This window comes from Dipodomys merriami, unplaced genomic scaffold, assembly GCF_024711535.1.
Source record: "Dipodomys merriami isolate MVZ:Mamm:240054 unplaced genomic scaffold, mDipMer1.0.p SCAF_9, whole genome shotgun sequence".
NCBI lineage: Eukaryota > Metazoa > Chordata > Mammalia > Rodentia > Heteromyidae > Dipodomys > Dipodomys merriami.
Window position 1 is genome coordinate 26,242,708 of NW_027206512.1, and position 112,656 is coordinate 26,355,363.

General features: G+C 35.4%; 2 protein-coding genes across 2 annotated transcripts; both read left to right on the forward strand.

Moving 5' to 3' along the window:
• Positions 1-2,979: 2,979 nt before the first annotated feature.
• Positions 2,980-59,381, forward strand: LOC138820589 (transmembrane protease serine 11F). The gene is made up of 10 exons (XM_070012313.1): positions 2,980-3,067; positions 22,862-23,013; positions 29,693-29,811; positions 47,633-47,700; positions 50,203-50,366; positions 53,751-53,789; positions 55,395-55,596; positions 57,224-57,483; positions 58,289-58,431; positions 59,219-59,381. The coding sequence occupies exons 1-10, from the start codon at positions 3,057-3,059 to the stop codon at positions 59,375-59,377; spliced, it is 1,317 nt and encodes a 438-aa protein (XP_069868414.1). The 5' UTR covers positions 2,980-3,056; the 3' UTR covers positions 59,378-59,381.
• A 22,514-nt stretch (positions 59,382-81,895) lies between these two features.
• Positions 81,896-94,610, forward strand: LOC138820644 (transmembrane protease serine 11G-like). The gene is made up of 10 exons (XM_070012395.1): positions 81,896-81,948; positions 82,897-83,018; positions 84,039-84,157; positions 84,596-84,663; positions 85,203-85,363; positions 85,765-85,803; positions 86,842-87,013; positions 88,543-88,802; positions 92,199-92,341; positions 94,210-94,610. The coding sequence occupies exons 1-10, from the start codon at positions 81,896-81,898 to the stop codon at positions 94,369-94,371; spliced, it is 1,299 nt and encodes a 432-aa protein (XP_069868496.1). The 3' UTR covers positions 94,372-94,610.
• The last annotated feature ends 18,046 nt before the right edge of the window (positions 94,611-112,656 follow it).

Genomic DNA, 112,656 nt, shown 5'->3' on the forward strand with positions numbered 1-112,656 from the left:
TCATTCTAACTGGTGTTAGGTAGAATCTCAATGTTGTTTTGATTTGCATTTCTTTTATGGCTAGATAAGTTGAGCATTTCTTCATGTGTCTATTGGCCACTTTATTTCCTCTTCAGAGAAGTTTGTCACAGGAAATTTCTTAGGTGCATGATAGGGTGTGACGTTGACAGTGATTGGTTCCTCTTCCTCCCCTGCCATGCCACCCACCCTTTTTGGCTTTAAAAAGGGCTGCTCTCTGTTAATAAACGAGTTTTCTTCCATGCTTAAAAAAAAAAAAAGAAAGAAATTTCTAAAGCTGACAAAGTGATTTGACTATTTTAGATAATATATTTTGGAATAATTACTATACCAATATAACGAAATAATAATCAACAAATTAAAAATATGAATCCATGTTTATCATATATATCATATAAGTATCATTTGTATATACATATGATTATATGTCACTATATTTTTTATCTTTCAGAAATTATGAAATATGTTTCTGTAGTCTTCTGTGTGGAATTCCCTTATTTTTATTCTTTATAATCCTATTGCTCCAGGCTTTAGAAACCAGAAAATTACAGTGCTAGGCACTCATGCTGGGGCTTATTATCCTGTAAGCTTTAGCATGTGGCAGCTATTGTAATCCTTGCATGTCAGCATCAGTAAAAGGAGTAGCAGACAGCAGCGACCAGCAATAGGCATACTTTCTAGTATCACAGCTCAGATACTGGGCACCTAGCTGATGAAAATAATTTATAATATGGTGCTAATTCTAAAAAAAGAATGGGAGTTGAGAGAAAGCAAAGCTAAAGGTCACTGTTTTAAGTCCTTGGTATAACATTATCAGTCCCTTTTTCACAGAGGGAAAAACAGATGTAAGAAAGTTAATAGGATCCCTATGTTCACAGAAGTAGTTATTGAGAGTTCCAGGATTGTACCTAGGCATCTCACTGCCGACTGACATCCTACCATGCTCAAGATTTTACACAAGCATGAAATAAGTTATTTATATATATTTATTGACACTAGAAGGAGTGAGGGAGAAACAAAAGCTACAAGATTTAAAAACTAAGTAGAAAGTAATTTGTATCAAAATCCCAACAGAAAAGCTTCCAGGGGTAGACATTTGAGTTTCTATTTTTGAACCTTAAAAAACAAGCCAAATCAAGAGAAGATGAAAGAGGTATGATATATGTGTATGTGAAAAAATAATTAAATCTGTAAAGTTGTTTAAAAAGAGAGAAGTGATAAGAAAGAGTAATAGAAAGATGAATATGATCAAAATACATGTATATGGAAACATCACAATGAAACCTCTGTTATATGATTAATATGTACTAACTGAAATTAGATCACACCTATTCTAATCCTTAACTATTTAAATATACTTAAGGCACACATTACTCTGTCGTCTAAGTTTTTCTCTATAATTAGGTTCAATATAAAAATGTTAATATTATATAAGAGAAGTATGTTGTCTGATTTTAAAATCCTCAAGTCTGTTTCTTTTCTTTTTTCATCTTTTAAATTTAAATTTAAATGTGATGTACAGAGGGGTTACCGTTACATAAGTCAGATAATGAGAACATTTCTTTTGAACAGTGCTACCTCCTCCCTCATTTTCTCCCACTTTATCCCCTCCCAACTCTTCTGACCCTCAAGTTATAAAGTTCATTTCCAACATAATGACTAGTACGACTTCTGAATTGGTTCACCCTTTATCCCACCATTTCTGTGATTCCCTTTCCCCTTCCCAAATCAGATAACTTATGTACAAGACAAAGAGTACTTTGTGACAAAAAGAAAAAAAGAGAAAGAAAGAAAGAAAGAAAGAAAGAAAGAAAGAAAGAAAGAAAGAAAGAAAGAAAGAAAGAAAGAAAGAAAGAAAGAAAAGAAAAGAAAAGAAAAGAAAGAACTGTAGACAGTACAATAAAAACCTTTTGTTTCCATTTCTTGGAGTTCATTTCAATAAGCATCATTTTATGTGGCAGTATACACATAGCTATTGAGCCATGTGATCTTCTCCTAAGAATATCTTCCTTTAAGCTGGTGCTGGTGGCTCACATGTGTAAGCCTAGCTACTATGGAGGCTGAGATCTGAGGATCGAGGTTCAAAGCCAGCCTGGGAAAGAAAGTCTGTGAGACTCTTATCTCTAATAAACCACCAGAAAACTGGAAGTGGTGCTGTGGCTCAAGTAGTAGAGCACTAGCCTTGAGCTGAAGAGCTCAGGGACAGTGCCCAGGTCCAAAAAGAAAATATTAAGATCAAATTAAGTATATTTCTAGTATTTTAGATTAAGATGTTCTGGATGAACATTATTGGAGGATTATATATTCAAACTAAAGAAATATGCAAGCATATAAAGGCACCACTGTGAGGAAAGGGCCTGTTTTTGTTTGTTTTTCCTCCATTTATCTACTTATTTTATTTTATGCATCGCCTTTATTAGGGTAAATTGGTTCAGTTTGATCTATTACTTCTAAAGCTAAAATGTGTTAGAAACCACGAATTCAGTCCTGTCATTTGCTTCTGAGAAAGGGAGTCTCATCTAGCTACTCTTCTTAGTTCTAGTCATAGCAGCAAGGTGACAGAATCAGCTACCTTGCTGGTGAGCCCAGAACTTACTCAGTCCACCGCACTGCATAATTCCCTCAAGGGAAGAGAAAATATTTCTAATGAAGAAATAAGAAGGGCCACCAGGACATTCTAATGTTTTGTGTTCTTTCAAACAAATTGGGCCACACCTTAATACTGATCATACCTCCCTAACCGGAAAAGTGTGACCTTCTGAGTCATGGCCAGCAGTTGCACCTTGTGAGCCCTTTGCTCCCCGGTGCTTCTCTGCACAGGTATTGACAATTACTTCATTGTGTGGAAATGGCTGGCGTAAAATTGAACATATTCTTATCAGGTTCTATCAAGACAGCAATCCCCAGTCATTAAGCCTGTCAGACTTGTTTTCCTTCCTTGTTGTCAGTGACTGCCATTATTTTCCAGCCTCCCAGCCCTGACCTGGCTGATAGAGATCAGATGGTGACTGAATAGAAGCTGCCCCAATCCTGGGTCCATGATGTATGCGTAAGTACTCAGCTTTTCTCAGTGACTTGTCAATGGCAGATGTTTATGTTTCCTGAGACATGCCGTGAAGATGCCAGGCTGGTAGAGGTTACTTTTTAAAAATAATATTTTCATGTATTTTGTGTTGAAGCTTTATTTTGTTAATTGTGGATATAATAATTTTGTGAAAGAAAAGAAGCCAGTATGCTTTTCCCCCCTAAATAATGGAGTTAGAAGTAAAAGGCAATGCTATGTTTTAATATGTAGAAAAATATATTCTTGAAGGAATAGTCTTTAATTTACTTCTTTAATATATTTCATTTCAGTGTTTAACATAGGTCATTTATGTCTTTAGACTATTCAATACCATTGCCAGTAAGATGGTATGTTTTTTTAAAAAATCATATGTGGCAACTATGGACAAGGAAGTATAAATTGAAAAGGATAGTCTATTCAAACTCTTGTTTAACTCTAAATGGAAGAAAGTATGCCAGCAGTATGATTATTTTATGTACAGAAATGAAACAATTGTATGTATATATAATTATCATCTTAAACTTTGGTGATATTTGTAATAATTGTATTGAAAGAATCTGTCAGCTGATAAATATATAAATTTATGCAAATATTGTATGTAGGTAATAGTCCAGCTATTGTTTTATGGACTCAGAAATGAATAATTGATACTTGATGGATCATTCCATTCAAACTTTTGCTTAGTGTATGCTTGTTTCTTTCTCAAAAGAATTCTGAATTGGTCAATGGACACAAATATTCTACATGTTCTCCACTGTCTGATGTGTCAGACTTGATCACAGTTTTGTGATCATTGTAATTGTACAATGTTTTGAGTTTGTCTTCAATTTAATACTTTAAGCCTGCAGGCTCTCACTATCTTCAATGATGAGTGTTTTTACCCTCCCTACTTTACTTTCTAATAACACATGAGCCTGAGGAAGTGTCCATTCAATGTATCAGGCTTCTCCCACAGACCCTTTAATGATGGCATGATATATCATATTGTCTATGCTTTTAATTAAATCAAGAAACATACTTCTTTTTTACCAAGATAAGACAAAACTCTATAAAATCGTGTAGAAAAAACTTACTTTTATATTGATAAGCATTAACATAAATATGATATAGTTAGCAAAGTTCCTTTGAAGTTCTCCATTTGTTGAAGAATTCTGTACTGTGGGTTTCTATCATACTAATTTTCCTTGTCCTAATCTAAGGCCTCATCTCTATCTTCTCTCTCTCTCTCTCTCTCTCTCTCTCTGTCTCTCTCTCTCTCTCTCTCTATATATATATATATGCCTTTGTAATAATATAATATATAAAAATGTAGTATATATAATATGTAATATTTAATATTTTTATTATCTTTAAGCAGTTACCATTCAACATGTCAGTTTATAAGTATAATGCATCTTGACCCATATCACTCCTTTCATCATTCTCCCCCATTCCTCTCAACCCAATCCTTCCCTTCCATTTTCCTAGTTTCATAGGATTGCATTGGATATTATGACTTCATCTCCCACCCCTTTTCTCTCTTCCTTTTCACCCTCCCTCACATCTCCAGCACCAGCTTCCTAATATTCATTTTGTTGTACTGTGAAGTTAGTTTTTCTAAGGAGTTACAGCATTTGAATTCTTCCCTGCAGCTATCATACTACGGCTTCATCATTATTTCTTTCCACTCTGAAAGTGGTGTTCTAGACATGTGAAACTTTGAATTCAAAGTTACAAGAGGTTTCAATTCAAATCTTCTTTTTAATTTAAATTTTCCTGTAGGGCTGGTCCTAGAGCTTGAACTCAGGGCCACGGCACTGTCCCTGTGCCTTTTGTGCTCAAGGCTAAAATTCTACTACTTGAGCGACAGCTCCACTTCCACTTTCTGGTGGTTAATTGGAGATAAGAGTTTCATGGGCTTTCCTGCCCAGACTGGTTTTAAACATAAGTTCCTTAGATCTCATCCTCCTGAGTAGCTAGGATTATAAGAGTGAGCCACTGGCATTTGGTAGAATTTTAAATCTTTTGAACTGAGTATCAAAGCAAAATTGTGGATCTTTTTTTTGTCAGTTGTGAGCCTTGAACTCAGGGCCTGGACACTGTCCCTCAGCTCTTTTGCTCAAAACTAATGCTCTATCACTTAGAGCCACAGCACTATTTCTGGTTTTCTGATGGTTAATTGGAGATAAGAGTCTCACAGGGTCTTTCTCCCTAGGCTGGCTTCCAACCCTCAGATCTCAGTCTCCTGAGGCAATACTGCTTTTATCACAGATAATCTGCAATAATATGGATTGTTTATAAAGATAAAATAAGAAGTTTAAGTAATAGGTGCATTGATTATATTACTAAAGGTATTTTGCTCTAGAGATATAGAAAGAGTTAAATATGCTTGTAATTTCTTAGGATTAAGTCCTGTCTTTTTTATTTTGGAGAAACGGAAAAGGAACTGACATAATGTTTAGATGTGTTCTAGATCCAGCTTTGCACACAATTGTCAGGAAAACTTACTTACCTCTCAAGACTTCACTTTTGTCTATAAAGAACAGGGAGAGTTTACAGTAAAATAAATGGGGTGAGAGTTATTATTGGTGTGGTTCTTAAAATAATCTTAGTAAATAAGCACAAAGCTATCTGTAGTTTATTGGTTTACTTGACTAATTTTGAAAGTTTCTTTATTGTATTTGGATAATAATGATAACATTTTTTGTGATCTCTTATTATAGCTTAAGTAGAAACTATAAGCATTATATTGTGGGAAAGCTTCAGATATGTGAGTCTTTGTGTTTCCTGTGGAGATGTAGAACATTTCTTACTGGGTCATGGTCAAAAATATTTTTAAAGAACATTATATTAGATAATCCTAAAGTGCTTTTGAATTCTTATATTCTGTGATTTCACAGAGTCAATAGCTAGTAGTTATGGAAAATATTAACTCTAGAAGGCATAAAAGAACCACTAAAATGATAAAGAGAGTGTATATTAGTAATATTTTTCAGTAAAAAGAAGTACAAATGAGGCACTCTGAAGTACTCTCTAATCTCCTAAAACTTCTCTGAATATGTAACAATATTAATCTTTAAAAACAATAAAAAGCTAGCTGATAAAAAAAAGGATATGTTCTGAGTTGAGATAATATAGTCTCTGAATAGTCATGAGATCTAAAACAGTTGCAAGTAGATATTGGAAATTTTCCAGTGAAACAGTCTATGAAGAAGCTTTTGTATCAGGATTAAAATATCTAAACTTTCTTCTGGGCTTGGGTAAAATTTTACTTGAATAAAAGATGAAATGTGCCCTTTAAACCTTTTACAGGGATTTACAACTTTGGAGGTTCTATTGACATCAGGTTTCAGTGGCAGATCTAGGTGAAGGAAAATTCAAGGAGACCACCTATATACATGGAGTTTTCTCAGTCTACAAGAACATTCTTTCTCACATTTGGCACCCACTGTCTTCCTTACAAACAAACTTGCTATGACATGTTTTTCCTTCATTGATATCTTAATCATTCTTAAAGCACAGCCATCTCCTTCAAACTTGCATATCACTCATAAATACATCTATTGGTACTTATTTGTTTTCAGTTATTTGTTCTTAGTTATTTGTTTTCAGTTTTGGGTTTCCAGTTAAATATAAAGCTCTCTGTATTTCCAAAGACATATTGCCTGCTCACTCTGGATTCTCAACATTTGTATGTATGACTATATACCACTAATGCCAAAGAACAATATTGAAAAGAGGAAAGGTTAGGAGTAAATGAAAAATTAAACTTTAGTCCTCATTACATATCTATTAACAATGCCATGAATATTTGACTGATAGTATCTAAATGGTAAATTTATTCCAAGTAAGTTTATGTTGTGATGATGAAGATCTATTACTAGAGAGAAGAAAACATCAGATAAATGGACCAGATTTTAAATTTCATTCATCAACTCAATAAAATACTTGTGACACTAGCTTACAGTGTATTAGTATCACATTAGTATCACATGTAGGCATGTGTAAATCTGCATACATTATACATGCAGGTTGGTTCTGTATGTATAAGTAAATATATATTACATATGCATATCCCATGCATGTAAGAGACCACATAAGTACATACAATAAAAAGTCACTATTATTGTGTTTCTAATCTAAAGAAGATCTAATAAGCAGTTAGTAGAAGTAAATTATAAGCATAATGAAAATAATGTAAAGGTTGTATACTTTCCCCACATTCCAACTCAACCATTTAACCACCTAGCTTTAAAAAAAGAGATTTTTCCCTTTATATGTTAATATTCCATTTACTTATTTTTATTAGCAAGTAAACAATTGCTGAAGTTGTAAAATGCATTTTGAAAACATTAAATACTGATATTGTTTGCCGCTATGCTTAAAGACAAGTGTAGGAAAGTAATATTGATACCAGTGTTCACAGGGAAGATAAGTCTCTGTTACTTGATATAATTATTAGCAGCCATCTTCAAAAAGGATACTGTGGCTGGCAAAGTGGCTCAAGTGGTAGAACACCTGCTAAGCAAGTGAAGCCCTGAGTTCAAACCTCAATATCACGAAGAGAACAAAAATAAAGAGGATATTATAACTTGGGAGTACTGCAAAGTTTGATGTGCTAAGGTAGTAGATGCATATTTTGGAATAAATAACAAGAATGTTTTTATTAAGTCATAATTACTATACAGCGTTATTATTTATAGGCATTGTGAACGCTTAGCATTTCAAAATGCGTTCAAAACCCAAGTTCAAAATCAATTCAAAGACAAATCAGAGATTTCATATTTCTTGTTTTAGATTCTGTATATTGTATTTCCTTCCAATAGTCACATAATAAAATTTTGACTTAAAAATTCTGTGTAGTTACCAAAATTTAAAATAAATTAAAATGAATTTAAGTTGTATTGCTGGGGGCCAGTGGCTCACATCTGTAATTCTAGCTATTCAGGAGGCTGTGATCTGAGAACTGAAGTTCAGACCCAACCTCAGGCAGACAAACCCAGTTTATTAACGAAGAGCTGGTAGTTAGAGGTGTGCCTCATGTGGTAGAGAGCCAGCCATGAGTGTAAAAACCAAATATGAACATCAAGTCCTGAGTTAAAGTCCCAGTACCTATACACACAAACACAAATCTATTGCCTTTGTGTCTTTTGCATAGTTAAAATATTTAATTAACTGCTTATTACTGGTCAAAATTTGAGAACAAGCTACTTTGAGGCATCTAATTATATATATATATATATATATATATATATATGACATTATGTCTGAATGAAGAGTTATAGCTCACATTTTAAGTATCTTGCAAAAATAAAACTTAAACTATAGCTTTAAATGAATAAATGCATAAACCAAGTTAAAATGATATAACTATTAGAATGTAATTTAAACTTGAAGAGACAATTTCAACCTAACTCTTGAAAATAGTGGGGGAAATCCAGTGAAGAACAAAGTGTAGGTTGTATAGGTTGTATAGGTTCTATTGTAAAGAAAAAAGAGTGCTAGGTGCCTGTGGCTCATGCCTGTAATCCTAGCTATGTAGGAGGCTGAGATCTGATGATTGCGGTTCAAAGTCAGCCCAGGCAGGAAAAGTTGTGAGAGACTTATATCCAATAAACCACCAGAAATCTGGAAGTGGAGCTGTGTATCAAGTGGTAGAGAGCTAGCCTTGCATTTAGGAAAAGAGCACAGGCCCTGAGTTCAAGCACCAGGGGAAAGAAGAAAGAAAGAAAGAAAGAAAGAAAGAAAGAAAGAAAGAAAGAAAGAAAGAAAGAAAGAAAGAAAGAAAGAAAGAAAGAAAGAAAGAAAGAAAGAAAGAAAGAAAGAAAAGAAAGAAAGAAAGAAAGAAAGAAAGAAAGGAAGGAAGGAAGGAAGGAAGGAAGGAAGGAAGGAAGGAAGGAAGGGAAGGAAGTAAAGAAAGAAAAGAAAGAGAGAAAGAAAGAAAGAAAGAGGGAAAGAGAGAGAGAAAGAGAAAGAGAGAGAAAGAAAGGAAGGAAGGAAGGAAGGAAGGAAGGAAGGAAGGAAAGAAGGAAGGAAGAAAGGAAGGAAGGAAGGAAGAAAGGAAGGAAGGAGGGAAGGAAGGAAGGAAGGAAGGAGGGAGGGAAGGAAGGAAAGAAGGAAAGAGGGAAGGAAGGAAAGGAGGGAGGAAGGGAGGGAGGAGAAAGAAAGGAAGGGAGGGGAAGGAAAGGGAAGGAAGGAACAAAGAAGGAAAGAATAAAAAGAAAAAAAGGGGGGAAATCCAGCTAATATTTTGCTATACGATGTCAAACAACTACATTAACTTGTAACTCCCACTCACAATGGGCTGCTTTTTTCTCATCCTATTTTTTTCTTTAAGTAGTTCATGAATACACTGCATCTTGATTTAATCCCTTTCAACATTCTTATTCTCCCTTCCAACTCACACTTTCCCTCACTTTTCTTAATTTTGTAGGCTGTACATTGACTTCTGGACTGCATTCCATTCTCTTCCTCTTCTCCTCTTCATTTGTCTACCCCTCTCCCCTTAACCTCTCCCTTGAACCCATTTCCTGGAGTTTATTTTGTTGAACTTTTACTTTGCCTTTCTAAGGAATTACACTATTTGAGTTCTCTCCTGGATCTTTCATATTTCAGTTAGTACATCTGTGTACACTAGCATACCACTCAACATATTTACTTGTAAGTTTCTAAGCTAAATCTACCTTCCATATGTAAGGGAAGTCATGTAACTTTTGCCTCTTTGGGCTTGACTTCACTTGATATAATTTTTCCAAGTCTTCCCATTTCTTTACAAATGGTACACTATCGATTTATTTCTAAAGGCTGAGTAAAATTCCATTGTGTGGGTATTTATACACACACACACACACACACACACACACACACACACACACACACACACACACACAATTTTCTTGATCCATTAATTCATTGAGGGGAATCTGGGCTGATTCCATACCTTGGCTGTGGTGAGTAGTGCTGCAATGAATATGATTGTGCTAGTGGCTTTGCTGTGTCCTAGTTTGTTATCTTTCGGATAAATGCTCTGGACTGTTTTCTTTCTTTCTTTCTTTAATCATCAGCCAAGTAAATCTGAACAGGCAGAAAGACCTAAAATATGTCTATACCAAACCATCAGAGAAACAATGCAAAGTAAAAAAACCTCTAGCTTCATCTTGATAAAGGTTTTTAAAAATAGATTAAAAATCAGGTCATTTATCTTGCTCCCATCTTTCACCCTCATTTAAGCCACAAGCATAAACCTGAACAGGTTGGAGTTTGACGTATCAGTGTAGCTACCGCCTCGAAACTAACATCAGTAATATCAGCTCAACTCTACTCTCTATTACATCTTGGAGGCATTTCCTGTCCCATTATGACTCTACTGTACACCTTGCCCTCTCTTTCCTTATTCATTCTTCCACACTCATCTTACCCCTTTGTGACTACTTCCTGATGATTATACCTTCATTTCTCATCTCAGTCTTCCCTTCTTTACAATGGTACTGGCCAACCATTTCTGCTACATAGAGGATTATATATATATATATATATATAAAATATATATATATATAATATATATATATAAATTTCATAGCTTAACTATCATATCAACTATCATATCAATATTAACTAATGGGTTTTCGTAACTGAGTATTTGGGATATTAGCAGATAAAATGAGTAGGACAAATATCTTCGCCTTTCTACAGAATAAGAAGAATCATGTCCTTTTTTGTTTGTTTGTTTGTTTGTTTTTTACCAGTCTTGGCACTTGGGCCTGGGTGCTGTCCCTAAACTTTTTTCCCCGCTCAAGGTTAGTGCTCTACCATTTAAGCCACAGAGCCACTTTCAGCTTTTTCTGTTATTAACTGGAGACAAGAGTCTCACAAACTTTTCTGCCCAGGCTGGCTTCAAGCTGTGATCCTCAGATCTCAGCCTCCTGAGTAGCTAAGATCATAGGTAGGAGCCACCAGAGCCTAGCTAGAATTATGCCTTCTTTAGAGGAGGAAATATGTTCTCTGTAGCAGAAAGAACAGACTTTCCTTTCATGATTAATTCTTTTGAGACCCCATTATTCTTGCTTAGGATGGTTCCTGTACTCTTCATTCCTTTGCTCCATCAGAGCTGCAAGAATGTTTTCAGTACTACTTCATCTGAATTGACAAAACCGTAACTCATTCCTGTTTTAACTTATTTAACTGGTCATTTGTCATCTTTGTGCTAACAGGCAACTTTTCAAAGAACATTAAATTTGTAACTAAACTGTAGCAACATGAAGGATAAGGCTGATAAGCTGTTCTCTCCTTTCATGAATTTACAGATTTGAGTTGGGTATTTAGTTACATGTGTAACTCTTTACAGCATAGAGATTTATTGCTCCTCCCTTTCTTAGGCTCTCCATTCATTGGACATTCAGAGAAGTGGGTTGTAGTTCATTATTTAGGAAGGTAGCAAAGAATAATCATTGTATTCTTATTTTACTATCCAACACAAATAGGCTGAGTTAGAGCTCAATCCTAACTATCTTACTACATTCCTACACTCATTAAAAATGTGCTTTAAAAATGAACTAAGAATTGAAGCCTCATTAAGATGTCTATTATCTCTAAACTAATAAGAATAAATATCCTATTTTTATGATTGTCTTTCTGGAATTGACTTAACAAGTTATAAACAAAGTACATAGGCACGTAGTAGGAGTTATTTTAGATACAGTGGAACTGGTTTAACTGCTTGAATTGTGTTATCTGTGCATTAGAATAATTGATGAACATTATTTAGAATGGAATCTATTGAATTGTATTTTTCTTTGATTCATATGCTAATGTTGAGGAAACTAATGTTGTATTTATAATGTTTAACTGTTTACCATCACTGGGAAAACATAAAAAACTAGTTCTAAAGTCACACAGTATATTTAATTAAATGACTATATCTTGTTCATAGGTTTGAAATGATGCTTGGTTTTCAAGGTATAATTTCTTCAGTGGCTTTTATTTGTAGCCAAATATAATAACAAGTTGACTGATGGATGTTAAGCAAATGTCTATTGTTTTTACAGAAATAAAAATAAGTTTTGTCAGAATACAAAATACAGGGAATAATATAATACAGGGAATCATAGGTTTTCTTTTTTTATTATTAATAAGTTTTTTTATTGTGAAAATACCTTACAGAGGGGTTACAATTACATGGGCAAACTAATGAGTACATTTTTTATCAAGCATTGTTGCCTCCTCCTTTTTTTCCCCTTTCCATCCGTGCCCTCCCATCTCCCCCCACACCTCTTGCCCAAGTTGTAAAGTTTGTTTTTCAACATAACGTCTTGTTCATAAGTTTTCTTATACAGGCAAAAATCAAGTACTTGCATTGCTTAAACTCTAGACAAACTATACAGTTTGTAAGTTTTCTTTAAAAGCAGAGAGGAGGTTAAGCTAGGCACCAGTGGCTGTTGCTTATAATCCTTACTACTCGTGAAGCTGATATCTGGAGGATCACAGTTCAAAGTCAGTCTTGGAAGAAAAGTTTGACAGACTCTAACTCCAAAATCAAAAGCAAAAGCAGGGCTAGCTATGTGGCTCCAGTGACAAAGTGCCAACCAAGCAAGCATGAGGTAGTGAGTTTAAACGCTTACACTGCCTAAAATTTAACTCTTTGATTCTTATTTTACAATTAAATGGTATATAATTTTTAAACTATCAGCTAGTATCTGATTATAGAAAATAAATATGGATAAGCTGCTTTAATGTATACTCTGATCCTTAAAAATAAAATTATTTTTAGAAAAAAATTCAAATCTGATGAAATCTCTTTTTAGTTAGTCACTGATAAGGCAACTTGGCCTTTGAAGGGAAAATTACAAGAATGACAAGCTCTTAAACTTAGTTGTATGGCACATTCTCTTTAACCCACTCATTATTTCTTATACTTGGCCTATCAGAATGTGACTGAGAGATTCTGGGACATGTTAATTTTGTTTATTTAATATGCAGATTATGTGAGGTGTAAGTGAGAACACTGTTGTTCTTCTTTAATCTAGGACATTAATATCTTAATCATAGCTCCTCCCTCTGAACTGGATTTCAAAACAGGACCCAAGTACAAACCTTTATACCAGACGCTTTGCAAGAGGCTAAAAAATAATAAATAACACTTGCTGCTTACTGAGAACAACTGCAGTGGATTTAAAAATACATATTGATGTATTTAGTTGTTTTTTCATCATGCAAATGCTTTTAGAAGGGCGTATGGCTAATAGTTGATGACTTATTTTTCAGAGTATCTCAGGAGACAAAAACAGAATTAAAACAGTGATTGAAAAGCTAGTCTAGGATTTGAACTTAGTGCCTGGGCATTGGCCCTGAGCTTTGGTGCTAAAGGCCAGTATTCTACCCCTTGAGCCACAGCTCCACTTGTGGCTTTTTGATGGTTAATTAGAAGATTCTCATCGACTTTCCTGCTCCTGCTGGCTTTGAATCTCAATCCTCAGATCTTAGTAACTTTACATATATAAGACCAAGTCATCTAGAAACTTTGTTATTGTTGTTGTTGTTGTTTCTGGGGCTCGGGCTTGAATTTAGGGACTGGGTGATATCCCTGAACATCTTTGTGCACAAAGCTAGCACTCTACCACTTTAGGCACAGCATCATTTCTGGATTTTTCTGAGTATTTTATTGGAAATGAGAGTCACAGACTTACCTGCCAGGGCTGGCTTGGAACTGTGATTCTCAGTTCTCAGCCTCCTGAGTACCTAGGATTAGAGGTGTGAGCCACCAGCACCTGGGTTGAGGCTTTTCTTTGAACCTAAATGGATATTGAAAATTTTCAAGTGTTTTTCTATTAATATATTGTTTATCTTTTATTTTTATTAATAATTAGTTTTTTTTTCGGGCTGAGAAGGTGGCGCAGTGGTAGAGTGCTTACCTTGCATGCATGAGGCCCTGGTTCAATTCCTCAGCACCACATAAGCAGAAAAGCTGGAAATGGTACTTGAGCTGAAGAGCTGAAGGACAGCACTTAGACCCAGAGTTGAGGCTCCACGACTGACCAAAAAAAAAAAAGTTTTTTCTTCATTTATTTTGTGCTTCTTTTTCCTATTATCATGCTGTTATGTTCAAACACAAGAGATATAAATTTATTTTATTCTTCATTCAGCTGATATTATATTGATTTTCACTTTGTTAAATCAGGATAAAATTAACCTGCCTTTCAAAGACACTCACATCTTTCAATGTGCTATTAAATTGCTTAAGGGCAATCTCTTGGAATGAGTTTTAGAAATCTAGTTTATATTTTCAAAAATCCTAAAGTCTGTCTCAATTTTACTCTCTTAAAAGTTTTTAATTTATTAAACAAGTTTTTGGCAATGACACCACTCAGTGTTAATCTTTCCAGAACAGAGGGTAATATTTCTACTATGTGCTCATGTAGTAACTATAGGGCCTACCTGGCCATTTAAATATACTTTCTTTGAGCTTCCTTTGTGTCTCCTAGCAGTTCTGAAGGGTACAGACACCAGAATTATGGCTTACTTTGCCTTATGTTCATTGTATTTTCTTTCTTCCCAATTTTCCTTTCTTAGGTTTGCTCTTTTAGTCACCCAGTTCTGAGTTTTAACAAATGCATACAACTGTACAAATGCCACCACACTCAAGGTGTGAATTTAGTTTCTTATGTTCATTTTTTATTTTTCTCTACAGTTTGTCTTTCACAATATGATATCAATGAGATAATACAGTATGAAGCTTTAAAAAAGTCATATTTTGTAACATGCTTAGTTGAAGCCACCACAACTCAACCATGTGGTTTCCTATTTAAAAGGATGTGTTTGTTGGAGCGATTGTGCTCTTTATGGATGAGCATTGCATATGGAGCAGAAGGGAATGTGGTTCTTGCTGTTGCTGGGTGGGGCATTCTTTCTACAAATTGCAGGTACAGCAAGCTGATTGGTAATTTGCTGAGGCCTTCTAGTTCCTTATTGATTTGTCTACTTACTTGACCAACTACTGAGAGAAATGTGTTGATATCTCAAACTATACATGTGGATTTGCCATTTTTTTCTTCACCATACTTCTTTCTGCTTCAAGTGAAATTATGTTATCAGTTGTACACTCACTAAAGGTTATTCTATCATTCTTGTTGAATTTCCCTCTTTAATAGTATGTATTGTCTTCCCTTAGTTCTTGATAGAAATCTAGATTTTTAAGTTGATAGTAGTATTAACATACATAGCCACTGGAGTTTTCTTTTGATTAGTTTACATATTTTATTTTACCCCTTTTTTATCATTTTTATTCTTTTATTCTTATGTTTTTGTTTTTAAAGTTGTTGGTGAAGTCTTCGTATAATTGTATTCTTTAATTGGGATTTTATGACAAGTTATGTTTAGTGTGGTTACTCTATGGTTGGACTTAAATCTAAACTTTTTTGTCTAAGTGCTTTATATTAGTTTCATTGATTTCCTCCACCTTTTAACTTTTCCATACCTTTTTAAGTTGATTCTTTTTGGGTTGATTGTTTCAATTTTTCCATCATGGGAATTTTAGCTATAACTTTAAAAATTATTAACTCCTCTCTATGATTTATAATGTATACTTTAAGTTACTGTATGTATATAACCTAATGATATATTACTTTACATCATATTAGGCTACATACTACCAGCCCCTCTCATGCCTTGGCCTATTTTTGGCATACATCTTACTTTCAATCATGTTATAAATCCCATGCTCTATTAATATATCACATACTGTGTTGTTAGTAATTTTGCTTAATAAAATCTATAACTTTCCAGAGCAATTAAAAATAATGAAGTTGTCCTTTCTGTACACACCTTCTATGTAAGTACTAATCACACGTCTGCTTCCTTCCCTTGCTCATGGTATTGCCCCTGCTCAGAAACCTTTCCCTGCCTTCTGCTTGTCTCACTCACTCACTTCCTTACGGTCTTGCTCAAATGTCAACTTCTCTGTGAGACTTTGTTTATTTGTTGGTTTATTATTTTTTCCTTTTGGATTATCATTATTTGTCCTTCTATTTATATTACATTAAATTTCTAACTGTCTAACTCCATTTAATCCTTCCCCATAAGAGTGGAAGTTTATGTCATGTTCACTAATGTATCTTAGACCTGAAGATCTATTAGGTCAAGACCTAAAGTTTCTTAGACCTAAAGCATACAGCAAGTGGCTATTTGCTTCGTATAAAAATAAGAATGATGAAGAAATGCTAATGGAACATTGAGTTAGCATTTAGAACTCAATTTTTATTGGTCCATTCAATGGTGTAAATACCGTCATAAAACTCATGTGTTAAAATTGTAACCTTCAAGGTGACAGTATTGAGTTTGATTTATTAGAAGTGATTAGCTTATAGCATTATCATAAATGTGTTAATTGAATTATAAAAGAAGCCAACAGAATTTTAGTATGCTTCCTGCCATGTGAGGAGACACATCTGTATTAGAGTTCCAAATTTGACTCAGCAGACACAAATCTGCCAGAATCTTGATCTCAATCTCCCAGTTCCCAAAACTGTGAGGAATGAATTTCTGTTGTTTAAAAACCCACCAGTTTTTTTTGTATTTTCTTTTAGAAACGTAAATGTACTGAAATATGTGTGTATTTTGTTAAATACTTATTCCTCAAATACACTAATTTCTTTTCAGTATGAGAAATCTCTGCATGGCCCAAATTCTGATTTTAATATTGAAATATCAGCATAGCAAAAAAGAAACTAACAAAGTACCCATTTAAGAGACTGTAGGACACAGTGTTAAATATTACTGTGACTAATTTGTGCCTACGAATGGGTTTATAAAGTGAACCTCAAACTAGTAACATGTTAGGGAAGACACTTTAATAAAGACAAATTGATGCAATAGCTTCCTTCCTAGACCGCTCCACCATTTATTCTACATTTAAAAAATATTTCAATATTTGCTAGGTCTCATAGCTATTGTATTTGTCTTTAGGGGTGGTTTGAGTGTTAATAAAAGGTTGTGAGACAAATATTCCATAAACTGTTCATTATTATAGTTTTAAAAATTCTGTTCGGTGAATTTAGAAAGAGATCGACTTGCCTTTGTTGCTGATTCACTGTTTTGAACAGTTTCTTCTCTTAAGAAATTTAGAGTATTTCAACTAAGGGTCTGGTGTGTAGGGTATACATTTGAAAAGTAATCAGAAACAGCTGAACATAACTTTGGCACAAACAAATAATTCCACTGATAAGCAGGTATACTGTAAAATATTAAAACAACAGTAAAAGATGATTTATAGAAAAGGAACTGTTAAAAGCTGTTTATTTACTCATCAAGCAATTATTTCATTCTGACCATTATTCTGGTGTAAAAGTAAACAAATACATGTCATTATTTATATAATTATATAATATAAGTACAACTGAAAAGAAGAGTTAGAGCCATTTATGGCAAAAAAGAGACCCAAAAGTTTAATGACATAATAAAATGTTATTAAGTTTGAATTATTAGAAGATATAATATCTTGAATTAAAAATAATTGAAAATATAATTACATGCATGAATAATATTTAGAACTAGGCCATCAAGATAGTCCCTATTTATGTACCTTCAGTAGTGAGAATGATTTCTCTGTAACTCATTAGTGATTAAGACCAAATGTTAGAATCGTTTAAATAGGGTTACAGGTGGGCCCATTGTAACAATGAGATGTACAAGTCCTTATGTCGAAAACGAACTTTACAACTTTGGTGCGGAGGCGGGGGGGGGGGGGGGGGGGGGGCCGCGGAGGATTGGGGGAGAGGATGATGGGAAGGGATGGGAAGGGGAAACAAAGGAGGAGGCTACAATGCTTGATAAGAAATGTACTCATTATCTTGCCCATGTAATTGTAACCCCCCTGTACAGTATTTTCACAATTAAAAAAAAAGACTAAATGTTAGAAGAGAAGCAAAGAAAGAAAAATGGGAAGGAAGGAAAAGAAGGAAGGAAAAAATGGAAAGGAGGAAAATATAAAAGATTAGCTTTAATTTTTTAAAGTATTTATATTTTATTCAAAGTAAAACCTCAGCAGTTAGAACTGTCTGACTGAAGTTTTACTGAGTTGGATTTTCGTGAAAAATCAAAATACTTTAACAAATTACAAACCTTTATTCCATTATTATGTTTAATCTCTTTGAATATACCTAATTCCTAATAGAGAAGATTGTTACTTGATTCTGAAGAGAAATTAATAAAATATTAAACAATGTAATCTAATTTAATAATTCAGAAAAGGCCACTCAAGAAATTTTGTTTTGAAGTGTAAAAGTTACTTATTGCACAGCAATTTATAAAATATTCATTTCTATTTGAAAAATAAACATTCAAATTTGGTTTTTATAAAGCAAGTTTTGTAGACAAACTCATATTTATGAACTTCACTGAGAAAAAATCTGTACCTTCTGTTCTTTGAATACGTGTAACTTAGGATGTGATATAACTACTAGTATACTGTAAATGAAAATTAAATGAGGTATATTTTAATGTCTATGTGCTATTAATATATCAAGTACTCTCTACACATTGGAGATAAAGCAATGAACCAAATAGATACTTCATGTCCTATTTAAAGATTCAGCATAAGAGAAGGATTCATTTCAAAGCTACAAAACTTGAAAGAGTAAAGATTGTAATAACAAATTATGAACCTCAATTGGAAAAGTACATTAGAAAAATAAGGTAAATAAAGGTAAAATACCTGTGCTTGTTTATATCTTTTTATTAAATTCCAATATGATGGTTAATATAACATGGAACTTGTATAAAAATAGTCTATAACTGGTAGACTTCAACCTAAATAAGACATAAAAGAATTTGAGATGGAAATGAACTTAATTCTGTGTGTTTGAGAGTAGCTCCAGTTTTACTCATCATTTGCATCCTTGAAGTCCTTTTCCAGCCACTTTATTCTTGTAAAGACAAGAAAATTAGTTCATAACGTAGGAAAACATTCCATTAAAGTGAGAAAATAAAACAAAGCAATCATACTAAAGAATAAAGATATCTAGATTAGATTATCCTAAGAATTAAATATTTTTAATAAAAGTCAATGATTTAATAACATTTTAGCAATGGTACTAACCTTTATAAAATCATGGCGTGTTAAATATATCCTCACTTTAGTATCATAAGAAACTTATGAAATAGATTCTTTTACAGTCATTTGCTGATGAAATAAGTGATGCATATTGAGATTAAGTATCTTGGCTAAAATCACACAGCTTGTGCCAGATTTAAATTTTTAAATAGAAAAACTACAGCCTAGAATATATACTTCTAAAGCATTATTTCACATTATCTTTCAACTCACATTTCTCAAAGCAAACTCTTTGCCTTTTAACTGCCCCAACAGAGCAAACCATAAAGAAAGATTTACCAATTTTTGGTGTTTTTTTCCACTTTACCATGTGTCTACCACTGAAACTTGAAGGGGAAGGACTGAAGTCTGTGGATATTGGTTATTTTCATTGCTTCCTTTGTGCATTTAAACCTACATTTAAAATTAATATTGTTTGCTCTCTGTTGCTATTGCTCTTCATTAGCAAGCATGTATCACTGAGCATGTGTGTGTGCTATTATGTGCATGTGTGCTATAAAAGATCATTAACCTTGGTTAGCCCTTGATGAAGAGATGTTACTAATCACAGGCTTGCCCAGAAATGAAGACTTTTTTGGCAAGAAGTATAGAGGACTATGCCCAAACAAGTGTCAAATATGTATCTGTGCTCCATGTTGAATACAAATATGTTAAGACATGTGTAAAACAGAAAAAATAAAGCATTTCCCTCAGGGCTGCTGCTGTGAGAACATCTGATCAGTGCATAAATATTTATCATGTACATAGGAAGATACAATGCATTTAGTTTGCATTTGGTTATTTACATTTCTTTGTTTCTAAGGATAGTCATATATGTAAATCCTCATCTTGATGAAATCAGTTATCTGATTGCTTCACTCAGTTCAGATAAATTGCACAGTGTTTCCATGCAATGTTTTAATGAAATTAGAAACAAACAGATATAAAGTCAATGAGAAAGTCATATAAGTGTAATCTTAAAGATTTGAAAGACTTTTTCATACGTTATTACAGAAGGTAGAATCCTTACAAAATAACTTGGCATCTCTACTTAACCTCTTGCCCAACACTTCCTTTTTTCATTTGTTTTACTTGGTCAAGCCAATAGCCAAATTTATTCAACACCAACACTTAGCTCTCTCTGTTTCTAATTCTGAGTTGCATCATATGGTTGATTTTAAAACAAGGTTAGATTCTTAAATTCTAAACAAGCAAAAAGCAGACATGTAAAATTCCCAGGAAGTTGTGTTTATTTAAATTTACCTGCAATATTATTCCTATTAATATTTATCAACTTATGAAAAATGCTTTCTCAACATGTGTCTGGTATTTTCTCCATGGCAGAAAGGAGGCATAACCCATTCATTTGGTGGCTGGTGAAAGAAAGTGTGATTGTACAACTGATTTTAATTTATTTGACAACAAGAACCTTGTTTGTTATTAGAGCATAGCTAGTGCCTAGAAGTGCCAAAATGGCTGGTCAGTACAACATCAGATTGTGTGATGTAACTACTACAACATATGTAAATGTTGATAGTGCATGCCTAAAAAGCAATAGAAAGCTCATCAAAGGTGAGAGGTGCTTTCTTGGGGAGGAGAAAAAGGTTTTAATGTTTGAAAGCATGGTTTAGATGGTTAAGCACCAGCCAAGCAAGTGCCAATGCTCTGAGTTCAAACTCTAGTACTAGAAAAAAATATATATATATTTTTTGGGTCCGGTCGTGGGGCCTGAACTCTGGGCCTGGGCGCTGTCCCTTAGCTCTTCAGCTCAAGGCTAGTGCTCTACCACTTGAGCCACAGCACCACTTCCAGCTTTTTTCTTTTTGCTTATGTGGTGCTGAGGAATCGAACCCAGGGCCTCAAGCATTCAAGGCAAGTGCTCTACCACTGAGCCACCTTCCCAGCCCCTAGAAAAAATATTTTTAAAAATATAAATAAACATTTTTAAAATGGTTTTAAAGGGGCTGGGAAGGTGGCTCAGTGATAGAGTGCTTGCCTCACATTCATGAGGCCCTGGGTTCAATTCCTCAGCACCACATAAGCAGAAATATGCAGGAAGTGGCGCTGTGGCTCAAGTGGTAGGGTGCTAGCCTTGAGCTGAAGAGCTGAGGGACAGCGCCCAAGCCCAGAGTTCAATCCCCACGACTGACAAAAGAAAAAAAAAAGGTTTTAAAAATAGGCTGGTGATCTAATAAAATATTTTTTAAATCATTACTGATTAAAGTATATTAACTCTTAATTCTATGATTCTGTGTAGGTCCTCAGTAAAAGGAAGGAATGAATAAATAAAATTTCAATCCCCATGCTTACAAATACATTTGTATATTCAACAAATATATAATATGTCATCCCTCAGCAAGCAGGTCTTATCACCAAGGGCTACCTTGCCTATATCTCAGTCTTTTCTAGATTGCTCTAGTTTGCATCTTACTACCTTCTGGGAGGTGATGGAGCTTTGGGAGCTGGTTATAATAAGAGGAAGTTATATTATGAGGTAATGTCCTTAGGTCATCCACAAAAAACTTGCAAAACAGAGTTCTTTGTGACAGTGAAGGATATGAGCATATGACTGTCCTCAACCTTCACTTGCGTTATTTGTTTGTGCTATTTAGAATTCCTACAAAGCCATGAAAGGATTTTATCTCTCATTTTAGAATGACTAGCTTGAATTGTATATCTCTTCTTTTACCCTATGCTATTCTCTCTTCCTCCTCCCCTTCCTCCTCTTCCCCTTCCCATCCCTCCCTCTATCCCCTTCCCTCCCTTTCTCCCTCTTCCTCTCCTTCTCCCTCTCACTCCCCCTCCCCCACTCAAGAATTCTAACCTGGCCTGTGTGACCACTTGTCTACCTCTTGCTCACAGACACTGGTGTCAAATTCTAAACTCAGGAACGGACTGTATTCTGTTGGATTCTCACATCCTTCAGGGTAAAGTTCCAGCTTTTTGGATGATGAGCCTCTTCCATGAGCTCTGCCATGTCCTCTTACAATTCTGAGTGCTGAAAAAGGTTTACACTGTGAAGTTTTTGCAGACCATACGTTCTTTGAGGACATATGTCTCATCTTGTTTTTACTTGCAGTTTTGTTTCCAATAGTAATTATTACTGATGGATGTTTTTCACATCCCTTTTTTTAAATTTCATTTTCACATACTATTTTCTCTCTATTTCTTTTTCTACCTCATAGACATTAATTCATCAGAGTCTGACTCTTTGTCTACTTCCTTTAGCACATTCCCTAGATTGTAAATACTTACTCCTGTGTTTCTCTCCCCATTTAAGATGTGAGCATGCTAAAGGCAATGATTGTATCTTAAATATTCCTACCTTAGGGATGCAGAGTAGTTTCCAAAACACTACTTTATTATGGTAGGCAATGTTCCAGGGATTTTCTCTTTTTTCATTTAGTGAAAGAAAGTTCATGATATATTTTAAATTCATTTTCCAAACTTCAGATTGCCTTTATGCCATCCGAAAATGTAGTGGGGCGAAACCAACACTTACTGACATTGAATATCAACATCAGTAGAGCTTTAAAACTCATGCTGTGAGTGTGGTGTTGGAAAGGATACACAAATTAAAGCCTAATGTTAGTTTCAAATTTACTTGTGATTTACTAATAGAAATATTATTGATTAAAAAGATGCCACAAGTAGACATAAAGTACAATCACAATGAGTATTTTCTTGCATTACTATTTTCTTTCTTTCTGTTATGACAGACCAGTTGAAATCTTAGAAACTGAATACCCACGAGTTGAATACCAAAGGAGACAACAGTTTTGGGACCCTATTCGACTGGCTCTTTTTACATTGGCAATAGCAGCCATCATAGGAATTACTATTGGTATTGTTACCCATTTCGTTGTTGAGGGTAAGTATTCAGATTACATTTCTATTGCCTGAGTATTCTTTAGTTTTATATCTTACAATTCCATTGTAAAATAGTATTTGCATGATATTGACATTTTAATTACTGATATTTTATTGATGCTAAATTCTCCCACACAAAGTGTTTATCCTTAGTAATATTTATATTACTTAATATTTAATATTATTTAATATTTAATATTTACATTACTTTTGTAGAAAATCTGAAGAAAACATAAAAAAGAGAAAAAATGAATACAATTGTCTGGATAATAAAGATAAATTTGCATGATCTAGTGTAACATGCTTTCCTCAGGATCAATAAATTTATTATTTATCTTAAGAAAAGCTCATTATATAAAAGAAAGTACCTCAAAATATTATTTTCCCAGCCTTCCCCAGTCCCCCCACCCAATCCTCCTCCCCCACCCAAAGTTGTAAAGTTCGTTTTCGACATGACACCTTGTACTTCTCATTGTTGCAACGGGTCCACCTGTACCTCAAAATATTTTTATAACTTAAAATTTAAGCATTATTTCTGAAAAAATCAAATTATTCCATGACTGGAAGGCTCAGAATTGAATTATATGTAAAAAGTATAGAATCAGGAACATAGATGTACCAAGTAATAATTAACTAAATTTACCTTTGTCTTTGGTATTTGAGTTTATAATCTCAGATTATTGAGACTTTGCCTAAAATTTTAAGGACTGTCTTTAGTCATTATAAAACAACTATACTTGAAAAACCTCCAAAGAAGAAATGAAATATTTTCCAATGTGTCCCAGCTCAACTTCCTACATCCTTTGATTGGGGTATTGATTAGATCCATTTCTTGGAATCTCGTAAGTCAAAAACATAAGTCAACTAACCCTCTAAGATTTCCTTTGTTGGGTAGTCTCTTTGACATAAAATGAGTAGCTAAAGAATAGCTTTGTGTTTCAAACTACCCACAAAACCATAGGTGTTCTCAAAAAAGAACAAAGTTATAATAAAACACAGCAAAAACATATTGTTAACCATTATGGAGGTTTTGAAAGCTGAAAATTACTCTAAACTCATACAAAGATGTTCATGTGCTAATCTTCAGAATCTATAAATGTCACTTTATGCAAGAAAAGGATATTATATACATTAAGAACATTGAAATGGATCCTGGGCACCAGTGGTTCACCCCTGTAATCCTAGATACTCGGGAGGCAGATCTGAAGATTACAGTGCAAAGCTAGCACAGGCATGAAAGTCTATGAAACACTCATCTTCAATTAACTACCAAGGGGTACAGTGCTAGTTTGTAACAAAGAAGCCCAGATTCAGAGCACAGGTCCTGAGTTCTACCTCCAAGATTGGCACAAGAAAAAGACCCTAGTAATTTTGAGATGGGAAGATCTTTAAGGATTTTCTGGATAGACACTAAAATTAATCATAATTATATAATATATCATAATTATAAGATAAAAGAGTGGGGGAGGGGAACATGGGAAGGGATGGGAAGAGGAAACAAAGGAGGAGGCAACAATGCTTGATAAGAAATGTACTCATTACCTTGCCCATGTAATTGTAACCCCTCTGTACAGTATTTTCACAATAAAAAATTTAAAAAAAAAGATAAAAGACAATTTTATTTCTTACTGGAGACAAAAGAAGTCAAAGAAGGAGGAATGTAATATGGGGTCATGAGTCAAAGAATGAGAACAGTCTTTAGAAAAAAAGGCAAGATTTTTCTTGTTAGACACTCCAGAAGAAACCAACTCTTCTGACGCTGTAATTTTACCCTTGTCAAACTGACATCAGATTTTTGTAGAAGAATCAATTTAAGTCACTAAATATCAACAACAAGAAACTAATCCAAGGATTAACACTTAAGGACTTGATAAATCTATCATGAGAAATTCCTAGGATATGTGAAAAGTTGCGTGAGTGATATGGACAGTTAGTAAAGGAAGAAGGCAGATGATGAGAAGGGATAGAGAAGCAAACAAAGAGGCGTCTAAGCGGATTGCCACATTTTCAAAAGAAACAGACATTTTCACAACATAACATGGAGGAGACAGGGAAGAAGACAAAAAATTGTTTTAAAACAGTACATTTAAGGATTGTAAATCTAAAAGTAAAGTAGAAAAAATAGTCAAACTGGGAAATAATTACTATGGAAATGAGAATTTTAGCAGATTGAATGGTGAAGAGTTGACCAGATTAAGAGCTTGTGATAAAGTCATTTTGAACCTCAAGCTTTTGATAAATACAAGTGATCAGCTTTCATTGCATTAAAATTCTGAGTTCCATTGCCAATTAAAATAAGCCATTTTAATTTTGGAATATGTTAGGCTTATCATTGCTATCTAATGAAAAGTATAAGAAATGCTTTGCGCTATGGGGAACTGAGGGGCTGCTTATTAAGTCACTATAAGATTCTCCTTTCAGGTGAATGACTTGGAGAAGAGTTGAAGAAATCTGAAATTTTGCTGTGATTATCAATAAATCTTATCTAAAAGGAATAACAATAAAACAAGGTCAAAGCTATTGGAGAAGCATCAAGTATACCTATTAGTAAAGATAAAGAATTAGAAGCATTTGTGTTTTTGATTTTTGTTATTGCTTTTTGTTTATTTTGTTTATTTTGTTTATTTTGCTTTATTTATTTATTTATTTTAGGATATTGTGCTGTCTTTTTTCTTTTTCTTTTTCTTCTGGTCAGTTGTGGGGCTTGAACTTGGACCTGTGTGCTGTCGTTGAGCTTTTTTACTTAAGGCTAGTTCTCTAATGCTTTGAGCTATAGCTCCACTTCTGGATTTCTGGTGGTTAATTGGAGATAAGAGTCTCAAAGACTTTCCTGCCCAGGCTGGTTTTGAACTGGGACCCTCAGATCTCAGCCTCCAGAGTAACTAGGATTGTAGGCGTGAGCCACTAGTGCCCAGCTTTTAACTCATATTATGGAGTGGACTTATGTTTGTTTGGATTTGATATGGCCATTGAATGCATTTGTCTGATGTTGATGTTTAGAAGACTACCAAGACCCAGTTGATAATACCAGATCAGTTTCTAAGAATTGAGGATTACTTTTTCTCTCTCTCTCTCTCTCAGGTTTTGTACTAATGGTTTTAAAAGATCATTTTATGTCACTTTGGTATTCATTTTTAAAATAATTTGTTTTATTAATTGACTACTAAGAACATGTATCTTATGTTGTTATAACATGAGAAGATATTTGTGAAGAAAAATGGAGCTCATGGTTTAGGGGCCTTACAGAAGAGGATGGAGAAGCCCCAGTGGTTTGACCTCTACTAAGGGTCCATGTTGTTATGTCATCCCATGGGAATAGCATGATGAAAACACAGAAGGGAGAGATTCCTATGGCAAGACAGGAAGATAGAAGTGGGACGAAACTAACCAGTCTTGCTCTTTCATAACCATCTTCTCTCAAGGGAAGTAACTCAGCATTAATCACTTTCAAGGGTAATTACCTTCCATAGGCTCTACTTCTCTGTTTTTCAGTGCTAGGAATCAAGCCAGTGCCTCACACACCGCTGAGCATGAGCTCTGACCCTGAGGTATATTTTCCAATCTCAAGACACAGTTAGGGATTCCATGTCCTTTCACAGTACCACTATGGTGACCAAGTTTCCACTACATGAATCTTCAGGGGACAAATTACGTCCAAGCTACACTGGTGAACTCATATCCCTAAATTTTATCACTCAGCACAATGAAAAGACCTATAAACTACTGTGTCATACATCTTTTCAGATCCTTTTTGTTTTATCAAAGGAAGCAAAATTCTACCAAATGAAATTCCACTAAAAAATAAATATAAGAACATTGAACATTCTCTGATTCTTTTTTACTTGAAATTGTGGCAGAAATTATTAGTTGCCTTGTAGATTACTTTAGTTCACTTGTTTTCATTATTGATAATACCCAGTTGTCTTAATGATGCCATAATTTACTTATGCACTAAAGTAGATAGATAGTTGCCTTGCTTAACACTTTAGACATTACGCATATAGCTTGTACTCTAGGAAACATGGACATGTGTGGTTTTTCTTAATCTTCATGAATAATATCAAACTTAAAAAAAGCACATATGGAAATTCTCATTGCTTCCAATTATCACCAACATTTTGTATTGTCAAATGTATTTTATATTTTCTTATCAAGTGTAGATTGTAGTGTTATAATTGTAAAGTGAATAGTTATTTGTTAGGTAAACAATGATGCTGTGGACATATTCATGTGTCAATTGGTCATTTGGGTTTCTTGTTATTATGAAGTGACTGATTTTTATTTTATCTCATTGTTTTTAGTCATCTGTTCTCTCTTATTGGTTTTGAATAACCTCACTGAGCTTTAGCACACACATGTAAAGGAGTACTATTTTTCACTTCAGAGGTTTATTATAAAGATTAACTTAGGTGATTGATTTGTAGTTATCACAGTATCCAGAATTTAATAATTTCTCACAAATATTTGCTATTATAAAATTGGATTGTCTATAAATGCTTTATAATTCAATTTGTATAAACTCTCTTTAAAGCTCAGTTTTCTTACTGGTAAAATAAGCTGAACATACCTAGAAAAGTTCAGCATTACTGTAATACAGTTGTCAGAAGATAATGACTAATGTAATTATATCATCATTTTAGAGCTTTGAATATAATTTAAGTGCATATTAAATCCCTTACTTCTAGCTCATTCAAAGGATACTTTGTCTAATCAGAAAAGTTCTTTTCTTTTTTTTTTTTTTTTTTTGTCAGTTGTAGAGCTTGAACTCTGGGCTTGGGTGCTGTCCCTGAGCTCTTTTGGCTCAAGGCTAGGGCTCTTCCACTTTGAGCTACTGCTCTACTTCAGTTTTTTGTTTGTTTTGGTGGTTAATTGCAAGTAAGAGTCTCACAGACTTTTATGCCTGAACTGTCTTTGAACCAGATCCTCAGATCTCAGCCTCCTGAGTAGCTAGGATTACAGGCATGAACTACCAGCTGGCTTAATCGGGAAAGTTAAAAAAAATGTGTTACAATAAAAGTTTCATTCTGGAAGGTAATTCTAGCTTCTATATGGATTTGAGGAATGGATTTGAGCAAAACAGTATCCAAGTAAAGATCCTACTTACAATACTTAGGTTTTACAATCAATGGCGAGGGCATGAACTAAATTACTAGTGGTAGTAGGATGTAAGTAGATAGTGGGTTTTTAAAACTTAGGCAATAACATTATCAGGACCTAATGATTAGGAAGGTATTACATCTAATATTACTCCAGGATGTCTAGTATCAAATGAAGTAGATTATCATGAGAACATTTAAGATAATGAATATAGATAAAGAAGCCAAGAACATTTAAGATAATGAATATAGATAAAGAAGCCAATATTTTTATAGGAAAGTCCATTTGCTTGTGGATTAAAAGGTGGTTGATGAGGACCTGAATTAAGAAGGCAGCTCCTAGGAATAGGTTAGTGTAACCAGAATCAGTCATATGCAAAACTCCAATTTAGGTATTCCAACATGTCGAGATTGCTCATCAACCAAGACATCGAATAAAGAGACTAGTGTTGATAAAAACCAGAGAAAGAGATCTATTATCATGCCACTGCACATGCGTGGAGAAAGCATTTTAGTTCATCTTTCAGTTACAAACAAGAGCTTACGTTTTAAATAGAAAAAGAACTGGGACAGAAGGCTAGATGTATGCATGATTAAATATTCCTGGTCAAAGGTATGGTGGCTGGAGGAGTGGTCAGGTATCATTTCACGAGTAGTCAGATGACAACTTGTCACAATAAGAAAGCCATTGCTACCTGGTGATAATTTGGACTCATATCATGTTATTTACCCATAAACCTTTTTGTTCTAAAAACCAAGATGACCACAGAGGATGGTAGCTCAGAGCAGAAGAGATAGATGCAAAATGGAGGCAAAGCATTTGCTGCCCCAAGTGAAGAGTTAGTGTTTTTAGGAAAAGCGGTTTCCAAATCGCTCTTACAAATCCCAAATCCCCCATAGAAATGAAAAAGAAAAACAGGATAGCAAATACAAATGAATATGAGTAGTTTGATGTGATTTCAACATATATCCTCAGGGTAACATGGCAAAGAACAGAAAATCTAATTAAAGGAGAAGAAAGTACTTTAGAAGAAAGTACATGGAATCTGAACATTCCAGGTTTTAGTTTGGAGGATATTAGCTTAGTGTAGTGTTCTCCTAAGCTTCGCATTCTAGAAAGCTTCTATACTTGGGGAATATAAATACATTTAACAAATGATGGAGTAAGCAATAGTTAACATCACAGCTACACATGTCTTTAGATATTAACTTAGTTTCTACTTCCAAGTCTTTATGTTAGTAGGATAATAGCTTTACAATAGGGGCAAAAGCCAAAGCTTGAGACCTCTTATAACTTTATAATAGTGCTTATGACCTAAATAGACTTATTCTCTGATGTACACGTACATTTCATATATACAATTACAAAATGCTTGTTTTATCAAGACTAACAGATGTACACTAGGAAATCCCAAAGGTAGTATTTGTAAAATTGAAAAGTTACTGACTACAAGTAGCAGAAACATCAACAATTTTATTGTCCATTTTATTTGGAAGGTCAAAATGCAATGTCTATTTAGCAAGAGTGGGGCCAAGGACATGATTATGTTTAACACTGGATCTTTCATTTATTTTAACTTTCAGATGATAAGTCATTCTATTACCTTGCGTCTTTTAAAGTCACAAATATCAAATACAAAGAAACTTATGGAATAAGATCCTCAAGAGATTTTACAGAAAGAAGTCATCAGATTGAGAGAATGGTAAGTCCCACAGAAAATGGGTTATGAGTTTATACTCTTGCCATAATTTGAATGTGGCTGTTATGTGAACTTAGTCTCTCTGTGCCTCAATTTCTTTGACAGTAAAGTAGATAACGTATCTGCGCAATGCAGTTACAAGTATTGTAAAATATTACAAAATACCTAGGCTAATTTTGTACACCTTTAACATTGTCTGTATGTCCTAGATTGTCAAGATTATAGAGTAAACAACTAATTAGATCCTGAGAAAATTAAAACAAGTTTCCATTCTTATTTTATTTTATTGTTTTGGGCAGTACTGAGTTTCAATTCTTCACTTCAGGGCCTCCTGCTTACTAGGTACTTACAACTTGAACTGTACTCCCAGCCCTTTTTGCCTTAGTTTTTTTTTTCAGATAGAAATGGGATTATAGATGTAAGCTAGCATGCCCTTTTAGTGTTTGAGCCAAGGTCTAACTTCATTTTTGCCTGGACTGGTTTTGAATTATGATCTTTGCCTATCTTAATCTTCCAAGAAGTTGGTATTACAGATTTGAGCCACAGAATTGTGGCCTCATTTTTTAAATAAGTTTTTATTGTGAAAATGCTGTACTGAGGGGTTACGATCACATGAGCAAGGTAATGAGTACATTTCTTATCAAGCATTGTTGCCTCCTCCTTTGTTTTTCCCCTACCATGCCTTCCTTCCCATCTCCACAACTATATTCCCACTCTCCTGCCTAAACTGTAAAGTTCATTTTTTCACACAGTGTCTTATACATTTTATTGTTACAATGGGTCAACCTGTATCCCTATTTAAACAATTACCCTTCTGCTCTCCAAATTATACCAACATCAAATATAAAAAAATCATGTGGTACCTATAAATACGTTAGAAACAATAGCAAGAAAAAAAAATCCACTTGTGTCCTTATCTTGGGGTTCATTTCACTTAACATCATCTTACCTGACCTTTTCTGGTTGTCTCAGATATATACTATTTATTGCAAATAAGGGAAACCATGGGGCCTATGTTTCTTTGGGCCTGGCTTTCTTAACTTAGTATAATTTTTTCCAAGTCTTTCCATTTCCTAACAAATGGGACAACGCCATTCTTTCTGATGGAGACATAGAATTCCATTGTGTACATATACCACATTCTCTTGATCCATTCATCTACTGAGAGGCATCTGGGTTGGATCCATATCTTAGCTATGATAAATAATGCTGCAATAAACAGTTGTACTGGTAGCTTTAGTATGGCCTTGGTTGTGATCATTTGGGTAAATGCCCCAAAGTGGGATTGCTGGGTCACAGGGGAGCTCTATGTGGAGTCTTTTGAGGAACCTCTATACTACTTTCAAAGGTGGTTGAACAAGTTTACACTCCCACCAACAATGCAGTAGGGTTCCCTTCTGGCCACATCCCCTCCAACATCTGTTATTATTGGAGTTCTTGATTATAGCCATTCTAACTGGGGTGAGGTGGTATCTCAATGTTGTTTTGATTTGCATTTCTTTTATGGTTAGAGAGGTTGAGCATTTCTTCATGTGTCTATTGGCCATTCTTCTTTCCTCTTCAGAGAAGTTTCTCTGTAAATCTTTAGCCCACTTGTTTATTGGGCAGTTGTTTCTTTGAGGATTTGTTGTTGGGGGATTTAATTTTTTGGGTTCCAGGTATATTTTAGCTATGAGACCCTTGTCTGTTGTATGGCTAGTGAAGATCTTCTCCCAATCCGTGGGCTTTCTATTGATCTTGCTAGCTATGTCCATTGTCAGGCAGAAGCTCTGCAACTTCATGCAATCCCATTTGTCCAATCTTTCTTTGATTTGTTGTGTTTCTGGGTCTCTATTAAGAAAATTTTGGCCGGTGCCAAGGAGACCTAGGGTTTCTCCTATTCCATCCTGTAATGTTTTCAGGGTGCCTGCTTTGACTCTGAAGTCTTTGATATATTTGGAGTTGATTCTGGTGCAGGGTGATATATAAGGATCTAGCTTTAGTTTTCTACAAGTGACTAACCAGTTTTGACAGCACCATTTACTGAAGAGGCTGTCTTTCTTCCATTCTATTTTTTTTTAGCTCCCTTATCGAAGATAAGGGGGCTATATGTCTGTGGGTTCATTTCTGGGTTTTCAATTCTATTCCATTGGTCCTGAGGTCTGTTCTTGTGCCAGTACCAAGCTGTTTTGATTATTATGGCTTTGGAGTAGATATACCTCAGCACTGTTCTTTCTGTTAAGGATCGTTTTTGCTATTCGGGGTCTTTTATTGTTCCATATGAATTTTTGGATTGCCTCTTCTATTTCCTCGAAGAATGAGGTTGGAATATTGATAGGTATCACATTGAATTTGTAGATAGTCATGGCCTCATTTTTAACAATGGATTTGATCTTCTTTCCTTCCTTCCTTAAAAAAATTAGCATTTACTAGTTGTACATTGTGACTTCCACATGTGGCATATAATGTATCCTGATTAAGGTTATCACTTCCATCAACCTTCCTCATCCCCCTCAAATCATTTCTTGAAACAATTTCAGTGGGTTTCATTGTTCTGTTTTCAATCATGTATATCAAATATTTCAGCCTCATTCACCCTCATTCATTCTGTTAGTCTTCCCCACCCCCACTGATGCCTGCTCATTAATAGAGCTGTTTTACTTTCCTTCAATATACTTTACAGGTTTTAATTTATATTAATTATTAAGTGTGTTTCATCACAATAGTTCACATATGTGAATGTATAAATTAATTTTCTCTTACTTTCTCTTTCCCATATTCCCCACTTGCCAATTAGTAAGTTTGTGTCATTTTCATACACAATATACAAACGTCTTTTGATATTATTCTTTCTCCATGATTTGTAATCATCATTCATTATGCATATCAAGTCTTCTTACAATTGAAGAAATGTAGACAGATTTCACCTTTTTTTTTTTTTTTTTTTTTGGTGGTCATGGGGCTTGAACTCTGGGCCTGGGTGCTGTCCCTCAGCTCTTTAGCTCAAGGCAAGCACTCTACCCCTTGAGCCACAGAGCCACTTCTGGTTTTCTGGTGGTTAATTAGAGATAAGAGTCTCACGAACTTTCCTGTCCGGACTGGCTTTGAACCACGATCCTCAGATCTCAACCTCCTGAGTAGCTAGGATTATAGGAGTGAGCCTTTGGCACCCGGCCTTCAATTCTGAATTTTAGCTATTGAGAATAGAGTTCAAATAAACATGGATATGTAAGTATTTTCCTTTTGTGTTGGTTTCCACAGTTTTGGATATATGCCAAAGGGTGATATCACAGTGTCACAATGTACATTCATCTTAAGTTTTTTGAAGAAGCTCCATACTGAGTTGCATACTTGTTGCACAAGTTTACATTCTTACCAGCAATGTATTAAGGTTCCTTTTCCCCTACATCCTAACATCTGTTATTATTTGATGATTGCGAATCTGGGTGAGGTGGAATCTTGGTGAGTGTAGTTTTGATTTGCATTTCCTTTATAACTGAGGACCTTGAATATTTACTCATGTATCTGATGGCCATTTGGATTATTCTTCCTAGAATTATTTGTTCAATTCATTTGTCTATTTACTAGATGGGTTATTTCTACTTTTACTGTTTAATGTTTAGGTCTTTGTATATTCTGGATATTAATCTTTTAGCCAGTGAATATCTAGTGAAGATATTCTCCCATTCTGTGGGTTGTTTCCGATAATTGTTTCTTTTGCTGTACAGAAGCATTTTAATTTCGTGTGCTCCCATTTGTCAACTCTTACTGATATTTTTCTGGCAACCAGGATCTTTTTCAGAAAAATAATTACCCATGCGTCAATTTTCCAGAGTTTTCCCTATATTTATCTGCAGTACTTACAAATTTTTAGATGCTATATTAGGATATTTGCTCCATTTGAAGTTGGGTTTTATACTAGGCAGGGGATTTAGTTTCAGTCTCCTGCATATTGGTAATCAGTTTTCCCAGTACTGTTCATTGAAGAAGCTATCTTTTCTCCAGTGTATGCTTTGGTTCCTTTGTCAAAAATTACTGGAGCTGTGTGATTTTATTTCTGTATCATCTGTTCAATTTGGTGTTGTTTCTGTTTTGTGTCAGTATCATGCTATTTAGTTACAGAAGTCTGGTATTGTGATACCTACAGCATTGCTTCTTTTGCTCAGACTTACTTTTGCTATTTGGACTCTTATGCTTCCATGTGTATTTTAGGATTAATACTTAAATTTTTACAAAAAAGATGTTTTGGATTTTGCTAGGCATTGCATTACATTTGTGATCTACTTTCAGTAAAATGTCCATTTTCATGTTATTAATTCTACCAATCCATAAACATAGGAGATATTTCTGTCTTCTGATGTCTTCTTCAATATCTTTCTTCAAGAAACTTTTCTTCAAGTTTTCATTGTAAAAGTCTTTTACTTCATTGGTGAATTTATACCTAGTTTTGTTTCTTTTGTGGCTAATGTGAATGGAATTATTTTCCTAGTTTCTTTCTAAACTTGCTTTTTGCTGGGATTATTTGGCGTTCTCCTCTATTTGGATCCTTTCTAGTTATTTCTCTTGTTTTATTGCTCTAGCTAAGAATTCCAGTACTCTGAAGTAAGAATGATGAGAGTAGATATTTGATTTGATTTTAGTTTGTTTCCTTCAGTCTTTTTAAATAAAATAATTTCCATACTCATTTCAGCATTTTCTCTATTTTGTTTTTGAAATCACTTAATATATCTCCTCAATGGATAATTCCTGGTATCAATCTCAAATTTAGTTATGTCTTTGAACATTTTGGTTTTCTTTTATGGTGTGTATATTTACCAAGGAATTTATTACTTAAAAGTATATTTGATGCACTAGTACTACCCAATATAGCAAAAACAACTAGAACAGCCCTCGCTTTTGGCCCATCAGGACTACAGACAGAGTCAGTTATCAAAACTTAGTATACTAGCTAGGAATGTAGCCCTTTATGCTTATGAAAGTTATCCTACAACAAACAGGTAATGGTTGTGTAAACAGAAACTATATTAATATCATTCTTTATGATTAACTCTAAGCACTATCTTTTAAAATCAAAGGTGAAGTGTTTACGGGAGAACTAATACCTTATAAAATAATTTTTTATTTTACTATCTGAGAAGAACCTCTTCCTTTGCTGATCAAAAAGGAAAGATTTTCCCATGCTGATCTTTTTCTCATTGAACTTTACTTTCTCAGTATGAACAAGGTTTAAATTTGTATGCTTTTTATTACTATTTACCTCTATATAAGCTAGTTCTAAATGTTGAAAAATCGATACACAGCATTCTTCTTTCCCACAGTTAATATTTCATATCCAAAAAGGTTTTACAACTGTATTACCACAGTTCTTTGCCATTCAAAGAATATCCCTAAAGTTAAGTCTGAATAGTCTTTAATAGTCTCTCTTCCTTTGTTTAAAAAAACCTATATGCTCATACATTTTATTTTTCTTGAAACTTCCAGTTTAGTCTTGCCTGTCTGTCCTCTAGGTCTACTTCACAAGGATAATCTTTGGCCAGGATGGTACTGCCCCCATGTGGGAAGTCACTGATTTCCCTGATTTTTAAAGTAATTAAAGATTATTCTTTTTAACTAGTGCCTTTTGTGAATGAGAATTTTTTTTGTTTTTTCATGTAATTGTTTCTTTAAACTTCTTGCTTTTGACTTTTGCAAGAAGGCCAATGGTATATGAAATTTATGTGCATATACACACATACATGCTAATTTAGAGACTTAATTTTATTTTCCACCTATATAAGCAATTTTCTTAGTTCTACAAACTGACTTACTCCTAAACTGAGATGCTAAGCCATCTCTGCCACATATAAATTTTCAGCTTGTTTTCATTGTGTGATTATCAGCCCTCAGGCTTTATCCTCTTAGTTTGACAGTAAGTGTTGTTATCTATTATTTTAATTGGAACTGCTACAGCAATTTACTACGCAATTATGTAGTTGAAAATAACAAACATTTGATTTTTAACAGTTCTGGAAAGTAAAAACAGGAAATCAAAGTGTCAGGAGTTTGTGAGCAGGCTCTAGGCTCTTTCTTTGCTAATTCTAGCTTCTGGCCACTCCAAGTAGATCCTTACTTGTTACTTCAAAACACAACAGAAACTGTCATCTATGTCATCATCTTCCCATGGATTTCCTTCCTGTCTCTGTGATTTTTTTAGTCTCTGATTAGGATCATTCCTAATGCCTTTTTAGATCTATGATGTTCTCATTTTGAGATTTTTGGTTATATCTGCAAAGACACTTTTACAAACAAGAATATGTTTACAGATTAGCTACATTTTTAATGGGCTCACTTTTTCTTCAGCCCAGTGCAACTAGGATGATTTCAGTTGCATTCGGGCTCTTGGTAACATCCCCTGATCTTTTCATACTGAGATTTTGATTTAACTTGTTTAAAATCTACAAACTTGTGCAGAAATAATTCACTTCTTTATTTAGACTTCTTTCATGTAGTTTAATAAAACTTTACATTTAAAAAATCTTACCTTTAATTAGTTATAATCAGTGATATTTTTGTCATTGCTATTAATCCTTATTATTGTTTTTTAGGTACATATTCTTTTTGAATTCTGGTCATTTCTGTCTTTTCAATCTCTTGCCCTTTTGGAACTTGTTATTTTCAGCTCTGTTCTGGATTTTCGGGCTGGTGGATTCTTTCCTTGGCTGAGATATAGTGCCTTTGAGAAAGGATCAATCAGTGGCAGCTTTATTCCCCACATGACACTTGGTGATGTCTGGAGACTTGTTTCTCCATCACACTGAGGAGTGGAATGAATGACATGTAATGAACACGGGCCAAGGACACTGCTAAGCACACTGCAATTCGGTCAAACAGCAAAGAATTATCTTAGTCAAAGTAATTATGGTCAGATATTCAGCTTCCTGGCCTTATTTTGTCTTATTTTGTCCATTATTTATCTTCTTTTGGCTGAGCTTAAAAGAAGTAAAATTTATTTTCTACTAAAGACATTTTTCTTCAAGGCTTATTTCTAATTTTACGTTTAACATTATTTTAATAAACTCTTCAAAAACAAAGAATATATGGACTATTATTTGGAACTCCAGTTCTTACATATCTGTGTATTCAAATTTTATTAGTTTACAATTTCTAGAATTGGTACTCCTAGAATATTATCTCATATCCATGAATACTTTATTTTTCCTCTTTTCATAATTATTTGATATTATACTTCATCTTTATCAAAGAAAAACAAATAAAATTAGTAGAAATCTGTGCATATTAAGCACATGAGAATTTTCTGGTTGGTTCTGATTTTTTTTTTTGTTATTGTTGTTGGTCCTGGGGCCTGAACTCTGGGCCTGGGTGCTGTTCCTCTACTCTTTAGCTCAAGGCTAGCACTCTACCGCTAGAGCCACAGTGCCACTTCTGGCTTTTTCTGCTTAAGTAGTGTTGAGGAATCTAACCCAGGGCCTCATGCATGCAAGGCAAGCACTCTAGCACTGAACTACCTTCCCAGCCCCTGGTTCTGTTTTTGTTTTTGTTTTTTTATGATGACAATAACTTACTGTTGTGTGTTTAAGCATCAGAAACCACAAGGCTAAAAAATTCTCCAAAATGTAGAAAGTATCTCAAGTATCTCATAATATTTCAATTTTAGCTACTATTTCCTCTTTATCTTTTACTTTTTTTTTGCAGCTATTTTCTTACTTTCTAAAAGACTCTGCACTCCAATACTCACTTTCGTGGGTATTGATTTATCTCACTTTAACTCATAGTCTATCCAACTATTTTTCCACTAATTAACCATCAAGGCTTCAGTTAATTTGTTTATGTAACTAGTTAGCAAATATTTAAAGAATTTCATATTCTAGAATTCTGTTAAATACTGGACATTATACAAAGTATAATGTATTGGCCATGTGTTGATTTGGTGGTACTGGGGTTTGGACTCAAGGCCTTATGCTTGTTAGGCAGTTGCTCTTATCACCAAGTCATATCTCCAGCTGTTTCTGAGCTTTTGTGCTCAAGGCTAGTACACTTGAGCCACAGCTCCACTTCATTCTGCTAGTTATTTTCTTCCTTTCTTCCTGTCTTCCTAAGCATGCAAGCCATCCACTTATGTTATATTTCCTGTTCTAGCAAGGACAAGGGACATGAGACATTGAACCTAGCACTCGGTCAAGAAAGAAGGGTTCTCACTTTTCTGCTTGGGCTTGTCTTGAGCTGTTGTCTTGCTAATATCAGTGTCTGAAGTTATTAGGATAACACAAGTGAGTCATTGTCTTCTGGTTAGAAAATGTTTCATGTTTTATTTGTGGCAAAAATAAGCAGTGAACAAAACATTATACCAATATTTAACAATTTATAAACATTTGAAATTATTGATAGCTTCAATCATGGTCCTTTAGCATCTTTCTCTGCTCTGCAGCCCCAACTGAAATCCCACAGTCAGATCTGTGGTAGGATTTATTTTAAAACTGGATATATAATTTGACAATACCCCAGGGTCTTGATAGAGATATAAATAGAGGTAAGAATGATTTAAAGGCTGGCAGTGACCAAGATGAATTGTCCTTATAGATTAACATCTTGAATTGAAACAACTACCTGAGATAATAAAAAATAAAATTAAAACAAAAATAGATAAGCAAACTAAAATTACTACTATAACATTTAAAAACAAGTTTTTATACTGAGGACTGCTGATTTAATTAAGCTAAAGCATAAAGTATGTCTATTTAATTTGATACAATGCAGAAAAGATTTGTTGAGTACCAAGTCCAAGACTAGCAGTATATGAGACACTATTCTGATACACTATTCTGATACTATTTCTTTCCAGGAACATTAGGTAAAGGATTTCACTCCTACTAACCCTCAGTACTTCAAAACTATAAAATCTTGCTTATTTACATAAAAATAAAATAATATAAATAGGGCTTCTGGTAGTTTTTCACTTATCTGCTATATTGGCTTTACTTTGGAAATAAATGTGTAGAATAATCCAAAATTTTCATATTCAAAATGATAAAACAATGGTTATAGCTGGATGATTTTCAAAAAGACTGGGAAATTGCTATGACACCCATCTTCTATATGTAGCACTTTCAGTATGAAAAGCCTACAACTCTTGGTTGTATGCTTTCTAACCTCTTTTTTCAGTAATAGCTTCTTTATGCTCTGGCACTACAACAAAGTTTAAGGAATTATTCTTAAGATTGCTTTCTTTTTTTCTATTTCAAGGAAATAAGCCTTGGAGATGTAAAACATTAACTTCAAAACATTTTTTTCCACTGAATTTTATTGAATCCTTTCTAGCTGCTAGCTAAACCTCATTTGAAAAGTGAGAATATGTGATTACAAATCTTCCCAAAAATTATAGACACCGAAATAGATGCTTAACACAGTATCTGCTCGCTCCAATCAGTTTCTTCCTATATAGGTTACATTCCAAGAAATAGGAGGTAACTTAAAATTGAATGGATTATCAATCAAAGCCTGTTAAGATTTTTTTTTCCTTGTTTCCATACTTTGGGGTTTATTTCGCTTACAATCATATGGTCATATGTACATAGCTATTGAGCTATTCTGATGCTTTTCTTGTTTTTATTTTTTATTTTATTTTTATTTTTTATTTTTTCCAGATTTTTGTAATAAGGAAATGGAAAGAGCAGAAAAAAGCAGAGAAGAACCTAAACATAAATGTGGTTTCAAAAGCACATCCTCAGCTTGATTTCTCTGGGGAAATCTGAGGCCTAGATTTCATCACACATGTAGTTTTGAAGAAGTCAGAGGGTTGGGCTGTTTGTCTTATACCAAAAAGGACTGTCCAGGAAAGGTGGAGCAGAACTTCCCAGACTTCACTGGGTGAGGTACTCAGGTCAGGCAAGGACAAGCCACAGGAGAGATGTCTTATCTTTATGTTGTAGATGTAGCTAATAGCTATTTTATGTTTACATTTTCCTAGGTTATTAACTGAAATAGCAAAACACAATTTTCTGTAATTATCCTCAAGTAGATGCTTGAAGAAGCAATCCTATTATTTAGTTGATTAAGTTCAGGATACTTGGCATCCCTCTGCAATCATGCAGATGAAACTGAGCCACCTTGTGGAATGGGAATGGGAGGACAGGGAGTGGGAGAAGGGGTCAAGTTTAGTTCCATTTTTACAATATGGATGAAACTGTGCCAGGCTTGTACATTCAGTGTTCTACTTAACCTTCCCGCCTGGATCTCTCACAGTTACCTTTCAAAATTACCATGTCTCGAGCTCATTGTTGAAAATTGTTCCCTCTCCCATTTTCATATCCTTATTCTTTTCCCACTCAATGAATTATATCGCTGCCCACCTACTTGCCAGCTAAGGTAATGCCCACCTACATTTTCTTGATTTTCACATCTCCAGGTCTAACCATTTACAACTTACTGTCTCTCTGCAAGACCTGTTAGTGTCTTCTCTCAGATAGACAATGTATAGTTCCCACTGTTTCCACTCCAGAAGCCATGTAACATCTACACAGCAGCCAGAATGACCTTCAACACCGCAATGTTAACCTTTGACTCCAAATTTTTAGGATAAAATCCAAGTTCCTTACCAAAGTCTCACAAAGACATGCTTTGGCTCAAATGACTCCTCCAACTCTGCCCTCTCCTCCATGTTCACGCTAGTCTACCCACATTATTAGCCTTCCTTTGGATGCTTTGTACTTCCTGTCTCTTCAAATTGGAGAGTGCCTTCTTTCTGTGGTTGACTCTCATCCTTCAAGTTTCACTTAAGCATGGTCTACTTAGGAAAATCTTCTCTTTTATTCTTCCTCAGCTACCAACCTACATTACATTAACAATTGTTTTTATAGTAGATGTCTTTATGTTTCTTACTGTCTATTTTGAGTTGAAGGCTTGCACCATTTTTGTTCAATACTTCTTATCCAAAAAAAAATACTCCTTTCCACGTATCTATGATAGTGCCTCAAACACATAAGCCTCCAAACTGATTGTGTTGATAGAATGAACAATTGACAGGAAAGGAGGCAGGTAGACTGAGAGTCATGAAGGAAGACAAATGTTAGTTTTCAATGTTAAGATTAAACATAGCTGAAGAACTAATGAACCATTGAATAAAATGTTATATACTTAATTTGTGCAAGGCTATATGCACACCAAGGGCAGTACAGTCTTTTTCTTAGAGGAGGTTATGATCTTGTTTGTGTATGGAAGTTTATACAGGGAAAAGAAAAAGAAAAAATAAGTAACAACACAATGGGACAATATGAGAGCTGCCACCGTTCCGCCTTAATTATCAAAATATATGACTAGAAAGATAAGTATTTTCATTGATCAGAGGTGGAAAATCCCTGTGAGTTAGCCGGAAGCTTTCTTGAAGAGGCAAATGAAATGAAATCAGTGTTGTTGTTGCATTGGTCTTCTGCCGGAACATATTCTTCTTACTGTAACAGGAAGTACACAGAACAGGCCTGACTTACTTTCATGGGTGGAACCCCAAAGGAATTCCCTAGCAGGGAACCTCTAGCTGGCTTCCTGTCACTACTAATCTTTATTCAGGACTTAATCTTCTTGCAGTACCCAACCAAAGGGAATCTGCAAGCTCAAGCCTGCAAAAAAAGCAACAGGGTAGGTATGTCTATTTAGTCAGAGTCACATATTTTGATTTGTTTTAATGTTGGAGTTCAAACAAGGACTAGGCCATTATTTTGAGGTAAATGAATAATTTTATTGTTGTCTCATACTTTCTTTAATGCAATAATTACTAGAAAAATTATTCTTAGGTTTGGATCATACAAAAGAAAAGAAGAATAAATTATATTTCTGAGGTCCTGGTAGAAAAAGACAAATAGCAGTTAACATTTTCCAAATAATGTTTACAGCAATGATTACATGCCTAAATAGGAAATTTCCCTTATCTCTCATTGAACTTTGAAGCAGAAAAGAAAAATAACCTATTAAGAAGTAGTCTTTCATGAGGTATAGATTCAGGGACAAAGAATTTTTTCCTGCTTTTTTTTTGTGATACTAAAGATCAAACCTAGGGTCCTGCACATGGTAGACAAGTAGTCTTCTACTGAGCTACATACCTCATTCACTCAAGACATGTATTTGGTTAATAATAGGTCTTGGGATCTCAGCGCTGTCCATGAGCGCTCCTACACTCCACCACTTTAAGACACAGGGTCACTTCCAGTTTTCTAGTAGTTAACTGGAGATAACAGTCTGAAGTATTTTCTGGCCCAGGCTGGTTCTGAACTGCAATTGTTGGATGTCAGCCTCATAAGTAGCTAGGATTACAGGCATGAGCCACCTGCATCCAGCATTGAGTTGTTCTTTAGGAACTTTTCTTACTTAGGGTATTCCCACTCACTCATTAACAATGCTCCTTTACTTGATCAAAGTTTAGTTAAGCTTCTGAATCATCTACTAAGCTCATCTGTGCAATTCAACGCTAGCACAAACAGTGCTGTTGATTTATCAAGAATCACATCTCTGATATGCGATCATCCTCTGTAGATGTGTTGGCCCCTCTTTCTTCCTTTCCCTAGGTGACATATGATCTCCTTGTCCTCAGCAAGAATCTTGTTAAGTGGGTTTAACTAGAATCACTCCCTTAACCTATTGTTTATCTTTTGTAATTTTAAGTCCACAGACCCTCCACCCTGTTCCTTGTCTACAAATTCCCACTTGCCCATTCTTTGTTAAAAGTTAAGCCCTATTTCTCTGCACTGTGGCGCTGATCTAAGACAATGATCCTGAATAGTCTTCCTTATCAGGCTTTAACAAGAGGCATTGAGTAATTTTTCTTTCATACCCTAAATCCCAACATTTTTTCAAGCATATCAGACACTGTGTGTTGTCAATGTCACTTAACATGGTTAGCGTGGGATCTAAAGCCAGGTAGCCCAGGCTCATGTCCCACAACTACTTCTTGTGCCACCTTAGACAAGTTTAAGCCTCATTTCTTCACTTGAAATGGAGCTGGTGAGACTAGTATTTTCCTCCCAATGCTCTGTGAAGTTCAAATGAAGTTCAATGCCCATCATGGGTTCATGTCCCAGAACTACTTCTTGTGCCACCTTAGACAAGTTTAAGCATCTAAGCCTCAGTTTCTTCACTTGAAATGGAGCTGATGAGACTAGTATTTTCCTCCAAATACCATGTAAAGTTCAAATGATGTTCAATGCCCATCATGAGAATAGACTTAATGCATGTAAACTAATATGTATAGTTAATGGTCACATTATTACTATACCAGAAGCTATCCATGTTTAGAGGTCAATGCTGTAGAAGTATTGATCTCATGATGTTTCTCTTTGAATAGAATCTTTTTTTTTTATAATTTAGTATGATATGTTACTTATCTTTCCAGTAAGTATATCAACAGTTAAAAATTTCAATGACATTTACCTAAGAGGCTGAGATAATTGAAATTTAGCTTCCATGAAAGACAGAAGTGAGCTTAGTGAAATCCCAAATCTTATGACTCAAATCTGACACCAGCCTATGGAATAATCATCACTGTGGTATTACTCCTATGTTTTTCAGTCTCCCACAGCCTACATTTGCATGTGGCAACATAATTTCAGGTAAAGCAATGTGCTACTGTCTCCTTCCTTTTATAGAATTGTTGATTCTTAATTCAAGTGCCCAAATTATTCATCACTCATGCATTGTTTCCTCTAGCTTGAACAATGTATGGAGCAATGGAGACACAAAAATGAACCAGACACACTCATAGAGGGAGACACTATTATATATCACTATGATATCTGTAGTAGAATCACAAGATGCCAGGGTGGCTTAAATAAAGGAGTGTTCAGCCACGCTTTAAGGAATATAAATCAAAGCTAACTTAGTTACCATTGGAGTATCACTGATTTTTGCTGCTAAACTTTCTAAATTTGCTGTTAGTTTGGGTTGATAGTCTGTATCTTTTTTCCATCCTCTTCCTATTTGGTGTACATCTTGAGGATAAACTGCCATACCATTACAGAGCATGTCGAGGTGAAAACTGGATTGAAAGGGAATAAAGACAGAGAGACCTTCCCTACTCCCGTCACATCTATGGATCTTAGAAGCTGAAGTAACACGTGGAATAAATTTGTCTCATGTCAACAGGCCAGAATGTCATAGCTGATGGAAGAAAACACATCTCCACTTCGCAGTGCCAGTGGAGGCAATAGATTTTATACTAGGAAATGACTATTTCTGTAGTTGTCCTTTCAGTCAGATTTTAAAAACAATTGCCAGAGATGGTGGTTAAAATATGAAGCAATCTCCAGCCTATAAGTTAGGTTGTTGACAAACTATTAAACATAAAATATGACTTGGATATTTGGACAATGGTTTCATTCAATTATGAGTGGAAAAATATAAAAACCTTTTTGTTGATACTGTTACTTTTGAGAAAGGGCACTATCCTAATGGAAATCAAGAAAGGAGCTATAATTTCAAAGAAACTTTCTCACTCTATTATGATTTCTAAGTAGGTACATTTGATTTTCCTTGTTGTAAATGTTCTTTGTACTTTCCCATAGTAAATACCTTTCTTCAAGGAAAGTGGTTTATCATCTTTTTTTAAATATTTTATTTTATTTTATTTGTGAACATACTGTACAGAGGAGTTACAATTACATGGGCAGGATAATGCGTACATTTCTTACCAAGCTGGTTTATCATCTTATACAGTTAAATCGCTATTCTTTTTTTTTTGTATATATTTCTCTGCATTATTCTTGTTAGTGAGTTTTCACTGAAGCCTGCTCAAATTGTGTCTTGAGGAAAACTTCCATACAACTTCTTACAAATAAACACAATAAAAATAAAAAGCAACAAGAGATGGGAGGGCTTTTAAGGTAAGAGCAGAGTAAGGCAGGGACCAATGAAGGGATAAGGTTGCTTGAACTGAAGGAGACATTAGTTTGGAAGTGGGAGAATAAATACCCAGTGTTTTAGTTTAGAGCTAATGTCAGCTGCTAATATTGAGAGGGAACATCTGAGGGGAGAAAAGACAGGGTAGAAATGCATAAACATGACTTTTTGATCAACTGACTTTATACCATATAATGGGATTGAAGCAAGAGAAGTGATTTTAATATGCAGAAGGTAAAATTTACTCAACATTGTCACTAGTTGAAGGGGGTCAGGAGGAGGAAAAATTCCCATGGGAGGGATGCAGTATTTCCTCTTCCCAGAGGCTGCAGAAAAAGTGGAGCAAGTCTTGCTATGGAAATGAACCTTATAAAAACTTATGTGGACCTGTGATTCTGACTTCTGGGTCTCGGTCCAGCATTGCTTTGACTCAAAGCTGGTGCCTTCACAATCAACCAGTTTCTCCTTAGGGAAGCAAAACCTTTAGGAAATCAGCTCTCTGAACATCCAAAATCCTTTACAGGTCTGGCTGGAAAAACTAGAGAATGAAATGATATAACAAGTGGTAAAACTGTTACTAACTCTATACCAGGTGTGAAATTCTCCACATCATAGAGAGATGACTAAATGATGATGTCAGAGTTACAGGAAATAAGTTGTTAGAAGTTATGTCAAATGGTCTAATAATAGCATAATCATTTAAGGAAGCAACAGCTAGCTATCCATAATGGCCCATGTTGGTAATTCCAGCTACTCAGTAAGTGGAGGCAGGAACAACATGAGTTTGAAATGGGCCAGGCAAGACCTTATTTCAATAACAATAAATTTCAATAAATTTAAAAAAGGATTGCAGAAGAAACTAAAATAGTACACTATTTTCCTAGATTTAATACTTAGCAGGCACACACACACACACACACACACACACACACACACACACACACACACACACACACACACACACAACCAACAATACTACTAACAGCAATGGACTAGATGTCTCACTCTGGAATGAGGACAGCAAACAGGATAGACTTTCTTAGAAATGAGGATGCTGCCTTAAAAAACAAATGTACTCTGAAGTTCTCCACTACAGGATAGAACTCAATGCTAAGCTCCCTTCATTGACTGGCACATTTAGGTGATGGCCCTAGACTTGGGTGCTTGCTGCCCAGAGAAGTACAGGCTGAATTTGGGGTGAGGAAGGGAGAGGCTTGTGGAACAAATGAAAAGCTTCCTGGTCCAGAGGCTGCAAAACTTGTTCCTGCCAGCAATGGCTCTTGGTACACAAAGAAGGGAAGCTTCTCAAGTCAAAGCAGTCTAGAATCAGAGCGCTGAGCAGTGACAGCACTCACCCTCAGCCAACATTCAGCATCGGCCTAATACACTAGGAACTTTAAGAGACCCAAGCTAGTTTTCCTCTACCCAAATGCTGCTAGATGACAGATCCGGTGCCCTGAGTATCTGGGTAAATATGTGGCTGCTTTTCTAGGCAGTCCAGTGGTGAAAAACTGCATCTCAACTCTGCCACTGTAACTGTCTGACTCCTGAGTAGATAACCAGATGATGATTAGGGAAAAATCAAACACTGCAAGGACACAAAATGATATGTGCTAGATAGCATACAATAATACCTCTGAAGGCTGATAGTCTCAATTCTCTAATCAAATCAGACTGACATCTGTTAAACTGTAAGACCAAGTCAGGCACTGGTGGCTTACACCTGTGATCCTAGCTACTTAAGAGAGTAAGAGCTCAGGATCTCAGTTTGAAACCAGCTTGGGCAAGAAAGTCTTCAAGATTGTAAGTTTCTATTAATCAACCAAAAAGCCAGAAGTGGATCTATGACTCAAGTGGTAGAATACTAGCTTTAAACAAAGTAAGTTCAGGGACAGTGCCCAGGCTGAGTTCAAGCACCAGGACCAGCAATAAATAAATAAACAAACAAACAAACAAATAACAATTGATTTGTTGCTTAGAAGAAATGTACTTTACTGGCAAAGAGACACAAGTTAAAGTAAAAAGATAGCAAATGGAGTCTAAAGCAAGGGGAAGAAACTGCATTCATATATGATAAAGAAGACCTCAAACAAAAATTAGTAGAAGAGACAAAGTTCACTTTATAAAGAAAACAATCCAATAAGAAGTGATGACCATAAACATAGTATAGTGGATATCAGTGCAATCTGTTACAGACAACATTTCTGAGCATTATAGATACCCATATAATAATAGCAGTGATAGAAATAACTCACTCCTGCCAATAGATCATCCAGACAAAAATCCAACAAAAAGCTTCAGAATTAAGTGACACTGTAGCTCAAATCGGCTTTAGAGACAAAATCAAATGAAAATGGAAATATAACTTACCAGAGCTATAATCTATCTACATTAAAAATCACAATGCTTTCAAAGTAAGCTAATCATACCTCAGAATATTAGAAAAATAAGAAAAATCCAAACTCAGAGCAGTAAATAGGATTAAGTAATATCAGTTTAGAAAACAATGAAATGAATAATAAAGGAACAATAAAAAATCAATCAAATAATAGAAAGATGAAGCTTAACAAATCCTTAGTGAAACACCAAAAGAAAGGAGAGGTGTTGCATGAATAAAATTGGGGACCTAAATAGTAAAAAGAGCAATATTTTAATTCATTTGATAATAATTAAAATTAATGTAATCAATGATTTGTTAGAGACCAGATAAGTCATGAAATATGTAATCTAATATGACCTAACTATCAATTCATAAATAAACTCTATGAGTCAGGCATTGCTAATACCTCCATTTGACAAAGGTGTAGGAATTTTAAACAGTTTAGTTCAGATTGTTCAGTTCTATAAGGATTAGCACTCAGGGTTAGTCCTACTACTGTGAAAAGTAAGGAATCAACTGAAAACCTTGTCTCTAGATAAATGAAAGAATGACATTTTTCTTAAGACTAATTCATTTTTTTTCTATCAGATGTCTAGAATATTTCGACGTTCTTCTGGAGGAGGTCGATACATCAAATCTCATGTTATCAAATTAAGGTATGTAGACTTGATGTATAACTTCATATAAAAATTGTTGAATGGGGTATAACTTCAAATAAAAATTGTTGAATGGGGTATTTGATTAATGTGATTGCTCAATTACACTGAAAAAATCTTAGTAGCAAAAGGATTTAATATATTTTAAGCAACGCAAATTCTATTTTTTCATCTTTTCCCTATCACAATTGCAAAGATGTAAAGAGCACATGAGACATGATATGCTCCTGGAAAAACACTCCAGGAAGGACAAGAAATGAGAAACTGCTGCTGACACCATCTGCCCTTTATGCATGAAACTAAGAACAAATTTGGTCATTTTTATGTTTCTCATTTTTATTACATTTTTATTTAATTTATTTTATTATACAGGTGATGTATAGAGGGGTTACAGTTATATAAGTAAGCTAACGAGTACATTTCTTATCAAATAGTGTTACCCCCCTCCCTCATTTTCTCCCACTTTCCCTTCCCCAGACTCCTATCCCCCAATTTGTATAGTTCATTTCCAACATAGTTTCTTGTGAGTATCACTTTTGTATTGGGTCACTCTTTGTCCTTTGACTCACCATTTTGTTTTTCCTCTTTCCTTCCCCAAATCAGATAAATGTGTGTGCAAGAAACAGGGTACTAGAATCAAATACAGTGGCAACAGGGGATAAACCAAAGAAATTTTTTTAAAAAAGAGAAAAGAAATAACTTCACATAGTACATTAAAAGACCCTCTTTCCATATCTTGGAGTTCATTTCATTTAGCATCATCTTATATGGTCATATGTACATAGCTACTGAGCTATTGTGATCCTCTGCTAGGACTATATTGGACATATACTAATTATTGAAAATGAGGGAAACCATGGAGCCTATGTTTTGAGTCTGGCTCACTTCACTTGATATTATTTTCTCCAAGTCTTTCGATTTCCTTACAAATAGGGTGATGTCATTCTTTATCCTTTCATCTACTGAAGGGCATCTGGTTTGGTTTCATATCTTTGTTATGGTAAATAATGCTGCAATGAACATAGTTGTGCTGGTAGCTTTAGTGTGGACTTCTTTGTGATCATTTAACCTTCTCTTTAATAAGGTTTTTTTTTTCCGTAGTGTCAGTGCATTTTGTTATTATTTTAAATTATTCTTAACTTTAATTTTAGTGAAAATTAACATACATAGATCTGGAGTTATGGTTTGATATTAAGTTAAATACTAGAATACATTATGAGGATATTTCTTACATGATTTCTAAAAGTTCTTAATTTCATATATGTATATAATGTATATAATGTTTATGTTTTTCTTTATTTTTTGTTGGTAAACAGTATAAATATGGTTAAATTATTAAGGGATCCATTTCTTTTCTTGCTTTCTTGCTGTTCCTTTTTCTGTTCCTCTATTTTCTTTGTCTTCTCTCTCCCTATTTTATTCCTTCCTTCCTTTTTTCATTTCTTTTTCTTTTGTCTTTGGAAATCATTCTCAAAAGGTTGTTAGAAGCTTTCTGGCCCTACAAATCACAATATTACACTGTAAATTTTAATCACTGAACTAATGATCTTTTTATAAACTTCTCTTTCATTTACTAACCAAAGTATCAAACACTAAACTATTTGTGTTTTGTTACAATAAAGGCTATTTTATTTTCAGAGCACAGAACTCATTGGACAGTTTTGCCAATCTCCCAGAGAGGCTAAAAGATGCATTCTATGTGCTCATAAAGCAAAGGTCTGTTCACTGGGTTTGGCAAGCAAAGGTGTTATCTCTGCTGTGCACTCAGAAAAATAATGATCTTGGTTATAAATTTTCTCAAAACACATTAAAAAGCAAATTCTTTAACTTCACAGAAAGCGTGATTTCATGATCATCTCCACCTAGCAAATAATCAAAGCAATGAGTTAAGAAAGGGCAGAGAATCTGATCATATTTAATAATATTTATTAAAATGAACTCCAGGAAATAGAAACAGGAGGTTTTTTTTCTCTTTGTTGCTGTTTTGTTTTCTTTTCCTTTTGTCTTGTTAGTTTACAATAATGATAAGAAAGTTTTTTGTTTTTGTTTTTGTTTTTTTTTTAAAGAGAAAGGGCAGAGAATGGTCTTCTTTGGGAACTCTGGGCTTGGGTACTGTCCCTGAGCAATTCAGCTCAAGGCAAGGGCTCTACCATTTGAGCCTTAGCTTCACCTCTGTTTTTCTGGTGGTTAATTGGAGATAAGTGTCTCACAGACTTTCCTGCCTCCCTTGGCTTTGAACTATGATTCTCAGATCTTAGCCTCCTGAGTGGTTAGGATTACAGGCGTGAGCCACTGACGCACGGCAGAAATATATTTTATACAGTATTTTTAGCATGTTGCCTTTGTTTCTTCTACAGTGCTTCTAACTTTCCCAATTATTGGACATCCACTCTTATTCCTTTGGTCTAGAGATAATTTAAGGTATATCATTCATTATGCTTCTTTAAACTTAATGAGTTGGATCAGTCATTGGCATGTTTTGTCTACTGTTTTGCTCTTTAGTCCAGATGAAAAAGGTGTGAACATTCTATTAGTGCTGATGTTCCGGTACCCATCTACTGATAGTGTTGAGCGAATCAAGAAAAAGATAGAAAGGAATTTATATCAAAGTATGAAGATCAAACAGTTACCTTTGACTATAAATAAACCATCATTTACACTCACACGTAAGTCTGATTTTTATTTGCCATTTTTGTAAGTACCTCTACTTGTCTTTATTTTTCATTGGAATTTGGTTGAGTCATTCTTTCATTTATGAATTTATACTAATACTACCAATTGATGTAGAACAAAACTAACAAACCAATTGATATAGAATAAAACTAACATAAGTATTTACTATGAGGTAAAATTTGCTATTAGATTATTTCTCTTTTTTAAACTAGGGCTTGTGAGAAAGCTTAAAATATTTTTTCCTATATGAGATGAGATCGGATTCTTACTAAGCTCAATAAGATAGGTATAATTTTCACTATTTTATGGGCAAGAAAGTTAAAAGACATTGCATGACCCAATCCCTTGGAGTAAGTAAATGTAGGTATTGTAAACCATAGATGTCTTTACAGGTCAATTCTGGGAGTTAGTTTTTTCTTTTTTTTTTGGTTGGTCATGGGGCTTGAACTCTGGGCTTGGGCGCTGTCCCTATGCTCTTCAGCTCAAGGCCAGTGTTCCACCACTTGAGCCACAGTGCCACTTCTGGCTTTTTTTTTTTTTTTTGCTTATGTGGTGCCGAGGAATCGAACCCAGGGCCTAATGCATGGGAAGCAAGCACTGTACCACTGAGCCAACTTCCTAGCTCCAAATCTCAGTTCTTAATAATGTCTCTACAACATGATCATATATCCTAAAAATAAAATATCTATTATAACATAGGTCCCGTGGGTTCCCTTATTTGCAATTACTAGTATATGTTTGAGACAAGCAGAAATGATCATATAAATTGACGTTAGGTGAAATGAACCCCAAGATAAGGGGGGGTGGGAAATAGGAAGGGATGGTAAGGGGAAACAAAGGAGGAGGCAACAATGCTTGATAGGCAATGTACTCATTACCTTGCCCATGTAATTGTAACCCCTCTGTATGGTATTTTCACAATAAAAACTTTTTAAATGAAGAAAAGAAGCACCAAATTAAGAGGGGTAAAATCATTTTTTCCTTCTTTTAATTTCCACATTTGAATTAATGAAATGAAATTTCTCAAACCATTTATTTGTTTTTTATAATTTTTAAAAAAAATTGTTATTGTAAAGATGATATACAGAGGGTTTACAGTTACATAAGTCAGATAAAAGAACATTTCTTTTTGAACAATGTCACCCCTGCCCTCACTCTCTCCCAGCTTTTCCCTCCCATCCCCGCTCACAAGTTATGTAGTTCATTTTCAACCTACTGTCTTTCCCCAGTAAGCAATACAGTTAACAAAAACAAAAACAACAAAAAAGTTGTAGAATTTTTATTTGACAAAAATTTTTATTTGACAAAAATAACTTTTGATCTCAGTCACACACAATGATCATTTATTATACAGGTTGTGTGAAAACTAAAACAAGTATATTCCTGTCATTATGCTCAGTAACAAGAAAACTAACAGCATGTATTGTCTTCTGCCATATACCTGCCACTCATTTAAAAAAAGATATCTCTAGGAAACTTCTAGTAGAGACTGGGACTTTCCCATCTTTGAATGTCATAGATCAGAGTGAGATACCCGAGAGTATGAGGCTTTGACAATCTAACTCAATCAAAGGAGCCCAAGAAACAAGGGCTCTGTGAGCTTTTCCCACTCTTTTCTCTTCTACTTGACTATCAAAGCCAAGCCACATAAACTAGAATATCAAATCAGCTCATTAAACAGAAATATTACTCTAACCTTCCCTGAATTTCTGTGTAGGAGATGGTCAGAAAAAAAATTCTGTTGCTTGGGGCTGGGAAGGTGGCTCAGGGGTAGAGCGCTTGCCTCGCATGCATGAGGCCCTGGGTTCGATTCCTCAGCACCACATAAGCAGATAAAGCTGTGGCTCAAGTGGTAGAGCACTAGCCTTGAGCTGAAGAGCTGAGGGACAGAGCCCAGGCCCAGGGCTCAAGCCCACAACTGACCAAAAAAAAAAAAATTCTGTTGATCATGAGGCCCTCCTTCCAGAGGGTACTGCCTAGGGAAGAAAGAATACAGTTGTGAAGGATCAAGAAGAGACTGAACAGATAAGCCCTGTTGGGTTCCCCTCAGTCTGTTATTTTGAGATTATCTCCTCTTGTTTATTTGTATTTCTACAATACATGACCATGTGTTTGTTGCTAGACATAATTGAAATGGGAAAATTTTTCCTGAGTTTTTGTTTTTTGAGTCCTGAAAGGCTCCTATGTTAAAAAAAAAAAAAAAAAAAAAAAGGAGTTTGTGTATTTTCCCATGCTAATCTATCCTAGTCTACTTTGTGACAGAATACCGAGGAACTCTATAATGGATGAATACTTTTGTTGCTGTTGTTGTTGTTGTTTTCTCCATTCTGGGAATGTCTGTGCTCCCCAGAAAAGTGACAGTATGATTTTTCCACTTTCTTGCTGACCAACAAAACAGAACCGCTACCAAGTCAACGGAAATCCAGTGTAACTACGTTTAAATAAGCAGGAATAAGTAACTCTGAAATGAAAAGGATGAGACAGAAGGTGTCATAGGTGTCTGTGTCATAGTGGGGTCTTAGCACTGTGTGAGAGCATCCTGCACTGCCCATCAGATCAGTGACCTAAGCCACAAACTTCCTGGCCTTCCAAGGTAGAGACAGTCCTTAGTGAGGGCTGGTTATCACTTTTGTCAGACCCAGGCCTTGAAATTGGGTCCCCAGGGACAAGGGATGCCCTTAGCTTCCTGGATTTGCTCTCTCATTGCTGGCCATTGGAATGTGCCTGAACCATCTAGTCTGATAAAGCGGTGATTGTGTGGAAATTGAGGGTTGCTTCTTCAATGTTTGCTTAAGCGCCAAAAGAAAGCAAGCAAAGGCATTGATCTATATTCATTCTTTCCTACTTTTATATTCTCCTTCTCTTTTTTTCCTCCCTCCCTCCCTCCTCTCCTTCCTTTCCTTTCCTTTCCTTTCCTTTCCTTTTTTTTGTGTGTGTTGTTGATACTGGGGATTGAGCTCAGGCCTTGAACTTACTAGGAAAGTGCTTCACCACTCAGTTATATGCTCAGTCCTTTTGTTTCTCAGATAGGGTCTCTTACTTTGCCAAGGCTGGCTTTGGACTGAAATCTTCCTGTCTCTGCCTCCTGAGTAGCTGGAATAACACATGTGTGCCATCACATCTGTACATTTTCTAATATCTTCTTGTTTCCAAAGAAATATCAGAAAACCAAATGCTATCTGATTTTATTCTCAAGTAGAAATTTACAATTTGAACCAAAAATCATATGAGAGTAGAGGTTGATTGTAAAGCCCATGTTCTCTTGAAATATGAATGTCTCAGATAATCAGCATCTCTATTTATGAAACTTTGGCAAAAATAACATGAAAATGGGGACATATTTCATGCAAATTAATTCATATATTCATATATTACAGCTATTGACAGCAGAAAGATGCGAAATCTTCTCAACAGTCGTAAGTTCCAAACCTCAGAAGTAACTGTTAATTTCAAGTAAAGATAATGTTTAAGAGCCGCAGAAAAGTTAGTTTAATTTACCAACACTTTGATCATTTTATGCTTTTATAAACAACTCAGTCTTTTTAATCTCTTAATATTTACCATATTAAATTTATAAGTTTATATCAAATAAGTATTCTATATATTATATTATTATTCTCTTAAAAAATTGCTCCATATTCTCTCACAATTCATGAGAATGCTTTAAACTAGTAATGAGCTAAGAATTTTCTTGCCATTTTACTGTTTTCTTCTATTTTTCTAGAAGTATTTGATATGCATATTTCTTCTTCCTTTGCCATTTGTCCTCTAACACTTGAGCATATTTTTAATTTTGGTAGACAAATATATGCCCATTAAAATATTTTAAGAACACTTCCTACTTTCTATGTGTGTATGAAGGTAGAAAAATAAAATCTATCCAAGTTGTCATACAAAGGGGTGATCGGGTATGGGGGAGAGGGATGGAGGAGGTGAATTTGATTGGAATATATTGGCTGCAAGTATCCAAATGTCACAATAAAATCCCTTGTTTAATTAATATATGCTAATAAAATTGTTTGTCTTTAAAATATCTTTAGGGAGACTGATTTTAAAGTTTGACCAGTTGAAGATTTGACATTGAGGAATAAGAATTTTAAAAAACTTATCCTTTAATTTTTAGAACTTAAAGAATATAGGTTTTTAAAATATAATTAATATAGTCCTTGCAAAAGAAGTAAATTAATTCTCCTTAGTTGTATGAAGGGCTGTCTTTCCATTATAAGAGTGCTATTTGCTGCTGGCCTGAATCTCCTAATTTTATATCCTACTTGCTCAATTAGCAATGTATAGTCTCCTCCATGGTTTAGTTTTCTCATCTAAAATAAATGTTGCTAGAAATGTATCTCAACCATTTAGCAGGAGATCTATACATTTCTGAAGCACAATTAATTATCCATTGATAAAGTAAAAATCAAAATAGTTGTAGGATGAAGAAAAATCCCTTCCTGCGCATTAGATATGTGCTAACAAGGGCAGAGGGCCACAAAGGCATTGCTTGTAACAGAAACAGAAACTGCCAGAGGGATTCTCAGTTATGATGTCTGGTTGACATTATTCATCTATGAATGTTTTACAGAAACAGAAGTCAATGTTTATACTGAATTCCTTGACATGTTAGCAAATATTTCTTAGACTCAACACTGTGAGTAAGCTTTGTATAAAGTAACTTCACATGCTGAGTGATATGACTATGTTAGAGTGACTGGAGCAATGAATTTCCAAAGTAATTCTACCTAATACAAATCAGGATCTCTCTCTCTCTTTCTCTCTCTCTGTCTTTCTCTCTCTCTCTCTCTCTCTCTCTCTCTCTCTCTCTCTCTCTCTCTCTCTCTCTCTCTCTCTCTCTCTCTCTGTCTTTCTCTGTCTCTGTCTCTCTCTCTGTCTCTCTATCTCTCTGTCTCTGTCTCTGTCTCTGTCTATGTCTTTCTCTGCCTCTCTGTCTCTCTCTCTGTCTCTCTGTCTCTCTCTCTCTCTCTCTGCCTTTCATGAGAGCAAACTAATATCTCTTTATGTGACAGGTTGTGGGATAAGGATGACATCTTCAAACATGCCATTACCAGCATCATCTTCTACTGAACGAATTGTCCAAGGAAGGGAAACTGCTATGGAAGGGGAGTGGCCGTGGCAGGCTAGCCTGCAGCTCATAGGGGCAGGCCATCAGTGTGGGGCTACCCTCATCAGCAACACCTGGCTGCTCACAGCAGCTCACTGCTTCCGGAAGTAAGTGTAATGGAGCATTTGTGAGCATCCTTTATGACTGCTGCATTTATTTGCTCTTTGTCCCTCTATTTCTGTGTAAGGGCAAGTTTTATGTCTATTAAAAATGATCCTGCCGGGTGCTGGTGGCTCACGCCTGTAATCCTAGCTACTCAGGAGGCTAAGATCTGAGGATCACGGTTCAAAGCCAGCCAGGGCAGGAGAGACCGTGAGACTCCTATCTCCAATAAACCACCAGAAAATCGGAAGTGGTGCTGTAGCTCAAGTGGTAGAGTGCTCGCCTTGAGCTGAAGGGCTGAGGGACAGCGCCCAGGCCGAGTTCAAGCCCCACGACCGACCAAAAAAAAAAAAATGATCCTGGTTGTTGAGAAAGTGTGGCTGTGAAACACTTCTTGACAAAATGTCCAATGACCAAAGCAGGTTGAATTGGCCTTACTTTGTAAGGCTTCCCTCTCTTATTTCACAATGTATAAAGGGATGGAACAATTCGACTTTGGATTTCCAAATAGTTGATGAGCTCCTCAATGGGAGGCACATTAGGTTACCATAGCATGCAGAATTCTAATAGCTAGTGTCTAGCTTTGAAGTGAGCTCTACAATCCTAAAACTTCTGTTTGAATAAAATCTTCCCTTCACACATGAATGAGTAAGATGTGTGACAGAATTCCCTCCTCTGGGCCCAACTTAGGACAGTACTTTGGAAACCACCAATCTTTCAGGTTTTCATTATTCTTAAAAGTTGACGATTCACCAACATTGAAATCCCTCCCTTTGTGTGTGATTTCCTTCTTCAGAATTTTCCTCCACCCAGAAGACTTGAAGTGTCTGTATATGTCCAATTATTCTTGGTGGCAATATATTTTAAAAGAGTTAAATGGCCTTTAGAGAAGAATTAAGAGGCATAAAAAAACTGAATAGATCTAAGTTGTGGGAGGGCAAAGTGTCTGTGAGAGCAGTTTATAAGAGAACAAGCCATGCTAGATCAAAGAGGAGCATGGCTTGTTGTTAGGTCAGCTTAGCCTTGAATACAAGGGAGGGGTATGGGTACAGGTGAAGAAATAACTGTGTGTACACATGAGGGCTTAAACAGCAGACAACATCTACCTAGCCTCAAAAAGCACAGTACAGGCCAGTAAACAAGAGCCAACAAGTAAGTCATAAAATAAAAATAGATGAAGTAGTTGATACAAAGGCATAATGCCTATTGATATGCATAGTATTTAAAACAAATAAAAACGTCTACTCAACTCACTGAAATTGAGAAATAGAGAAGAAACAAAATCCGAAGAGTTCTTAACAAGACAGGAACTTAAAGTTTGAAAATGAATAAAGCCAACTGAAATTGAGAAATAGAGAAGAAACAAAATCCGAAGAGTTCTTAACAAGACAGGAACTTAAAGTCTGAAAATGAATAAAGCCAACTAAATAAATTGTGTCTAATTATTTAATAGTAGGAAGTATTTTTCCTATAAAGTCATCAAGTATAAAGTCTCTAATCAGAGGGCTCTCTCAGGAGTAAAATTCCAAAAGTGGAGTAGAAGTACAGTTGCAATTTTCATTTTGTTAAAGAATAAAGTGAAGCATAACAAATCTTTTTTTTTGTTTTTTGTTTTTTGTTTTTGTCTTCCAGGAATAAAGACCCAAGTCAATGGATTGCTACTTTTGGTACAACGATAACGCCACCTGCTGTGAAACGAAGTGTGGGGAAAATTATTGTTCATGAAAACTATAAACGAGAAACAAATGAAAATGATATTGCTTTGGCTCAGCTAACTGGCCGTGTTGAGTTTTCAAATATAGTCCAGAGAGTTTGCCTTCCAGATTCGTCTATGAAGTTGCCTTCAAAAACAAGTGTTTTTGTCACAGGTTTTGGGTCTATTGTAGATGATGGTAAGCATTCAACCTAATTTTGTTAATACAAAAATGTCTTCAGGTTAAACAAGCTTTTCGTAAAAATAATGCTAATGCTTACTAGATGTAGGTCCTTGGGCAAAATGGAGTGGTGGGTTGAAAAGTTAAAGAAACAGAGCTTAATCTTTGAGTTTACAAATGAAGTACTGGTAAAGGGGGATGGCTGATATAGAAGAAAAGGATATGATATCAGAAATAACAAAATATTATAGGAGTAACTAATTAAAATTATATACTTCCTAGATACATATTTTGATCAGCATCAAACTCTTAACAGTAGGTTTTTGTTGCTTGTTCAAATCAATTCTCATTTTCATAAGCATCTGTGATGTCCATAAATGTGAAAATAGGGTATGAATATTTTGAGAAATTTTATTTTTGTTAATTAACAGTAATCTTAATCTAGCACTTTTTCTAATGTTGCTGTACTGAGGCTTGAACTCAGAGCTTTGGGCACCCTACCACTTGAACCATACATTTAGCTCACCTTTCTGCTGGTTAGTTTGGAGACAGAGTTTCCTAGATTTTACTGGCCAGGCTGGCAGATCCTCCAGGTCTCAACCTCCAGATTAGCTAGGTTACAAGTCTGAATCACCAACACTCTGATGTGTGTGTGTGTGTGTGTGTGTGTGTGTGTGTGTGTGTGTGTGTGTGTGTTTATATAATATATGTTTTGTGCTTCTGCCTCTGAGAGGATACAATTTATGTGTCTTCCATGTTTTATATGCAATTATATTTGAAAGACACTGTTTTGTTTATCTGTGTACGTATGTTTGTGTAATAGGACCAACACAAAATAAACTACGGCAAGCCAGGGTAGAAACCATAGGCACCGATGTGTGTAACAGAAAGGATGTGTATGACGGCCTGATAACTCCAGGGATGTTATGTGCTGGATTTATGGAAGGAAAAGTAGATGCATGTAAGGTACGTTCAAAGTTAAGGTCAAAACTTCAAAAGAAATGTTTCCACCAGCTACTAACGTTGGCATATAGTTTATGTTGGAGGAAAAACAATGACATCTATTTTACCAAGAGCTAAGTTTATTTAATAATCCTAACAACAAATATCCTTGTATCAACTATTTAATGTGACTCAAGCCAAAGACCAAACACTTCCATTTATAGAGTGAGATACCCCCACTGCCATAATGATCCCCATTTTTCGAATAGGAAATGAATCTATGGCTTCCACTTTTGCTCTTCACAATTTTATGCTGTATTATTTTATTAATCAAAATATCATATTTTCCCTCATAAAATAATGAGAAATGGCATTAATATAAAAAGAGATTGTTGGGGGGACAGCAAAAGGACAGAATGCAAAAGGAGCATGTAATAGAGCATGTATAATTGATTGACATTATACATTATATATGTATGTATATAGACCTATATGTATATAACTATACAGGTACATATATATATATGTATATATATATATATTTGTCAAAAGGCACCATAAAACACATTTGCACATTTTTACATTTATGGATGCTAGTAACATAGCTCATTAAAAAACATCAACTTCTAAACAAGACTCAGAAAGCTCCACAGGGTTTATAATCTCCTATCTCTCCAGTCCTCTCCTCTAGTTCCCTTCTTTCTAGCCCCCTCCCCAACTCTGTCATCTCTCAGTGTTTGCAATACTGTTCTATCTGCTGAGAATGTACTTCTTTCCATTTGCATTTCATTTTCCTTTGTTTTCATTCCAGGGTGATTCTGGTGGCCCTCTGGTCTATGACAATCGTGATGTCTGGTACATTGTTGGTATTGTAAGTTGGGGACAATCATGTGCTCTTCCAAAAAAACCTGGGGTGTATACCCGAGTGACTAAGTACCGAGACTGGATTGCTTCCAAGACTGGCATCTAATGTAGATGGCCCCATGAGTTATATGGTTCATGAAACTGAAACACTTACCTACATATTGTATATTATTATTTAGATTCATGAAGGTTGAACCAGTGTTTTTGCTAGATGTCAGGAAACTCTTCAGTCCTGGACCAATTTAACATGTGACTTCTTTGTATGAATAAGACCAAACTCTACCATGAGGGAAGAAGACATAGCAACAAACAGGAAGCACTGATTCCTCACTCACAAAGCAAACTGTGACGCCTCTTAACGAAATGAATACCTTATATAAGTGGTCTCCCTTCATGGAGGATGGGAACATCATTTTCTATAGGAAATGAAGAACTGCTGGGCTGCCACAATCTTACCTCAGATGATACGTAGAACACCAGGAATTGTTGTTGTAAATAGGAAATGTCAGTCTTCCCTGCGGATTCAGGGCATCATCATTCTAAAAGTGATGACTGGACATACATTGGATAGAATGAAGGAGCAAGGGGCCTGCAATATAACTTGAACTCTCAACCTGTATTTCTATGTAACAGTACAGAGCAGCAGAGTGCTGTCATTAACCTCAGGAACTATCATTTATTGAAATGTGTCTGAACTTGCCATCAATGTTTCAATATGCCCTCAAGCACTAGCTTTGGGAAGCATATTGTGTTGTTAAGAAGTATTTATGATTTACTCTTTTTAATAGTGTCTTGCCATTCCTACATCAAATTAAAGCCAGCCTAGAAAAAAGAAAAAAAAGACTCATTGGAGCATTTTTTCATGAATATAAAAAGGACGTAAAGCTGAGCTGGTTTCAATAATTACTAGCACAGCAGAGTGCTAAGTTCTTCATGGAAGAAACTCTCTAATGATTTATCTAGAAATTATATCAGCCTATGGCTACTGGTGCTTTTTATTTTTTTATATCTTTAGCTCTCTTACAGGTTGAGTGGCCATTGTGGGGTTGTGTGTGCTTTGTCTAAGAACACCAAGCATAATGGTTGGCATATATAAGGCACTACATAAAAGAAAGGATCCACGTTTTAATATTCAAGAACTCAATTCAGTTAAATAAAGGAATGGCCTTGAAGTTTATCTGTAGCTGAAATTATAGTGTTGGAGCTAGTGAAACAGCACAGATTGTCTTTGGACTAGGCTTCTGGGAATTTGAACCCATGCCACATATACACTGTTTGTTCTCATGCAAATCACCTAATTTTTCTGTTCACTGGCTTCTTCATCTGGACAATGGGAATAACAGTGATGCTACCTCACATGCTTGTTACGAGGATTGAATGCATTAATACAAGTAAAGTATCGCTGCCATGACTGCACAGAGCAAGCCCTCAAGATGGATAAGCTACTATTGATCATAACTACTGTGCTTTGGATTCAATAAAACTGACTATATTTGTAAAAACAATTGCTCCTTTCTCCTTTAAGACAGCACAATTGATTTTATCCTATGCTAAATAACATTGTAAAAACATAGGCGAAGGATTAAACTTCCAAAATCACTTTCATGATTCCTTAACTTCCTTTGAAATACATCTACTTACAGACAAGTAGTCTATAGATCATTTAACTACAGGAATGTACCACTTGTAGGCAAAATTGTTGCTCTGATCTGTCAGAGGAAAACCTGGCCTATCCATTTTCTTAATGAGTGAAAGTTTTGTTGGTTTACATTATATGGGTTTCTATGTAATAATATATGTAACCAAAATAAATATAACTTAAAAAGTGGCCTAGATGCTACTATTTATTTCTCAATAAGATGTAAGCATAGAAAGGTTTTGCATGAACACCTCTTCTTTTTCTTTTTTCTTTTTGTGTGTGTGAGTGTATGTGTGTGTGTGTGTATGCATGTGCATGTGTGTATGCATGTGCTCACATGCGCTTGTCCTGGGGCTTGAACTCAGGACCTGGGTGATGTCCCTGAGCTTTTTGACTCAAAGGTAATGCTCTACCATTTGTGCCACAGCTCCACTTCCAGCTCTACTTCTTGGTAGTTAATTGAACAGTCTCATGGACTTTCCTGCTCTGGCTGGCTTTGAACCACATTCCTCAGATCTCAGCCCCCTTAGTAGCTAGAATTACAGGCATGAGACACAGGCACTTGGCCACTCCTCCCTTTCAAAGAGGAAATGTCTTCAAAGTTCTGAGTTAATGATTAGTAATAACTATCATCAGAGAAAGCATGGTAAAAACATTCTTACACTTCAATTGCTTAACTTCTCATAGTCCGCATATAGCACAGAAATATCTAAAGATTTCTAAAAAAATTGGCAAGTAATAGATGGGCTTGATTAATGTTAGACTGTATATATTCTAAATATCTCTTTTGGTACATAGAGGAAAGCAAATCTATCTATCAGCAACTTACCTTCTGCTTTGTAAGTTCTAAAACAATTCATGCATACTTTTGTGTAATTTTATTTATGTTTCATAAGACTATGACAATGTTTTATATATGAAGTTTCTATAAAACTGTGATACTGATTAAATATTTTCATGCTTAATTAAATTAAATAACATTTTAACACAAATGAAAAGAATAAATACAAAAGGCCATAAGGAAACCCGAGAAATGGAAAAGAGAATTTTTAAATGGCATTTATGTATTTGGAGTTTGGTATTTACTGATGGGATATTCTAGGAATCATGTAATATCTTTTATCTCATGTTTTATATCTGTTAAAAGGAGCAATAAACTATAATGGATTGTGTGGGTTTTTTGATAAATAATACAGTTGAAAAGTTAAAAATGTTCAAAACCTGCTCAGAAGATATAATGTATATTATTGTATTAATACAGATGGTATTATAAACATAGTAAGATTATAAAAAGCTTAATTTGTGCTTTTCATAGTGTTGGCATGTGTATTGCTTTGTGGATTTTGTAAGCAAAAATGTGGTTTAAAATAAACAAGTACAAAACAGTAACAAACAGTAGGTTTTCCTGGAGGAAAAAACATTAGTAATTTCATTAAGCTCTATACTTTTTTCTACACTCTTTCAGATTCATTTTTTTCAGAGATAGATCAGATGCACTAGTAATGCAAAATAAAATCATTGCAGAATCTTAATTCTCATGGCTGTCGTAAGAATGAAGGGTTTGGGCTGGGAAGGTGGCTCTGTGGTAGAGTGCTTGCCTCACACACACAAGGCCCTGGGTTTGATTCCTCAGCACCATATAAGCAGAAAAAAAAAGATGGAAGTGGTGCTGTGACTCAAGTGATAGAGCGCTAGCCTTGAGTGGAAGAACTGAGGGACAGAGCCCAGGCCCAGAGTTCAGCCCCACAACAGACAGAAAAAAAAAAAAAAGAATGAAGGGTTAGTATCCAAATATAGAACAACATTGGACCACAATTTTTAATAGTCAACTATTGTTGTATTCATTATTCAACAAGAAGAATAACATAAATATATCAACAGGAATTTAGCTTTTCAATGTAATAAACTAGTGTGTGTGTGTGTGTGTGTGTGTGTGTGTGTGTGTGTGTGTGTGTGTGTGTGTGTGTGTGTGTATGGTGTTGGTCCTGGGGCTTGAACTCAGGGCCTGGGTGCTGTCCTTGAACTGTTTTTACCCAAAGCTAGTGCTCTACCACTTTAGCCACAGCTCCACTACTGGCTTTTTGGTGGTTAATTGGAGATCAGAGTCTCACAAACTTTCCTTCTTGGGCTGGCTTTGAACTTCAATCCTGTATCTCAGCCTCCTGCATATGCAGGATTACAGACTTGAACCACTGGCACCCTGCACTAGTTTTTGTTAATATGTTTGTTTGACAACAAATGATGTTTGGTGGTATTCCTTTGTGCAATCTGGAAAATGAAAATGAACTTTTCATAAATAATTGAAATTAATGCTAGAGTCATAGTTATTAGATCTAGGAATCAACACATCAACATTTTTTTCTGAGTAATGTGATATCTAAGCCAAATACATTTCTATAAAGTTATACAGTGGGCTGTAGCCAGTGTAGGAACAGAAATTCGAAGTTTTTCTATCCAGTCCAGTTTTGTCTTCTCCTCCACTGCTGTAGCCCAATTATGTAGGCACAATAGTCAAGAACATTACAATCCTAGAAATCACCAAAATTAAATGACCATTGCTAAACCACTGCTTATCCTTGTGAAACATAAATGTGAGATAGGCTAAATTCGCATGCTGTTCAAGCAAAGTGGTCATATAACTAAACAAGTTTTATGATTAAGACAACAACTCACTTAAAATTATATTCTAAGATAAAATTATAACTAAGAAAATGAAGGCTGTTTGGAGGTGTCTGGTCTTCAGGCAGTTTAAAGCCCATGAAATCTTATAGACACATTGGCTGCCCACATCCTGTCTGTCTGTTCTGATAATTTTGTATGACCAGAGAATGATGATATAAATATTCAAATGGTCCTTGGCAGAAAAAAAAATTTGTTACCGCTGGTTAGACAAAGCTGCTTGCTAAATTAATTAAATTGTAATTAATACTCAATGTATTCATCCTCACTTCCAAATTTACATTGTATTTTTTGCCTTACATTTTTTGTCTTTTTTTTTACCCTTCACATTGAGCTTTAAAGTTATGAAGTAACTTGAAGCCTTCACATGGTTCAAGTAAAACATTTATGCAATGTTTTAAAATGAAAACAAAACATTTTCAACTTTATCAAAATACGTGTGTTTTTTTCTCTTCAGTGTTTTAATGACCTGTTAGAAAAATCTGACAAATTAAACTACAGAAGCCCTTGACATACAGAAAACTAAAAAGAGGTTTTGATTAAGCTGCTTTTATAAATGCTTACACTCAATATCTTTATAGATTTCAGTATTTTTCTTGCACTAATGATGTAACTACAGATAATGAGCAAGGATATAGCACATGATTTTAAAAAAGAAATATACCTTTGTTTTAGCTGCCTACAAGCCACCAAATGGAACTATCATCAATCTACCTCATGAGGTTGTCAGGCTTTTTTGCTGAATTGTAAAGTACAAAAATCAAAGAATATTTCAAATTTATTCAAAAAGAATATAAGCCATACCAACAGAAATGATGTGCACATATGGAGATTTCAAAGATTTTTTTTTTCTTTTTTGCTAAGCCTGGGGTTTGAACTCTTGACCTGGCTGCTGTCCCTGAGTTTCTTTTGCTTAAGGCAAGTGTTCTACACTTAAGCCACAGCACCACATCTGGCTTTTTTGAATGGTTTATTGAAGATAAGAGTCTCACAGAGTTTCCTTCCTGGGCTGGCTTTGAACCATGATACGCAGATCCTCAGAGTAGCTAGAATTATAGGAGTGAGCCCAAGCATCTGCCTTCAAAGATTTTTATACAGTATTATCATGTTTCAAAGAGAAATTTTTGTATATTTCACAAATGCTGCTCTATTGAAGTAATCATATTTATTATTTTCTCATGAAAAATATGTAACAGCCTGTGTAGTTAAGATTCATTCACGTAAAAAGTATCAAGCAAATTAAATAAATTGTCTACTTTTTAAAAATTTAAAACATACTTTAGTATACTATGTCTGAAAACTACAATCATTCTATTTGGAACATTCTTTGTGTGTGTATACTGGTTCCTGGGCCTGAACTCAGGATTTGGGTACTGTCACTGAGCTTTTTGTGCCCCAAACTAGTGCTCTATCATTTAAGCCACATCTTTATTTCCTGCTTTTTGATGGTTAATTGGAGATGAGTTCCATAAACTTTCCTGCCCAGATAGGCTTCAAATTGCCATCCTCAGATCTCAGCCTCCTGAGTAGGTAGGATTACAGACATGAACCACTGGTGACTGGCTACTTGGGACATGTTTAATGCTCTGGTATAGTTGACATAGAAAATACCACACAGATTTGTGCCAAAGTGAGTCATGGCTAGCTAGAGTCATGACTTTCTGTGAAGTCCTATTTTTTGTATGTTTTGTTCCATTGTCAAATTGTGTTCCTATTCACTTAAAAATATTATTTTGTTTCTTTCCTGCTCTCCACCTAGGTAGATTAGATGCCTTCATTCTAAATGTTTTCCTTAGGAAAAATGTCATAAACACATGAAATTGCCAACATAATACTTCAAAAAACAATCCTTCCAAAACCCTTTTTCTGAACCTTAAAGATTTATCTTTCTTTTTCTATGTGGAGATTTTTATATTCTTGGAATAGCTTGAAATTCAGTAGTATTTGTCTGACAAGTGATAATCCTTAGGAAAAGGAAATTAGAAGGTTGAATGAACAGAGAAGCACTATGTAGTGATGAATATAAAAGTGGATAGGAGCTTGGTGCTAGTGGCTCATGCCTTCAAGCATGGATATTCAGGAGGCTGAGATCTGTGAATCACCATTCAAAGCCAGCCCAGACAGGAAAATCTGCAGGTCTTTTACCAACGACCAACAAAAAGCCAGAAGTAGAACTGTGGTTCAAGTAGTAGAGTGCTAGCCTTGAGTAAAAATGCTCAGGAACAATGCCCAACCCCCCAAGTTTAAGCTCCAGGATCAGCACAAATAGATGATAGATAGATAGATAGATGATAGATAGATAGATAGATAGATAGATAGATAGATAGATAGATAGATAGATAGATAGATGATAGATAGATAGAATAAACAATACAAGAATAAAAAGACTTAATAGTTGAACTAATTTACATTCTTACCAGCATTGAATATGGGATCATTCCTGCCAATTCATCCTTGATAATAAGCATTCTGACTTGGGTGCAAATGTAATTGTAACCCCTCTGTACAGTATGTTCACAAATAAAATAAAATTAAATTAAAAAAATAAAAAAATAAAAAAATAGAGTTTTCACATGGTCCAGTCATGCTAATTCTAGGGTAGAAGCCTAGAATATCAGCTTACTGTAGACATATCCACAATCTACTTTTATTGTAGTACTATACATAATAACCAAACTATATACTCAATCTATGTACCCATAAAAAATGAGCAGATAACATGTTTATGCACAACAGAAGTTGACACCTCTGTGAAGAATAATGAAATTACATCATTTGCAGAAAAATGGATAGAACTGGAGATTGTGAAGTAAGTAATACATGAAGTAAGCCAGTCTTACATAAACAAGTATCATATCTTTCCTCTCATATATGGAAGGACTTGTAAGTAAACGGGGTATTACTAAGGACACAGAAAGAGGAGATAAGAAAGAGTAACAGAGGAAATGAATATTATCAAACTATGTTACATGAATATGTGGAAGAGATGCTATAATGAAACCTCTTACTTTGTACAATTAATATACTAATAAAGAAGTTAAAAAGTAAGAGGAAAGATTATGCTACTGAAAGGATGCGTGAAACATTTCTTAGAAGCAAAATTGTGACATTTCAGAATAAAGATTTTATTTTTTTAAGAATTAGTGGAAATGGATGATTGATTTACTCCTTTAAAAATAATTTAGAGGTTAATATAACAAATTCTTATTGATGGGTAGAGAGCACATACTTATATCAACTTAACCTTTTAAAGAAATTATATCTTTTAATTCCTGCATGTATAAGCATTACTAATTGGTATAATAATGTGTATATAGTTATATCTTTTTCCACTTGAGATTATGTTATTTGTATACATATATTAAATGACTATTTTTTGCTTCATCATCAGTGTTAATTAACATTTGAGTTAATATACCAAGTAGTTATATCATAAAGACCTTGCCTAGGACATCAGACTAGTCTAACAATTTACTTTTATACCAAGATCAGGAACTCTCAAGTATGTCATCCATTTTGTCATTCCACAAACCCTCTATCACTGCACCAGATGAGGATGCTTGTAACCACTGATGCCTTCCTCTACTCTGCCTATGTCCCATCATGTAAGTGATTTTCTCCTCCCTTTGTTTCTCCACTGTTTAGCATCTCTCCCTTGTTCTTTTTTTTTTATTTTTTTTATTGTGAAAATACTGTACAGAGGGGTTACAATTACATGAGTAAGGTAATGAGTATGTTTCTTATCAAGCGTTGTTGCCTCCTCCTTTGTTTCCCCTTCCCATCTCCCTCCCCCCCACACACACCAAAGTTGTAAAGTTCGTTTTGCAACATAATGTCTTGTACATCTCATTGTTGCAATGGGTCCACCTGTATCCCTAAACGATTTGTTTTTTTGTACAGCTCCAACTGGTTTCAGATTCCTCCCTGTTCCCTTTTGTATATTGCTACATTTGACATCATAGAATATTCCCTCCTGATCTTGTAAAACTCTAGATGTAACTTTATTTCTTTTAAAAATGTGTTTATTACTACTATAAAGGTGGGTTACAGTTACATATTCAGACAATGTAAATGTAACATTATTTTTGTCAATCATGGGGTTTGAAGTCAGGGATCAGGCTCTGTTGCTGAGCTCTTTTGCTCAAGGCTAGTGCTCTATCACTTTGAGCCACAATGCCATTTACAGTTTTTTGTTTGTTTGGCTGGTTGGATGGTTTTGGTGGTTAATTGGAGATTAGAGTCTGATGGATTTTTCTACTCCCTGGGTCACCTTTGAACCATAACTGGGGTACTGTCGCAGCTTTCAAACCTTTTTCAGGTCTCACAGCTCAGCTTCAGTGTTCCTTACAATGCAGTAACAAGGTCCTTGCTAGATGCCAACCAGACACCAGCACCATGCCCTTGTATACTCCAGACTGCAGAACTATGAGCCATTAAGTTTAAAACAAAACAGAACTTCCCAGTCTGCAGTGGTGTTATAGAAACACAAAACATAGTAAGAATCTCCTTATTTCTTAAAGCAGGAATACTTGTCCTAGAAACCAAGGATGTTACGGAGAGAAAACCCCTTAATCTTCCATTAACTTCACAAAAATTTGTTATTTCATTTCAATTACTAAATTGGCACATAGAAAGAGAAATAGTTAGACCAGTGACTTTGTTAACCAAGAGCAAAAACTAACGCTAGAAGCTTGTTTACAGGGATGGTTTGTGGAAGGTTAATCAGACAAAGGGAAAATCAAAAGAGGAGGAAGTTATCTTTAAAAAAACCTGAAAGGGTTTTGGAGTGAATGGATCCCATATTGACAGATTCTAATGAAATGACTAATTGTGAAGCAAGTTGTGAGTAGAGAATATAACATAAAGAAGGGAGAGACATATTCAGCTTGTGGAGCAAAATCTCAATGGGAGAAAAAGAATAGACTAATACAAGAACATTCAACTAAGTCAACTAAATCAAAGAGAGTAGAAGATAATGGAACTAAAAAGTGAAGGGCACAGAGAAGAGAGGTGAAACTCATGGTTTCATGACTAAGATGGTGCACATCTTAATCAAAGTATATTTTGATTTTTCCATCTAAGCAGAATCTCCCTTTAGAACAGACACAATGAACTGTTGGGTCAGATATACTCAGCATGTGTTCTCTTGGAATAAGCAAATCTAATCAAGAGCAGTCAAGTGTTTCCTGAAAACCTGTGATCTCATCTTAGGCTTGCCCTGGACAGAGATGAATAGCTGGACCTCAGGCTAGCCTTGTACTGACTCAGAAGGAAAAGTGCTGCCCCTTGAAAGACAAATACAAAGCTTCTCAAAGTATCAAAAGGTGTGGCTTAAGTTTGGGACTTGACGTTGTTTTTCACTTAATTTTAATTACCCACAATCAGGATATTTTTATTTCCTGAAACAAGGACTTATCGAGAGATTCCTCAAACCAGATTGTGAGTTAACATTTACCCATCCCAACCTGCTCAACAAGTTCCTCTTTAATCCTTAAATGTTCTTCACTTTAGTCAGCTTACAAGTCTGAAAGAATACTCAGGAGACTGATCATTTGACAAGAAATCACAAAGAAGGACTGAGGAGGTGGGAGAATTTCTAGTCTCGGAAGTGTGTGATGTATCAGTAAGTTTAATTTTATTTCATGTTTGAAAGATTTGTTTTGTATTTGGGCTTCCAAATAGCAAATTGGAAACAATTCTGACTTGGAAATCTAAGAATGTTCTCTACTTTTACTTTTTTAGCTAACAGTTATCTAGTAATATTAATGTTCTGTCTCAGAAAACCATGTTAATAATTTTAGATTTGGGGTTTTAAAATTTTCATGTTGGATTAATTGAAAATTTAATCTTATGTATTTCAATTAGGAAGTTTTATGTGAAAATCAGATCATTGTAGATGGGAGGAAAAACAGAAATGAGATGAGGAAAAATGCAATTTCTCATCCTCATCTAATACTTTGGAATGTATAAAGTTGCTATGAGTTATGCTATAAATTGATACATTAAAAAGAAAGAAAATACTTAAGTTATAGAGGAAGCACTGAATTTTAATATCCCTTTTTGATGTCAGTAAATATGACTAAAACTCAGAAACATGAGTGAGAATTTTAATGTCCTTGGAGAAATGCTTTGCCTTAAGAAATAATACAGGGCAACATAAAACAATTTCTATTTAAGCATATAATAGAGAGTAGCAAATAAGTGACTATAAGACTTTTTGTATTTTGCTGGATGTGGAAGTAATTTTAAGTAAGTAATTCTAAACAATTTTTAGTTCCCACTATCATATCTGAGGCATTCTGTATTTTGGACTGTTTGTGCCATTGTCAGACATTAATTCTTCATCTACTGTATGAAGTGAATGAGAAAAAACTATCAAAACAATGAGGATATTTTCTAATAGTAATGATTAAAGTTGAACCTTTTATTTTGTCAGCAGTAACTGGATATTTATTTATGAAATTCAATTAAACATGAGTGGATTTCTAGACCATAATTGCTCTAATAAAGTTATCCATTTACAATCTTTCAAAGTGGTCCCCTTTCTACCTTGCTTACATTATAACCATAATTAAGTGTTGGTTTGCTAAATTATAAACTAACAAAACAAAACTTTTTTGGTTTTTTTTCTTTTTTCTTTCTCTTTTTTTTATTCAATTGGTCCTATTTACAGAACTGGTACACATTAAGATTTACTTCAAAAATAAGTTATAACAGAAGCAGATTATTAATATATCTTAATATCATTATTTAAACATTTTCAGTCTAGAGGAAAAAGTTGATGTCATTCCAACAAAAACAGTTCAGTGAAACTCATTTTTAATCTTGATTTCATTCATATTTTGGCATTTATTTAATGGCTATTATTTGCCAGAAAGCATTCTTGGTATCATAAAGCATAAAGTTTGAATGAAATTTTTATTAAGATTAAATATCAGAAACAGTAATAAAGTGGATTTGGTCAAATATGTTATATGAGTATTTAGAAATACTGTAATAAAATCCCTTTGTATAATTAACACACACGATTTTTAAAACGTTGCCAGGCACAGTTATGTAAACCTAGCTATTTGGGAAGCAGAAATGGGGGAAATCTCAGTATGAGGCTAGCCTATGAACTAGGCATAAAAAACGTTCCTAAGACTCCATCTCAACCAAGGCTTAGGCACAAGTGACTTCAACCTGGTATTCCTGCTACAGAAGAAGCACAATGGATGGGTGCAGACACAAAACCCTGCCAAGCCGCTAAACTCAGGGTAGAACAATCGTTGCCCAGATTGACCTGGGCATAAAGTGAGACTCTACTTCAAAAATAATCCAGACAAAAAGGAGCTGAAGCCATGCTTCAAGTGGTAGAATGCCTGCCAAGCATGTGTGAGGACCGAGTTGAATCCTTAGTATTGTATAAATAAATTAAATAGATAAGTAAGAAAGAAGAGGTGTGGCTCAAATCATAGAATGTCAGCCTTGAGGGAAAAGGCCAAGAGCATGAGGTCCTGAGCACAAGCCTTAATGCCAACACAAAAACAAACAAATAAGTTCCTATTAGATTATATAATTCTCTAGTATAGTAAAGACAAGATAAATCCACCTTCAAGTTTAAGAAAACAAGTGATAGTGGCACTGAAGGAGAGAAACTGGTAAAATAATCAAAAGGTTAAGAAGCTACTTAGATTTTTACCTTCCTGCTAACTCCCATTTACAAGAGTTTCAAAATTGTCCCCTCTACACTCAAAATTTCATAGTCCCATTCTCTATTCAGATAACCCATATGGAGCTGGACACGGGTGGCTCACATCTGTTATCCTAGCTACTCAAGGGCTGAGGGCTAAGAATCACAGTTTGAAGCCAACCCAATGGAAAGAAAGTCACTGTGACTCTCATCTCCAGTTAACTACCAAAAAGCTAGCAGTGGATCTGTGACTCAAGTGGTAGAGCTCTAGTCTTGAGCAAAAAATGCTCAGGGGTGCCTGGTCCTGAGTTTAAGCCCCATGACCGGCACACAAACAAACAAAAAGTAATAGATAACTGTTATGCCAACTATCTAATACTTTGCGGCATTTTTTTTGGCTTTGTGTCTCAGAAGGAATGGATATAGGAAGTGCAGGAAAGCCTTCTCTAATCTATCAGTCAATGCCTGAGAGCTTTCTCTGCTTTGAAACATAAATAGATCTTTATTTTGTTGTCACCAGTGAGTGATGTGAAGAAAATGTATCTATTTCTTCATTGTACATACCATTATCCAATATGATGCTTACCACATTTGTGAATTGAATCACTTAATTGTTTCAATTTATTAAAGACCAACTCACTTCTAATAAAAATATCATCAGTTCCTGGTCATCTGGGTTTAACTCCACTTTTACAAACTCTTGTGTTAGACAGTAAGTATAAATATATTTTTAGTATTTAATTCTCATTTGTATCCCTAAAAATGAATAATTATGAAATTGATTCTTAAGATAATCTTATTCTTAAACTAATATTCTGAACTTTTCAATTCTCTTTGTTTCACATGGAAATTCTAGTCTCTCCCTGTAGTAATACCTATCAGTGGATTTTAATTCATTTCCCACAGAAGTTGTTAAAGTCAAGTTTTGGTTTTATAATAGTATGAATTAAAGGATTCTGTCAAATAATATCATATCAATATAGAAAACAAAGTCTAACCATTTTCATTTGGAGACCAAATTTATCATTTCAGTGAGAGGCTTCCCTTGTCTTTCATTTAAAACTTAATTAAAGCTTTATGAGAACATATACACATATACAGATGTATGCATATATATATATATATATATATAAAACATGTATATTATATATGCATTCCATTTTTGCTTGTGCATCCTGTAGCTTGAACTTGGGGCCTGGGCACTGTTCTTGTGTTGTTTTTTACTCAAGTCTAAAACACTTGAGTCTCTTCTACCTTGTTGATGCTTACTTGGACACGAGAATCACATGGACTTTCCTTCTCAGAGTGTCCTTGTACTGCAATCTTCACATCTCAGTCTCCTGAGTAGCTAGGATTGCAGGTGTGAGCCACCTGTACCCAGCTACATTCATATTTTTAATAATGTAAGGAGTTTTAGATAAGATTTGAAACACAAACAGATTTCTATTAATTTATAATTAGAATCATTTCTAGAAAAAGATCATAAGGATCTTCAAATGCATACTATTTAAAAATTTTTCCCAACACATACTGAAGTCAGTATTGCTTGTGTAATATATTTGAAGCATTATTGCCAATAATAGGCATCTTTTTACACATTTAAGATCATTCACTTAAGAGAACCAGTCATATATGGGTACTTGTGGCTTTATTATGTTCTGTGATCCTAGATACTCAGAAGGCTGAGATTTGAAGATTGCTGTTAAAAGCCAACCTGGAGGCATAGAAGTCCATTGTGTATATATACCACATTTTCTTTTTTTTTATTTTATTTTATTTGTGAACATACTGTACAGAGGGGTTACAATTACATGGGCAGGATAATGCGTACATTTCTTACCAAGCATTGCAGCCTCCTCCTTTTGTTTACCCTTCACGTCCCTTTCCAGCCTCCCCCCTCCCCCCATCCCAATCCTTCTCCTTCCCCCCCATTCCCTCCCCAACCCCCGCACCGACTTGTAAAGCTCGTTTTGGACATGACAACTTGTACTTCTCATTGTTGCAACAGGTCCACCTCTATCCTTAAACAACTGGTTTTTCCCCATCTCCTCCACAAGTTATACTGACATCAAATATAGTAAAAGCAGGGGTTATACTGTGGGGGAGGGACATACAAAGCAACAAAGAGATAATCTTATAAATGCGTTAGAAACACATGCATGAAAGAAAAAAAAACATTAAAATACATATCTAAGGGTTCATTTTCCTGACATCACATTATCTGACCTTTTCCGCTTGACTCATGCATATACTAGATATTGCAAATAAGGGAAACCATGGGACCTATGTTTCTTTGGGCCTGGCTTACTTCACTTAATATAATTTTTTCCAAGTTTTTCCATTTCCTAACAAATGGGGCAATGTCATTCTTTCTGATGGAGGCATATAATTCCATTGTGTATATATACCACATTTTCTTGATCCATTCATCTACTGAGGGGCATCTGTGTTGGTTCCATATCTTAGCAATGGTAAATAAGGTTGTAATAAACATAGTTGTGCTGGTAGCTTTAGTGTGATCTTGTTTGTGAACATTTGGGTAAATGCCCAAAAGTGGGATTGCTGGGTCATAGGGGAGCTCTATGTGGAGTCTTTTGAGGAACCTCCATACTGCTTTCCAAAGTGGTTGAACAAGTTTACACTCCCACCAACAATGCAGTAAGGTTCCCTTCTGTCCACATCCCCTCCAGCATCTGTTGTTGTTAGAGTTCTTGATTTTAGCCATTCTAACTAGAGTGAGGTGGTATCTCAATGTTGTTTTGATTTGATTTCTTTTATGGCTAGGGAGGTTGAGCATTTCTTCATGTGTCTATTAGCCATCCTTCTTTCCTCTTCAGAGAAGTTTCTCTTTAAGTCTTTAGCCCACTTGTTTTTTGGGCAGTTGTTTCTTTGAAGATTTGTTGTTGGGGGATTTAATTTTTTGAGTTCCAGGTATATTTTAGATATGAGACCCTTGTCCGTTGTATGGCTAGTGAAGACCTTCTCCCAATCCGTGGGCTTTCTATTGATCTTGCTAGCTATGTCCTTTGCCATGCAGAAGCTCTGCAATTTCATGCAATCCCATTTGTCCAACCTTTCTTTGATTTGTTGTGTTTCAGGGTCTCTGTCGTAATGTCGAAAACGAACTTTACAACTTTGGTAGGGGGGAGGAGGGTTGGGTGGGGGAGCCTGGGGGAGGATTGGATGAGAAGGGGAAACAAAGGAGGAGGCTACAATGCTTGATATGAAATGTACTCATTATCTTGCCCATGTAATTGTAACCCCTCTGTACAGTATTTTCACACACACACAAAAAAAAGAGTGGAGAGTGCTAGCCTTGAGCAAAAGAAGCTCAGGGACAGTGCCCAGGCCCTGAGTTCAAGCCCCAGTATCAGCACATGAGAGAGACAGAGAGACAGAGAGAGAGAGAGAGAGAGGGCCAATCATGAGACTCCTTAAGCATATGTCCACCTCTCAATTAATAAGATTAGGCATACACTGCAGGGGAGAAAGAAAGGAGCCCTCCCCCTCTGTACACACACACACACACACACACACACACACACACACACACACACACACACACACACACACACATCCCAAGAGAGAAATTGTGGATATGTGTGGACACCTGGCGCTGGAACTTCTTGCACAAGGAATCATTCTCATTCATCCTTTCACTGTTTCTTTTGATTACAAATAAACCTACTCTGCTTAAGAAAAAAATAACTATTGCCTTAAGGTAAATTATTTTCTGTGCATTTTCAAAATTTCTGAAACACTGCCTTAATATTTAAAAAGTACTCTACAGCCTACAACTTTCATTAGCTATATTCTACAATCTCCCTGGTAAATTAAAATATAATTCTTTCCTCATCAATATGATTCACTATGGCCATCTTAAATAAAGGTCGTTTATCTCCTCATGGTCTAGGACACTTCATGGTTAGGAGTTTAATTGAGCTTAGGAAATTGTCTTGTTTCTTTAAGGTTCACATAGTTCCATTTTCCACCTTCTTGCTTCCCTCAGGTCTATCCTTACAACTCCCATGAGAATGTCCTTTTCCAATCACTGCCTTTTGCACTTCTCTATCTCTTTTTTTTTTTTAACATCACATCCTACGTTTACCCCAGGTAACATCAGTGTGTTCGTGATAGGTGTTGAATTCCCTAGTTATTTATTTCCTTGATATTCTCATCTGTGTGATTTTCTCTTCAAATACTACTCTCCTGTCCACACCCTGGATTTGTCATTACAGGGTTATGATTCTATATGAATCATAACTTTATACTTCTACTACTATTCTAAACTTCCTCCTTAAAATCTTTCTTCTAATACATCAGGGTTCTCAAACATATATTTAATATTGCAATTTTGTAGGGGGTTTTTGAGACAAAGTCTCGTTTGTGTAACCTAAGCTGGTCTTGAACTCATAATAGAGCCTGCTAGCCTTTCAAGTACTGAGATCAAAGGCATGTGCCAACAAGCAGGCCAAATCTTGTTTTACATTGTATTCTGGTTTTGGTTTATTTGTTTTATCTGAGACAGGCCAATCTAGAACTTGTGATCTACCTAGCTGTACCTTCTGAGTGCTGGAATCATACTTTTGGACCCCCACACCTGTCTAAATGAATATTTTAGCAATACCTTTGCCCTTTATCTTTTCTAAGGGAAATATAATTATGTGAAACAGGGGGTGCCTCTTCTAGTACTACCATACAAGTATTTTTTTTGGTGGGTTGTAGAGCTTGGGCGCTGTCCCTCAGCTCCAGCTCAAGGCTAGCGCTCCACCACTTGAGCCACAGCACCACTTCTAGCTTTTTCTGCTTATGTGGTGCTGAGGAATCGAACCCAGGGCCTCATGCATGCAAGGTAAGCACTCTACCACTGAGCCACCTTCCAGCCACCACCATACAAGTATATAAAGAATTTACCCATTCAAGTCCGGTATCTGTATACCACCATTGCTTATTTTCTTTTCCTTTTTTTTTTATTGTCAAGGTAATGCACAGAGGAGTTGCAGTAACATAAGTAACGTAATAAGTACATTTCTTGTCAAACTTGTTACACCTTCCCTCATTTTTCTCCTTCTTTCCCTTTCCCCCCATCCTCACCCAAGTTGTACAGCTCATTTCCAACATATTGTCTTGTGATTATCGCTGTTGCATTGGTTCCCTGCTTGTCCTTTGTCTCACCATTCTATTGTTCTACTTCCCTTCCCTAATTCAGATAAATGTATATTCAATACCCAGGGTACCAAAATCAAATACAGTGACAACAAGGGATAAACCATAGGGGGAAGAACACACAAAAGAAACAAGGAATCACACAGTACATTAAAAACAACAAAGAAAAACCTATTCTGTCCTTGTCTTGGAGTTCATTTCACTTAGCATCATCTCATATGGTCATATGTATATAGCTATTGAGCTATTCTGCTCATCTGCTAAGATTATCCTAGATGTATACTAATTATTGCAAATAAGGGAAACCATGGGACCTATTAAGGGAAACCATGGGACCTATGTCTCTTTTGGCTTATTTCACTTAATATGATTTTTTTCTAAATCTTTCCATTTCCTTACAAATAGGGTAGTGTTATTCTTTCTGATGGAAACATAAAATTTCATTTATATATATATATATATATATATATATATATATATATATATATACACACACACACACACACATACACACACACACATCACATTTTCTTGATCCTTTCATCTACTGAGGGCATCTGGGTTGTTTCCATATCTTAGCTATGGTGAATAAGGCTGCAATAAACATATTTGTCTGGTAGCTTTAGTATGGCCTTATTTGTGATCATTTGGACTATTTTCTACAATAACAGTTCTAACTTCTCCAGCTTCCCCAAATTTCCCATTTTTATCGCCTGCCTTCTCATCTTCTATTTTGTTGTTGTTGTTGGTGGTGGTGGTCATAGGGCTTGAACTCTGGGCCTGGGCCCTGTCCCTCAAGGCAAGGCGAGCGCTCTACCACTTGAGCCACAGCACCACTTCCAGTTTTTCTGAGTGTTTTGTTGGAGATAAGAGTCTCACGGACTTTTGTGCCGGGGCTGGCTTTAGACTGTGATCTCAGATCTCAGCCTCCTGAGTAGCTAGGATTACAGGTGTAAGCCACAGGAGCCTGGCTCTCATCTTCTATTAATTAACAAAGATAATATGTTTGATTTGATGAGAATTCCTTTAACTTCCTCAAATTAAAACAACAAATCTACCCACATCCATCCACATTCTCAAGCAGATGTGTAGTTGTCCAAGTCCCTCCATATAGCAGGTTGAACCATGTGACCTTATCAATCAATATATAAACACTTTTAACCTATATGAAAAATGGATTTATATGAGTGAAAGTAATAGTTTTTGTATAGATTGCTCAAACACGTTCTATACTCAACTCCCCTCACAATAATTACTGAGCAGCTTTTACAATTGTAAAAACTATCAAAATAGCCTGGGTGCTCGTGCCTGTAATCCTAGCTACTCAAGATGCTGAGAGCCAAGGATCTTGGAGACTTGGACTCCTATTCAGCTACCTAGGAACAGACTTAACAGAATATCTTACTGTATTTTGTTTTTGAGTGAATTAACTCTTCATACCTAAATGCTTTAGCTTCCTCAAGAGAAATGATTATTTCCTAGCCTTTGCCTCCTTTGAGGCACCTAGAAAGCCATAGGTCAGTCCATGTCTTCACTCTCTTGAGGCATGCACTCTGTGACCCAATGTGCTTTTTTACTATCTGATGGACAGCTCCCCAGTGAGTCTTTAGTTGCCATGGCAACTCCACCTACTAGTAATGCTCTTAGTTGTAGTTAAGTACTACTTTTATATGTCTTGAAGTTTTTCCAGAGTTGCTAGACCTTGTATGGAAATAATAAAATTCGATCTCACAGTGCAATTCTCCTCTGTAAAATGTATTCTTTATCCTTAAGTTCTGTTTTTTTAATACATGCCATGGTCATGGGTGCAGTAATCCTGCATTAGAACCTATACTCTATAGAGGAAGTATTGCTAACAGAAGATATTAAGATAGACTGAACACAACACCATTTCAAGTTCTTAGAGAAATCTCTCTAGCCTCAGTACCCTGCCTTGAAAAATGGGCATAAAATTTCTTTTTATTTATTTATTTTAACTATTTATTGGGAAAATACCATACAGAGGGGTTACAATTACATGGGCAAGGTAATGAGTACATTTCTTATGAAGCAGAAGAACTTCACATAGATGGTGGGTAAATCTCATTAAGGAACATATGCATTTAAAACTGTAGAGTTCTAGATAAGTGAAAGCTATTAATTATCAGAGTAACTTTATTTTACCCTTTGTTTTCTAAATCGTCCATGAAAACAATGGTACAACCTTGAGTTAGAGACTGCTCTAAAATCACTCTTACTAATGCATTAAACAAAGGCAGAAAGAGCCTCAAGAAGTAAGGTAGCCTACCTGATATATCCAAATGATATTTGTATTTAGTTAAAGGAATATAATGGAGAGTATATTATAGTAAAGTATTTTCTAGGGAAGTTTGAAAATGGGAGAAGAGGATTTTGTAGTCAGAGATCCTTTGATTAAAAGATCATCAGAAAAAAAAGATAATCAGGAACTTCCTAATGGGAATGACTTCTATGTGGGGTTCAACTGTCTTGATAAAGGAGATATCAACTGCTTACATTTTTAATAGCTTCATTTTGTTCCGCAAGATCATTTTGTTTAACTCAATCTGATACTGCTAACATTGATTGAGTACTTCTCCTATCTTTTCTTTTTCAAAATAGTAATGTAGCGGTTGTCTCAGTATTACAGACTACGCAACTCAAGCTCCAATAAGTGAAGTAAGATCAAATAACTTTATAAAGTGTATAAGAATTCAGTCCAAATATAAACCAGACTCTTTCTTCTACATGTACATGCTCTCAGACAGCTAGTATAGCTATTCTGACCAAATTCTGATAAAAAATAAAATGGTAAATAAACTGTTGATTTTCTGCTCATCCTTATGTGATATGCACAGGATTGGCTGAAAAAGGCCAAAAATATAATGTTAAAATTCACTTATTTTTCCTGTAACCTATTTATTGATGCATAAAAATATATTCAAACATCTTCCTTAAATATGATAGTACTCAATATATAAAATAAGATGCAGCCCAATAAGTCTAATGTCTGCAGTAAGTGGTAATATATTTTATATTTGAAATTGCAGAAGTAAATGTTAAATATCTTCAACACAGAGAGGCACACAAAATGGAAATTTGCTGAGAAAGTTCATATTTACAAAATAAGAAATAGCAGTTTTGTGAAGTGACAACCATGTTAATAAGCTCACAATTTCACAATTTCACAATGGATTGCCTTGTCATAACATTTACCCTAAATATTTGTAATTTTTGTCAAAACAAGAGAACTCTAAAGCAGAATTGTCAAAACTAGTGGAGAAGAATTGTTCTGGGCAATTTTCTTCAAGATACTTGATCAATGGCAAATGCACTATTTTAGTTGTTATCAGTTTTTAATTGTCTCAATAATCTAAAATTTCCTTCAAGGTAATGTTTTCTCATGGAAAAATAAGTAAATTTACATTGATTTATAAATCTTTGAAAAATAGTACTCGCTGACCTTCCTTATCACCTTCTGAACTCTTAACTACTAAAAAAGTTATTTTAATCACATTTTAACTGTAGTATGACTCAACTTTCCAGTTACAAAACATTTTGTCTTTCATATTTATATAATGTGAGTTTATGAAAACAAGACTTACAACATATCAGAGCACAAAGAAATACAAAACAAAAAAGAAACCTCTTTTATCTCTTAGATAACTTTTAATATTTGTGCCTTAATCACCAATTTTATGAAAGTCTCATTGTATCTGCTGGTAAAATGAGATTGATTAGCAGTATCACTAATAAGGCAAGTCATGATGAATTACAAGCCCATCATCTACTAAGATATGACAACTTTCTTCCTGCATTATTCTTTCTTCCTTAGTCAATGAAACAATATCCTAAAAGAGATGAGCTACCTATTTTATTTTATATTTTCCTACATCTTAATATCTTTGGCCAATAATTGATTTTCTTGAGGATATTCCAGAATTCAGTTAGCACAAAATGACTACTTCTGAAATTGGATTGTCCAATAGACTCTGCTAGACCTTCTCCCAAGCTTGGAATGTATAGAGAAAAAAAATCTATGCTAGAAAAAAAATCTATGGGAGGAGGATAAATAGAGCTTTGCTGTGCTCACAGGTGTTCTCCATAACAGTAGGAACCTGTGTTGAGAATCATTTCAGATTCCAAAGTACTGACAGCAGCTCCCACATCCAGGGCTTTCATGAGCAGCACTACCAACCATCCAGCAACCCCTTCCACCAAGTAGAAACCTTTTGGTGGAGGTTTATCCTTTCTCAGCTGCTTTGGAATAATCAGATTTCATGAGCAGTAACAGTAATAATCTGAAGTCTTTACTGAGTTTCAGTTACTGTTCTAAGTGTTCTTTTCATGTGCAGCATTAATTCATTTAGTATTTGTAATAATCCCACAAGGTGGGATTATTCCCACTATACTGATAAGGAGTCAAGGCACACAGAAGCGACTACCTAAGGTCCAGCAAAGAGGACTCGGTATAAGAATGTGATTTTCTTTTGTTTCTTTAGTATGTTCTCCCTATGGAATATTCCCTGTTGTTGCTGTATTTGATTGTGGTACCCTGCATCTTGTATATACATTTATCTAATTTAGGGAGGGGAAGGGAAAGGTAAATAACAAAATACTGAAACAAGAACACAGGATAACCCATTGCAACAAGAAGACTCACAAGACACTATGTTGGAAATGAATTTTACAACTTTGGGAGGCTGGGAGAGGGAGGAATGGAGGAGGTGAGGGAGGGAAGGGATATTAGGAGAAAAACAAAGGAAGGGGTAACTGCTCGAAAAGAAATGTACTCATTACTTACTCATGTCACTGTAACCCCTCTGTACAGCATCTTTACAATCAAATACATTTTTTTAAAAAAAGAATTTAGGTAGGATACCTGTAAAGCCTGCACCTTGAACCACCATGTTCAACAACCTCTTTGAGAACGTTCTCACTATTGTAGTCACTGTTGTGACCGAAAGAAACCCCATTGTTCTTCATCTCTGAATCACTGAGTGAGTTTCTGGTCAGAGCACATGCTAATTCCCAGGATTAAAGGACACATACACACAAAATCCCAAATGCTAAGATATCTATCCAAGGGAAAAGAACCTAAAATAGTGTTTGGAAAAAGACTGTAATGTCAAAAGAAAATGTTCTGCAAAGATTTGCTTCAGTGAGATAATATAGTTAATGCACTTTCAGGGAGGGAGGAAAGTGAGAACACTGAAAACCATGCTTTGTTTGTGAAGACTTTTTTTCTGGACTGATATGATGAATGGGTAGTTTCTGTCACTGCTCACATTCATGGTCGTATGGATAGGAGAAGTGAGGGGGAGAGAAGACAGGAAAGAAAAAGCATGATCCTTTAGCCAGTTTTAAGAATAAAATTTGTGATTGTATATTAATTCCTTTTATCACTTGTCTCCTTCTCCTGTCATGGATGAAGTTCATCCTCAAGTCAACTTTCTGGTTTTGTGTCGCAAATGGTCTATGACACATTGTTTTTGCAGATAAATATTTACCAATTATGTATGAGGTACATGCTTCTACCTGTCTAGAACAGCCACTGAAATCAGGCACTCTTTATGTTAGTACAAAAGCAAGTAGGAAGAAAAATATTTTATTAAAAAATAATCTAGAGCAGGGAGGGTGGCTCAATGGTAGAGTGCTTGCCTTGCATGCACGAAGCCCTGGGTTTGATTCTTCAGCACCACATAATCAAAAAAAACCCAGAAGTGGTGCTGTGGCTCAAGTGGTAGAGTGCTAGTCTTGAGCTGAAGAGCTGAGGGACAGTGCCCAGGCCCAGAGTTCAGGCCCCATGCCCATCAAAAAAGAAAAAAGAAAAAGAAAAAAAAAAATCTAGGCCCAGTGTGGTAGCACATATCCATAATGCCAGCTACTAAAGGAGTGGAAACAGGAGGGCCTTGAACCCCTACTGAAAAACCAATTCAAAGGAAAAGAAATGAGGTGTGGCTCTCGTGTGAGAGTGCTTGCTTGGAAACACTGAGGCCCTGAGCTCAATAAAGGAAGCAAGGGAAGGGAGAGGCAAGGAAAGAAGAAGGGAGGGAAAGGAAAGAAGGTATACTTTGAAAAGAAATATATGTGTATCTGCATGGCTTAGGAAATCTATTCACACAATTTCTCACTTATGAAATACTCCTAAGACATCACTCAGTCACAATAATGCTTCTTACGTTAGAAATGGAATGATTCAAAAAGTAATCACATCATTTTTCAATGAGAATTTTGTTACAAAACAAGCTCCATTTTATGAATGATGATTTAGGTAGGAAGACAGTGAAATGATACATCCAGTCTCCTTAAGCTTAAAAACTTTTCAGTCAATTCCTTCAGAAAAGGCATCATTAGTCCTCTGAAAGTCTCCTAGCAATTTTCTGTACCTCTGCTAGTTAATTTGTGTACAATTACACAAAAACAACAGCTAGTGTTCAATTTGTTTCTAACATACATTTGTCTCTCCAAGGCCAGCTCTCCTGGGTGGTAGAACAAATACATTGAAGCCATGGATGATTGCACTCATTGTTACAGCTGTTGTTTTGGCTCTAGCAATAATCATTGGTCTCCTTATTTATTTTTTAGCATATGGTAAGTTTGTGTTTTATTTATTATTTTTGGAAATTTGATGACCCTTTCAATTTCTTTCAAAATCTTCAAATTATTCCATGCTTCATTTGGGAAATAATAATCTTTTATACATAAAAATTTTGTTACCATTTAAAAACCTAGTGTGGTTTGTATAATATTACCTTTTGAACAAAGCAAAAACTTCACATGCTAAAATACTTCATGATATAATTTTACCCAATACACTGGCTGTAAAGTATTTTGGTGAAATCATACCTACAATATTTGCAACAAGAGGGTTTTTTTATACTATTTCCTTTTAGACACACAGTGTACACTGAATCAATTATCTTCTCCATCATATTCCTATTGCTTCCGTCCCTCCTCCTCATTTTACAGACAGCATTTGTTGAGTTTCATTATATTATATTCATATAGTAGATATGAATATAGGTAAATATATTGTACATATGTGTATGTGATACTCCCTCTGACCCCTTTTACATTCATGAACTGTTTCCATGACTATCATCATCATCATCATCATCATCATTCTAAGCTCTATAATCCATAAATAAGAAAGAACATGAATTGTATTTGGCTTTTGACCTTGGCTTTTCTCACTCAAAATGATGATTTCCCTAGCCACCTATTTTCATGAAAATGATGTAACTTCGTTCTTCTTCATGATTAACAGATTTGAAGATATATGTATCCCATAGATTTTTGAGTTGTTGAGTACCTTGGTGGATTCCACAGTTTGAACAGACTTGCAGTAAAAATGACTATGTATGTTATCTCTTGCTACTAAGTTACTTATATTCAGATATATACTCAAGAATGGTATGTTGAGGTCATAATATAGGTAACTTTAAAAATGGTTTTTTGAGGATCCCTCAAATTGATTTTTGGAGTAGTTACCTTCTCACCAGTGGTAGGGTTTTTTTTCTAACATGTTTGTTTTTTATGTTCTCTGTTTCATATATTTACACAAGTTCCATATATTAGAGAGAAAACAGCGGCTTCTATTTTTCCTTCCAGATCAGAGATCTCACTATTACCAAGCTTCTTTCCAGATCCCCAGTATGGAATATGATCCTGAGTTTTCTGTAGAACACTCAAGAGCTAGTCATGCCTTGAAAGAAAAAATTAACACTGAGGTAAGTCAGAGCTTTCCTCGCATCATTCCTACTCAGGAAATTCTGATCAGCCCAGGTGTAGAGGGGAATGGCAAAGTACTTTGATATAGGAAGCAACATATTTAATTAGAGACATCTCAGCATGTGGAGTCAGAAACATCTAAATACATATTCAAATTTTGTGGGTGGTAATAACTAAGTTAAGAATATGTTCACTTACATCCATGTTAAGCTTCCCAGATAAAATATGCAATGCACATGTAAGTTTTAATTTCACATTCTATTATAAGAATGATTTCATAACAAGAGGGTTATTATACCTAAATGAGCTTTTCAGGGATAACTACTAACAAGCATTAAATAATATATATTATAGAAAGTTTTCAAGTAAGTACTTTGTGACATATTGAAATATATATAATTCATACTTAACAAAATTGTATTTTTTTCTTTTCTCAGATAGATCAGATATTTCAAAGATCCATTTTAAGCCAACATTACATCAAGTCTCATGTTGTCAACTTTAGGTAATTCTAATTAATTCATATAATAAAATACCACAAATTATAACATATAATAATTCATTAATGTACATAATTATTTATACAATTATTTTATATAATGCAGCCACACAATAAATTTATATGACTTTATATAATTATTTTATATTGTAGTCTTACATTAATATTTTCCTGAATGGAGTGTTTATAATGGAGTATTTATAAGTAATAATGTAATATTACTAGGTGTCATTTTATAGTACTTAGCATGTCAATTGAAGATTCTTACTATCACATATAAAAGGTACACATATAAACTCATGACCAGAACTATTTATTTATTTTAAACCCAAATTCTACATTTGTCAGATACTTTCCCTTCCTTGATTATGATGGAATTTTATAAGCAAGGAATGATTCAAATATAACACCAAGGTGGTAAATCCAGAGGGGAAAAGTCATGCCAATAAAATACCTATGTTACATTTTTAAAGCTATATGTAATATTTAGTGTAATGCTTACTGTGACTATGATCTCACTCAGTTTGGTGTTTTTGATTTTTCAGGCCAACTAATAGAGGTTTGAAAACAGATGTATTGTTTCTATTTCAAACTCCATCTGTCAAAGCGGACACTATTAAATGGCAAGCTGATAATATTTTGCATGAAAATTTGAAATTGAACAAGAGCTTCTTGAAGATAGATATTTCATTACCACATCTTAGAGGCAAGAAATGTTACTTCTTTCCTTTGTTATAGTTAATGATTTTTAACATTCTTCACAAGAAAGAAAACTCTCACCACAAAATGAAATCACTTTTCAGTTGTAAAGATTATAGTAACTTGAAGATGGACAAGTCATCATACAATCAACATCAAAGCTTTTTTTCCTTTGGCTAGCATAATAATAATTATGAAACATGAATGGTATGGCTAGCAAAATACACTAGGATTTCTTTCCTTTTATAAAAGTTATTTTATTATATGAAGTAATGTGTAACTAACTTATGTTATTAATTTGTTGTATAAAGTATTAGTGAACTTAAAAAAATCATATCTTATGGGCATGGTATTGTATATTTTAGCAGTTGCATCAATTATCAATGATTTTTGTTTTATTTTTTCCAGAAATGCATGGAACACAAGCAAAGCACATTCTGAATAGCTGTGAGTTAATCGATATCACTGAGATGACCATAAACCAAAGAATAATACTACAAAGCATTCGACCTTTCTCTATTCCCATGTTTAGTGTTTCCTAAACATTAAATTATTATCTAAATAAATATGTTGTTTTAATCTTTTGAACGGGAAACCATTATTGCTAGCTGGGAATATTTTTATAAATTCCTTGGACAATTTTTCTTTTCCCCACAGAAAGTTTCATTAGTGACTTCTTTGACCATATCTGTATTTTTGTTTTTAATTTATTTTTCTCGTAGGGTTGTGTGTACAGTCCTGGGACTTGAGCTCAGAACTTGGGTATTGTCACTGAGGGTTTTGTTTATTTGTTTGTTTGTCTGTTGTTCAAGGCTACCACTGTGCCACTTGAGCCACAGCTTCACTTCTGGCTGTTTGGTGGTTAGTTGGAGATAAAAGTCTCCCATACTTTCCTCTCCTGGCTGGCTCCCAACTGTGAGCTCAGAGTAGCTCAGGCCTTCGGAGTAGCTGGGATTATAAGCATGAGCCACTGGCTCCTTGCTCCATATTTACCTATGATTGTCTTATTTTGTAGTAGAAAAATTGACTCAGGGGTAAATGGTATCCATTAACTCCAATATGGAAATTAATACTTGAACTATAGTAATAATGTATTTTTACTAAATTAATGCATTTAAAAACAGTACAAATGATGTCTTCCTACCATACATAGTGTGTGTTTAGCTCTCAAAAATGGCAAATATCACTGAGTTAAACTGCTTCACATATGAACGTGAGAGATACATGAATAAAACAAAACTTAAAGGAAGTTGCTTCAAGCACACCAAAGAAAGTGTTGAATAATCTTTAAATGTTTTAATTTAATAATAGAAATACTCACATTCTATCAATATGAATAGTCATCAGTGCACAAAGTGTACTATTTATTCCAACAGACTTTTTAAAGGCAAGTGACAGTCATCAGTGTTTCTTAGTTAATGGTATGCTGACCATTCCTAGTTACAATTTATAAATGGATGTAACCATTTTGCTCCTTTGTGACAGGTTGTGGTTTAGGAATGGAGTACCCACCCATGGAAAGAATTGCTGGTGGCAAAACTGCAGATCAAGTTGCCTGGCCATGGCAAGCCAGCCTTCAGATGGATGGCAGCCATTGGTGTGGTGCATCACTGATCAGTGAGGAATGGCTCCTGACTGCTGCTCACTGTTTTGACAAGTAAGTCCTGCTACCCACAAGGGTGCCAGTGCCATCTCTTTTTCTCACCTTCACATCCAGGCATGTTTATCTCTCTCATGAATATCTTTTTTTTGTTTTTTTGGTCGGTCGTGGGGCTTGAACTCTGGGCCTGGGCGCTGTCCCTCAGCTCTTCAGCTCAAGGTGAGCACTCTACCACTTGAGCTACAGCGCCACTTCCGGTTTTCTGGTGGTTTATTGGAGATAGGAGTCTCACGGTCTCTCCTGCCTGGGCTGGCTTTGAACCGCGATCCTCAGATCTCAGCCTCCTGAGTAGCTAGGATTACAGGTGTGAGCCACCAGCGCCCGGCTCTCATGAATATCTTCTTCATGAACATCTAGTGCCCCCAATGATTCCACTCAGGACTGTCCACAGGCCTAGGAAGAAGTGACAATTACTGAAGAATAATAGACATAATTAGAGAGACTGTCTTCAGCTCAAGCCAATAACACATTAGGCTGCAATCTCAATTCATTTCTTAAGTATGGATAAGCCACTGCTGTCCAAAATTGAGCCAAGTTTACCAACTTTTCCGGAGCTATATTATAGATTTTTTAAAACTCCACTAACATAGCAGCCATACCTGCAATTTACCCTAAGATTTTCAGGGGTGAAGAACATTGGACTTGTGGGCAAAAGATTTCACACCTTTATATGATGCTGTATTTTTTATTTTCTGTATGCCTTTTGAAAATTTGACATTCATTCCCTTTGAAGAAAAAAGAGATGTAGTAACATTAGTGAAGTATATATAAAATGGGAAAATAGCAAGGTGCTGGTGGTTCACACCTGTAATTCTAGCTACTAGGGACGCTGAGATCGGAGTATCATGGTTAAAGCCATCCTGGACAGAAAAGTCCACGAGACTCTTCAGTTAATTACCACACAAAAAAAATTAGAACAGAAATTGTGACTCAAGTGATAGAGTGATAGCCTTGAAAAACAAAAAAAGCTCAGAGACCAGTACTCAGGCCCTGAATTCAAGCCTTGAAACTGACACACACACAAAAAAGCGTGAGGGAAATATATTAGATAAAATGCTCTGTGGAAAAGAAGCATAAAAGAATGTATTTGAAATGACTCCATTTTTCTTAGTGTCTTCCTTTTTATTTTTCTATCTCTCAATAGCTACACACACGTAAATATATACAAATAAACATATGAACATATATAAATATATAATTGCATAGTTATGGGCATGTATGTGTACACACATGAAAATATGCAGGTAAAAATGTCTCCTGTTTTCCTTCAATGAATCTGTATTATGGCAGTATTGTATGATTTTAAAAATACAAACTTACCTCAAGGAGAGTAATTGAAGCCACCTTACAGTGGAGGGGGTTGGTTACCTACTAGACAAAAGAAAAATTGCTCTAGGGAGGAAATTTTGAATAATCACTTTTAAAAATTTGCCCTTCTCCCATATTTATGTCCCGTGTCCATTCAGATTTCTGGGCAACTTAAAAATCAGAATGACCCCATTGTGCTCTTTTTACTCTATGATCAGTTCCAAAAACCCGAAACTATGGACAGTCAGTTTTGGAACAACCCTCAGACCTCCGCTGATGAGCAGAAGAGTGGAATCAATTATTATTCATGAGAACTATGCCGCCCACGAACATGATGATGACATCGCTGTGGTGAGACTCTCCACGCCTGTATTCTTCTCTGAAGATGTGCATAGAGTCTGCCTCCCAGAGGCTACTTTGGAAGTCTTGCCTAACAGCAAAGTGTTTGTCACTGGATGGGGAGCAACAAAAGCCAATGGTAAGTGTCTCAGAAAAATAATAGAGCAAAAAAGGTAGACTCAACCTCTTTCCAAATGGAGATACACAACAAAATCGAAAAACATATATATATATATATATATATATATATATATATATATATATATATATACATATGAGAAGAAATACTAATATCTTACAACAGATACAGAAAAGGCAAACATAAAACCAGGTATGATGAATTATGAAAACTCTATTAACTATTACTAGTACATAATACCTATATTTGTTTCCATTTGTTTTTATTTTAATTTTTGTCAGTCATGTGGCTTGAACTCTGGATCTGGGCGCTGTTTCTCAGCTCTACCACTTGGGCCACAGCACCACTTATTTGTTTCCAGTTATATAGACTATTAGAAGCTTGATAGCATTTTCTTTAAGAAATACTTAAAGCTTATCATTTCACTTGATGTGACTTGCAAGTACTAAGAATGTCAGGCTGCTGAGATGTGTTATGCAGCTAAACAGAAATAGCCATACATAAGGAATTGGGATGGGGTACCTCTCATTCATGTATTTACGAAGCTGTTCTTGAGCCTGATACTTTATAAAGTTCACAGCAATTTCATCTTACTCCACTTTATAATTCACAATAAGCTGAAAGAGTAGACTTTTAAATATTGATAGGAATTCTCAGCGTTTACATTCTCAGTTAGACTTTTTACATATGGTTTGTTCTACCTTCAGATTCCTAATTCTTATTCTTTGCTCTGAATCTGAATTGATATCTTACATATGGACTTACTCAAAGCACCTTTTTGATCAGTCTTTATCAATGGCTAATTATGGAAATGCACTTCCTTCCAAATGTACTTGAAAAAAGTTTAAATTTTTATTGTAGAGGTGATGTACACAGGGGTTACAGGTCACATAAATCAGGTAATAAGTACATTTCTTTTTGAACAGTGTCACCTCTTACTTGAAAATTGGGTCCACTGTCTTTTTTTTTTTAGTAGTAGTACCAGAATCAGAACACAAGGTTTTCATACTTGCTTGGTTTGCTTGTTCAGCTAATACTCTATTAGTTGTGCCATGCTTTTACCTCAGCTTTATGCTGCTCAATTTGAGGTAAAGTCTTTTGGACTTTTCTTCCCAGGGTGGCTTTGAACTAGGATCATTGAGATCTTAGCCTTCTGAGTAGCTATGGTTATAGTCATAAACCACCAGCGCTCAACTTAGAGGCCAAGAGTTGTTGTTGTTGTTGTTGTTTTTTTATCACTCAGTGTTGGCATTGTTTTTATAGGAAATAGTATTGAATAAAAAATAAAATTAAACCTTTAAGTTTTAAAGCCACTTCTGGTGAGAGTAGAAATGGAAAGCATTGCATTTTTTTCCTAGATTTAATTAAACACTTACTACTAGTTGTAAGGCATATTTTGGATTTCATCATGAACTTTTCAAAGTACAGTAGTGTGCAGGTAACTGTATGGTGTGCTATCTACTCTAACAAGTTGTATAGTTGTATACCTTTCAAAAATAATACTGTATATAGGTAACACTTCAAACTGAAGCCAACAAATAGATATTTGAGCATGGTTTCTGAATTTCAAACTGAAACAAGGATTACTTAGGTTTCCTTTTCTTGCCTTTCAGGATTTATTCAATTAAAAATGTTACCTGGTAGGCAAACTGAAACTTTCTGTTCTCAGAAATTCTTTCCTGAATTATTGGTAGTATAAAGTATCTTGTTATATGGTAAGCACTTGCATGTTTTTGAAGTTTAGGTAATGGAGCTTGAACTCGGGGCCTGGGCCCTATTCTTTTTTTTTTTAATTCTTTTTTTATTAATAAGTTTTTTATTGTGAAAATACTGTACAGAGGGGTTATAGTTACATGAACAAGGTAATGAGTACATTTCTCATTAAGCATTGTTGCCTCCTCCTCTGTTTTTCCCCTACCATCCCTTCCATCCCACCTCTACAACTACACTTTCCCCTCCCTCGACCCCACCTAAATTGTAAAGTTTGTTTTTTCAACATAGTGTCTTGTAAATCTCATTGTTGCAATGGGTCAACCTGTATCGTATCCCTATTTAAACATTTTGTTTTTTCCCTTCCTCTCCCCAAATTATACCAACATCAAATACAGTGAAAACAGGGATTACACCGTGGGGGAGGAACGTACAAAGCAACAAAAAAAATCACATGGTACATTATAAATACATTAGAAACAATAGCAGGAAAGAAAAAAACCACTTGTGTCCTTATCTTGGGGTTCATTTCACTTAACTTCATCTTATCTAGTCATATGTACATAGCTTTTGACCTTTTCTACTTGTCAAAACAGACAAACATTGCAGGACGGAATAGGAGAAGCCCTGTTCTTGATCTGTTTTGCTCAAGGCTAGTGCTCTATCACCATGAGCCAAAGCTCTACTTCCAGATTTTAGGTGGTAAATTGGAGATAAGTCTCACTGCCTTTCCTGTCCCAGCTGGCTTTGAACTATGATCCTCAGATTTCAGTCTCCTGAGAAGCTAGGATTACAGGCATGAGCACCAGTGCCCAGCTACATCTGAATTTTTAAAAAATTGAGATTAAGGTATGATAAACTTTTACCCTTTAAAAGTAGCATCCTATATCAACTAGCTAAAATAAAATTACAAATTACAAATAATTGTGATATAGCTGATTATATCTTGAGACTATAAAAAATCTGAATGCCTTTCTAGATAACCCAAATAGTATATATATATACATATATTGGACATGTAAGTAGTTTCACTTGCATAAAAATCTGTGTAAAGAGAAGTTGGAGAGCTGATTCTCTCACTAAGAGAATTCATAGAAAAATGCTAGAGGAATGACCCAGGTGAATAAATTCACCATAGTCTTGATGATCTTCAAGGTCTGTAGAGAAATTAAACATATATTCTGAGCAACATAGTCTTAGGTGAGTAGATTTATCAGCTTCAAAACAGAGAACTGGATTTCTTTATACTGAACATTCTTTACAAAACCCTGAGATACCTGAATCTCCTCTTATAAAAGCTGTTGAGGTAAAGTAATCTTAAGTCAGCTAGGAGAAGCACAGATTCTCCTAATTATTGAGGAATACCCTGAGCTTAAATCTAGCATTTTCCTCTATTTAGCTATATAATTATGGCAAGACTCCTAGGCAGGTAAGATTTGGTCTCCTATCCTTTGGTTGCTGCAAGAACAAATAAGATTGTAGGAGTAAATGGGCTGGACATGGTACCTGTCATAGAAGTCTTCCCCCCAAATGTAACTTGTTTCCAAGCACAGTAATCTAGTACAGAAACCTATTAACTCAAGATGAATGATTTACCATTGATTTGCCTTATGTGAGACAAAACAATTAACTATCATAACATGAAAGTAGAAATTCTTCACCTATTTATTTATTTTTCTTACTAAGGTCCTTTTCCCAATACTCTACGACAAGTTGAAGTAGAGATCATAAGTAATGATGTATGTAATCAAGTTAATGTATATGGTGGTGCTGTATCATCAGGTATGATATGTGCTGGATTCTTGACAGGAAAACACGATGCTTGTGAGGTAAGAATAGATGCAAATTAAAAAAATGACTGTTGAATAGGGTTGGACTTAGCCACTGGTGTTAGTCAGACTTCCATTGCCTTTGACAAAGACTTGAGAGAAACAGATGGAGGAAAGAAAGGTTTCAATCATGCTGGCATGCTCGATCACATTTAGACCGTATAGTAAGTTTCAACATGCCAGAGAGCATTTGGTAGAAAAGAACAACTCAGCCAAATGGTGGCCAAGTGATGGAGAGGAGGGAACAAGAAAGGGACCGAGGACCAGACATAGCTCCCAAGCACATGACTTCAGTGACTTACCTCCTCCAACTAGGCCCATGTGGAGAGGTACCCACTACCTTCAATAATGCAATCAAATCAAGCATCCATGAATGGATTAATCTATCCATTAGATCAGAGCTTTCATGTTCAAATCATCTCTTAATGATTGGACCCACTAATTGGGGACCACATTGTCAACAAATAAAGCTTTTGGGGACATTCCCTATCTAAATCATAACACTGGCAATAGACCAATGTTACCTCTATGAAATAAATTTATGGGGGAGAAAAAAAATGTAGAAAGAGGGAGTGAAGGATTCCAAGACATATTCTTTATTTAACATTCTATTGACCCATCTGAAAATGGTCCTCAGTTGCAAAATAGAACTCTAATTGGAGACTAAGAAGTAGTAGCCAATTGAAGAACAAGAAGTAGTAACCAAGACAAAAAGCTATTCAATCAATGCTTTAAGGAACAGATAAAATCAACAGTTAGGTATGCAGTCCCTCCTAACTGAAAGCTATGATGAGATGAACCCTGCAGACATTTCCACAGTCAATAAAGTTTCACTTTTCCAGTTTCTAAGGCTTTGACCTTAAAAAGTGTAGATCCAGATTGCAGAATATGTGTCCTCCCACTGGAACAAAGGAGAGACCATTTGGGCCAAGATATAACTAAATCATATAACCTAGAGAAGAAAGAGATATATGTCTGTATAAGAGTAGATAATTCTCTTTTCATTGGTTTATACTTCCTTGCTTCCTTGTACCACATTAGCACAGTAAATTATTGAGGAATTACATTAGGGTGGATACCTGAGAGATGGGAGTTAGAAGATGGTTTTTGGTAAACGAAGTTTTCCACACTTTGTGCAACGAACACTGTAGAGGAATAAAAATGTGAAGACAATGGAAGAGGAAAAAGCTTAAGGCATATGAATCTAGAAGCTTATAGTTTCTTCAAATGGGATCGTTTTTGTGATTAAAAATACCTGTGATAGCTTTCACATTATATTTCCTTAAAGCAATATGTTTATTTTGAAAAGGTACTTTGAAAATACTTCTTCACCTTAGTCAAAGATGCAGGACGTTTCTCATGATTAAGGAACCATAAGCCAGTTCATTATGACCAGGGATTCCACCTTGGTTTGAAAGAAAACAGTAATAATGTGTACAATTGATGTAATTTCTAGGATGCCTTCCTATTAATTGGTATGAGTGGAACAAAGTGAGATTTTGATTCAATACAGGATATGATTTCTATCTAATAGAGTTAGGAGGAGCTTAATGTAAGAGTTGACATTTTACTTGAATACTGGCTTCATCATTTATAAGAAAATTTGAGACTTCTAGACTTAACTTTAGTTTCTGGTCTCTGTTTAGACAAAGAAAAACTAAAACCTTAGCCTTATTCACAAAAACTTCCAGATGAATACACAGAGGAGTAAATAATTAACTCAATTATCATAGTAATACTAAGTCAAATAAATTAGTTTTACATATTTCAACTCAACATATGGATTTCTTAAACATCTAAATGGAAACTGATTCTCATTCTGACATCAATTGATCCATCACAGTGACTGTTTTCTTCTTCTTCTGCAGGGTGATTCTGGAGGACCTCTGGTTATTACACTTGATAGAAATATCTGGTATCTTATTGGGATAGTAAGCTGGGGTATAGGCTGTGGAAAAGAAAACAAGCCTGGACTTTATACCAGAGTGACTCATTATCGGGACTGGATCAAGTCTAAAACTAACATCTAGTGTGTCAACTACCTCCACATTCAAACTGTAGATGTCATGTGTGGTCTCCAGCAAGTCATGCTTAGTGTGTGTCGCCATGTGTATTGTCAATGTCAAGTTGAAAGTGACCTTGCTCCTTAAATATGAAGAAAGAAGTCTTTCATCAGAAGTGCTTTGTTCATCATGAGCACAGAAGACGCTGGCAACTCCACGAAGATCTGTCATTCTTCAAAGTGTCTCTCCTTACCTCTTTGCTCATCTTTCAGTCCCTAATACTATCTGTATATAATCTGGTATTTTAATTAAGTAAATCACAATTGGTTTGGCATTCCACACTTGTTTCCTGACAGAGCAGGCCTCTCTTCTGTAGTGGCACCACCATTTGTCAGCTTCCTCTGTAGAGAATTCTCATTAAGAGTAGCAAGTCAAGATAGTTAGTTTTGGTCAGTGTTGTCACAAATGATAGTGGGTGCACTAGTTGTAAAACTAAGACTAAGACTAAGACTTAAGAGATGGCACTTTCATTTTTGCTCTCAAATGTGCATTTAACAGCTCTGAAATATGAACATTTGTCATTATTTATATTTGCATCCAGTGGGCAGATTTTAATTTTTTAATGATTTTGATACATGTTTTGAAGTAGTGAAAAAAAATCCTTGCATGATATAGAAGGTGAATTGTAAATATTGCCTAAGACAGGATTTGTCTTTGAACTATGTAAAAGTGCCGGTGGCTCATGATGAGATCCTAGCTATTCAGAAGGTTGAGATCTGGGGATCATGGCTCAAAGCCAGTCTGGGCAGGAAAGTCCATGAAATTCTTATTTCCAATTAACCACCAGAATACCCTAAGTGGTGCTGTGGCTCTACTAGAGCACTAGCTTTGAACAGAAAAGCTCAGGGACAGTTCCCAGGCCCTGAGTTCAAGCCCATGACTAACAAAAAAAAAGAAAAAAGAAAAAAAATGTCTTTCAGGACTCAGAAATTAAAGGCCAATTTTCTTTGTATTTAATTTTAATTTCTATTCATTTGAAATGTAAAGAGGCCAGATGTCAATGAGAAGGAATTCTTTTGCAGCTCTATCTCTAAAAGTAATAGAAGATTCCTTTCTTGTGTAAATATACTTTTCAGTTGCACTTCATTATCTATAATGTATTTTTAAACAGTTTTATTTTCAACAAGATTTAGAACAATTTAGGGACCTGAGGAATGAGAAAGTCACCAGTGCAGACTTATATGAGAAACCAAAATAAAGTGAGACATTCATAAATAGTAATGGTTCAAGACTTGAAGATATTTACTTGAAAAAGATACTTGGGAAAGTATAAGACAAAGGCATTATACTGTTAACAAATACGATGTTTAAATTTATGTAAAAATGACATGCAGTGTTTGCTGAATGGTATTTATAGAAAAAGTTCAGATGATCAAGCAGACATCTTGGAAGAGCTTAATATTTTTGATATGGTTGTTCTTTTCATATGTATTACAGGTTTTCTAATTCTTTGTATGACTACAGAGTAATATTAAACAAAACTCAAAATTATTCTATGCATCTAAACTTTATTCATTTTACATTTTTTACTGAAATAAATATTATTTTTAAAACCAATAATAATTTAAATTTAATTCTCAAATTTACTTGCACAAGGAGTTGCCATTCCACAACATAGCTTATGAATATAACAATATTGATCAATATCGGCCAATTCATCATTCTCCCCCATGCCTAACTCAGCACACCCCTCAATTTTTTAAATTTTAAAGAATATGCATTGAATTTTATGACTGCATTCTTCCCCCTTCCTCTATTCATATGCTAAGATTTTGTGGGGATTTTTTAAATCAAATAGATGTCTCTCCTACCCCCATATCATATCATATATATATTCAATATATCATAATATATTCAAATATATCTGTGACAATAGGCTCAAATCAATTCTTCTTGATTCGTCACTAAGATGTAGGGCTTCTCAGCCTTTGAGGAAAACAACAAATTTGTGACAGTTTGTCACAGTAATTCTCTTTTGAGGAAGGAGACTGTCCTTCATACTGTTCAATGCCTAGCAACATTTCATATTTCCATACATTGCATTCCAATAGTGTTCCATCAAGATATATTAACCAAAAATGACTCTAGACATTGCCAGTTGTACCCCTGAGATCATTACAGAATAGGCAACATATGATCACTGGTTAAAAAAATTGTACACTCATAACTCCTACGAATATTTAAAAATATTCCCTTCCTTTGTTTATCTGGGTTCATTGAAAATGTCAAAAAAATCTCTTAGGTTATGTCTGCACAATCCTAGCCAAATTATTTGCAAACTGAAGTTAGTTAGAGGAAGACTGAGGACCAGGCATCTACAGAGAGAGCATTCACTTATCTAAAATCTTACAATGTATTTGTTTGTCATATGTTTAATTCCTGCATCATTGTACCAAGTATGTCTACTTAATGCACAGAATACATAAGGACCACTTGAAATGGGGTCTAAGAATTCAGGGAGGCACACAGCTTATTAGCCACTCAATGTTGCAAAGTACAGAATATTAAGTTGCAGAATAACACTAAGCACTAAAAGCTAAAATGACCCAGATGTTAAGTAGACACTAGCTAGGTAAAGCTATTTGGATGTAAATTAACTATTATTTAATACATTAAATTTTTATTTTTCAATCATACGAATGACATTGCAAACACAAGAAAGCTACTTGTGGCTGATAGCTACTATTCTGGTTAGTAAAGATCTAGAAGAATTCCTTCACCTCAGGATGTCATCTTGGACATCACTGACCTAGAGTATTCAAGGCAACAACCTATATAATCACTTAGCAGCTCATATAACAGTTTTGGTCAGTGGTTCAATTGACACTATATGAAAGGATCAAAAAGGTTTTGTTTTGATATTTCTTATCATCTTAGAACGTGAATTAATAACAACTCAACAAAAAGTAACTAATGGGTGAACACTGGGGGTGACTTCTATTGAACACAGCAAATGGTGTGTTAAGGAAGACGTCAAGCCAAATAAAACAAGAATTTAATTTCATAATGCATTAATGTGCTTTGATGCAGAAAATGGACAGCAGGTCACAGTGACCCACAATTTTGCAGAATAGTAGTCAAGATACTCTCATGGAAAGTGCTACTCTACTGCCATCTTCTGGCTCAGGTTTAATTAATTAATTTATTTATTTAGTGGTTGTGGGGTTTGAACTCAGGGCCTGGGCACTGTCCCTGAGCTCTTTTGATCAAGGTTAGTGCTCTACCACTTTGAGCCAAAGCGCCGCTTCTGGTTTTTGAGTGGTTAATTGGAGAAAAGAGGCCAAGGGGACTTTTCAGTCCAGATTAGCTTCCAAATGTCATCCTTAGATCTCTGTTTCCTGCATAGCTAGGATTACAGATGTAAGCCATCATCTCAGGTTATATTTTTAATACAATTATAATTTTTTTTTTTTGGTCGGCCGTGGGGCTTGAACTCTGGGCCTGGGCACTGTCCCTCAGCTCTTCAGCTCAAGGCAAGCGCTCTACCACTTGAGCTACAGCGCCACTTCCGGTTTTTTTCTGATGGTTTATTGGAGATAGGAGTCTCACGGTCTCTCCTGCCCGGGCTGGCTTTGAACCGCGATCCTCAGATCTCAGTCTCCTGAGTAGCTAGGATTACAGGCGTGAGCAACCAGCGCCCGGCTTACAATTATAATTTTATTTTAAGCTATATGAAATTTTTCTCAACATAGAATGCTATAAAAAGAAATCTGGCAATCACGCCTCAATATTCTCCTAAGCAAATCAAAACTTACAGTTTTTGTGCATCCTTTTACAAATATAAATAAAGGGGCTTATTTTTTTGTTTAACAAGTGAGATAATTTTATTAGTGCTTTGGTTTGTGATTGTGTCTGTGTGTGTATGTTTCTGACAAAATTAGGAACAAGAACAAGACACTTGCTATCGTTTTGTTGTTTTCTTTTTTAAATTGTGAAAATACCGTACAGAGGAGTTACAATTACATGGTCAAGATAATGAGTACATTTCTTTTTTTTTGGGGGGGGGGTTCTGGTCGTGGGGCCTGAACTCTGGGTCTGGATGCTGTCCCTAAGCTCTTCAACTCAAGGCTAGCGCTCTACCACTTGAGCCACAGCGCCACTTCCGGCTTTCTTGTTTTTGTTTATGTGGTGCTGAGGAATCAAATCCAGGGCCTCAGGCATGCAAGGCAAGCGCTCTACCACTGAGCCACCTTCCCAGCCCCATAAGTATACTTCTTATCAAGCATTGTTGCCTCCTCCTTTGTTTCCCCTTCCCATCCCTTCCCATCCTTCCCCTGTCCCCTCAATCCTCCCTGCCCCCCCCCCCACCAAAGTTGTAAAGTTGGTTTTCGACATAACTACTTGTACTTCTCATTGTTGCAATGGGTCCACCTGTATCCCTATTTAAACGACTTGTTTTTCCCCTTCCCCTCTACAAGTTATGCCGACATCAAATACAGTGAAAGCAGGGGTTATACTGTGGGAGGGACATACAAAGCAAAAAAGAAATAATCTTATAAATGTATTAGAAACAATTGCATGAAAGAAAAAAAAAACATTTGAATACATATGTTAGGGTTCATTTTCCTAACATCACCTCTGACCTTTTCTGCTTGACTCAGACATATACTAGATATTGCAAATAAGGGAAACCATGGGACCTATGTTTCTTTGGGCCGGGCTGGAACATTCCTCAATACAACAAAGGCTGTTTATGACAAACCTACAGCCAGCATTATACTTAATGGTGAAAACTAAAGCCATTTCCTCTTAACTCAGGAACAAGACAAGGATGTCCACTCTCTCCACTTCTCTTCAATCTAGTATTAGAATGCCTAGCTACAGCAATAAGGCAAGATGCAAACATAAAGGGGATCCAAATAGGGAAAGAAGAAGCAAAACTCTCCCTCTTTGCAGATGACTTAATCTTGTATTTAAAGAATTCCATAGACTCCACTCCCAAATTACTCAAGCTGATTCAAAACTTTGGCAAAGTAGCAGGGTATAAAATTAACACTCAAAAATCAATGGCTTTTCTGTATGCCAACAATGAGAAAAGTGTGGCTGAAAGTAGGAAAGCAACTCCATTTGTAATAGCCCCACAAAAAATAAAATACCTAGGAATTAACTTAACCAAAGAAGTGAAGGACCTCTATGATGAAAACTTTAAAAACCTGAAAAAGGAAATCAAAACAGAACTTAGAAAGTGGGAAAAACTCCCATGCTCCTGGATTGGAAAGATCAACATGGTGAAAATGGCAATACTTCCCAAGGCTATCTACAAAAGCTATCTACCCATCAAAATTCCAACCTCATTCTTCAAGGTAAAGTTCATTTTCCTTTTTTTGTTATTAATTTTTTTATTGTAAAAATACTGTACAGAGAGGTTACAATTACATGGGCAAGATAATGAGTACATTTCTTATCAAGCATTGTAGCCTCCTCCTTTGTTTCCCTTTCCCATCCCTTCCCATCCTCCCCTTGCCCCTCCCCACCCAATCCTCCCTGCTCTCCCCCCACCAAAGTTGTAAAGAACGTTTTCGACATAACAACTTGTACATCTCATTGTTGCAATGGGTCCATCTGTATCCCTATTTAAACAAGTTGTTTTTTCCCTTTCCCTCCACAAATTATACCAACATCAAATACAGTGAAAGTAGAGGTTATACTGTGGGGGAGGGACATACAAAGCAATAAAGAAATCATCTTATAAATATGTTAGAAACAATCGGATGAAAGAAAAAAACATTTGAATACTTATCTTGGGGTTTATTTTCCTAACATCAACTTATCTGACCTTTTCTGCTTGTCTCAGACATATACTAGTTATTGCAAATAAGAGAAACCATGGGGCCTATATTTCTTTGGGCCTGGATTACTTCACTTAATATAATTTTTTCCAAGTCTTTCCATTTCCTACAAATGGGGCAATGTCATTCTTTTTGATGGAGGCATAGAATTCCATTGTGTATATATACCACATTTTCTTGACCCATTCATCTACTGAGGGGCATCTGAGTTGGTTCCATATCTTAGCTATGGTAAATAATGCTGCAATAAACAGTTATGCTGGTAGCCTTAGTATGGTCTTGTTTGTGATCATTTGGGTAAACGCCCAAAAGTGGGATCACTGGGTCATAGGGGAGCTCTATGTGGAGTCTTTTGAGGAACCTCCATACTGCTCTCCAAAGTGGTTGAACAAGTTTACACTCCCACCAACAATGCAGTAAGATTCCCTTCTGTCCACATCTCCTCCAGCATCTGCTGTTTTTAGAGTTCTTGATTTTAGCCATTCTAACTGGGATGAGGTGGTATCTCAATGTTGTTTTGATTTGCATTTCTTTTATGGCTAGGGAGGTTGAGCATTTCTTCATGTGTCTATTGGCCATCCTTCTTTCCTCTTCAGAGAAGTTTCTCTTTAAGTCTTTAGCCCATTTATTTATCAGGCAGTTGTTTCTTTGAGGATTTATTGTTGGGGGATTTAATTTTTTGAGTTCCAGGTATGTTTTAGATATGAGACCCTTGTCCGTTGTATGGCTAGTGAAGATCTTTTCCCAATCCGTGGGTTTTCTATTGATCTTGCTAGCTAACGACACTTGCTACCTTCTACAAATCAACTCCATATAAAAAATAGAAGAAGTAAACATGGATTCTGACAGGACTATGAAATGGGATTTTCTGAAATGGAGTGTGGAGGAGGAAAGAGGGCTGAAGCCTACACAGTCAAAAGGAAAGCTTTGATTTTAAGTTTTACTCATATGACTGCTAAAGCTCTACTTTGCCTTTTGTTGCCTTGAGACAATTATTACACGATTTGCATATCAAAACTAATCTGAGAGCAGAAAGATGTCTCTTAAAGAGAGCAGTTTCTGGAAATCATAGCACTAGTCAAGTATTTTCAGATAGTCCATCCTTTCTGTTATTTTTTGAAAATGAAGTAGCTTTTTTCCAGTTCTTTCCCTTGTCCCTTCATATCAGCACATCAGAACCAAGGGATGTCCTTTCTCCTAGTGTTACTTTCCTACAAAAGTGTATTAGTGTAGTTCTTAGAGAAGAGGTTGGTTACTGAATAGGTCATTGAATAGGAATGAGTAATAATATTTTTGTGGCCTATCGGACTCTCTATGCTAAATTTACCCCCAACTTGTCCCTTAAGATTCACCTCAACTCAGGTGAAGTCTTGATCTTTGGGTCTTCCATAGTTCACACTGCCAGACAAAGAAGCTACATCCATGAAGCCAGATCCCAAAATAAATGGATTGAACAGTGCAAGTTCCTCAAAAGAAAGCCAGTAGACTAAGGTAACAAATATCCTTAAAAGCAGAAGCATTAGAATATGCATACTAGTGGCATTAGTCTCATTTGAATAGAATGTTATAAAGTAAGCATGATATCAATAAAGATATAAGGAAAGTTATACTTGTCTTCGTGTACATTGATCATCTGAAACAAGAAAAAATTTAAAAAGAGAAGTAAATGGATCTATTAGACCTGAAAAAATAAGAATAGAAATGTAAAAAGGTATTTGGTGAAACAAAATAGTAGGATTAATTGAGGAGCCCTCCTAGAAAAGCAGAATGAAATAAGTATTGAAAAAATTCAGGAATACAGGAAGCTCAATGATCCAGCCATACCACTCTTGGGCATCTACCCAGAACATCACAAACCAGGATACCATAAAGACACTTGACATTCATGTTCATTGCTGCATTATTCACAAGAGCCAAGTTAGGGCAATAGCCCAGATGCCCTACAATAGATTAATAGATTTAAAAAATGTGGTACATATACATAATGGAATTTTACACAGCCATTAAAAGAATAAGATTATGTCATTTTCAGGGAAATGGATGGACTTAGAACAAATCATGCTAAGTTATGTAAGCCAAGCTCAGATAGACAAACGTTACATGTTTTCTTTCATGTGTGGAAGCTCTATCTAAAATACCCCTGGACATCATAAATTTTATAGGGCTACAGACATTCAAATGCAGTGAGACCAGAGAAGGATGCTCTTAAGGTAGAAACACAAAGGTGTTTTGCCTATATTCTGCTGATCATATATATATAAATGAACTCCAAGAAATAGAAATAAAAGGTTTTTTCTTTGTAGTTGTTTTGGCTTTCTTCTCTTTCTGTCTTGGTTATTTGTTTATCTGTCTTGGGGAGAGCAAGAGGGGGCACAGAAATTGGGGGGGGACAAAGAATGAACAAATGCAGTGGTGATACTCGGGACACTATTGAAAATGAACTACACAACTTAGGGATGGAGATGAGATTTAAAAAAAAAACTAAGACTTTCCATTTCCTAGCAAATGGGGTAATGTCATTCTTTCTGATGGAGGCATAGAATTCCATTGTGTATATATACCACATTTTCTTGATCCATTCATCTACTGAGGGGCATCTGGGTTGGTTCCATATCTTAGCTATAGTAAATAATGCTGCAATAAACATAGTCGTGCTGGTAGCTTTAGTGTGGTCTTGTTTGTAAACATTTGGGTAAATGCCCAAAAGTGGGATTGCTAGGTCAAGTGAAGTAAGCCAGGCCCAAAGAAACATAGGTCCCATGGTTTCCCTTATTTGCAATAGCTAGTATATGTATGAGTCAAGCAGAAAAGGTCAGAGAAGGTGATGTTAGGAAAATGAACCCTAACATATGTATTCAAACGTTTTTTTTCTTTCATGCAATTGTTTCTAACACATTTATAAGATTATTTCTTTTTTGCTTTGTATGTCCCTCCCCCCACAGTATAACCCCTGCATTCACTGTATTTGATGTCGGCATAATTTGTAGAGGGGAAGGGGAAAAACAAGTCGTTTAAATAGGGATACAGGTGGGCCCATTGCAACAATGAGAAGTACAAGTAGTTATGTCGAAAACGAACTTTACAACTTTGGTGGGGGGGGGCGGGGAGGATTGGGGGGACGGGGGAAGGATGGGAAGGGATGGGAAGGGGAAACAAAGGAGGAGGCTACAATGCTTGATAAGAAATGTACTCATTATCTTGCCCATGTAATTGTAACCCCTCTGTACAGTATTTTCACAATAAAAATAAATAAATAAATAAACTAAAAGTGAAGGAAGGGGTGATATCCCAAAAAATAAATGTACTCATTATCTGACTCATGTAACTGTAATCCCTCTGTATATCACTTTTATGATAACAATAAAACTTTTTTTAAGGAAAATGAAAAAAGTTTCAGAGATAAAGAAGAAATAAAAATGCTGACATCACAATAATATATATATATATATATATTTTTTTTTTGCCAGTCATGGTGCTTGAACTCAGGACCTGGGCACTGTCCCTGAGCTTCTTTTGCTTAAGGCTAGCACTCTATCACTTGAGCCACAGCGCCACTTCTGGCTTTTTCTGTTTATGCGGTACTGAGGAATCAAACCCAGGGCTTCATGCATGCTAGGCAAGCAACCTACCATTAAGCCATATTCCCATCCATAATAAGAATTTTAAATGGAGAAAGGGAATGTTTGAAAAAATAGTGATAACATTTTCATAATTTGAAAAAAAAACACTTTATGTTAAGAAGTTTAAAGATTGAATCCTGCCCAGGCAGGAAAGTTCGTGACTCTTATTTCCAATAAACTGTTCAAAAAAGCCAGAAGTGGTGCTGTGCCAGAGTGGTAGAGTGCTCTCCTTGATTAAAAGAAGCTCAGCTCAGGGTCAGTGCCCCAGCCCAGAGTTCAAGCTCCAGGACTGACAAAAAAACAATCTTAAGTCTTAAAAAAAAGTCTTAAAACCAGGTGCCAGTCCCTCATGCCTGTAATCCTAGCTACTTGGGAGCCTAAGAAGAGGAAAATGGTAGGAAAATGGTGGTTCAAGGCCAGGCAAGACAAAAAAGTTTGTGAGACCCCTTTCTCAAGCCATAGCAGAGCACTGTGATAGCCACCTATTAGCCCAAGCTGTGAGACATGACAAGACTGAGAGAATCATGGCTCCAATCTAGCCCACGAAGAAATGTTCATCAGATTTCCTTTTGATGGCGCAAACCTGGACATGGTTGTCTGTGACTTGTCATCCCAGCAATAACAGGAAGGCGAGTCACGCCTCAGTAGCCTGCTCAGGCAGGAAGTGAATGCCTCTCCTAAAAATGACCAATGAAAACAAAGCTAAAGGAAGGGCTGCTAAGAGCACCAGCCAAGCAAGTGAAAGGCCCTAAATTCAAATCCAGTGCCCCCACCACCAACAAAGTTCCTAAAGAGCTCTCAAGAGCCATAAGGAAAAAAGAAGAAAAAGCTAGTACCCAGGTACACTAGAATAGGCTTTAAACTATTAAGGTAAAACCTTTTGGAAGCTACCAGAGATTACTTATGGCTTATTTAGCAAGACTAGTCTTGTTAGGAGTAAGAATATTTATTTATTTATATGTACTTATTTTTACAGTATCAGTACTACCTGGGTCTTGTTTAATCAGTGAGTACACAGATAACTGAGTCTCTGGCTTATCAGTTGAGAAAGTAGGTACATAACTTGATAGGGCATCTGTTATCTTATAGGGACTAGAACTGTGCAGCCTGCAGCTTCTTTCCACAAGGGAGAAAACTGGCTCTTAATAGACAAGAAGTATTTGTGGGTTTTTTTGGCCCAAGCTAAGGCTTGAACTTAAAGATCTTACACTTAGTAGACTTGCTTGTTAACAGCTGTTTCTCTACCACCTGAGCCACACCTTGCAGTCTAGTTTTTGTTATTGCTGTTGTTGATTCATTGGAATTAGAGTCTCTTGAACTTTTCTGCCAGGAATAATTTTCAAATCACTATCCTTCAGTTCTCAGCCTCTTGAGTAGTGAGGATTACAGGCACCAGCTACCAGTGCTCAGCTGAGGAGGAATCACTTCTATAAACTAACAACTGCATAAGGGTTCAGAGTCTGCAGAACCAACATTCTCAAAGGCATGATTCAGTTTTCACATCTTACATTTCAAATTCATGTTTTCCTAATCAGGGTCTTGAGTGAAGCAAAGCAAATTTGGTTGGACTAAATGTTCAAACTCTGTGAATCTCTTAGATCCTCATTGTATTATGATATGATGACATACAAGAAATGATCTGTTTTTAGTATGTGTTCAGACTTGCTCTGACCTAAAAGAGGAAGCTTCATGAGCTGATAAAGTGAATGTGTATTCTGGAATGTTTTATATTTATCTGTTAAGGAAATTTAACTCTGATGTTTCTTTGTTAATTTCTTTTTCAGTGTTTGGTTGTTTGTTGAATGGTTGGTTGGTTTGGATGTTGTGAATATTCTCAAGAGGGATATTTTAATTACCCACTATTATTAGATTGGAGCCTATCTCGTTCTCTATGTTCTGTGGTATTTGTTTTATGAAATTTAGTGTACTAATGTTTAGTGTAATTATAATCATTATATTTTCTTGATAGACTATTACTTCTGTCTATATGTAGTGACATTCTTTTTCCCTTCTGGTTTAAAGTGCGATTGGTAAGATATTAATCTATCTACCCCTGCTTGCTTAGGGATTCCATTTGCTTAAAAGATCATTTTCCATCTTCTCACTTTCAGTCTGTGTTTATCTTTGCTGTTGAGGTGAGTTTCTTATTTTTTTTAATCAAATCAAGCAGTCTTGAGTTCTTCAATTGAAAAGTTTTGACTATTTGTGCTTAAGGTTATAGTTGAAAGGTACGTACTAATTTTGGTGGCTTATAGTTTTTATCCTGTTCGTTTCAAATACTCATTTTCTCCCTCCCACCCCTATTCCTCTGGGAGGTTTGATGGTTTACTGAATTCCTAATGTTGGACGTGTTCCTAATTCTCGTTTGCTTATCTATTCTTTGTATTTCTATGAGGGTTCAGAGAGTCTGAATATTCTGCCTATTCTTTCCCATGCACCACAGTTCTATATCTCTTTCATCCTTTTGTGTGTACAATTCTTTTAGGTATCTTATGTATCTATTTACACTCTTGGTCTTTATGATTTCTCCTGAGAAATCTGCTGTTATTCTGATAGGTTTGTTAGTTAGTGACTTCAGCATGTAACTCGGTTTTATCTTCTTCTAGACTTATTAGTCTTAAGTTTTTACTTTTAATCATGTCCCAAAGGACATGTGACCTGTTTAAAATTTATTTCTTATTAATATCTGAATGTGATGACTTATCAACCTGTTCTTTAATCCCTGATATTGCTTCTTCAACTTGATTAATTTTGATGAAGGTTTCAACTCAATTATCTTTTATTACTGAGGTGTTCTTTTCTATTATTTCTGTGTGGTTATTTTTTATAATCACTACTTAATTTTTTGAATTTCTCATTCATGTCTTATGCTGCCTTTCATTCAATTATTTTGTTTTATTCTCTTGGAAGTCGCTGATCTTTTTTTAATTTTTATTTATTTTTATTATGAAAATACTGTACAGAGGGGTTACAATTACATGGGCAAGATAATGAGTACATTTCTTATCAAGCATTGTAGCCTCCTCCTTTGTTTCCCCTTCCCATCCCTTCCCATCCTTCCCCCCCACCCAATCTATATCTGACATTTCATCCACATCATCTTTGGAATCAGTTACTAGAGAGAGATGAACTTTTTGAAGAGTCATTATGCCTTTTCCTCCCTTTTATTTCTATGTGAAGCTTTGTACATTTGTTAAAATGGGTATCTCCTCCACTTTATTTTATTTTTATTTCTTTTGGTGGTGTTTTTGTTTTTTGTCAGTGGTGGGGCTTGAACTCTGGGCTTAGGAGCTATCCCTGAACTCTTCAGCTCAAGGTGAGCACTCTACCACTTGAGCCACAGCACCACTTATTTTTTATTTTTTAAAATAAACTTTATTTATTTATTTATTATTTTTGTTGGTCATGGGGCCTGAACTCTGGGCCTGGGAGCTGTTCCTCAGCTCTTCAGTTCAAGCCTAGCACCCTACCACTTGAGCCACACTTCTGGCTTTTTCTGCTTATGTGGTGCTGAGGAATCAAACCCAGGGCCTCATGCATGCAAAGCAAGCACTCTACCACTGAGCCACCTTCCCAGCCCCCCACTTTTATTTTTGAATGTATGCTGCTTTTGAGGACTGAACTCAGGGCCTGGACACTGACCTTGAGCTTTTTTGCTCAAAGCTAGTATGCTACCACTTGAGCCACAGCTCCATTTCTGGCTTTGACGCTGACCTTGAGCTTTTTTTTTTGCTCAAAGCTATTATTCTACCACTTGAGCCACAGTTCCACTTTTGGCATATGTATGTGTGTAGTGTTATTGTGGTGGTGGTGGTGGTGATAGTGGTAGTTAATATTGATCCTCAGAGCTCAGCCTCCTGAGTAGCTAGGATTACAGGCCTGAGCTACCTATCTTCTTATGAGACTGCATTCTCTTGACAGTATGCTCTGGAATACTGGATAATCCTGTAGTGTTGTTTAATTCTAAATCAATTAAACAATTTTAAATCAACTAATTTTCTAGTTTCCTTGGCTTCTTAAGTTATATATGGTGGATTTTAATTTATGTAGTGTTTCAAAACCTGAGGGACTTTCTTTTTCCAGGCAGTTACTTATATGAGTTATAGATGATTATGTAGTTTGGAGATAGAGATAGAGATCTATTCAGCCCATCATCCCAGTTACCATCCCAGTCCCTGCAGAAACCCATGCAGAGCTGGTTTTGCTCCTATTTCTGAGGTCCAATCTCCATTCTTAAAAGGAACTACCTCCCTGTTTTCTCTGCAATGCAGCCCTGTCCAAGTAACTATCAGTCTCTTGGATACACGCTGCCTCTTCGGGTGACCATCCCACTGAGTAAGTGAAGAGAAGAGGCCATTGATATTTGGAAACATAGAAGAACAGGGGCTTCTGATCCCCCAGTGAGAAAGAGCAAATGGTAGAGCCCCTCAGTAACTGGCTCTTCATTAAGGCACTTCTGTGAGTTTGAGATTTCAGAGGCATCAGAGCTGATTTAGTGTTCCCAATGAACTGTACTTGTCTGGTTTGACTTGCCTGTAGGACTTATGAGATACCAACTGAAGATACTAGACTTTGTTTCTCTTACCTAGAACACTTTCAAGGCAGAGAAGCAGATTCATGGAAGATATTGCTCAAACCCATTAAAATGCCAATTAAGTAGATGAAGCAAACAATAGGCACATTGAAAGCCTGGAAAGAGAAGGTAAGGAGTAAGAGGCTTTGGGGAATCAGGGGAAAGGAAACATCTTGTCTATGCATACTGGGAAAATACATGTCCAGATTGCATGCCAGATGCCTGTGCAGAAAAATCTGAGAAGACTATTAGCCTTCATGCCTGGCTGCTCTTAGATTCAGTGCAAACAGGATGTAAAGTCTAAGGAAGATCTGCAAATGGCCTGACTTTGTTGAATGAGTATTTCTACATACAGCTAGTTTGAAAAGGCTTGAAATTTTATTATGCTTTAGGGATGTTTTTCTTTTGCATTGTTTGTAGGCTCCAAGTACTTGTGGAAATCCATTATCTAGACAGTAAGCTAAAGGAACAAAGACTTCAGAAACTACATGTGATGATGAATACTCTTTATAAAAATAGTTTAGAGGAGTTGCTGCACATACAAATAACCATAGCAAACAATGCTACCATATTGAGGGAAACAGAGATATTCTGACTTCTAGAGACATCACATCATAATATTCAGTATCCATTTTTCAAGTAAAAATTGTGAAATGTGCAAAGAAACATGAAAAACAACCCATTCATAAGAAAAAATAGAAATTCACAGAAATAGTCCTTGAGAAGTACAAACATTAGGCTTACTAGACAAATATTCTAAAACCTCTCAATGACTTCCAAGAAGTGTCCTCAAACCTGCATACCTACATAAAAATGAAAACAATATTTTATTCTATGTACAAAAGTTAGGACCAAATATCTAAAAGCAATAGATAAAAGTACAAAAGTCCTAAAAAAAAATGTAAAGGACGTTGAACTGGCAATGATTTCTTGGCTAAGGTACCAAAGGCACTGACAATAAAAGATGGGTAAATTAGGCTGCAACAAAATTCAGAAGCTTTGTGTGTCAGAGAACGCTATAAACCAAGTGCAAAAGCACTTTGCAGAATGGAAGCAAAACATTTACAAATTATAGATCATATGGAGAATTAATGTGTGGAATATATAAATGACTCTTACAACTCAACCATTAAAAAGCAAACAACACACTAAAAAAATGAGCAAAGTACTTGACTAGACATGTCTCCAACAAAAATATAAATATGATCCTGAGCCCAAGGAAAAATGTGTAACATCATTAATCATTAAGGAAATAAATCAAATACTTAGCAAGATAGAAGTTCAAACCTGTATTAGTCTTTTTCCTTTCCATTAGGGTTTTAAAAATATCTGAGTTTTTTATTATTTTTTGAACAGAGGTTTATATAAACTTCTGAAAATCAAAAATCCAAATAGCATAGTGCAGGTCCTGGTGCAGTGCTCCTTAACTGTGGCCAGCCCTCATGACAGCTGGCATCATAGTGAGCATGTGCGTCAGAGAAAATCGGGGCAGACAGAAAGGAGCCAAGCTTACTGTCTTGCAGCAGTCTCCTCATGAGAACCAACCAGAATGACACAGGAACTACGTCAATTCTCTCCAATCATCCTCTATCACCTAATTGCTTCCCACTAGCCATTAGCTCATAAAGATTAAGATCACCTTCCAACACCTCCACACTAAGAACCAAGTTGCCAATATGTGAAGCCATGGTAGACACATTCCAACCATATCCAAAATATAGAACCAGCCTTTAGCATGGAAGACAGCAACAAGTGTTGTCACTGTGTGGAGAAAGTAGAATCCTTGTGCATTGTTGGTAGGAATGTAAAATATTGCAACTATTGTCAATAATAGTATGACAGTTGGTTCCTTTTTTAAAAAGTGGTCACCACTGGGCACTTCAATTATAACCCCTTTGTACAAGCTTTTGAAATTAAAAAAATTAAATAAAAAAGAGAGACACAGAAAAAAGAGAGGACAAAAGATATCGCCATAAGAAGATAGAAGCAAAAACTGGATTTATCAGACACAAGCTAAGAAAGTGATGTCACCAGAGCATAAGAAGTAAGAAATGAGTCTCTTCCTAGAGATTTTGAAGAGAATAAGGTAAGGCCTCGGTGACTTCATGACTTTACACTTATGTGCATCATGGTGAAAGAATACAATTTCTATTGTTCTTACCCATCAAGTATATAACAATTTTTAATGCAGTCATAGCAAACCAGAGCAGTTGTGTAGGACCCAAGAACATCAGCTGAGAGTGAGAATGGAGAACTTGGGGAAAGAGTTTAAGGAGATATGAGAGGCAAGAAGCTATTGCCCAAGAGTTTTGGACAGTGAATGTCTTTAGGGACTATAAAATGACTGCCTGCAGCAATGAAGTCCACTCTAGTTCAGTCTCAATGATATTCTCCAACCCTGTTTATCTGCCCTATAGTGAAGAACTACAGAAAATTGAGTCATCTAAAACTAATCTTTTCATTAAAAGAATAGAAATTACTTCACTTAATATAATTTTTTCCAAGCCTTTCCATTTCCTAACAAATGGGGTAATGTCATTCTTTCTGATGGAGGCCTAGAATTCTATTGTGTATATATACCACATTTTCTTGATCCATTCATCTACTGAGGGGCATCTGGGCTGGTTCCATATCTTAGCTATGGTAAATAATGCTGCAATAAACATAGTCGTGCTGCTAGCTTTAGTGTGATCTTGTTTGTAAACATTTGGGTAAATGCCCAAAAGTGGGATTGCTGGGTCATAGGGAGCTCTATGTGAAGTCTTTTGAGGAACCTCCATACTGCTTTCCAAAGTGTTAGGAAATGGATAGGCTTGGAAAAAATTATATTAAGTGAAGTAAGCCAAGCCGAAGAAACATAGGTCCCATGGTTTCCCTTATTTGCAATATCTAGTATATGTATGAGTCAAGCAGAAAAGGTCAGATAATGTGATGTTAGGAAAATGAACCCTTAGATATGTATTTAAATGTTTTTTTTTCTTTCATGCATTTGTTTCTAACGCATTTATAAGATTATTTCTTTGTTGCTTTGTAAGTCCCTCCCCCTCAGTATAACTCCTGCTTTCACTGTATTTGATGTTGGTATAGTTTGTGGAGGGGAAGGGGAAAAACAAGTCCTTTAAATAAGGATACAGGTGGACCCGTTGCAACAATGAGAAGTACAAGTTGTCATGTTGAAAACGAACTTTACAACTTTGGTGGGTGGGGGGGAGGATTGGGTGGAGGGCGGGGGGGAGGTTGGGAAGGGATGTGAAGGGTAAACAAAGGAGGAGGCTACAATGCTTGATAAGAAATGTACTCATTATCTTGCCCATGTAATTGTAACCTCTCTGTACAGTATGTTCACAATAAAAAATTTTAAAAAAGAATAGAAATTAAAGGGCTAGAAGAGTTGAAGATACACAAGAAAGTGATTTTAATAAATTGCTTTTACTTTACTTCTTTTAGTCCAAGTATATCTTAGGAAAAAATCGCAGAAATAGAGAAAACAATGAATTTCTGAAAGACAGGATGTTTATTTTCACACATCTGGATTCTCTGAAATACCAAAACACAACAATCAGAGCTACTATATGCATTCACTTCTAAGTAACATGATATCTTTTGACCCTTCACTTTCAACATGGCAATATTTATCTGATATCAACTTGTAATTTCTCTGTACAAAATGGGACAATAACACTAGATTGAAAAAAATCTCAATTGGAGAAATACCTTCCGTCTCTTTCAAACAAGGCATAATGATATTACCTCATCACATGACAAACTACAATAGTTTCTATCATAGCCACATTGACTTTTAGATCATAGCGAATCAGCAGCATGCTTATTTAAGTTACATTGACAATTAAAAACAAATGAAAGAAAGATTTTCTGCAACGTAAATATAAATGCAAGTTTAGGTGTAATTCCATGTAATTTTGAGATGGTATGACTTACTGATGTCTATTGAAATAGATGTTTAAAATGTGACAAAAGTCAATTTCATCCATTAAAAATGTGATTGGCAACACTCGTGATAGAGATTGCATCTTTGTTTCAACCACATCAGCAAATTATTTGGGATACTATATTTGTTTAAGGTGTTACAACACAAAAGATAGATTAGAATAGTAGTTGAAGTAGTTGGTCCCTACCTCCAAATTCAAGGTCTGCGACCCTGTTCTGGAAATTATATTTATATTTTCTCATTATATTTTCCTACTCTTCTATATCCAAAGACCCAGAAAGTGAAGAGCCAGGTGACATCAGAGTCAAATTTCATTTCTTA

Bases quoted from the DNA above. Each gene is read 5' to 3' on its own strand.
- LOC138820589 (XM_070012313.1), top strand. The intron at 29,812-47,632 runs GTAAGTCCCACA...TTTTTCTATCAG, and splicing joins GTCATCAGATTGAGAGAATG to ATGTCTAGAATATTTCGACG. The intron at 47,701-50,202 runs GTATGTAGACTT...TTTGCTCTTTAG, and splicing joins TCTCATGTTATCAAATTAAG to TCCAGATGAAAAAGGTGTGA.
- LOC138820644 (XM_070012395.1), top strand. From the start codon at position 81,896: ATGGTCTATGACACATTGTTTTTGCAGATAAATATTTACCAATTATGT. The intron at 81,949-82,896 runs GTACATGCTTCT...TGTCTCTCCAAG, and splicing joins ATTTACCAATTATGTATGAG to GCCAGCTCTCCTGGGTGGTA. The intron at 85,804-86,841 runs GTGAGTTAATCG...CCTTTGTGACAG, and splicing joins AAAGCACATTCTGAATAGCT to GTTGTGGTTTAGGAATGGAG.